Source organism: Haliotis rufescens, unplaced genomic scaffold (assembly GCF_023055435.1).
Source record: "Haliotis rufescens isolate VD_foot unplaced genomic scaffold, xgHalRufe1.0.p SCAF_8, whole genome shotgun sequence".
Taxonomy (NCBI): Eukaryota; Metazoa; Mollusca; class Gastropoda; order Lepetellida; family Haliotidae; genus Haliotis; species Haliotis rufescens.
In genome coordinates this window covers 19,991,118-20,135,296 of record NW_025964372.1, presented here as the reverse complement: position 1 = coordinate 20,135,296, position 144,179 = coordinate 19,991,118, and the positions used below count along the sequence as shown (strand labels likewise).

The 144,179-nt window shown below is 39.7% G+C and overlaps 3 protein-coding genes and 1 long non-coding RNA gene across 16 annotated transcripts; 1 reads left to right on the top strand and 3 right to left on the bottom strand.

The window, feature by feature from the left end:
• Nucleotides 1-51,706: 51,706 nt before the first annotated feature.
• LOC124118364 lies at nucleotides 51,707-54,291 on the bottom strand. Of its 4 annotated transcripts, none has more exons than XR_006858471.2 (4): nucleotides 54,139-54,291; nucleotides 53,001-53,180; nucleotides 52,375-52,455; nucleotides 51,707-51,882 (listed from the first exon to the last, which is right to left on the bottom strand). It is a non-coding gene; the product is annotated as an uncharacterized LOC124118364 (long non-coding RNA). The 4 variants fall into 4 exon arrangements; XR_006858469.2 differs by lacking the exon at nucleotides 54,139-54,291 and adding an exon at nucleotides 53,432-53,521; XR_006858470.2 differs by lacking the exon at nucleotides 54,139-54,291 and adding an exon at nucleotides 53,428-53,509.
• A 2,002-nt stretch (nucleotides 54,292-56,293) lies between these two features.
• Nucleotides 56,294-59,240, bottom strand: LOC125376845. Its single transcript, XM_048389056.1, has 3 exons — nucleotides 58,988-59,240; nucleotides 57,549-57,605; nucleotides 56,294-56,439 (listed from the first exon to the last, which is right to left on the bottom strand). Exons 1-3 carry the CDS (start codon nucleotides 59,197-59,199, stop codon nucleotides 56,379-56,381), a joined length of 330 nt encoding a protein of 109 aa, XP_048245013.1. The 5' UTR covers nucleotides 59,200-59,240; the 3' UTR covers nucleotides 56,294-56,378.
• A 1,377-nt stretch (nucleotides 59,241-60,617) lies between these two features.
• Nucleotides 60,618-79,235, bottom strand: LOC124142491 (uncharacterized protein C10orf82-like). Its single transcript, XM_046510991.2, has 7 exons — nucleotides 79,013-79,235; nucleotides 75,138-75,216; nucleotides 68,279-68,402; nucleotides 67,361-67,588; nucleotides 65,807-65,999; nucleotides 65,145-65,248; nucleotides 60,618-64,019 (listed from the first exon to the last, which is right to left on the bottom strand). Exons 1-7 carry the CDS (start codon nucleotides 79,096-79,098, stop codon nucleotides 63,895-63,897), a joined length of 939 nt encoding a protein of 312 aa, XP_046366947.1. The 5' UTR covers nucleotides 79,099-79,235; the 3' UTR covers nucleotides 60,618-63,894.
• A 1,623-nt stretch (nucleotides 79,236-80,858) lies between these two features.
• LOC124142490 (transient receptor potential cation channel subfamily V member 5-like) lies at nucleotides 80,859-123,510 on the top strand. Of its 10 annotated transcripts, none has more exons than XM_046510990.2 (18): nucleotides 80,859-81,370; nucleotides 82,007-82,048; nucleotides 85,026-85,199; nucleotides 91,869-92,058; nucleotides 96,086-96,239; nucleotides 98,835-98,858; nucleotides 100,282-100,296; nucleotides 102,305-102,406; nucleotides 104,645-104,794; nucleotides 105,083-105,165; nucleotides 108,149-108,338; nucleotides 111,265-111,372; nucleotides 111,888-112,039; nucleotides 112,866-112,975; nucleotides 116,860-117,011; nucleotides 118,959-119,075; nucleotides 119,961-120,086; nucleotides 120,333-123,510. In XM_046510990.2, exons 1-18 carry the CDS (start codon nucleotides 80,998-81,000, stop codon nucleotides 120,486-120,488), a joined length of 2,418 nt encoding a protein of 805 aa, XP_046366946.2. In that variant the 5' UTR covers nucleotides 80,859-80,997; the 3' UTR covers nucleotides 120,489-123,510. The 10 variants fall into 10 exon arrangements, 9 of the variants coding, with proteins under 9 accessions (XP_046366946.2, XP_048244959.1, XP_046366940.1 ...); XM_048389002.1 differs by lacking the exon at nucleotides 116,860-117,011 and adding an exon at nucleotides 114,835-114,980; XR_007219324.1 differs by lacking the exons at nucleotides 119,961-120,086; nucleotides 120,333-123,510 and adding an exon at nucleotides 114,835-114,980.
• Nucleotides 123,511-144,179: the final 20,669 nt, after the last annotated feature.

Genomic DNA, 144,179 nt, shown 5'->3' with positions numbered 1-144,179 from the left:
ATCACATTAAATAACAAAAAGGTAAACATCATTAATATATACCACTGGGTAGAACAAAAAGTCCAACCTGAGGATCTAAATAAGCTACTCCAAATAAGCAACAAATCCATTATATTCCTAGGAGACTTTAACGCTCACCATACTACCTGGAGCATAAATGATAAAATAGATAATCATGGCAAACTAATATCCGAATGGATAGAAACAAACGACCTAGTACTCCTAAATAACAACCAACCCACGAGGTACGATAAGATTAACCAAAAAATGTCGGCTATCGACCTAACCATATGCACCGCAGATCTAGCCCAAAGTACTCAATGGGAAGTACACGATGTCCCACTAGGTAGTGATCACTTCCCCATAAACATAACCATAGGAGATACAAACGTACCAATACAAACAGAAAATCAAGAACCAAAATTCCGTTATAACCAAGCTAACTGGGACCAATTTCAAGTGATATGCAATCAGGCTAATTTAGACGAATTAGAAAATAATGATCCAGAAATCTACTGTAAAAACCTAACAGATTACATAATAAAAGCAGCCAAAACCTCCATCCCTTTTAAAACAACTAAAACAGGCAAACCTACAGTACCATGGTGGAACGAGGAAATAGAACAAAAAAGACGTAAACGTAAATCAGCCTTCAATAAAGCCAAACGCGACTATAAACATCTAAAAATAGCTCACGAACTAAACCACCAAGTTCAAAGTCTAGTCAAAATATCTAAAACCAGAAACTGGAAAAAATTCTGTGAAGAAATAAATAACCGTACAGACGCCAGAACGGTCTGGCGCAAAATCCACGCCATTAGAGGCTTAAAACGTCATAAAAAACACCTAACATTAATAATTCAACAAACCCCGCTGAAAAGGAAAATAACCTCGCCAACCACTTTTTGGCCGTAAGCAGTAACAACAACTTTAGCCAAAAATGTCAAGATAAACTTAAAACAGAAAACAAATCCACCAAAGAACCAAATACTGACAACCTAGAAATAGCCACCCTTACACAATGGAGGAGCTTCTCTACGTCATCCAAAACAGGAAAAAGGACACAGCCCCAGGATTGGACCTAACTTCCTATCAAATAATTAAAAAACTCCCCCCTAAACTACTCCAAGCACTACTTAAACTATACAATCTCATCTATCAAAACGGACAAGTACCTACTCCCTGGAAACAGGCCTTAGTCATACCAATCCCTAAACCTAATAAACCAGTTAACCAGGCTAACTCCTATAGACCAATTTCCTTAACTTAAAACCAGCAACCGATGCTAGTCGTAAGAGGAGACACTGTGGAGATTCCGGGTTAGAACATGTCCCCAGCAACTGATGCTGGTTGTAAGAGGAGACACTGTGGAGATTCCGGGTTAGAACATGTCCCCAGCAACCGATGCTGGTTGTAAGAGGTGATACTGTGGAGATTCCGGGTTAGAACATGTCCCCAGCAACCGATGCAGGTCGTAAGAGGTGATACTGTGGAGATTCCGGGTTAGAACATGTCCCCAGCAACCGATGCTGGTTGTAAGAGGAGACACTGTGGAGATTCCGGGTTAGAACATGTCCCCAGCAACTGATGCTGGTTGTAAGAGGTGACACTGTGGAGATTCCGGGTTAGAACATGTCCCCAGCAACCGATGCTGGTTGTAAGAGGAGACACTGTGGAGATTCCGGGTTAGAACATGTCCCCAGCAACTGATGCTGGTTGTAAGAGGTGACACTGTGGAGATTCCCGGTTAGAACATTTCCCCAGCAACCGATGCTGGTTGTAAGAGGAGACACTGTGGAGATTCCGGGTTAGAACATGTCCCCAGCAACTGATGCTGGTTGTAAGAGGTGATACTGTGGAGATTCCGGGTTAGATGCTGGACGTAAGAGGCGACCAAATTGATCGGGTGCAAACTGTATGAATCCGCGTAGCTGATTCTTACAAAAGTTTGCACATCGGTTTCTCGATTCATACCTCAATACAGTCGATGCTTATGATTGAATTCGACAACGAAAACATGTTGTATCTACAATAGTTTAACTAAAAACAGTTGTATATACCAAAGCAGACAAACAAGACGAGATTGATAAACATTCCAGGTGTAGGAATACATACTGTTGCGTGACATTGATCTGGTGATTGTTTAATTTATGCACATAATTGGACACGCCTACAAAGTCAGTAGCCAATCAACGGAGAATAAGGACAAAACAATATTAATAGGACCTGTCGATCAAGGGAAAAGGCGAAATGTCAGACTGTAACGAACCGGAACAAATATGTCCGGGAGAAGGCGGCTGTTTCAAATAACATGATCAGTTACCGCCAGATTCAACCACTAGTCCCCTGAGAACGGGAAGACACAGTTGGAAAAATGCTAGTTAGAACTGAAACCCGAAGACATAAAATGTTGTTGAACCAAGGCGAGCGGGAAAGGAACAGGCGAGCGAACCTGCACGTTTGCTGTTTCATTCCTTCTCGGCCTTCGGTCTCAAAGGGTAGTTTGGACACTGAATATGCATGACTTTCGCTAAATGTCCTGTGCATGACGATACACGTGCGCAGAAAGGGAATTCCCTCAACTGTAAATAATGGGATTCCCCGACATGACGTAGTAATAAAAGTAGTCCCCCTCGGTGGGCATGGCTTTTAACGTTCATTGGGAAATGAGTGCAATAACACGTGACCAATTCAGCTAATCAGAACGCAGAAATTTCAATGAACATAACAAACATTTAATTATATACACATGAACTTTTTTCATATCGTTAGAGGGGGCACGGGTGGCCCAGTCGTCTAAGGCGCCGCGATTCGCTGTGCAGAGTTGCGTCCCCTGGACACGCCAGAAACCTATGATTGTGGGTTCGAATCCCGGTTCACCCCGATTATGTTTCTAGGTTTGTCAGCACCATACCCGTGCTCGTGGGTTTCACCGAAGTGGTAAACGTCTTAGACCTGCATCACTTCGGGCTTTCCTCCCACATTAAGCAGACACGCCGTGATATAAGTGGAATACTGTTAAAAGCGGCGTTAAACCCAACTCACTCACTCAAAGAAAAGGGAGACCTGCCTTTGAGTAGCATATATATCGTTAGCAACAGATGGTGACAGAATATATCGTGAAACGAGGTGGTCATTGCGACCTGTTCTCATGACATTTAAAAATCGATGGTTTATCGTTCAAATGTAGATTGTATGAAAGGCCAGACAAAGCGAATACAATACAGCACAGTGTAATTTCAAATTTAAACAAATTTTAAATCTTGATAACTTGAGGTTGTCAAAAGGCGAATAACCTGTTGGACTGACTGTCGAATTACATATCTATTTGGTATGTAATGTTTTCGAATACATATTTTAAGGACATAGGACGACATTGTTCAGATTACATTATGTACATAATCCTTCAAATTTTGGAAGATTGTGGTGTCTCCCTGTATCATTATTAACCTTTTGTTCATCCAACTCCAGCACGAGCAAAATCGGTAGCAAAGTCGAATCTGTTAAATATTTACTGCTTCTAGACATACCGTATTCGACGTAATAAGCGCCTTGGGCGCTCTCAAAATTAGAAATAGGGGCCTCTTGTTAGAATAAAAGTTTGGTGAAAAAAAAACAGTTGAAGATCGTAAACTTCGTGGTGTATGCTTACAGTCTGAAATGATACAAAAGAAAAGTCTGTGCGTATTATACACGACAGATATATTATTCCAGAATTTAATTGACGATAATTAAGGGTGCATATAACACGCGAGTGCGTATGAAACACGAATAAATAAGTCTTGTGTACATTAATCATTCGGAAGGGGTGCTAATTGAGATTGTACACTTGCCAATATATTAGCAAATATCGCCGTGGGCGCTTATTAGAGCGGGGCGCATATTACGTCGAATACGGTATTTTAAAAAAGTGTATGATATTAATATCTGGTACATTGGCTGTACATATCTTTCAATCTGGTTGGAAGACGTTTCAGAAAAGTAACTCTACATCCAACATCTTAGTAGACCAAACCATAGCCAAAACCTCAATGAAACAGAACATGTCTAACATTACCCACCCAGTTCTTTCTACTTCCTGAGTCAAGATTAAATACCATTTCGTATGCCCTACGTGAAAGTCTTTCAGATGGCATGTAGAGTAGTTTTAGCTAGTATATTATAATTATATAATGCATTTCCCCGAACAGTTGATAAACAATGGGTACCGTCCACGTTCCTCTCAAGCCATTACATTGGCAGGGTTAGTTAATTCCTGTACCAAGATTATATTTACATGCTAGATATTGGACTTTTTTGTACTACCTCCAATCTTTGATGGCCCTAAGTTTCTCATCCATAAAGAAGAATGGGTTTCATTTTTAAATAGATGTTTTTTTAAAATGTGGTATTTTTCCATAAGTCCAAACCAATTCTAAAACATTTATTTGTGAAAGTTTCCCATTTAACGCCAATTATGACACTGCTCCTGTTAAATTTAAAGAGTCCTTATTGGTCCAATGTGCTAATATTCTGTTACAACTTCTACAAGTTCATTCCGATTATACCATTTCTCACATTGTTTAACAGCTACACCTTCACGAAAAACAATTATTTCACTTTTCGACAGGTTAACATTTAACTTCCATGGTGAACAATTATTATCTAGAATATTCATATCATCAAAGAAATATAATTATATATTGTTTCCAGCTGTGACATACCAATATAAGCTGACATACACTTTGCTTACATGTTCTAGGAACATGTTGTCAGTATTTTGCAAATCTTTTCATGTTTTTAGTTAATGTACTCACGTGATTTAATGCATTTCGTGATATAAGACCCGTTTTATCACAATATAGATCTTGATTATCGATCAGATCGCCCTGACTGGGTCCCACTCTTTTGTGTGAAGCGAACGCAGGTGATACGAGAGGTGGAATATGATTGGTCCGTAGGAGAGGCTTAGAAGTGGCATAACTGGTAATAGCCACTGGTGGCATTACGATACTAGACTTTTAAAGTCAGTTAACACTCTTGCCTCGGGAAGATGGAGGAAGAGGTGAGGTGAAATTAGGTTTAACTTCGCGTCCAAGATTATTGCACTTATATAGCGACGTGCATGCACGTGTATGTGTGTGTGTGGCTGCTTGTACTAGTCCGGACTGATGCCGATTTATAGTGCTAGCTCACTGATATACCATGCCGCAGTTTAACATGAATACCCCACTCAGACACAGTATACTGACTCCGAGCCGACCAGTCCTTGTTTTAGCCCCTTCATGCCGAGCGCCAGACAGGGTAACAACAAGTACAATCTTTTAACGTCTTTTTGTATGACGCGGCCCGGGATCGAACCCTGGACCTTCCGTTCTCCGGGCGGACGCTCTACCACTAGACCACGGAGGCGGTCAGATGGAAGAAGAATGGAAACAAGATATGTAATAGGGGCAAAAAAGCATCTGCCTCTTCGACCCTGGGGTCACTCGTGACATGAGTTGAACATGAGGGGTTATAACATGAAGGGTTGTAACAAAGTCGGTTGTAACAAAGTGCCTTGTAAAACGAATTGTGGCAACAAAGTGGGTTGTTACACGTATGGTTGTATCAAAGTGGGTTGTAACACGAAATGATACAAGAGCTCCTCCCATGATAACTAACCCAGGGGCTGTCAGCGTATGTTTAGATTTATTTTATATGCATTAAAACATCCAATATCTCACGGTCATTTCAAACTAAATATTACAAATCATTGTTTACAAGGGAATATTTGAGCTGAAACCAATGAACTTCAGTTTCTAATCCGCATGCAGAAGGCTACTGGAGATCGGGATGTTTACAGGCTACGTTACTATGGCAATGGCGGAAGCACTTCCGGAAGGTGGCGCTGTTGTAAACTGTGAACATGAGCCCTATTTGGGAGGGATGACGAAGGAGACATTTGCAGGATTTCCATGTTGGAAGAAAATAGACGTCAGACAAGGTAATATACCTTCACAGCCGTGCCAGTTAACTACCTTATAATCTCCAGTACTGCAATGAGACCCGTGAAGATCCGGGTTAGAATCGGTCTTCAGCAACCCATGCTTGCCGTAAAAGGCGACAATGCTTGTCCTAAGGGGTGACTAAAGGGATCGGGTGGTCAGGCTCGCTGACTTGGTTGATGCACGTCATCGATCCCAATTACGTGGATCGATGTTCATGATATTAATCACTGGATTGTCTGGTTCTGACTCGATTTTTTACAGACCGCCGTCATATAGCTGGCATATTGCTGAGTGTGGCGTTAAACAACAAACGAACCTGTCAGCAAGCAGTATGACATACAGTTGCGGTCTGGTTGGCCTCTGGGTGACATAATCTACTCAGGAAGACCTTCCCACTCCGTAACATCAACATCTCAGTTTAAAGGTAATCTGACATATAGCTGACCGCCTCCATGGTCTAGTGGTAGAGCGTCCACCCGGAGAGCGGACTAGTACAAGCAGCCACACAAACACACACACATGCATGGCCGTCGCTATATAATTGCAATAATCTTGGAAGCGACGTTCAACCCAATTTCACCTCACCTGACATATAGCCACTGTTACGGCATCTGAAGCTGTCACCGGTCATATAGATTCCACAATGCGTCACCCAGAGCCAACCAACTGTGTGTTATTCAGCTGGATGAGAGGCTGTTACTGGCTGCGTATCGGGTTGGCTGGCTGACTCAATGACAGATTCAATGACTGAATCAATGGCTGACTCAACGGCGATGGTAACCCGATGCACGTGAGTTCAATGCAAATTGCACATGCGTCCCCCATTTGTTGCCCTTTAAAAATCCACCCAGATCGGATAACATTCAATCGTTATTGAATTGCTACCACATGCCAAGATTGACAAGAAATCAGCGACACCAAGCCCTTGGGCGATTGCAAGCTGGACAAACCGCCCGGCAAGTAGCCAATGCATTTCAAGTCCACGTAAGGACCATATACAGGTTCCAGCAACGGTACCAGAAAACTGCTCGACAGACCATGGGGACACACCAGCGACACATTAGTGCGGGTGGGCCGAGCATCATGGTGTGGAGTGGAATTGGTCTTGCACAGAGGGTCGGTCCTGTGGTCTTCCAGAACATCGGCCCAGGGAGAGGAAATGGTGTCACAGCAGCTTGCTACAATTATCAAGTCTTGAGACTACACGCCATCCCTCATTTGGCACGTCGCCGCAACCACGGTTTTCAGCATGATAACGCCCGTGCCGCCACTGCAAGAGCAACAAGATACTTCCTCCAGCAGAATGGCATCAGAACAATTTAAATCCCACTGAGCACCTGTGGACCGAGATTCAAAGACGGCTGAATGACGTCCGACCAAGGTCGACAAGTGCAGCTGAACTGCGTCAGGCGTTCCTCAGAGTGTGGGCTCAAGTGCCTATGGCCTTCATCAACCGCCACATCCATTCCATGTGTCGACGTTACACGGCAGTCATCAATGCACATGGCGAACACACGAGATACTAACTTGTGATGCCATTTTCTCAGAGACTAGTGTTGTTTTCACTTTAGAGAACATTTGACACTTTAAGTTCAACCTTGATGATCAGTTTTGCCAAGTTTCATCTTTTTGATATGTGTCAAAGTATCTTTACAGTGTTTGGACAAATAAGGTTTCTCATATATCTATCCATGGTGACGTTTCTTTTGCGGTTTGGTATCACCAGATATTCAACCATTACATAATGTGTGCCATATTTATTGAATCAGCTTGACATCAAAACAAACAGCCATATATGTTCAGCCACTTTCAGTACCACCAAGAAACATTGCCAGGAGCAGGTGTGCTTCCTTTCAAGAACCCTTGTTCGCCATTGCATCAAACTTTTACAGGGTATGAAACATGCTTTTTGTCAGTGATTTAAAAAATGTATGATTAAATTACGGATATGCCACGAAAAAAAACCTTGTCTAGTATTTAGAACATTTTCATGTATGAATAACACCATCTGCTGTAAAACATTTAAACATGCACTCTGAACTGGATGAGGATTCAATTTCGTTAAAAGCCGGATTTGTATTTATATGTGCATATGGCTATATCAGATTTTAAAGGCATTTTTAAGAAACGTTTTTATTTGAGGCAACAATTTTAACATAACAATATCATATCATGTGACGAGACAATCTAGACTACACTTAAACTGCATTCTTACATACATCCCACAAGCCTCCTTTAACCTGTCCAATTCAAAAGACAATATGATTTATATTTCACACACAAAAAGGCAAATCTGCCGTACAGACACGATCATTCCATGCCCTCAAGAACACAAGTTGTGCATCTGTCCAAGGGCGTAGGTTTCGGCCCTCGGATGATAGCTCAGGGTGGAGACGGAAGACAAAACTTAGGGGTGAAGTTAAAGACGACAGCAGCCATGTTTATTGTTGCAGGTTGAAATGAGTCGAAAACGTACATGTTGATAACAACGTGTCAGAACGCAGACCAGGACCGGGCGGCCAATGTTCCGGGGCGGAGACTCGCTCTGTCACTTATAGAAGCCGATCTTCTGGCTGTGTCCCTCACTGACCATGTCAGTCGGGTTTTGTAGAGAGAGGTATTGATACATAACGTGTGGCAAGGTCACTATCCCACAGGTATTTCTATACGTAAGATCCGGCGACGTAAGGAGGTGTTAATTGAAATTTATAGATAGCGCTGGAGATTAAGGGTCCTGTCCGGAGGGGCTTATGATAAGAGAGGATACGCCAAATGTTGGCTGAATACATTAAACAGACAAAGGGCATAGAATTTCTGTGCACTTGGGAACATATTGAACCAATTAGGTATTTAAGATAAATGGAATTTTAAATAAAAGTATTGAAATGTTTTGCACTATTTTAAATAAAAGTATTGAAATGATTTGCACTATAACAATACCCCTGAACGTCGTGGAGCTTTTGTTGTCAAAAGCGTTTTAAAAATAGTGACAATATTTACTACAAGTACAAGTAAAATGCAAGCGACATCGACAGGTTTACAAGTACCACGGGAACTGATCGTGACTCAGATGAATAAAATGACATCAGATAAGATATACAGGCGTGTACAAGTAAATAACTGAATACCAGCATTGTCAATATCTGTGAAACAATTATCACAAACAAGTTGAGCGGAGGTGCCGGCTCGTACATACAAAATACAGATGAGCGGAGATTCCGGCTCATACTAAAAAAAACATTGGACGAGTTTCCACCGAGGGGCACATCCTGCTCGCGGTCGCCCATGCAGTCGGAATACCAGACTGCTAGATACATTTAGTATCACATGTATCACATTGAAACAGACAATACACATTGTTCAAGTAAAGTACACTGATGACGTACACGTAGGGACAAGCGGGATACAGCTTGTATACACAGTCTCCACTGAATAAGCTTGGTACGCAACGAGTCTCCCTAACTTATTCTACTTCTACAATCGCTGTTACTACATTGAACGATTTTATCAGTTTTCACAATGAGTACAAATCATCTCAGTGCTTACACACTCCAAGAAGAGTAAATGAAGACATAAGCAGGAAATAGGGAATTGGATAACCTATTAAAAGCTTATTTCTACAGTAATGGTTATTGGGCTACAAATTAAAAGGAAAATCCTTGAAACCGGGAGTCTGATTTGACCAGGACGACTCGGACCCCGCAGATATTGTGGATCTGCACTAAATGCGTATACGCATAGGATGTAGGACATGTAATAGAGTAAGAGCCTTCAAATTCAAAAACTTAATCTGATAAGGATATCCCTCTGATAACAAGACATAGATTACAATACATACTCATTATAGAAAAACAAAAGACAACGAAACAATTATGTGATGATATATAACATACCTTATATGAACAAGAAAGTCCGTGAGAAAATTTATGAGCATAGTACACATTGAGAGTTCGAACGAAAGTTCAAAAATATTGTCACACACAGATATCGGCAGGCACTTGCAGAGGAATCTTGAGTGATTGAGTTGGGTTTAACGCCGCTTTTAACAGTAATCCACTTATATCACGGCGTGACATCTTAATGTGTGAGGAAAGCCCGAAGTGATGCAGGTCTCAGGCGTTTACCACTTCGGTGAAACCCACGAGCACGGGTATGTTGCTGACAAACCTAGAAACATAATCGGGTCGAACCGGGATTCGAACCCACAATCATAGGTTTCTGGCGTGCCCAAGGCACAGCGAATCGCGGCGCCTTAGACGACTTTGCCACCCGAGCCCCCTGGGGAATCTTGACGTTGGTCGACTTGATCTTGAGTGTTGATAGCAGGGTTTTAAGTTGACGTACTCACATTATTACATGAAAGTCTTCTGGATGTCGTTGTCGATGACTGTCACGATTGCTGGATTAGGCTGCTGACGTTGGGTAGGCTTGGCTGCTGCTACTCCCCGTCAAGATGGCGGCTACATGGCTTGACGCTGCTTTTGTCTCCCATCACCTCTGAATGTGCCTATGTCTATATCCAATTTTTAAGGCATATTTAAGAAACGTTTTTATTTGAGGCAACCATTTTAACATAACAATATCATATCATGTGACGAGACAATCTAGACTAGACTAAAACTGCATTCTTACATCCATCCCACAAGCCTCCATTATCCTGTCCAATTCAATAGACAATATGATTTATATTTCACACACAAAAGGCAAATCTGCCGTACAGACACGATCATTCCATGCGCACTGGAACCAACCACACGCCATTTCCACACAATGTTCACTTCCAAGGGATGGTTCTCCTGGATTCCAGTTGCTGTAGCTGAGGGGAGCTCCATCTGTCCACAAAAACGTGTCGTTGTAGTATTGCTTCTTCAGCCCAATCCATAGGTGATCTGTATATGAGAGTACAATGTATATCTTTTAAGGACGAAAATAGTCAAACCCAAACTCAAGGCAAAGAAAGTAGAAAGATGAAAGTTAACGTATGAATGGTATTTTTCTTTTGAAGTGAGATGTCTCCTTTCTGTTACATAAATGGATCCACATTTTAACCAGCATAATCAACACTTCTTATGTGTTTGGATTATGTACTTTTAGTTTGTTACAGATAAACGAGCGTGAATATCCGAAAGTAGTTCATTTACAGAAACTGACACTTCATGCAGAATCTGATACATCGTATAGCCAGATCGTTATGCTAGTAAGTGAGTGAGTGAGTTGTGTTTAACGCCGCTTTTTTAACATTATTCCAGTTATATCACGGTGTGTTAGCTTAATATTGGAGGAAATCTCGAAGGGATGCAAGTCTTAGACGTTTACCACTTCGGTGAAACCCACGAGCACGGGTATGGTGCTGACAAACCTAGAAACATAATCGGGGCGAAGTGGGATTCGAACCCACAGTCATAGGTCACAGTCACAAGATGACAAAGAACAAACGAAATTAATACGTACACTTCCTATAATACAGTGAATCGTAAAGTTGTACAGATTCATCTTTTTCACAGTCCTGGATCTTGACGAGATTGCCCCCATCCTCCTTACAAACTGCCTGAGCTCCAAGCCAAGACTTTGCTTGTTCGTACACCTTTAGGTAACCTGTCTCACTGCCAGCAACAAACTTCGTGTATCCCTTGGGTGGCTCTGTACCAGACAGACAGACAGATTTTATTCAGTTAAAGACGAAGAAGAACTTTTATTTGCATGAAGGCCTCGGGCCAATATACAATTACAGTTCACAATATACCTATTGTTCACAGATGTAACGGTAAAGTAACGTGACACATGACTTATGTCATAAATGAATTGTACTACTTGTTCTTTTTGCATAAGCGTAATATAGGAAACGTGATAAACTATTTAAGACTGCTTCATTGTTATTACACATAATATATTTGAAATGGTTCAAGCTAGGTAAGTTTTGCCGGTAAGTATTCTTTTCTGAGATCATTATAACATGAACAAATGAGTAAAAGATAAAATTCATTCTCTATACCTTTATTACAAACTGGACATATTCGAACAGACTTTTCTATCGACAGATATCTGCCTTCATTATTCTTCAATTTTAAAAGACCTCCTCTAAATCTTACAATTATGTTTCTAAATTTTCTTTCATACAAAACTGAAAGATATTTTTCAGGTTCTAAAAGACTTTTAAACTCTGCATTTAAATGATATCTTAAACTAGAGTTTAAGACCGATCTCCAGTTTTGGTAAAACATGTTTATACAAGTATCCTTAAAAAGTCGTAGAAATGAAATCTGGTTCCCAACTGTTTGCAATATCCATACAAAACCAAAAGCCACGAGAAAAAAAGATGTAAACGAATGTTAGAAGCGTCCACAGTTATCTAAATACAATAACATATTAGAAGCCTTTTTTGGCCATCTGTCTTCATCCATATGAATTAATTTAAGCCAAAACTTAAGTGTCCTAACATAGGAGTTGATGTACAGTGGAAAGCGACCCGTTTCCCCGTAGATTATAGCATTTGGGCTTTGTTGTCCTACTTGAAGGAATTTCTTACAGGCTAATAGATGAACTTTTTTCCAATTTGTCATATTTCTGAAATCCCCACCAAAATTCGACCAAAGCTCTTTTTGCTCTTAGTGCTAGATCAGATATACTATTACTAAATTTTCCTGATGAATAAAAAGGTAAACCAAGATATTTGTAGCTTGACAAATTCCATTTTTCTGTGTGGGTTTCTAGAATATTCAACTGAGTCTGTAGCCCCCTGAAACTATCTGATGTTAAAATAACATCGTCGGCAAACAACAATATCAGTATCTCTACTAAATCAGGGAATAACTGTACACCATGCTTTCCATTAGAAATAACTTCATTTGATAATTCGCTTATGAAAAGTGAAAACAGTAATGGACTCAAAATACAAACATTCTCTTCTCGGTTGGGAAAAGTTGTCACATATAACACAGGTAATTCATCCTCAACGTAATCAAAGCCTCCAGCATGGCAGAATAAACGCTCTTTGAAATCATCGTAGTTCACAATTGAACAGTTGAAGTCATCCCCTTTGTCATACATTCTGTCGGTATCAGATTTCAGATCCTACACAAACATGAATCTTTTAAAGTTAAACTTTTTGGACAAATTCTGAGTTAAAGTATTCAGTAAGGAGGGGAGTACAATTGGGAGCACCAGTTGAAACAATTATGAAAATATAATGTCAATACCAGAAAATAACATGTCTCGATTATCCGCAGAAATATTGCATTGGGTGTAAAGGAAAAAAAACCAATGACAATTATACAAATAGATCACTGAAAATCACACAGGTGTCAACTCACTTCAACTTAACCTATCGACAATGTTGTCTTTTGTGGCATGTAATTGAAATAGATAAAGACATGTCAATATAGATGATAAATTATTTTGAAATAACTACTATGCAATCATTCTCAGATAGAAAAACATGTAATGTTGCCAATCAGGCTCAGTACAGAGGGTCTCCAATGAGTGCACCCCTGTAAACACAGTCAATGTTTTGTGGCCTCCATCATCCCTGGATAGGTGAGGTGAGGTGAAATGGGGTTTAACGTCGCGTCCAAGATTATTGCACTTATATAGCGACGTGCATGTACGTGTGTGTGTGTGGCTGCTTGAACTAGTCCGGACTGATGCCGATTTATAGTGCTAGCTCACTGAGATACCATGCCGCAGTTTAACATGAATACCCCACTCAGACACAGTATACTGACTCCGAGCCGACCAGTCCTTGTTTTAGCCCCTTTATGCTGAGCGCCAGACAGGGTAACAACAAGTACCATCTTTTAACGTCTTTTGGTATGTCGCGGCCGGGGATCGAACTCCGGACCTACCGCTATCCGGGCGGACGCTCTACTACAAGACCACGGAGGCGGTTGCCCTGGATAGTTTTGGGCATAGAGTCACAGAGGCGAGAGATAAACGCTATAAGAATGTTCCTCCACTCTTGATGCAAGGCCAACGTCAAATCTGCAGCGTCAGCTGGCGGCGGCTGACGTCTGTAAACCCGTCGCCCCAATTCATCCCACAAATGTTCAATGGGGTTCAAATCTGGTGAATAGGCCGGCCAGTTCATCACATTGAGTCCAGCTTGTTGCGTGAAGGCCTATGTCACTCGCGCTGCAAGAGGACGTGCAATATTATGCTGGGAGATCCACTGACGTTAGCGTCGTTGGTGTCGTTCTGAACCGATCGTGGAGGTGTGCCAGTGGAATCTGTCGGTCTTCTCTGGTTGTTGTAACCGGAAGTTGTCCCGGTCGTGAGCGGTCCGCAACAGCGATTTATGAGACGCTTATGGTTGACTGGTTGACGTTGTAACGTCTGGCAACGGCTGCCGGCAAAGTTCCTGCTTGGAGCAGCCACAGAGTATGCTCTCTCACTTGTAAACACTGTCGTGGTATCGTTCCATCGCTGCTGTCCCTTTGAGGTCCATGCCTTTTATGCATCCAACACCAGGGATTGCATGTGCAATCGCAACTTGAGGAACAGTTTGCTGTGGCCATTTTCATTAGGGAAAATGTGTTTTTTTAGTGATCCTATGCATAAAAACCTCTATGCTTTTTCATGGTGTGTGAGTAATTAACAGAACCCCTGTCATTGAATGAAATGGCCAGTTTTGTTGAACGAGACACAGTAACTGAACGCGGATAGCAAACTCTCTAAAACATTGCACATATAATACATGCCGTCCACGGTGACACATCCTGGTTGCTGACATGTGTCAATAAACCTGACGACCACATGGTCCAGTGATCGGGTACAACGCAGCAAAATGCCTTCAAAAATAACAGAATATGAACGATTGCCCGTAACAGGCATGATTAAGGCTGACCAATCACAGAATGCACTTACCAGACACTTTAGAAGTTCAATGAGTGTGATATCCCGACGGATAGAATGATATAGGCAAACGGGTTGCGTTCAGATTAGGGCGGGTTGAAAAGGCCAAGAAATACTACTCCCAGGCAGGACCAATATGTACGCACCTTTGCGATGAGGAACACATTCAGTTTTGCACCAGAACTGAGGGACAACGTCAAGGCTATCCCAGGAATCCGACTTACGACATCAACGGTACGAAAGAGGTTGAAAATTGTTGGTCTAAAATCAAGGCGTCATTTCTTTCAGAGGTATGCGCCTGTGGATACAGCATTTTGGAGGTCAACAGCGTCATTTGAGAGACACCATGTTTTCTTATGAATCGTGGTTCTGTTAACACTTCACAGATGATAGACAACATGTGTTGGGATGGCTTGGAAAGAGGTATACAGTCCAAGAGCACGATTAATATGAACAGTATATATGGTTTGGGCTGGCATCACATACGGCAGGACGGATCTGATGATCACGCAGTGGAACATGACCGGACATTTTTCGTCCAGTGGTCGTCCCATCTGCCAAGGGCGTAGGTCAGAACTTGGAGTTCCAGGATGAGAACGCACATGTTCACAGAGCTCGTGTTGCAGTTGACTGTCTGAGGCAGCAAGGTGTCACAACATTGCCCTGGACACCCAGACATGAACACCTTTTGTGATGTTCTGGGCCGAAGGGATAGACAAAACATACTTTAAATGTCAATGTATCAATTATTAGTTATGAAAGTATTCATTGATAAATTTCAATTTTCTTGCGTCGAAATTGGAATTGTTGACAAGATGGTCGCCTGTATCAAAGAAGATATGTAATCACTTGACCAATCCGGCAGAGATACTATGAAATGATTCATTCCCAAGAACCATCTACCATCTGACCCAAAATGTTTGATATGTTGTGATAATAAATAGGAACGTGTTACAATACTCAATAGTTTCAGACTCAATGAGAATAATAAAACGCCTTACTTTTTTTAGGCCTGTGAATGGCACCTCTAGGGTCCTGTTTGCTTACATTGCCTGGCGTGTTGTTCTGGATCTCTGGAGTCTGTTAAATAAATCATTTCGTTATATTCATTGTTACAATCTTTCACATTACGAAAAGTGAATGAAAACCCATTGGCCTGACTGACTGACTGACTGACTCACTGACTCATTCCAGAAACCCATACGACGTATCATCCTAGTACATATTCTTGACCTAATTTACCTATTAGTGTTTATGTGGCTGGTAGAAGTGCCGTTAATTCAATACACACACCTCTGTTTGGTTTGGTGTCTGTTGTATTTCTCCTCTTCCAAACACTTTACAGGATAAATTCTCAACAGAGTAGTGGAAAGATGAACAGTTCTCACGTCGACATAAATTCTCACACATCTTAGGACCATATGGCTGTTTGTAATACGCCCCTGGGTGTTCCAAGCACATCACAGTTGGCAGGATAAACAATAATTCGTACACACGGAACATCTTGTTCTGGAAAATGAAAACAGTTGGCATGACTTTAACCTCAGAGCCACACACATCATCAAACCTTAACAGATAGCGCACACCATCAGAATACTCCACTAAATCGGGCAGCCAGGGAACAAAACTTGAACTTCCACTGTCATAGCGTACGAACGCTGTGTTGGTCTTTCGACCAAAGGACGAACCTTGCCTACGAGACAGAAAATGGCTTCGCGAGTGAGTCGATAACGCGATAGCAGGTCCAAGTCTGTCAGTGTCTCAAGCTGCATGGTGCGATCTGGGAAAACACGCTGTTTCCTTAAACTTCTCTCAGTTTCCTCACACATCAACATGAAAGTAGCCATGCTGAAATTCAATGAAGTATCAACCTAAGGCTACCATAGCGTAAGGTAGTTTCATGCAACAGGGGGTCAACCTCAGTAAAGGCCTAAGGTTAAAACTGAAGGATATAAGGTTACCTTAGCGCTGAGGTTGTTTTGTACAACGGCACCCAGAACGATTGGATTAAGACCATTTCCGTCATATTTGACAGTTCTCGGTTAAAACGTATATCTTGTGATAAATCTCTCAACAAATCTGGTAAGCAATTGCTTTACACATACCCTTGTTCAATCTATCATTATTGAATGTTTGTTGTGGCAACGATGTCGGAACTGGTGACTTTATATGTGTAGGTGTCAAGTGTCATTATGTATTTGACATCCGACTGGCACTGTTGTCTGCAGTGCACCATTTCGTGAAGACTACCGTTATGTTTGTGACATTAACAGAATTGGCCTGTTTGGAGAAAACAATGTTATTTCTTTAACCACAGTGGGCGTGTTTGCTGCAGTGAACAGTGTATTTTCACAGACCTTGATAACGGGCCATACCCCCACGATTGGACAAACATTCTTTTAATACGGCGTAGATACCGCCTCCGTGGTCCAGTGGTAGAGCGTCCGCCCGGAGAGCGGAAGGTCCGGGGTTCGATCCCCGGCCGCGTCATACCTAAAGACGTTAAAAGATGGTGCTTGTTGTTACCCTGTCTGGCGCTCGTCATTAAGGGGATGAAAAATGACTGGTCGGCTCGGAGTCAGTATACTGTGTCTGAGTGGGGTATTCATGTTAAACTGCGGCATGGTATCTCAGTGTGCTAGCACTATAAATCGGCATCAGTCCGGAAACACAAACGTACATGCACGTCGCTATATAAGTGCAATAAACTTGGACGCGATGTTAAACCCCATTTCACCTCACCACCTAATACGGCGTGGCATGGTCCGATTTTCTAATGAAAATTGTGAGGGAGTCTTGGCCACTCTTCTTGCAACGTCTGACCCGTTTTGGCTAATTATATATCAGGGCGGTAGTCCTTTGACTTGTGGCTGGCCAGTGCATTCTCGTGATGTTTTGCTGTGGTGGGTTGTCAGTAACGACTCGTGGACGATGGGTATGAGCGTTGTCGTCTTGAAAGACAACATGGGGCGCAAACAGCCCAACTGACGCCAGTATGTTGTGTCAGTGGTACTGTTCATTGACCCTTCCATGGACAAAATCCAGTGTCGTTATGACAGTCACATTGTGATTCCGCCCCATTTTATTACAGACCAAACCCGAATTTGTCATGTTGCTTTACGTTGAAGTTCGCATGTTCGTAAGGACGCCTCCAGACGCGTCCCCTCCTCTTCATAAAGTCCAGAGTGAAAACAGTACATGAGGCCAACTAGGGCCTTGAATGCTATAACTCAAACAATGTTTCACCAATATAATTTACTCGACATGAGATACATTCCAAATGTGCAATCATGGAGATACCAACACCGACGTTTCCATTACAGCATAATCCAAGGCAGCAAATACTTCAGCCACCCCAATCTATGTCTGTATGAAGACGTCAGCTTGTAACCTTGGATTAGTTCGAATAACCCGTTTAGACTATCAAACTGGCAAAATCTGAACTGATTTTTGACATGGTTAAAGCCTGAGAGCATTTCGAAAACCGATTTTGTCTTTCCTCTGCCCATAATGCTGCGATTGTTGAGAAAGGAACATTGTGTTTACCGAATTTTACAAAAAAAAGATACAAAAATCACGAAACCTTATGGAAAGACATCTGTAGGTCAAATGAAAGCAGTTTGTGCCCAAAGAACGTTATATAAATATACAAGATCACAGAATATAGCATATATGAGACATGTTTGGCCAAAGTTTACTTTTAGAAAAATACATACCCATGAATTCTGACCGATCCTTCCTATCGTTATTATATTCAATTATTGGCAAAGCAATACTTACCAAAATAAAATTAGAGTTCCGTGGTCTAGTGGTAGAGTGTCTGTCGGGGGTTTGATCCCAGGCCGAGTCATACCAAAATACATTAACAGATGGTACTTGTTATTACCCAGCCTGACGATCGGCATTAAGGGCCTAAAATAAGGACTTGTCGTCTGGGAGTCAGTGTAATGTGTATGAGGGGGGTATTCAGGTTAAACTGTGGCATGGTATACACACACGCACATGCACACACGCACACACACACATGCATGCACGTCGCTATATAAGTGCAACAGTCTTGCACGAAACGTTGAACCCTATTTCACTTCACCTCACGAGAATATATTCCACTGTTGAATTCACCCTTCTAAAGACGTAGGTCCTGTACACAGATGCAGCAACAGCAGGAATGAAGCTATGATAAGCTGATGACTATAGCTGTCTCCAATATTAAGTGGCAGTCAGAAAAGATTCGGTATACTCCATTCCAGAAAAACATTACTCGTCAACAATATCCCCACATACAATAAATTGGGGAGCAGTTGATACCCTTCACACATTCATACATCATCAATTTGGAACTTGATTTTGCTTTTGATTTCATGGAAGTTAGATCACATGTCAAGCAGTTGTAGTTAAGTTTGTGAAGATAGCAAATGCCATTGGTCAGTCGAACTACTATCACCCAATACTATGTCATGGAATTCTACAATCTCTTTTAAATCTGATGTTAGTTCTCGCTACCACTAAATAAAGATCTGAGGGCATCCCATTACGGGTCACGTCAGACCGACCTTGCGCAAACTTTGACCGACCAATGGATTGACCAATCAGAAGATAGCTTTCTCATGCTTTACGGCACTAATTTCAAATTGACCACTACGCTTCGAAACATATTTTGACAAATTCTCGATTACAAATTTGATACCTGAACAATTGAACATTCTGGAATGGCTAATAGATGGTCTAAATTGTATGGATTCAGTCGTTAAACCCGTAACTATCGTTCGGAATACCCCGTGTTAAAGTTTTCGAGGTTGCATGCTTAGAAATCACATTCCGACTGTCACTTTCATAATCTGGTAAGCGACGCTCTGATTGGTGGGATGAAAGGTCGTTCTGACGTGACCCCTAATGGGATGTCTTCAGATCTTTGTTTAGCGGTAGCGAGAACTAAGGTCTGATTTTAATGAGATTGTGGAATTCTGTGGAGGCAAGGCAAGTTTAGACAGGTGTCGACACAACGATTGATTTGGTTAGCCTGATCGGGTGGTCAGGCGCACTGACTTGGCTGATGTATGTCATCATTTCTCAATTGCGTAGATCGATGCTCATGATGGTAATCACTGGATTGTCTGATCCAGACTCGATTATTTGCAGACCCGTGACGATTCCGGGGTAGAATAGGTCTTAAGCAACCCATGCTTGCCGTAAAAGGTGACTATGCTTGTCGTAAAAGGCGACAAACGGGATCGGGTGGTCAGGCTCGCTGACTTGGTTGATGCATGTTAACGGTCCCAATTGCGTGGATCGATGCTCATGATGTCAATCACTGGATTGTCTGGTCCAGACTCGATTATTTACAGACCGCCGTCATATAGCTGGAATATTGCTGAGTGCGGCGTTAAACAACAAACCAACCAACCAACCAATCAATTATTTGCAGACCGCCGCCATGTAGCTGGAATATTGTTGAGTGCGGCGTTTGGCAACATACAAACAAAATCGTTTTATAAATTTCTAATGCCAATAGTTTTCCCATTTCAGTCCTCCACATAATGGAATAATCATTTATTTATTAAGTCTATTTTGATTGGAGGTCTTTAGCGAATTCTTCAGTGTACATTTGTTTGAAGATCTCACATACGATCCTCTGAAAGCGGTGGACTATGTTTCCATGTGTGACAGATCATTTGTCGCCCAGGGTACCGTTGTACAAAGCGATCTTAGCGCTAAGGTGATCGTAACGCCCATACCTTAGCATAGACTTACGACAGTCGTAGCGCTAAGGTTGTATTGTACAACGGCACCTTGATGGCTGGAACGGGTATCTTCTCTAAAATAATAATTGAATTGGGAAGAATTTTAATATGAAGATGCTGGACGGAACACCTTGTTACTCTTGTTACTTCGTGTCAGGAGTTCCCGGCATGCTATGTGTACTAGCCTTGGTCATGTGAAATATCATTCGTGACCAACTCGTGTTATTCCGGGACAAGCCGAATAGCGACACGTGCCCCTCTCATGGCCATTTTTTGCGACCGGGTTCCGTCTTAGCGCAAACGGGCATACCTAAAACGATTGTCAACGCGTTGCGTAATGGTTCACACATATTTCCATATATATTATACATATTTTAGATGCAATTTAAAGCACATCGGGGCGTGCGGACTTATACAGTGTGATTGAACACACTTAACTGTGTCTTGGGTATATTTTTAGATGCAGGACATATATAAAATCAAAAGTTATTTCTGAGGGATTCTTTGATGAAATCATACGCGCATTCTGATTGGTTTGTCGTATTTTCGCACATAACATTCATCGATAGGGGGGCAAGTCTTCTTGCAGGTTACGGAAAGGGGCGAGTGGTGACGAATTGTGTAATATTAGCTGTGATCATGCTTAAAGGGGAAGTGAAAAATAACATTTTTCCTTATATGAAAGAAAATGCAAATTTAGGTTTAGTTAATATCAATGATTGAAAATATACACTCATTTTTCTCACATACTTATTTACTTGTGATATTTGTATTGTTTGGTTTGTGAAACGTAAATACGTTCAATGTTGATAAAAATCAAGAAATATAGGTTCGTTTTCGTGTGAACTTGCCATTTAAACACGGGAAAAGTAAAACACGAATAGGGGTGTATCTGAGAAAGCCAAAATTATCCTGCTGTTGAACCGCTGAAGATATTTTGGTGTTTTAACTGCTTTCGTATTTCATGGAAATTGTCAGTATCATAATATTGATTATTTGTAATATATGGGCGTGTACAATGAGTACTGGGCTTCTTCGTCTTGATTTGGTGTAGTATAACTCCGCAATCAGCAATATTATCGCTATACGACGATATCCTGTACAAAACAAGTATACATATATAACCCTAAACAAATGATTGATACTATGAACAACGTCCTTAGATGTTGGCGTACGACGACAATCAACCATATCAAACCATACTGTCGCCTCTCCCGATGTTTATAGTGAGTGAGTGAGTATGTTTTACGCCGCTTTTAGCAATATTCCAGCAATATCACGGCGGGGGACACCGGAAATGGGCTTCACACATTGTACCCATGTCGGGAATCGAACCCGGGTCTTCGGCGTGACGAGCGCTACCCGACCGCCCCCGATGATTATAGGTTACTGGGGATCAAATCCTGCCCTGAATTTCCTAGCACACACCCTTTCTCCTTATTTTGCCTCCACGTGTAGTTTCTAGAGATCGTGTACTTGTAGCACATTTCTCGCATGACCAACAGTATGAGTGATTCACTTTCTCCACTTTACTTCATATTAAATTAAATATGCTCATAGGGTGACACATTGATATCATTTCAATACTAAGTAGACTATTATAATACCATTTCGAAAATGTACATCTAAATTTCATGAGAATACCACACCGGCTACACCGGCCCCATCGCCTCTACCATACATTTTTAATATACATATTTTCGACGATATTGGTTTACAACCGATTCGTATGCGACATTTAAGTGTTTCAAAGCACGTAGGTGTATGCCACGGAAAAAGCTTCCAATTGTGTTTCCCTGCATCCATAAGGATGCCCAAGGTCCGCAATGTCAGTAAACTGAAGTTGGAAGTATATATTGATGGCCATAATAAAACTATAGAAACCAGAAAATGTTCTTGGTCAGATTATAACAACTATTGACTTATTGACTATATCCCATTCGACTTGGTCAACACCTGATGACACAGTGGTAATGACATAATTTACAGCCATCAGTAATATATTCGCATGATATTCATTAAACTTTATCTGAACACATTTTTAGGTGTTCAGTTAAAAAGTATATTGATGGATGTACAACTAATTCAATTTGTAGAGAGAAGTCACATTTGTATATAGCAACAGTTATGCCCAAATACGAAAGCATATCTTAGTTTCTTTCCTTTTGATAACTAAATGAAAGTGGTATAATAAAAGTGGAATATTACAACACACGACTTAGTCGAGGCAACTATATCGCAGTTAAATAATACTTCAAGAACCGTAAAAATCTATAATCATGTAATTTCCAAAAGTTTCTCCCGCAATCTGCATTCATATATTAATAGTTCACAGCAAATTGGTCCCACAGTTAGTATAATGATGTTGGACTTTTAACAGACAGTTGAACAATTTCTGATTCAAAACAATAACCAAGTTTAAATAATTATCTAAAAAAAGATATTTCAAAACACAATCAGCCTTTCTTCAAACAGGTTCAAGCCATCTCGAAATTGATATTCAAAACATCTATTTAATGTTTTTGTTTTAATTTTTGGTAACTGCATGATCACGTTATTGCTTATATCACAGACTTGATCAGCTTGTAATGAGGTTGTGCAGAGAGAGGCAAGTGCATTCCTATAGCCATCTTAAACTAAGTCCAAATAATCGGTACATTTTTACAGAATTATCTTACAAGGTATCAAGTTACCTGTGTCCGGCTTAGTTTACGATAAAATACACAGGGTGATTTTAATCCCTGGATATAAAACAATGCCTAGCTGAACAGAAAATACAATTGAAACGGTAAATCAACATGTCTGGTGATTTTCTATCTCAAATTTCGCATTTGTACTGACTAAGTTTCTCATCACCCGTTCGTTTGCGGGAATTCGCTGAAGGGGTACGGTGGAATTATTTTCTGCGCATAATATTCAAATTTCGGTTTTTCCAAAATATTGAATCCGCTAGAGAGGGGTGCGCATTATACATGGGTGCGCACTATACTCAAGAAAATACGGTAAATAAAAGGTATATACATATATTAGTGCCTTTGGTCGATAAATACTATAAATATTGATATGATAATAAAAAATATAACTCCTGCCCACAATTATAGTACAGAACATTTTGAATGCCTGCTATGATACAGTAAGCTCCCTTTCCCTAATAACAGCAACACCAGATCACAAGCCTTCAATCCAGGTTCCACAAAATGATCTAAGCTCTATGATGATCGTGAACACAATGTTATAGTATGGGAGTTGCAATCGCCTTAGCTTTATGATCGCTTTGTGGAACGGGGCTCATGGTAGTTAATTATTTATTGCTGGAACTGCATATATAAAAGTATAAGAGCAGGTATGAGGGGGGTGTTTGGAAAAAACAAAGTTTAAGCAATGCATGTGGTCACTGTGTATTCAGGTGAACTAATGCTGATTGTGGCATATGTTACTATGCTATATGCTGACTACACATTGCTCGTAAACATTGCAGCAGATGCCAAGGTAGTCTAAATTTAACATTTGAAACCTCACGCTGCGCGTTCGGTTCCAAATTCAATTTAGCGGGGTTAAATCTATAGGTAACCTAGCTCTACATTGAAAACACAGTATGTTTATCTCCTAAATATCTCACGGTCATTTCAAACTAAATATTACAAATCATTGTTTACAAGGGAATATTTGAGCTGAAACCAATGAACCGTTTTGTGTATTAGGGCAATTTCTTCAGTTTCTAATCCGCATGCAGAAAGCTACAAGAGTTCTGGAGATCGGGATGTTTACAGGCTACGTTACTATGGCAATGGCGGAAGCACTTCCGGATGATGGCGCTGTTGTAACCTGTGAACATGAGCCCTATTTGGGAGCGATGGCGAAGGAGACATTTGCAGGATGACCATGTGGGAAGCAAATTGACATCAGACAAGGTAATATACCCCCACAGGCGTGCCAGTTAACTACCTTATAATCTCCAGTACTGCAATGAGACCCGTGAAGATCCGGGTTAGAATCGGCCTTCAGCAACCCATGCTTGCCGTAAAAGGCGACAATGCTTGTCCTAAGAGGTGACTAACAGGGTCGGGCGGTCAGGCTCGCTGACTTGGTTGATGCATGTCATCGTATCCCAATCGTTGGATCGATGCTCATAAAGTCAATCACTGGATTGTCTGGTCCAGACTCGATTATTTAACGACCGCCGTCATGTAGCTTGAATATTGCTGAGTGCGGCGTTAAACAACAAACAAACAAACGAACTACTGCAATGAATGAGCGAACTCCGGAAGACCTTCCCACACCGTAACGTCAACATCTCAGTTTAAAGGTAATCTGACATATAGCCGACCGCCTCCATGGTCTAGTGGTAGAGCGTCCACCCGGAGAGCGGAAGGTCTGGGGTTCGATTCCCGGCCGCGTCATACCAAAAGACGTTAAAAGATGGTTCTTGTTGTTACCCTGTCTGGCGCTCAGCATTAAGGGGCTAAAACAAGGACTGGTCGGCTCGGAGTATGTTTAATATGTCTGTGTGGGGTATTCATGTTAAACTGCGGCATGGTATCTCAATGGGCTAGCACTAAACATCAGCATCAGTCCGGACTAGTACAAGCAGCCACACAAACATACACGTGCATGGCCGTCGCTATATAAGTGCAATAATCTTGGACGCGACGTTCAACCCAATTTCACCTCACCTGACATATAGCCACTGTTACGGCCTCTGAAGCTGTCACCAGTAATATAGATTCCACAATACGTCACCCAGAGCCAACCAACTGTGTGTTATTCAGCTGGCTAGGAGGCTGTGACTGGCCGCGTATCGGGTTCGCTGGCTGACTCAATGACAGATTCAATGACTGAATCAATGGCTGACTCAACGAATCACTCACTCACCATGGAGACCATGGATGCCCTGGCTGAGGAGGGGCAGCAGTTCCACATCTCGGAACTACATCTCATTCATTAATGATAAAACTCATCAGTTTACTGAGTGAACACACTTCAATATATTATTGTCAGATTCATCACCTTTCCCCAGTGACAACAGTTCACGGACGGTCCCTCGCGGATTAACGAGCGTTATTACCTTTCACGCCACCCCAAATATGCTTGCCGGCACTGTCCGATAGCTGCCACCCCCTGTACACTCAATTACATAACAAACAATTCACTGATCTGAAAGCCTATCGCTTAAAGTCATGTCTAATTACACCTAATATATTGATCAACACATAATATACTGACCACAAAAGAAACGTCACCCCAAGTATATTGCATGAAAAGTTGTCATTCAATTATCTGGGTTAATTTTGACAAAGTTTCTAAAATTTAACATTACCTTGTCCGGAAAAATAAAATTTGATGATAAAAAGGAAATGACAATAAAACCGATCGCCCAAACGCATCACGGCAACGGCCATGGTAACCCGATGCACGTGAGTTCAATGCAAATTAAAATGCACATGCGTTCCCCCATTTCTTGCCCTATAAAAATCCACCCAGACTGGATAACATTCATTCGTTATTGAATTGCTACCACATGCCAAGATTGGCAAGACATCAGCTACACCAAGCCCTTGGACAATTGCAAGCTGGACAAACCGCCCGGCAAGTAGCCAATGCATTTCAAGTCCACGTAAGGACCATATACAGGTTCCAGCAACGGTACCAGACCACCAACACTACAGATGATCGACCACGTAGTCGAAGACCAAGGGTCACCACCCGACGTCAGGATCGTCAGATTGTGCGACAAGACCTTCAAGATCGCTTTGTTACTGCTGCGGAAACTGCTCGACAGACCATTGGGGACACACCAGCGACACATTAGTGCGGACACCGTGCGTCGACTCGTGGGGTGGTCCGAGTATCATAGTGTGGGGTGGAATTGGTCTTGCACAGAGGGTCGGTTCTGTGGTCTTCCAAAACATCGGCCCAGGGAGAGGAAATGGTGTCACAGCAGCTTGCTACATTGATCAAGCCTTGAGACTACACACCATACCTCATTTGGCACGTCGCCGCAACCACGGTTTTCAGCATGATAACGCCCGTGCCGACACTGCGAGAGCAACAAGAGACTTCCTCCAGCAGAATGGCATCAGAGAACCATGCAGTGGCCTGCACCCAGTCCCGATTTAAATCCCACTGAGCACCTGTGGATCGAAATTCAAAGACGGCTGAATGACGTCCGACCAAGGCCGACAAGTGCAGCTGAACTGCGTCAGGCGTTCCTCAGAGTGTGGGCTCAAGTGCCAATGGCCTTCATCAACCGCCTCATCCATTCCATGTGTCGACGTTGCACGGCAGTCATCAATGCACATGGCGAACACACGAGATACTGACTTGTGATGCCATTTTCTCAGAGACTAGTGTTGTGTTTCACTTTAGAAAACATTTGACACTTTAAGTTCAACCTTGATGATCAGTGTCGCCAAGTTTCATCTTTTTGATATGTCTCAAAGTGTGTTTACAGTGTTTGGACAAATAAGGTTTCTCATATATCTATCCATGGTGACGTTTCTTTGGCGGTTTGGTGTAACCAGATATTCAACCATTACATTATTTGTGCCATATTTATTGAATGAGCTTGAAATAAAAACAAACAACCATATATGTTCCGCCACTTTCAATACCACCTGGAAACATTTCCAGGAGCAGGTGTGCTTCCTTTCAAGAACCCTTGTTCGCCATTGCATCAAACTTTTACAGGGTATGAAAAATGCTTTTTGTCAGTGATTTAAAAAATGTATGATTAAATTAAGGATATGCCACGAGAAAAACCTTGTCTAGTATTCAGAACATTTTCATGTATGAATAACACCATCTGCTGTAAAACATTCAAACATGCACTCTGAACTGGATGAGGATTCAATTTCGTTGAAAGCCGGATTCGTATTTATATGTGCATATGGCTATATCCGATTTTAAAGGCATTTTTAAGAAACGTTTTTATTTGAGGCAACCATTTTAACATAATAATATCATATCACGTGACGAGACAATCCAGACTACAATTAAACTGCATTCTTACATCCATCCCACAAGCTCTTTCAGCCTGTCCAATTCAATAGACAATATGATTTCTATTTCACACACAAAAGGGAAATCTGCCGTACAGGCACGATCATTCCATGCACTCAAGAACACACTGCCCAAGGGCGTAGGTTTCGGCCCTCGGATGGTAGCTCAGGGTGGAGACGGAAGACAAAACTCAGGGGTGAAGGTAAAGACGACAGCAGCCATGTTTATTGTTGCAGGTTGAAATGAGTCGAAAACGTACATGTTGATAACAACGTGTCAGAACGCAGACCGGGACCGGGCGGCCAATGTTCCGGGGCGGAGACCCGCTCTGTCACTTATAGAAGCCGATCTTCTGGCTGTGTCCCTCACTGACCATGTCAATCGGGTTTTGTAGAGAGAGGTATTGATACATAACGTGTGGCAAGGTCACTATCCCACAGGTATTTCTATACGTAAGATCCGGCGACGTAAGGAGGTATTAATTGAAATTTATAGATAGCGCTGGAGATTAAGGGTCCTGTCCCGAGGGGCTTATGATAAGAGAGGATACGCCGAATGTTGGCTGAATATATTAAACAGACAAAGGGCATAGAATTTCTGTGCACTTGGAAACATATTGAACCAATTAGGTATTTAAGATGAATGGAATTTTAAATATAAGTATTGAAATGTTTTGCACTATTTATAATAAAAGCATTGACATGATTTGCACTATTTTAAATAAAAGCATTGAAATGTTTTGCACTATTTTAAATAAAAGTATTGAAATATTTTGCACTATTTTAAATAAAAACATTGAAATGATTTGCACTATAACAATACCCCTGAACGTCGTGGAGCTTTTGTCGTCAAAAGCGTTTTAAAAATAGTGACAATATTTACTACAAGTACAAGTACACAGTAAAATGCAAGTGACATCGACAGGTTTACAAGTACTACGGGAACTGATCGTGACTCAGATGAATAAAATGACATTAGATAAGATATACAGGCGTGTACAAGTAAATAACTGAATACCAGCATTGTCAATATCTGTGAAACAATTATACATAACATATCAAGTTGAGCGGAGGGGCCGGCTCGTACACACAAAATACAGGTGAGCGGGAGATTCCGGCTCATACATAAAAAACATTGGACGAGTTTCCACCGAGCTCACCCTGGTGCATCTACTGCAAATCCATCAAACACACCTCACTTTCAAACCAATGCCCACACAGACACACCCTCACCCAGCAGGCCAACAAACACATTAACATAGAAACGGCCAAAATCCAAACACGAAAATTTGCATCACCCGCATCAAAACCACTTCTCCCTACACCGCACCCAAACACCATCCCTCAAACCAACACCACACCCATAACCGCAAGCTCTGTCTGGGGCGACGACATAGAAACCGCACCCACCTCACACACACATGCAGCCACACAACCACCCACCAACACTCCCATACCTCACATAGCCACAACATCAACACCCGCATGCAAAACAAACCACAAAACGACCACCACAACACGACCCTCACCCAAACACTCTACAACCCACAAGGCAACAACATTCACCCACAAGCAAGCACAACAAAAAAACACAAACACTAAATCCACAGTTACGCCCACCCCGCAAGCCCAAACACAACCCTCCACACCGCAAGCCACCCCTATGGAAACCCAAACAGCTAAATGTAACTTAACTGACGAAGAAGAGTACTCCACAACAGAAGAAACAATCGAAGCTACTCCAACTAAAACAAATGAAACTACCTTCAAAAACCTAAATAGTCTCACTTTACTCCTAGCTTACATGCATAGTCAAAACTCACCAAACGCAAGCATGAAATCTTTCTACAAAGTAGCATTCAATCTAAACTTAACCAATCTCCCCTTCTTCCTCTTTAACCTCCACCTAAAAGAACTCACTTAGTAAAATAAAAATAAAACGAAAATTACCAAACACCCGACCCCAATAATGGAAGGACGTAATATTTTTGAGTGGAACGCCAACGGACTCACCTCCCACGGCCATGAACTAAAAGCTAAATTTAAACGAGATAAAGGCCCACATATTGCTTGTATTCAGGAAACTAAATTCTCCAAAAAATCCAAATTCACACTACCGAACTATAACTCAGTTAGAACAGATAGAGCTAAACCAAAAACAGGTAGAGCCGCAGGAGGACTGATCATATACATCAGGGAAGATATAAACTACGAAGAAATAAAGATAGACACGCCAAACCTAGAAGCTAACGGCATTCAAATCACATTAAATAACAAAAAGATAAACATCATTAATATATACCACTGGGTAGAACAAAAAGTCCAACCTGAGGATCTAAATAAGCTACTCCAAATAAGCAACAAATCCATTATATTCCTAGGAGACTTTAACGCTCACCATACTACCTGGAGCATAAATGATAAAATAGATAATCATGGCAAACTAATATCCGAATGGATAGAAACAAACGACCTAGTACTCCTAAATAACAACCAACCCACGAGGTACGATAAGATTAACCAAAAAATGTCGGCTATCGACCTAACCATATGCACCGCAGATCTAGCCCAAAGTACTCAATGGGAAGTACACGATGTCCCACTAGGTAGTGATCACTTCCCAATAAACATAACCAAAGGAGATACAAACGTACCAATACAAACAGAAAATCAAGAACCAAAATTCCGTTATAACCAAGCTAACTGGGACCAATTTCAAGTGATATGCAATCAGGCTAATTTAGACGAATTAGAAAATAATGATCCAGAAATCTACTGTAAAAACCTAACAGATTACATAATAAAAGCAGCCAAAACCTCCATCCCTTTTAAAACAACTAAAACAGGCAAACCTACAGTACCATGGTGGAACGAGGAAATAGAACAAAAAAGACGTAAACGTAAATCAGCCTTCAATAAAGCCAAACGCGACTATAAACATCTAAAAATAGCTCACGAACTAAACCACCAAGTTCAAAGTCTAGTCAAAATATCTAAAACCAGAAACTGGAAAAAATTCTGTGAAGAAATAAATAACCGTACAGACGCCAGAACGGTCTGGCGCAAAATCCACGCCATTAGAGGCTTAAAACGTCATAAAAAACACCTAACATTAATAATTCAACAAACCCCGCTGAAAAGGAAAATAACCTCGCCAACCACTTTTTGGCCGTACGCAGTAACAACAACTTTAGCCAAAAATGTCAAGATAAACTTAAAACAGAAAACAAATCCACCAAAGAACCAAATACTGACAACCTAGAAATAGCCACCCTTACACAATGGAGGAGCTTCTCTACGTCATCCAAAACAGGAAAAAGGGCACAGCCCCAGGATTGGACCTAACTTCCTATCAAATAATTAAAAAACTCCCCCCTAAACTACTCCAAGCACTACTTAAACTATACAATCTCATCTATCAAAACGGACAAGTACCTACTCCCTGGAAACAGGCCTTAGTCATACCAATCCCTAAACCTAATAAACCAGCTAATCAGGCTAACTCCTATAGACCAATTTCCTTAACTTCAAACTAATATAAAGTAATGGAATCCATGGCTAAAAACAGACTACATCATTACCTAACTCAAAATAACATCATAAACCCAGATCAAAGTGGTTTCACTCCTGGCCGCTCAACCTTAGATAACCTCGCCCGTTTAGAGCAGGACATTATAACAGGACAACTCAGCAAACAATATACTACAGGCATCTTCTTAGACTTCTCCAAAGCTATCGACATGGTATGGCACGACGGGCTAATACAAAAACTACAAAAAATAGGACTCAAAGGTCAAATAATAAACTACATCCAGGACTTCCTAAAGAATCGTAAAATAACCGTGGGTATAGACCAAACGCTATCGGACCAATGTCCCCTAGAAAATGGCACTCCCCAGGGCAGTATCCTCAGCCCCACACTCTTCAATATAATGATAAATGATCTATTCGAGGGCCTTTCCCCTAAAATAAACACATCTAAATTCGTGGATGATGGAGCCCTCTGGATCCGCACAAAAAGCATTAAAATGGCCCAAAACCTACTTCAAAAATCTCTAAACAAAATACAGCAATGGGCTGACAAATGGGGCCTCTCCCTTAACTCGGAAAAAACTACGGGAATAGTATTTAAACACAAAAACATGAAACCCGCCTCCCCAAAACTCCGGCTAAACAACAAACCAATCCAATTCCTAAAACAAACCAAATTCTTAGGACTAATTTTCGATGAACATCTCTCCTGGGACGCTAATAATAATAATAACCAAAATATAAGCCCCAAAAACCAAGCCCTAGCTCGAAAACACCCTCTACTTACTCCAATATCCCAAAGAATAACCAATTACTTAAATGAACACTAAATAAACAATCTTAAACAAAACTATAAAAAATCAAATATCTTCACCCCAAAACTTAAAACACCAAAAATAGACATAACACTAGCTAGCACAATAAATAAACAATCCAAACATAGCAAAAACCACCACACTGACATACATACATGAAAATTGGCCAAATTGGTGTCACATTTACTCAGACGGATCCTCAGATCCGATCTCCAAACACACAGGTTTCGGAGTCCACATCACACAACCAACTAAAGCCACACAATCCTACCGACTCCCAAACAGTCAATCAATATTCACGGCCGAACTAATGGGCATGGCCTCAGCCCTTCAGAATCAATACTTACCGACTCGCTCAGTGGACTACAAACCCTCCAAAATAAAAACACCAAAAACCGCCCTGATCTAATAAATCAGATACTAAAAAGCTCAAACGATTTAACTAAGGCAGGCAAACAAGTAGTTTTCATTTGGATCCCCGCCCACGTAGGAATATACGGCAATGAAAACGCCGATAAAGCAGCTAAACTATCCCTTAAAATCCCAGAAATAAGCTTAAACCTACCCATCTCCAAATCAGAAATTAAAAGTGTCAACAAACAAAAAATCACCAAAAAATGGCATAACCTATATCAAAACTCAAATAGCCAAATCAAAAAGGTTCTCAAAAATAACCTAACCAAACCAAAAATTCTACATCCGTCCAAAACAATCGACAGAGTAATTACTAAACTCCAAACAGGACATACCAACCTAAATAACCACCTCAAAATAATAAGAAAACACGCAACAGGAACCTGCCGGCATTGCAAACAACAAGAAACCCCAGAACATGCACTCATACACTGCAGCCACTACCTAACACACCGAACTACACTATAAACCACCCTAAATCTAAATAAGGCTCTTACTCTAGAAGCAATCCTAAACCCACAAAATAAAATGGAAAAATTCAAAGCCTTAGGCGTATACTTAATCAAAACAGGACTAATAAATCGCATTTAAAACCCCAATAAACTACCAAAACCAGACCACATAATCAAACTAACAAACTTCCATACTCAGGTCCCTTAGTTCGTCCCTCAAACCCTCTTGGCATTTTTTCCAAATTTCAAAATTTCCAAAATTCTATATAAGCAACCACTAAAACACCCCTACTGGATTGCATAAACAACTTTTCCCCCGTTTTCGGAAACACATTAAATGGCTTGGCCGGGCCCGTGTGCGAAATACGCTGCAGTCGGAAAGCGCACGTAAAATCTCCAATATAAGTAAGTAAGTAAGTAAGTAAGTAAGTAAGTAAGTAAGTAAGTAAGTAAGTAAGTAAGTTTCCACCGAGCGACACATCCTGCTCGCGGTCGCCCATGCAGTCGGAATACCAGACTACTAGATAAATTTAGTATGACATGTATCACATTGAAACAGACAATACACAGTGTTCAAGTAAAGTACACTGATGACGTACATGTAGGGACAAAAACATAATGAGCGTAAAGCGTTGTCGTTTGCATATGAAAGTAATATTTTCATGATAACAGTAAGATCCTTGACTTTGTGATCTGTGCTAAAAAGATGAATGTGTATGCAAAACCTAACCAACTTCAAAAGTCAAAACTGGAATGTAATGAAAATTCAATCATGTGAAATTGTCTTGAAAATATTTGAACGAATCGTATTTTGTGTACCAGAGACAATTAAAGATTGATCGTACGAATACACATAATTTTCGCCCGTATCATAAATAAGCACAAAATCACGTTTGCAAAACGAAGAAGTGGGATATAGATTGTATACACAGTCTCCACTGAATAAGCTTGGTTCGCAACGAGTCTCCCTAACGTATTCTACTTCTACAATCGCTGTTACTACATCGAACGATTTTATCAGTTTTCACAATGAGTACAAATCATTTCAGTGCTTACACACTCCAAAGAGAGTAAATGAAGATATAAGCAGGAAATTATAGGGAATTGGATAACCTAATGAAAGCTATTATCTATAGCAATGGTTATTGGGCCACAAATTAAAAGAAAAATCCTTGAAACCGGGAGTCTGATTTGTACAGGACGACTCGGACCCCGCAGATATCGTGGATCTGCACTAAATGCGTATAAGCATAGGATGTAGGACATGTAATAGAGTAAGAGCCTTCAAATTCAAAAACTTAATCTGATAAGGATATCCCTCTGATAACAAGACAGTACATAGATTACAATACATACTCATTATAGAAAAAGAAAGGCAACGAAACAATTATGTGATGATATATAACATACCTTATATGAACAAGAAAGTCCGTGAGAAAATTTATGAGCATAGTACACATTGAGAGTTCGAACGAAAGTTCAAAAATATTGTCACACACAGATACCGGCAGGCACTTGCAGAGGAATCTTGAGTGATTGAGTTGGGTTTAACGCCGCTTTTAACAGTAATCCACTTATATCACGGCGTGACAGCTTAATGTGGGAGGAAAGCTCGAAGTGATGCAGGTCTCAGGCGTTTACCACTTCGGTGAAACCCACAAGCACGGGTATGTTGCTGACAAACCTAGAAACATAATCGGGTCGAACCGGGATTCGAACCCACAATCATAGGTTTCTGGCGTGCCCAAGGCACGGCGAATCGCGGCGCCTTAGACGATTTGGCCACCCGAGCCCCCTGGGGAATCTTGACGTTGGTCGACTTGATCTTGAGTGTTGATAGCATGGTTTTAAGTTGACGTACTCACATTATTACATGAAAGTCTTCTGGATGTCTTCTGGACTGTCACGATTGCTGGTTTAGGCTGCTGACGTTGGGTAGGCTGGGCTGCTGCTACTCCCCGTCAAGATGGCGGCTACATGGCTTGACGCTGCTTTTGTCTCCCATCACCTCTGAATATGCATATGTCTATATCCGATTTTTAAGGCATATTTAAGAAACGTTTTTATTTGAGGCAACCATTTTAACATAACAATATCATATCACGTGACGAGACAATCTAGACTAGACTAAAACTACATTCTTACATCCATCCCACAAGCCTCCATTATCCTGTCCAATTCAATAGACAATATGATTTATAATATTTCACACACAAAAGGCAAATCTGCCGTACAGACACGATCATTCCATGCGCATAGGAACAAACGACACACAATTTCCACACAATGTTCACTTCCAAGGGATGGTTCTCCTGGATTCCAGTTGCTGTAGCTGAGGGGAGCTCCATCAGTCCACAAAAACGTGTCGTTGTAGTATTGCTTCTTCAGCCCAATCCATGCGTCATCTGTATATGAGAGTACAATGTATATCTTTTAAGGACGAAAACATTCAAACCCAAACTCAAGGCAAAGAAAGTAGAAAGATGAAAGTTAACGTATGAATGGTATTTTTCTTTTGAAGTGAGATGTCTCCTTTCTGTTACATAAATGGATCCACATTTTAACCAGCATAATCAACACTTCTTATGTGTTTGGATTATGTACTTTTAGTTTGTTACAGATAAACGAGCGTGAATATCCGAAAGTAGTTCATTTACAGAAACTGACACTTCATGCAGAATCTGATACATCGTATAGCCAGATCGTTATGCTAGTAAGTGAATGAGTGAGTTGTGTTTAACGCCGCTTTTTTAACATTATTCCAGTTATATCACGGTGTGTCAGCTTAATGTGGGAGGAAATCTCGAAGGGATCCAAGTCTTAGACGTTTACCACTTCGGTGAAACCCACGAGCACGGGTATGGTGCTGACAAACCTAGAAACATAATCGGGGCGAAGTGGGATTCGAACCCACAGTCATAGGTCACAGTCACAAGATGACAAAGAACAAACGAAATTAATACGTACACTTCCTATAATACAGTGAATCGTAAAGTTGTACAGATTCATCTTTTTCACAGTCCTGGATCTTGACGAGATTGCCCCCATCCTCCTTACAAACTGCCTGAGCTCCAAGCCAAGACTTTGCTTGTTCGTACACCTTTAGGTAACCTGTCTCACTGCCAGCAACAAACTTCGTGTATCCCTTGGGTGGCTCTGTACCAGACAGACAGACAGATTTTATTCAGTTAAAGACGAAGAAGAACTTTTATTTGCATGAAGGCCTCGGGCCCATATACAATTACAGTTCACAATATACCTATTGTTCACAGATGTAACGGTAAAGTAACGTGACACATGACTTATGTCATAAATGAATTGTACTACTTGTTCTTTTTGCATAAGCGTAATATAGGAAACGTGATAAACTATTTAAGACTGCTTCATTGTTATTACACATAATATATTTGAAATGGTTCAAGCTAGGTAAGTTTTGCCGGTAAGTATTCTTTTCTGAGATCATTATAACATGAACAAATGAGTAAAAGATAAAATTCATTCTCTATACCTTTATTACAAACTGGACATATTCGAACAGACTTTTCTATCGACAGATATCTGCCTTCATTATTCTTCAATTTTAAAAGACCTCCTCTAAATCTTACAATTATGTTTCTAAATTTTCTTTCATACAAAACTGAAAGATATTTTTCAGGTTCTAAAAGACTTTTAAACTCTGCATTTAAATGATATCTTAAACTAGAGTTTAAGACCGATCTCCAGTTTTGGTAAAACATGTTTATACAAGTATCCTTAAAAAGTCGTAGAAATGAAATCTGGTTCCCAACTGTTTGCAATATCCATACAAAACCAAAAGCCACGAGAAAAAAAGATGTAAACGAATGTTAGAAGCGTCCACAGTTATCTAAATACAATAACATATTAGAAGCCTTTTTTGGCCATCTGTCTTCATCCATATGAATTAATTTAAGCCAAAACTTAAGTGTCCTAACATAGGAGTTGATGTACAGTGGAAAGCGACCCGTTTCCCCGTAGATTATAGCATTTGGGCTTTGTTGTCCTACTTGAAGGAATTTCTTACAGGCTAATAGATGAACTTTTTTCCAATTTGTCATATTTCTGAAATCCCCACCAAAATTCGACCAAAGCTCTTTTTGCTCTTAGTGCTAGATCAGATATACTATTACTAAATTTTCCTGATGAATAAAAAGGTAAACCAAGATATTTGTAGCTTGACAAATTCCATTTTTCTGTGTGGGTTTCTAGAATATTCAACTGAGTCTGTAGCCCCCTGAAACTATCTGATGTTAAAATAACATCGTCGGCAAACAACAATATCAGTATCTCTACTAAATCAGGGAATAACTGTACACCATGCTTTCCATTAGAAATAACTTCATTTGATAATTCGCTTATGAAAAGTGAAAACAGTAATGGACTCAAAATACAAACATTCTCTTCTCGGTTGGGAAAAGTTGTCACATATAACACAGGTAATTCATCCTCAACGTAATCAAAGCCTCCAGCATGGCAGAATAAACGCTCTTTGAAATCATCGTAGTTCACAATTGAACAGTTGAAGTCATCCCCTTTGTCATACATTCTGTCGGTATCAGATTTCAGATCCTACACAAACATGAATCTTTTAAAGTTAAACTTTTTGGACAAATTCTGAGTTAAAGTATTCAGTAAGGAGGGGAGTACAATTGGGAGCACCAGTTGAAACAATTATGAAAATATAATGTCAATACCAGAAAATAACATGTCTCGATTATCCGCAGAAATATTGCATTGGGTGTAAAGGAAAAAAAACTAATGACAATTATACAAATAGATCACTGAAAATCACACAGGTGTCAACTCACTTCAACTTAACCTATCGACAATGTTGTCTTTTGTGGCATGTAATTGAAATAGATAAAGACATGTCAATATAGATGATAAATTATTTTGAAATAAGTACTATGCAATCATTCTCAGATAGAAAAACATGTAATGTTGCCAATCAGGCTCAGTACAGAGGGTCTCCAATGAGTGCACCCCTGTAAACACAGTCAATGTTTTGTGGCCTCCATCATCCCTGGATAGGTGAGGTGAGGTGAAATGGGGTTTAACGTCGCCTCCAAGATTATTGCACTTATATAGCGACGTGCATGTACGTGTGTGTGTGTGGCTGCTTGAACTAGTCCGGACTGATGCCGATTTATAGTGCTAGCTCACTGAGATACCATGCCTCAGTTTAACATGAATACCCCACTCAGACACAGTATACTGACTCCGAGACGACCAGTCCTTGTTTTAGCCCCTTTTTGCTGAGCGCCAGACAGGGTAACAACAAGTACCATCTTTTAACGTCTTTTGGTATGTCGCGGCCGGGGATCGAACTCCGGACCTACCGCTATCCGGGCGGACGCTCTGATACAAGAGCACGGAGGCGGTTGCCCTGGATAGTTTTGGGCATAGAGTCACAGAGGCGAGAGATAAACGCTATAAGAATGTTCCTCCACTCTTGCTGCAAGGCCAACGTCAAATCTGCAGCGTCAGCTGGCGGCGGCTGACGTCTGTAAACCCGTCGCCCCAATTCATCCCAAAAATGTTCAATGGGGTTCAAATCTGGTGAATAGGCCGGCCAGTTCATCACATTGATTCCAGCTTGTTGCGTGAAGGCCCATGTCACTCGCGCTGCAAGAGGACGTGCATTATTATGCTGGGAGATCCACTGACGTTAGGGTCGTTGGGGTCGTTCTGAACCGATCGTGGAGGTGTGCCAGTTGAATCTGTCGGTCTTCTCTGGTTGTTGTAACCGGAAGTCGTCCCGGTCGTGAGCGATTTATGAGACGCTTATGGTTGACTGGTTGACGTTGTAACGTCTGGCAACGGCTGCCGGCAAAGTTCTTGCCTGGAGCAGCCACAGAGCAGGCTCTCTTTCTTGTAAACACAGTCGTGGTATCCTTCCATCGCTGCTGTCCCTTTTAGGTCCATGCCTTTTATGCATCCAACTCCAGGGAAATGCATGTGCAATAGCATTTTGAGGAACAGTTTGCTGTGGCCATTCTCATTAGGGAAATGTGTTTCCTGATCCTATGCATAAAAACCTCTATGCGTTTTCATGGTGTATGAGTAATTAACGGAACCCCTGTCATTGAATTAAATGGCCAGTTTTGTTGAACGAGACACAGTAACTGAACGCGGATAGCAAACTCTCTAAAACATTGCACATATAAAACATGCCGTCCACGGTGACACATCCTGGTTGCTGACATGTGTCAATAAACCTGACGACCACATGGTCCAGTGCTCTGGTACAACGCAGCAAAATGCCTTCAAAAATAACAGAATATGAAAGATTACCCGTAACAGGCATGATTAAGGCTGACCAATCACAGAATGCACTTACCAGACACTTTAGAAGTTCAATGAGTGTGATATCCCGACGGATAGAATGATATAGGCAAACGGGTTACGTTCAGATTAGGGCGAGTAGAAAGGCCAAGAAAGACTACTCCCAGGCAGGACCAGTATGTACGCACCTTTGCGATAAGGAACACATTCAGTTTTGCACCAGAACTGAGGGACAACGTCAAGGCTATCCCAGGAATCCGACTTGCGACATCAACGGTACGAAAGAGGTTGAAAATTGTTGGTCTAAAATCAAGGCGTCATTTCTTTCAGAGGTATGCGCCTGTTGATACAGCATTTGGAGCTCAACAGCGTCATTTCCGAGACACCATGTTTTCTTATGAATCGTGGTTCTGTTAACACTTCACAGAGGATAGACAACATGTGTTGGGAGGGCTTGGAAAGAGGTATACAGTCCAAGAGCACGATTAATATGAACAGTATATATGGTTTGGGCTGGCATCACATAAGGCAGGACGGATCTGATGATCACGCAATGGAACATGACCGGACATTTTTCGTTCACAGAGCTCGTGTTGCAGTCGAAGGTCTCAGGCAGCAAGGTGTCACAACATTGCCCTGGACACCCAGACATGAACACCTTTTGTGATGTTCTGGGCCGAAGGGATAGACAAAACACACTTTAATATGTCAATGTATCTATTATTAGTTATGAAAGTATACATAGATAAATTTCAATTTTCTAGCGTCGAAATTGGAATTGTTGACAAGATGGTCGCCTGTATCAGAGAATATATGTAAACACTTGACCAATCAGCGATACTATGAAATGATACATTCCCAAGAACCATCTACCATCTGACCCAAAATGTTTGATATGTTGTGATAATAAATAGGAATGTGTTACAATACTCAATAGTTTCAGACTCAATAAGAATCATAAAACGTCTTACTTTTTTCAGTCCTGTGAGTGGCACGTCTGGGGTCCTTTATGCTTACATTGCCTGGCGTGTTGTTCTGCATCTCTGGAGTCTGTTTAATAAATCCGTTCGTTATATTCACCGTTACAATCTTTTACGAAAAAAGGATCACATTCCGAAAAGTAAATGAAAACCCCTTGGCATATTTTCACCAACAGTGTGGAGAATCAAATTCAGAATGGGCCAAGTGTCGTAAGAGCCGAATATAATTTCAACTTGTAAAATGAGGATTCGGTGGTCTCAGTGGTTGAACTAGCTGATTTTATCACAACGTGGATCATCGATCCTAGTGTTAGTAGCCACTTAGGTGCCTGAAGCAGCATTGGTTACTCATAGTGCTATCATTATAAAGTTAAATCTAGTGTATAACACAAGTCGTTTTGAAAGCTTTACTTAGGACTGTATGCTGAAATGCTGTAACCCTCGTAATCCTCGTATGACCCTCTTTGAAATTTCGCAGACGAAGCATGTTCAATTGTACCTCGAAAGTTGTGAAGTGTAGCCGCTAAAAACGTTATCCATATGAAAGAGACAAAATGCCTTGTGGATAAATTTGTGAATAAAAATATTAGTTAAGTGGGTTAACATGTCTTCATTTCATCCTTGCTTGCTCGCTCGCCTGCTCACTGACTCACTCACTGACTGACTGACTCACTCACTCACTCACTCACTCACTCACTCACTCCAGAAACCCATACGACGTATCATCCTAGTACATAGTCTTGACCTAATTTACCTATTAGTGTTTATGTGGCTGGTAGAAGTGCCGTTAATTCAATACACACACCTCTGTATGGTTTGGTGTCTGTTGTATTTCTCCTCTTCCAAACACTTTACAGGATAAATTCTCAACAGAGTAGAGGAAAGATGAACAGTTCTCACGTCGACATAAATCCTCACACATCTTAGGACCATATGGCTGTTTGTAATACGCCCCTGGGTGTTCCAAGCACATCACAGTTGGCAGGATAAACAATAATTCGTACACACGGAACATCTTGTTCTGGAAAATGAAAACAGTTGGCATGACTTTAACCTCAGAGCAACAAACATCATCAAACCTTAACAGATAGCGCACACCAACAGAATACTCCACTAAATCGGGCAGCCAGGGAACAAAACTTGAGATTCCAATGTCATAGCGTACGAACGCTGTGTTGGTCTTTCGCCCAAAGGACGAACCTTGCCTACGAGACAGAAAATTGCTTCGCGAGTGAGTCGATAACGCTAACGCGATAGCAGGTCCAAGTCTGTCAGTGTCTCAAGCTGCATGGTGCGATCTCGGAAAACACGCTGTTTCCTCAAACTTCTCTCAGTTTCCTCACACATCAACAAGAAAGTAGCCATGTTGAAATTCAATGAAGTATCAACCTAACTAAGGCTACCATAGCGTAAGGTAGTTTCATGCAACAGGGGGTCAACCTTAGTAAAGGCCTAAGGTTAAAACTGAAGGATATAAGGTAACCTTAGTGCTAAGGTTGTTTTGTACAACGGCACCCAGAACGATTGGATTTAGACCATTTCCTTCATATTAGACAGTTCACAGTTAAAACGTATATCTTGTGATAAATCTCTCAACAAATCTGGTAAGGAAATGCTTTACAAATACTCTTGTTCAATCTATCATTATTGAATGTTTGTTGTGGCAACGAACTGGTGACTTTATATGCATAAGTGTCAAGTGCCATTAAGTATTTGACATCCGAATGGCACTGTTGTCTGCAGTGCACCATTTCGTGAAGACTACCGTTATATTTGGGACATTAACAGAATTGGCCTGTTTGGAGAAAACAATGTTATTTCTTTAACCACTGTGGGCGTCTTTGCTGCAGTGAACTCACCTTGATAACGCGCCATACCCCCACGATTGGACAAACATTCTTTTAATACGGCGTGGATACCGCCTCCGTGGTCCAGTGGTAGAGCGTCCGCCCGGAGAGCGGAAGGTCCGGGGTTCGATCCCCGGCCGCGTCATACTAAAAGACGTTAAACGATGGTACTTGTTGTTACCCTGTCTGGCGCTCGGCATTAAGGGGCTAAAACAAGGACTGGTCGGCTCGGAGTCAGATTACTGTGTCTGAGTGGGGTATTCATGTTGCGGCATGGTATCTCAGTGAGCTAGCACTATGAATCGGCATCAGTCCGGACTAGTTCAAGCAGCCACACACACACGTACATGCACGTCGCTATATAAGTGCAATAATCTTAGACGCGACGTTAAACCCCATCTCACCTCACCACGTTCCCTCCTCTTCATAAAGTCCAGAGTGAAAACAGTACATGAGGCCATCTAGGGCCTTGACTGCTATAACTCAATCAATGTTTCACCAATATAATTTACTCGACATGAGATACATTCCAAATGTGCAATCATGAGATACCAAAACCGACATTTCCATTACAGTCTAATCCAAGGCAGCAAATACTTCAGCCACCCCAATCTATGTATGTATGAAGACGTCAGCTTGTAACCTTGGATTAGTTCGAATAACCCGTTTAGACTATCAAACTGGCAAAATCTGAACTGATTTCTGACAAGGTTAAAGCCTGAGAGCAATCGAAAACCGATTTTGTCTTTCCTCTGCCCATAATGCTGCGATTGTTGGGAAAGGAACATTGTGTTTACCGAATTTTACAAAAAAAAGAGATAATAACTCACTCATCACGAAACCTTATGGAAAGACATATGTAGGTCAAATGAAAGCAGTTTGTGCCCAAAGAACGTTATATAAATATACAAGATCACAGAATGTAGCATATATGAGACATGTTTGGCCAAAGTTTACTTTTAGAAAAATACATACCCATGAATTCTGACCGATCCTTCCTATCATTATTGTATTCAATTATTGGCAAAACAATACTTACCAAAATAAAATTAGAGTTCCGTGGTCTAGTGGTAGAGTGTCCGTCGGGGGTTTGATCCCAGGCCGAGTCATACCAAAATACATTAACAGATGGTACTTGTTATTACCCAGCCTGACGATCGGCATTAAGGGCCTAAAATATAGACTTGTCGTCCAGGAGTCAGTGTACTGTGTATGAGGGGGGTATTCAAGTTAACCGTGGCATGGTATACACACACGCACATGCACACACGCACACACACATGCATGCACGTCGCTATATAAGTGCAACAGTCTTGCACGCGACGTTAAACCCTATTTCACTTCACCTCACGAGAATATATTCCACTGTTGAATTCACCCTTCTAAAGACGTAGGTCCAGTACACAGATGCAGCAACAGCAGGAATGAAGCTATGATACAGCTGATGACTATAGCTGTCTCCAATATTAAGTGGCAGTCAGAAAAGATTCGCTATACTCCATTCCAGAAAAACAATACTCGTCAACAATATCCCCACATACAATAAATTGGGGAGCAGTTGATACCCTTCACACATTTATACATCATCAATTTGGAACTTGATTTTGCTTTTGATTTCATGGAAGTTAGATCACATGTCAAACCGTTGTAGTTAAGTTTGTGAAGATAGCAAATGCCATTGGTTAATCGAACTACTATCACCCAATACTATGTTATGGAATTCTACAATCTCATTTAAATCTGATCTTAGTTCTCGCTACCACTAAATAAAGATCTGAGGACATCCCATTACGGGTCACGTCTGCCGACCTTGCGCAAACTTTGACCGACAAATGGATTGACCAATCAGAAGAGAGCTTTCTCGTGCTTTACGGCACTAATTTCAAGTTGGCGACTACGCTTCGAAACATATTTTGACAAATTTTCGATTACAAATTTAATACCTGAACAAGAGAACATTCTGGAATGGCTTATAGATTGTCTAGATTGTATGGTTTCAGTCGTTAAACCCGTAACTATCGTTCGGAATACCCCGTGTTGAAGTTTTCAAGGTCGACATTCCGACTGTCACTTTCATAATCTGGTAAGCGACGCTCTGATTGGTCGGATGGAAGTTCGTTCTGACGTGACCCCTAATGGGATGTCTTCAGACCTTTGTTTAGCAGTAGCGAGAACTAAGGTCTGATTTTAATGAGATTGTGGAATTCTGTGGAGGCAAGGCAAGTTTAGACAGGTGTCGACACAACGATTGATTTGGTTAGCCTGATCGGGTGGTCAGGCGCACTGACTTGGCTGATGGATGTCATCATTTCTCAATTGGTAGATCGATGCTCATGATGGTTATCACTGGATTGTCTGGTCCAGACTCGATCATTTGCAGACCCGTGAAGATTCCGGGGTAGAATAGGTCTTCAGCAACCCATGCTTGCCGTAAAAGGTGACTATGCTTGTCGTAAAAGCGACTAACGGGATCGGGTGGTCAGGCTTGCTGACTTGGTTGATGCATGTCATCGATCCCAATTGCATGGATCGATGCTCATGATGTCAATCACTGGATTGTCTGGTCCAGACTCGATTATTTACAGACCGCCGTCATATAGCTGGAATATTGCTGAGTGCGGCGTTAAACAACAAACCAACCAACCAACCAACCAACCAATCATTTGCAGACCGCCGCCATGTAGCTGGAATATTGCTGAGTGCGGCGTTTAGCAACATACAAACAAAATGGTTTTATAAATTTCTAATGCCCATAGTTTTCCCATTTCAGTCCTCCACATAATGGAATAATCATTTATTTATTTAGTCCATTTTGATTGGATGTCTTTAGCGAATTCTTCAGTGTACATTTGTTTGAAGATCTCACATACGATCCTCTGAAAGCGGTGGACTATGTTTCCGTAATGCTTCATATGTCACCCAGGGTACCGTTGTACAAAGCGATCTTAGCGCTAAGGTGACCGTAACTCCCATACCTTAGCATAGACATACGACAGTCGTAGCGCTAAGGTTGTATTGTACAACGGCAACCTGATGGCTGAACGGGTATCTTCTCTGACAAAATAATAATTGAATTGGGAAGAATTTTAAAATGAAGATGCTAGACGGAACACCTTGTTACTCTTGTTACTTCGTGTCAGGAGTTCCCGGCATGCTATGTGTACTAGCCTTGGTCATGTGAAATATCATTCGTGACCAACTCGTGTTATTCCGGGACAAGCCGAATAGCGACTCGTGCCCCTCTCATGGCCATTTTATGCGACCGGGTTCCGTCTTAGCGCAAACGGGCATACCTAAAACGATTGTCAACTCGTTGCGTAATGGTTCACACATATTTCCCTATATATAATATATATTTCAGATGCAATTTAAAGCACATCGGGACGTGCGAACTTATACAATGTGATTGAACACACTTAACTGTGTCTTGGGTATATGCAGGACATATATAAAATCAAAAAGTATTTCTGAGGGATTCTTTGGTGAAGAACTTGAAATCATACGCGCATTCTGATTGGTTTGTCGTATTTTCGCACATAACATTTATCGATGGGGTGGGGGATGGGGGTAAGGGTTGGGGGGGGGGGGGGGGGGGGAGTCTTCTTGCAGGTTACGGAAAAGGGCAAGTGGTGACGAATTGTGTAATATTAGCTGTGATCTTGCTTAAAGGGGAGGTGAAAAATAACTTTTTTCCTTATATGAAAGAAAATGCAAATTTAGGTTTAGTTAATATCAATGATTGAAAATATACACTCATTTATCTCACATACTTATTTACTTGTGATATTTGTATTGTTTGGTCTGTGAAACGTAAATACGTTTAATGTTGATAAAAATCAAGAAATATAGGTTCGTTTTCAGGTGAACTTGCCTTTTAAACACGGGAAAAGTAAAACATGATGAGGGGTGTATCTGAGAAAGCCAAAATTATCCTGCTGTTGAACCGCTGAAGATATTTCGGGGTTTTATCTGCTTTCGTATTTCATGGAAATTGCCATTATCATAATATTGATTATTTGTAATATATGGGCGTGTACAATAGGTACAGGGCTTCTTCGTCTTGATTTGGTGTAGTATAACTCCGCACTCAGCAATATTATCGCCATACGACGGTATCCTGTACAAAACAAGTATACATGTATAATCCTAAACAAATGATTGATACTATGAACAACGTCCTTAGATGTTGGCGTACGACGACAATCAACCATATCAAACCATACTGTCGCCTCTCCCGATGATTATAGTGAGTGAGTGAGTATGTTTTACGCCGCTTTTAGCAATATTCCAGCAATATCACGGCGGGGGACACCGGAAATGGGCTTCACACATTGTACCCATGTCGGGAATCGAACCCGGGTCTTCGGCGTGACGAGCGCTACCCGACCGCCCCCGATGATTATAGGTTACTGGGGATCAATTCCTGCCCTGAATTTCCTAGCACACACCCTTTCTCCTTATTTTGCCCCCACGTGTAGTTTCTGGAGATCGTGTACTTGTAGCACATTTCTTGCATGACCAACAGTATGAATGATTCACTTTCTCCACTTTACTTCATATTAAATTAAATATGCTGAAGACTTTAAGCCCCCATAGGCTGACACATTGATATCATTTCGATACTAAGTGGACTATTATAATACCATTTCGAAAATGTACATCTAAATTTCATGAGAAAACCACACCGGCTACACCGGTACCATCACCTCTACCATACATTTTTAATATACATATTTTCGACGATATTGGTTTACAACCGATTCGTATGCGACATTTAAGTGTTTCAAAGCACGTAGGTGTATGCCACAGAAAAAGCTTCCGATTGTGTTTCCCTGCATCCATAAGGATGCCAAAGGTCCACAATGTCAGTAAACTGAAGTTGGAAGTGGATATTGATGGCCATAATAAAACTATTGCCAGAAAATGTTCTTGGTCAGATTATAACAACTATTGACTTATAGACTATATCCCATTCGACTTGGTCAACACCTGATGACACAGTGATAATGACATAATTTACAGCCATCAGTAATATATTCGCATGATATTCATTAAACTTTGTCTGAACACATTTTCAGGTGATCAGTTCAAAAATATATTGTTGGATCTACAACTAATTCAATTTGTAGAGAGAAGTCACATTTGTATATATCAACAGCTATGCTCAAATACGAAAGCATATCTTAGTTTCTTTCTTTTTGATAACTAAATGAAAGTGGTATGATAAAAGTGGAATATTACAACACACGACTTAGTCGCAGCAACTATATCGCAGCTAAATAATACTTCAAGAACCGTAAAAATCTATAATCATGTAATTTCCAAAAGTTTCTCCCGCAATCTGCATTCATATATGAATAGTTCACAGCAACTTGGTCCCTTAGATGTTCTTGTTTCAGAGAACCAATACTTACAGTTTTTGGATTAGAAAAGTAATGCCGACTCAATGAAGTAGAAATAAACGTCAAGACAAAGTTACCTGAAATATCCGCGTCACTTCTAAGTAGGAACGTACACACACGTGAAGACACCTGTTGGGATTCTGGGGCATACTTGGTCCCCATTGCCCCATGATATTAATTAGAATCGACAGAAGAGGATTGGGTGGTTACAATGGGTGACCTCCCTTGGTAATGACGCTGTCAACCACTGACTTCACTTGGTGGGATTCAAATTGTTTGGCCAAATCGGATGTAGATAGAATATTGCTGACGAGTTCACTCAACGTGGAAGTATGTCAAACGTAAACCCGTAATTATTGGCCTCTCAATTTTTTGCCGGAATCCCAAAGACGCCATCACAACCATAGTCACAAGAAAGGCTAAATGATGCCATTCTTTTGGACGATTTGTTGCCCCTCCTACGGGGAACCTACTGCACAAGGTAGCAAAACTATACCCTAGGCCATTGAAAGAAATCAAATGACTTCAGCAACTGTTGGTGATGGATGGGTCTACAAACACTGAGACCACAGTATCGACAAGAGAGTAGAGCTCTTGGTATTGCTTTGAAACATTTGGCCAAACCAGACTTCGCTAAATCAGATAAGGACCGCATGTTCCTGAATTAGAATTTTGCAAACAAAGGGATTGTCACTTTAAATTCAAGACACCCTAAATGCAAATATTACAAATATCAGGAACCAGACTGTTTCCTTTTCCTAAACACCATCTCATCCAAGTTGTTCAAGTCGGGTGGACTTTTGTGTTATGTTTGTCCCCCTCAAGGGAATTCCAGGATAGTGTATATCCCCTGTGTACCATGTTTGATCCAGTACCAAGATAACAACAGCCAACTGATGAACACACCTGTGACCTCAGGCAATCTGGGATTCAAACTCACTCATTCACTCACAAACTCACTCACTCAATTAGATATTTGCTAACTCTCTCGCTTGTTGACATCCAATGTAGCAAGCTCATTACACACCAAAGGCGTGGGTTCGCTGCCCCACATGGCTACAATGTGTAAAGACCATTTCTGGTGTCCCCCCACCGTGATATTGCTGGAATATTGCTAAAAGTGGTGTAAAATCATACTCACACACTCCAATGTAGGAGGTGAGGTGAAATTGGGTTTAACGTCGCGTCCAAGATTATTGCACTTATATAGCGACGTGCATGTACGTGTGAGTGTTTGTGTGGCTGCTTGTACTAGTCCGGACTGATGTCGATTTATAGCTCCAGCTCACTGAGATACCATGCCGCAGTTTAACATGAATACCCCACTCAGACACAGTGAACTGACTCCGAGCCGACCAGTCCTTGTTTTAGCCCCTTAATGCCGAGCGCCGGACAGGGTAACAACAAGTACCATCTTTTAACGTCTTTTGGTATGACGCGGCCGGGGATCGAACCCCTAACCTTCCGCTCTCAGGGCGGACGCTCTACCACTAGACCACGGAGGCGGTCTCCAATGTAGGAAACAACAAAAGAAAGAGAGAAGCTATGTCCTTGAAGGTATCCATTTTATTTTACACATATCAATACACTGAACACAGTTAGTATAATGATGTTGGACTTTTAACAGACAGTTGAACAATTCCTGGTTCAAAACAATAACCAAGTTTAAATAATTATCTAAAAAAAGATATTTCAAAACACAATCAGCCTTTCTTCAAACAGGTTCAAGCCATCTTGAAATTGATGTTCTAAACATCTATTTAATGTTTGTGTTTTAATTTTTGGTAACTGCATGATCACGTTATTACTTATATCACAGACTTGATCAGATTGTAATGAGCTTGTGCAGAGGCAAGTGCATTCCTAGAGCCATATTAAACTAAGTCCAAATAATCACTACATTTTTACAGAATTATCTTACAAGGTATGAAGTTAAATAAAAGGTATATACATATATTAGTGCCTTTGGTCAATAAATACTATAAATATTTGATTTGATAATTAAAAATATAACTCCTGCCCATAATTATAGTACAGAACATTTTGAATGCCTGCTATGATACAATAAGCTCCCTTTCCCTAATAACAGCAACACCAGATCACAAGCCCTCAATCCATGTTCCACAAAATGATCTTAGCTCTATGATGATCGTGAACACAATGTTAAAGTATGGGAGTTGCAATCGCCTTAGCTTTATGATCGCTCTGTGGAACGGGGCTCATGGTAGTTAATTATTTATTGCTGTAATTGCATATATAAAAGTATAAGAGTAGGTATGAGGGGGGTGTTTGGAAAAAACAAAGTTTTAGCAATGCATGTGGTCACTGTGTATTCAGGAGAACTAATGCTGATTGTGGCATATGTTACTATGCTATATGCTGACTACACATTGCTCGTAAACATTGCAGCAGATGGCAAGGTAGTCCTGCACCATGACCGTGGAATATATTTATTTTATGAAAAAAAATATAATCTAGAAACGCATACAAAAGCAAGTCTAGCCAGCCCTAGCTAGCTCTATTCCAGCATAGGATTTTTTATTTTATTTTTAGAGTCAAGAAGGATATTGTGTAATATAAGATTTCAGAGACTAAATGTTAGTCTAATGCCAAGGATGTTGTGCAGAATGCGGGGAAATTTGAAGTAGCTGATAAACAATGCAAAAGTTGATTAGGCTTTTGGGGGTAACTATGCTTACAGATTATATTCCACAATCTTGGGGTCAAAATAAAAGTAAAATTTGAATATGTTTTTTATTAAGTAATCACAATTTTGTTAGGGGAAATTAAAGAAAACATCAATTAAAAGAATTTAAACTTTAAGTGAGAAAATTCAGACTTTTCTTATTCTTCTTATAATTTTAACTTTATTCCACATTTTTGAAACTTTGGAACGGTAATCAATACACCAGTTTATTTAAAAATGCCTTGTACACAGTTTGATTGATTGTTGTAAGAACATTCAGTATGTTTGATAGGACATGACCAGTAAACTTAATACATATACATATTGATAATATTGAGGCATACACAAAAATGTCACAACATACTGTACAAACTTGATAATAAACTGACTAAATACATGAGTCTTGTGTATATATATACAGAACACATAAAGCTCCACAAAAATATCACATTAATGCTCCAGACAGAGGGGTTATACAACAAGATTGAGAGACAGCACAACCCTTACAAAAAAAAAAGGCCAAAAAAGATGCATCCGAGACCGCCTTAATCATTCCCCGCAAGGCACATTTTTACCTTCTCCGCAGGGTCTTAAGGAAGTCTCTAGATATTCCCGGCAAATGTCTCCACACCATCTCGGCAAACTACTCCAACTTGCAGCTTGCTGAGAAGTATCCGAGACTTCCTTACAGTACCTACTGAAGTAGTCTCCGATACTTCCTCAGAATTAACCTTATATGGCTAATTAAATATGCTTTGAACCATCTCGGCAAACCCACTTAGGAAGTCCCTGATTATTCTCCACAAACGTGTGTGACATAATCAAAGATGTTTCTAATGCATCCCCACAACACTTGCAAGGAAGTCTCCGAAGCGTCTTCTCAAACCAATCAGGGGTAATTAAATATGCTTTGAACCATCCCGGGAAACCTTCTAAGGAAGTCCCCGAATAGTCTCCACAAACTATTATTAGGTAATCAAAGATGTTTCTGAAGCATCCCAGCAAAACTTGCAAGGAAGTCTCTGAAGCATCTTCGCAAACCTATCAGGGGTAATTAAATATGCTTTGAACCATCCCGGGAAACCTTCTAAGGAAGTCCCCGAATAGTCTCCACAAACTATTATTAGGTAATCAAAGGTGTTTCTGAAGCATCCCAGCAAAACTTGCAAGGAAGTCTCCGATGCATCTTCGCAAACCTATCAGGGGTAATTAAATATGCTTTGAACCATCCCGGGAAACCTTCTAAGGAAGTCCCCGAATAGTCTCCACAAACTATTATTAGGTAATCAAAGGTGTTTCTGAAGCATCCCAGCAAAACTTGCATGAAGTCTCCGAAGCATCTTCGCTAACCTATCAGGGGTAATTAAATATGCTTTGAACCATCCCGGGAAACCTTCTGAGCAAGTCCCTGATAAGTCCCCACAAACTTGCGTTATGCAATCAAAGATGCTTCTGAAGCATCCCCGCAACACTTGCAAGGAAGTCTCTGAAGTGTCTTCACAAACCTGTCATGGGTAATTTAACATGCTTTGAACCATCCCGGCAAAGTTCTAAGGAAGTCTCCATAACAAAGATGTTTCAGAGACATTTTACCTTTCCATCATTTTCAGTAATACAAAAGATGTGCTTACATCATAATCTAGTCTTTCAACAGCATCCCAGAAGTGTCTGTGAAACATCCTTGCCAAACCTGTACTGTCAAAAATGAGATAACGAAGTTGTATAGTATTCTCTTTATTTGGAGTAATAACAGCAATAACAAGTAGCCAGAGGTGGACATCATCAACAGAAGATATCATTATATGGTAGCCATCATATGAAAGTGGAAGTCATCATATGAAAGGGGAAGTCATCCTCGTCCTGGCAGGGGTCGTCATGGAAGCTGTCCTTCAAGAGGCTGAAATGGGATCAAATGTTATTGTATATCAGTGACATAATGAGTGAGTGAGTATGGTTTTACGCCGCTTTTGTGCAATGTTCCAGCAATATCACGGCGGGGGACACCAGAAATGGGCTTCACACAATGTACTCATGTCGGGAATTGAACCCGGGTCTTTGGCGTGACGAACCATCTTTAACCACTAGGCTACCGGACAGCCCCAATCAGTGCCATAAACTAATTACTTTATGTCAGACGTCAAGGAGTGAGTGAGTGAGTATGGTTTTACGCCGCTTTTAGCAATATTCCAGCAATATCACGGCGGTGGACACCAGAAATGGGCTTCACACAATGTACCCATGTCGGGAATCGAACACGGGTCTTCCGCGTGACGAGCGAGCGCTTTAACCACTAGGCTACCCGACCGCCCCCAGACGTCAAGGAGACTCATTAAAAACTATTACTTTTGGGGGCTACAAAATTACTGATGTTATGGTCAAAGAAACAAACCATGGCTCATTCACTTGAAAGCGTGCAGATCTTCTTGCTCACCACAAAGTTCCAGTTGTTTTTTCTTTGCCGGTTTCAGAACTGATGAAAAAAATAACATGTTACACTGGATTATAAATCAAAGCTTCATAATTCATGATACAGTAAAAATAAATTGCAAACAAGATAAGAGCATTAAAATTGCACTCAGGTGAAATGGTTCCAGTCCAAATGTATGATGACTTGAAAGTTACAAAACTTACCACTTGTACCAAAACTAGATTTTAAATGATGTCAATTAGTTAACATCTTGTGATTAGATATTCACTTAATATTGATATGTCCATGTCAGTTGACCAAAGCATTAAACATTCAAATGTCATTGTGTTCTAGAAAAATGTAAAAAATGGTTTTGACATTTACAAGTACTCATATTGGCTCAAAAGTTAAACACAGGAAGGATATTTAGATTGTAAAACCTATTGATTCCTTACTATGATTCTGATATTAAATTATAAAAATTAAACCTTTACCTTACAAGTCTGTGTGTGCACTTTGTAAGTACCAGTTAGTTTCATATAACTTATTTAGTTACAGTTCCATTAACCTGAAATGAAATTTACCTGACACTTAACAAAGATACTGACCTTCGAGTACCACATCGGTGTCGGTAGCATCGTAAAAACACCAAGTTGCTGGCCACAAGGCAGCAACTGGCTTCTTTTCCTTGATCCCTTCTCATGAAAAAGGCACATCAGCAGGAGTTCACGTCTTCCTATGAAGTATCGTTCCTTTTTTGTTTTCAAAAATCACCACAAGGAAGGGGGCTGAAAAATCAAGTTGCATTCATTAATAACCTAAAACTAAAAGGCGGGTATTGCTGGTCACACAAAAAAGTTGACACTGGCAACTTTGCCAAAATTTCAACAACCTGGTGCCAGTCCAAAACGTAATTCAGGATCTATACCGCGATGGCGAAGGATCATGTCGACAGGGAAAACGATAAGACCACCACATTTACTGGGAACATATATCTATTTCAAACAAACGTTACAAAACATAACTTTCCCTTACTTACGAGTTCTTAAAAAAATATCAACCAACATCCTCGTTATAAAACAGCAGGTTACAAAATGGCGGCGATTTCCGTACTAATTACCATATAACAATGGACATTTGTTTGTAAAAAAAAACTAAGTTTTAATTTCAAATACAACTTAAGATAAATAGAGTTTAACAAAATACAAATATATAATTTGTTATCTATTAATTCAATAATTTTATAAACTTATAACTACAGTCTGCGATCATATTTCACATTTCAGTGACCATATACATAATTTGTTTTGAAGAAATACTTTTTATCTCAGTCCCACATCGGTGCTCTCCGTAAATTTACGGAGAACCACGATGTGATCGAAACATGAAATCTGAAGGGCCTGCGCAATATTACAAAATTACATCTGCGCCTATTATTTTTCATAAATAGTCCCAAATTAGATGAGTAAAGGGTCTAATATTGAAGTTTCTAACTGACTTATTTCAGTTTGAGGTTCCAAATTAGAACATAAATTTACGATTTATAAATTGAGCTTGAAAAAAGATTTCTCTTTCAGCGAATGCTAAAACTAAGTTCAATATCTAAGTGAGAATTGGTTTTGATCGGGGGTCGTTTCGGTGGATTTATTTAGCATAATTGTTATGATAATTGTTATGACGACAATATAGAGGGCTATATTTTAAAAATATATTTATGTAACACAAACAGATCTAAAGTGTACCTACCGTTTGTTCAGGAACATATACGTTGTCATCCTTGCTGAACTCAGAGTCGGCGTAGATTCTATCTCGATGAAGGTTTGGTGACTCTCTTTTTCAGTTTTTGCTTCTCTTTGAAATTATTATTTTTTATCGATAGATTAAAATATTATTCACTAGATCTATTTCCCGCAATGTTATTGAAAATAGAATTCACCGACACACACTTTGACAATGGGTCCACATCGAACAAATCAAAGAGCAAAATAAAAACGTGTCAATCAAATCTTTAGATATATTTTACAAAGTAATAAATGAAATCAACAAAATTATTTATCTGTCTCAAAGTTGTCAAACTTAGATATAAGTTATCATTTCCATCTTTTCGTGCGGTCGCGTGCGAGTCAAATGGCATCGCGGCTTTTAATAGTTTTATCGCCTCGATTTCTCCACAATGTTTAATGCCAAATATATGCAAGAAAAATCTTTGTCTCAGCTCGTAACCTGGCACGATACATCCACGAAGTTTCATATTTTTAATATAGATCGCGATTTCCTGCTTAAAACGTTCAGAACAACACGATTTAACAAAAAACACTCGTCAAAGTCTGACATACACGAGTACCGTTGCTGTAATTGGTTGTATTAGGTCACGTGCTCAATTTGACCAATCACGAATCTTATAGCAGATTTCGGCAAGATAGCGTCACCAGAAACCAATAAAATAGCATGTTATTGTAATGTAAATACTCAAGGCGAGGTGACTATCGTGTAGATGACAAAATAAACGTTGAAGATAATGGTGTGTCACATGGTACGTGTTATTCATGCGAAGCTTCGAAAACGGAGATATTTCTCCATGCTACAGAGTGGACAGCCACTGTCATCGGGAAAATGATGACAGATATTATTAATAATTCTTTTGAAAATAATTTTCCGATTAGAGTCTAGATCTACGTAAACAATAAATATGAAAAACAACAACAACAATAAATAGGTAGATCCACGGACGTATATATACGTCTTTGGTAGATCTAAGTTCTGAAAATCGTCAAATTTTTGTTTCCTCTGTCCTTAATCTGGACGTTATGAATGTGTTAGCTTGGATTATTTTTATTTACAACACACTTAATTTAGTTGTAAATGCATCATTTAAATAATGTGATAAACATAACTTTCATATGGGGGGGATGAAGAGGGACCACACCCAATGGACACAGAACAGCTACAATTAAAATATACCAGTTGTGAACAGAAGCTCATAAATCCTGAGACTATTATAACTGGTATTGCAGTACTTACTAAGGTACAAAGACAATGAGTAACTTGAGTGATCCCAGATAGCAGTCAGACGTTGGGCCAACGTTGGGCCAACGTTATCACTTACGTTGGGCCAACGTTGGCTATCAACGTTGGCCCAACGTCATTTTGACCGGCGGCCCAACGTTGGGCCAACGTTGGCCAAACATCGTTGGTCCAACGTTGACCCAACGTTGGGCCAACGTTTCTTTGCCAACGTTGGGCCAACGTTGACCCAACGTTGGGACAACGATGTTCAGCCAACGTTGGCCCAACGTTGGGCCGCCGGTCAGAATGACGTTGGGCCAACGTTGATAGCCAACATTGGCCCAACGTTGATGGCCAACGTTGGATTACGTCTGTTTTATTCCTCACTATACCTCCCAGGCAGCCTGAAATGTTTGTACCAAGGTAGTTAAGACATCAGGTAACAAGCAATACATTCTGCAAGTTAGATTCACTCTGAACTCTTTCCATGAAAGAACATGCCAATGAAATGCGCTCTCTTCTGGCAGGGTACCTCAGCATACATAGATTGAAATAGGGCCAAGAAAAAATTCAAAATGTTTCAAATTACACGTGCAATTTCGTGCTATAATATTTACTTTCCAAAACCATTTTCAAGACTATGTGCAAATTGTTCACAAATGTTTCAACACTATTAAAAGATAAATGATTTTCCCACAAGTTTCCAAATTAAAAACCATCAGACAATAAGCCTGCCACAAATTGAAACATTTAATTTTTCTTGGCCTTACCCCATACATTCAGCATTAGGGCAACGCTGAGACAAGCAAAATAGTCCATGCATAGGATGTCCTATGATCAATATACTTGATCTATTAAAAAATATGATAACAGCAACAAAATGACAATAGAATTCTGGTTTCGGTGACCTTTATTTATTTGTTACATGACAAATCAGAACTTGGGCTGAGTGGTTGAGGAGCCTTTTCAATCCTCAGATGTCAGAAGAACTTAACACAGGGATGATCTTCAACTGTATCCACGGTCCGTGTGCCTTGGTAACTGAATAAAACAATGACACAATTATAATAATGATAAGGCAAGGGACATTTTTTACATACAAAATGGTTGCCTTCCCCTAAATAATAATTTGATGTATGAAAAAAAGTCTCAGCAGTGCTACCTCCACCCATCCAAGTCATAAAACTGTTAAAAACTGCTAAAACTGGGAAGGTAGCATAGACAGTAATACCATGATGCTCTTGAATCATAGATAGGCAGAAAAGCTATTAACACTAAATGAACAAGAGTAAAGACTCATTCATTTTCCAAAGTTTAAAACATAGAAAAAGCATAATTATCAAAATCAAACTTTGCACTGCACATCAAGTTATAGGTCTCACAACTGTTGAAGAAAATAATTCTAAGTTCAAAACATGAAACAAATCATATTTTTTTCTGAAAATACACATATCAAAATCAACATTTTCACTGTACCTCTTTTATTACTATAGAAAGTGTTTCTTAAATTTGGAAAGAATCCATGCAGCAGTTCTCAAGTTAAAGGTCGCACAATGTTGAATTAAAAAAAAAACATTTTAAGTTCAAAACATGTACAAAAATTATATTGTTTAATAAAATACACATATCAAAATCAACCTTTGCTGTGCATCCCATTTTTTAATATAAAAGTGTTCGTTAAATTTGGACAGAATCCATGTTCTCTAGTAGATCTCAAGTTATAGGTAGCACAATTGTTGAAATAAAAAATATTTTAAGTTCAAATCATAACAAAAGCTATATTTTCTTAGAAAATACACTAATCAAAACCAAACTTCACACTGCACCTCTCCTGTGGGTGTAGAAACTGTACCCATAATTGGAAAAGAATCCATGAAGTAGTGTTCAAGTGATAGGTCGCACAAAGGTTGAAATAAAAAGAAATATTTGAAGTCAAAAACATTTAAAGAATCTTATTTTTTTCAGAAAATATACATATCAAAATCAAACTTTACTTTGCACTGCACTCACACACAAAAATGTCTTTGGAAGGAAGGACGGACAGATAAACTTGATCACCCGCCCTTTTAGATTGGGGGTGTAATTAAATAAGAATCATCTAAATTTTTATTATTGAAGATGTTTGAAATATATTATTGCATCATGTATACCTTTCTGGCTGTGATGTGATGTAAACAAATATGCTTCCACAATACTGTAAACTCCACCTGAAAGAAAAATAGAAATCTCAAAGTATCACATTCTCAAATAAATCAGTAGAGATAAATCTGATTTACTAACAGTATGATGTGAGTGGTGTTACTTTGGCAAATAGTTTTATCAGCCAATAGAAATCAACTGTAATTATTCAAAAGCAATAACTTTACCTTTCTGCTGTACCTCACAAACTTGTGATCAAGTAAAAAATAATGCAAAATAGCATGCATATGTTGGCAAAGTTTCTAAAATCTGATGTGAAAAATAAACAAATAAATGAAAATTATATATTGCCAAATAAAGAGTTCCAACGTTGGAAGCATGAATGTTGAATAAGATTATGAATTGACCTTCCAATAAGTAATAGAAGTGTTAACACTGGTATTAAATTAAAATCGTGATTTTAGATTCTATTTTATTTTAAAAATATAAATATGAATATTTTCCATATAAATATGCCATGATATCTAAGTTCTAACATTTACAAAGATAGTAACGTTGGAAAAATTAACAAAATGCGATATCGGAGACAACACCAGATGAAGCTGAAACAGCTCTGTAAATATTTATTGAAATATATTATTCTCAATCGGAAATGATTTCATGACTATTTCGTACCCAATCTAATCCAATACGTTCCCTTCGTTCTAACCATTACTCCCCCGCGGTATGCACAAATCAAAAAAGCGATTATGCCATTATCAATCCCTTTCAAATAACAACAAACACAATCCCACGGCCACTGATTTGTGATCGAAAACTGAACTCGCGATGTTGCCGACAACAGGGAAAAGCTCCGTACACTGATCAGTAGGAGTCTGCATGGTATTATTTTATCATGTACACGGAATGCTTTGAGTTTTGGAAGCCTCGTTCTGAATTGTTCAGTTTAGTTGATCTTTTTGACCGTAAAATTTCACAAGCGAGAACGAAATTGACCTTTTCAGTTGAGTTTGCTTGTTATTTTTAAACTTCCACGAGAATAGAAACAACCAGTATTCATTTACAAATACCACAGTCAGTGTTTGTTTAGGTAGTCATGTGGTCGCTCGCTGTCCGGTGACCACCAACTGTTAGAAACAGCTGAGATCGACACTCCATCTGAACTTACGCGACACGGTGCACATTTCTTTGCACTAACTTGTCCTCACGATCACGACAAACTTTATGACACGGACAAGCGCGACTTTTTTGGGGGTATGCTAGTAATAGTAAGCTATATATTTGCAAGCAATCAGAGTGACATATTCCTATTTGGCTTCGGGTCATGAAGTTTGTGGTGTTTTCAATTTCTGGAAAATAATTACTCGTGTTGATATTTCTGAATGAACAATGGTTGTTTTATTCTCGGGTACTGTTTGTACATCATATTAGATATTGATTAAACACTTACCTCCATATATTCGAGGAAAACAGTATTCCGATGATCGAACGTGTGCTTGTGTCTCGTCGTCTGCTCGTTGAGATGCGCAAAAAACGCAGCGCCCTCTTAGTGAAGCTGTCAATTACGAGTAGCGCCCCTTGGAAATAATTTCCGAAATGCGACCTAACGTTGTAACAACGTTGGGCCAACGTATAAAATCCGACCGCGACACTGCCAACCATTGCCGACGTTGGGCCAACGTCTGAATGCTATCTGGGATGTGTTTGAATTTTCTGATTGATCATTCATTCTAAGTATAATTTAACTTGAATAAACACTATGACAGTCACTTGACTTGTATTTGAATTATGATTATAACCATTAAAACAGCCAATCATGTATTTCCTGGCACCCCTAAAAATGTAATGGCACACTTAATTTGGCATAATTGTGCCCATTGGCAAACTTGAAATAAATTTAATTTCGATCCCTGTCATGTATATCTTGAGCCACAAATCAGCCACTATGTCTACAAGTAATATTACTTTATGTTGCCTTTTCTTATATACCTTTTTCTGAGGAGACTGTTATATGGCACACGGACACTGTTACTTTCTGATTGGAATTTATGAATATATTGTACATTTCTTTCTTTTTTTCTGATTATTGCATACTGATAATTCCTGCATTTGTTTTAACTGTATTTAATAGAAATATACCTCGAAGCATTAATTGTGTTGGGTATTTAATTATTAATGTCCTTGCTGACATATATAGGATTTCTAATTCATTGCATGTGAATGTTTTAGATAAAGAGCTTTAGTATTATCCTTAAAGAAAATTCAAAATAAATAATAATGATCATGTCATCTCTTCCAAGCAAGGGACCTAGTTTTCCGAGATCTTGACTAAAGCTCAATGTATTGATCTGTATCAATTGAAAGGAAGTCTTTGAAAGATATACACTTACAAAAGTCTTCATATAGTTTTGGCTAGTGAGGATGCATTCACATCATCATTGCAAACCGGTTATCAAGTTGCCTTGTGAGGAAGTCTCTGAATAGTCTTTGCAAAGTTCTTTCGAAGATTTCCACAAGCAAAGAAGACTCCACAGTATCTTTTCAATTTTGTTTGTTTGTAAAGAAGTCTCCAAAAAGTCCCCACAAATGTTTTTGTGGGGTCTTCGTTAGTGAGAATGCACTCAATACATCCTTGCAAACAGTCAGCTATTTTATTGCCTTATGAGGAAGTCTCCGAATAGTCCTCACAAAGTCTTTGTGGGGTCTTCGCTAGCGAGGATGCACTGATACATCTTTGCAAACCTTCAGCTACTTTATGGCCCTTCTGAGGAAGTCTCCGAATAGTCTTTGCAAAGTTGTTTTGAAGGTCTTCGCTAGCGAAGACGTATCGGAGACATCTTAAGAGATCTCCTAAGACATCCCCTGCTAGTGGAGATGCACTAGAAACGTCTTCGGTAGGTTAATGCCTTTGTGGGGAAGTACTTGATTATTCCCCAGAATAGTCTTCGATGGGTCTCCGCAAAGTCTCGGCTAGCCGAGACCATAAAAATTGGCTAAAATCCCACAAAAGATGCATCGGGACGGTCTCGGGGCGGTCTCGGATACATCTTTTCTGGGTTTTTTTTTTGTAAGGGAAAGCATCGCAAGTCGTCACAGCCAATGAAATGAGCAGAAAGGACAAATGCCAGTCGTAAAAGCCACTGGTTAATACTGGAAGGCAATACATGGTGTATAAATATGCAGTACAAGAATATACAGCCTGGGAATTGACAGTTATTGACTTGATGCTTTCACAGACTTCAAGTCTGTATGTGACGATGCTGCTGGGAGAGAAACTGTTTCACATACATTTTTGATAATGCCAAACATTGTAAGTATACCAATTTTTTCATATGACTATACCACAGACTTGTATAGGTCCGTGACTATACTTAAACTGCCCTTTAACATCTTTTGAGTAGTATATAAAAACTTTTTAAAAGAGTAATTTTTTTCTTGGTGAAATTAATCAATTGTTTTGAAATATATTTCTTTGAAATATAATTTTCTAGATATTGGTATTTTTAATTAAATTTACAGAATTTCAAATACACAATTAGAAAACTCTTGATGGAATAGTATTTTTAGGAAAGCATTTTAATCTGTAATGTTCTTATCATCCAAATCGTCTAGCTTTAGATATACATGTATCTAGTCCTTGTCTAGAAAGTCATGGACCTAGTCACAGTTGCTATGTCTAAAAATGCAACAAAGAACATATGGATTTTTTTTTAAATGTAATTTTTCTTCCAATAAAATACCTACATAGATATGTCTGAAAATGTGACATTGAACTGTAAGTCCTTTTATTGTATATTTTCTTACATCAAAATATATGCTAATAGTGCCTGCAAAAGAAACATTGGGTCTAAGTCAGATTCTCTGATTGTAACTGTCTAATTCGGACTATCCATAGTTCCATCTCACTTGTGTTGACCCACTTCCTGCTGCTCTTAGAAGGGCAAGAAACGCTGAAGAGGTCGGTCCTAGATGCATGTAGATTGTTATAGGCAAGTTTCATATTCAATGAAGAATTGTTCTTTTTATCAAGGACTTTGAAATATCCTATGTTCCTAATAAAACAGTATTTGCAATAGGTATTAGAACTGTAGAATATTTCTAAGACATGAGAATTGTGACCTTAAATAAGAACATAACTAGAAGTGGACATTAGTGTTCTCTTTGTAAATATTCCAAAACAAAGATGTATCTTACACACTTCTACCAAAAAGTAGTTTGGAAAATAAGATTTGGGGGCACTTAAACCTGCTGGTACTGGTTAACTTCAAAACAAAATATCCTTCCAAAATCATGCAAGCCTTCTCTTTTAGAGAAATCTTATAAAGTTGGAAAGGATGGATAACAGAAATAGTATTTTCCTACCTTGCCTCGAAACTCAATAACAATTAACATAACTCCAGGAAAATACATAACCGTTACCATAACAACTCATGGTTGGACTGATTACCTGGAAACAACATTCTGAGATTCTTCTCCAATGTCTGCAAGACTCCCTTCCACAGGGAGCTAATACCTCGTACTCTCTAGCTGGGAAAATCAGACAGGATTTGTTTAAATGGAATCGAAATATCTGATCTTCCAAATTTTGTAGCCTTCTCTTTGTAAAGAGAAGACTGACAAGAGCCAACTGGGATAGGGACTGACATTATCTGGAGATACCTCTCAAGGAAAGTAGTTTCTACAGGGAAACAGTACTACAAAACAAAGAAGTCTTGCTGGAGCTGAAATTGTTTAAGAAAATAATCATCAAAGATCAAACCAGTTCAAGCAGATTTAATCAGGTAGATATTTTTTCCATGTTTTCGAAACAGGTTATCAACAATGAAGGTGTACCCTTGTTACCCACCATGTAGTAAAGATATCTGTTGCCTTGAAGTAAACAACTCACATATAGACATATGATATTCAAAACACAACAATGGTGGCTTCTTTCAGTGACAAAATCTTATCTCCAAACTACAAATCTTCATCATATAGTTTGCCTATGGAATCAGATCTGAGAAACACTGACCTCTTTAGCCCGAAAGACCCTTCACGCTGTGTACAAAACTTCCTACATTATCATCAACACTCTTGAAGTTGTAGGGAATACATTATTATGTAGAGTCTCCTGCAACTTCAACACATCAGCAAGAAATGGTGGAAAGAACTGAATCACAACAGCTAGTTCCTATAGATGTTCTTTGATAGATATGAAAACTCAATCATATCAAAATTTGTTTTCCATTCAACATCACTCAAGCATTTCTTCAAGAAAGAATTTAAAAAAAAAAAAAAAAAATTCCTTTGTTATATTTTCAGACAGAGCAAGTGAGTTTGGTTGAATGGCCCCATGAAGACTATTATATCACGACTTGTCTGTCCAGTTTGTGAGGAAAGTTCAAAGTGGCGCAAGTTGTCGACAGTCGCCCTTTTCGTGAAACCACTGATGCTGGGAGACCAAGGATCATAATTGTGTCATTTGAACAATGATCAGCGGACCCTGTCATCTAAGGGACATAATTCTGCACACCATGTTGAAACACCTGAGGTGACAAGATCACCCACTCACAGACACCAATCAAAGATCAATGAGACACAGTGCTTATTGTCAGCTCCGACAATACCACACCGCCAAAGCCATCAAGACATTATGGTATATTAACTGTAAGTTGGGCCGGTTACCGATAAACTGTGTCCGGTGAGACAGAAGTTCCAGTTATCAGGGGACAGAATTCACGGTCTGCACAACAAGACAGAAAACTGCGCCTGCCAATGGATCAACAAACATGATAGTTCTGTCAATGTTTGTAAGATGAATTTATCAACATTCCAGGCCCTTATTCTTTTAATATACATAATTAAAACTTTTAAAAATAAATAATCTTATCACGATTCATGGTATGTATTTTATTAAACTTTCAAAAATAAATAATCTTATTATGATTCATGGTCCATAAAATGACAGAAACTGAGTCTTGCCTGTGGACCAACAAATATGTCAACGTGTCAATATATTTTTAACTATACACCAGGACCTTCTTTAAAGTAATGATTTAACTTATTTTAAAAAATTGTTCTGATTATCACAAAACAAAGCAGATTACACTTTAAGTGCCTCATTCTTTACCCTAATTGTTATTTAGGTACGTCATATTTGCCAGTCCACAGAATTATCTTTAGCACTCTCTATGTCATTATGGGGCATGGACTTGATATCACTCGATACACAGGGTATATGACATATACAGCTTATGACGATAGGCATTGGTCGATGGCGGCTAAAGTCGATGAAGGGCATATGTCGTTGACCTCAGCATCATATGTTCAATCAATGATGATGGCTTTGCATGATGATGTTCGAGAACTTCAGCCAGTCTACGCCACGGCTGTGGAGAATCGTACAGTTTTAACATGCGTTCCGTAGCTGTCATGGCCGTGTGTGCAGACATCCATGCTTCGTGTCGTGTCGCCGTATGTATTTCCAAATGCATATCTTCTCTCTGCAAAATAAATATAGATACAATAATACACTTATTCGATGTAATAAGCACCCAGGGCGCTCTCAAAATTAGAAATAGGGGGCATATATTTAGAATATTATTCTGGTTGAAGTTGAAAGATAAATTTTGTGGTTTATGCTGATACCCTGAAATGTTTATATATGACAGATATAGTTTTCCAGAATGTAATTGCCCACAATTAAGGGTGCATATAACACACGAGTGCGTATTATACGCGAATAAATAAGTCTTGTGTGCATTGATCAATTGGAACGGGTGCTAATTGGGATTGTTCACTAGCCAATATATTAGCAAATAATGCCATGGGCGCTTATTAGAGTGGGGCACTTATTACGTCGAATACGGTAAGTCACATGTTAGTTCAAACAATCTCCAATATCAGTCAAGTCTGAAACCTATAGAACACAAAGCAGCCGTATCACCTTGACAGTCGTAAGTCAATGTTCAAGTGTACGAGTTACAATCACCTCAGCGCAATGGATTGCTTTGTGGAATATACCCCAGGAACCTTACCATTTGATATTCTGGTGGAGGGTTGTAGGGCTGGGATGAGTCCAAATTTACAACCCCGGTACCCACCCCCTATTACCTGACCCTACTAGGGTACACACTGTAGGCCTCAAGAGATAGGTACAAAATGTTTGATTGGGAACTTTTTTACCAAAGCCCTGGCAAAACGTATTTAGATACACGTATTTAACAATCTGTTCATGCATACACTGTAGTTGACTTAAGTTATATCTGTATTGACCCATATGAAAAGTCAGAAGGAATTGGTGCATAATTTTTGTCATTAAACAATGCATCACGTGACTAACCACGTAGTCCTGTGGGTACCCGGGTCCTACTAAGTACCCACCCGTCCCGGGTACTCGAGTTACCCATCCCAGCCCTTGAGGGTGGGTGCCTGGGATGCCTTTTTACCAAATATTTTGTTCTCTCCAGAGGTAAATATTATATATCTGAATGTAGTGACCGAAAAAATATTTTGTCTCAAAGTTCCAGGCTCCACCACCCAAGAATATGAAGTGCTGTCGGCCCTATCTGATATGTATTGACAATACGATGACAACAGATTGTTTCTGTCATGAGGTAACTACTCACGAGGGACATAGCCGGTGTACTTGGGGATCATGCCGTCCTGGAGGTATAGGCGGCGGCTGAAGTTGGGCGGGGCACTCTGTGCGGCCCGCGATCCTGACGGGGGTCTGTGATGATAAAAACACATTTATCACAGAGAACACAACACATATATCACATAGACTTAGTACATATCTCATTCGCCGAAATGAGAGGTCTGCTTGGCACTTTGAAAAATGACAAATGGGGTTCTCATCCAAACCTGATGATACACAATCAGTGAAATCAGTGAAATCAGTTTTCAGAGACTGAGCAGTAATGAACAAACATGGTTCAAACTTGTCAATAGTTAAGTTACAAGGCTATTATACAGCTCAGCTCAGCTCAGCTACACTCAGCTCACTCACTCACTCACTCAACTTACTCATTCAGTGGGGAACGGGTGGCCCAGTTGTCTAAGGCGCCACGATTCGCTGTGCAGAGTTGCGTCCCTTTGGGCATGCCAGAAACCTATGATTGTGAGTTCAAATCCCGGTTTCTAGGTTTGTCAGCACCATACTCATGCTCGTGGGTTTCACCGAAGCGGTAAACATTTGAGACCTGCATCACTTGGGGCTTTCCTCCCACATTAGGCTCACTCACTCACTCATTCAGCACTTGACACAGGTCAGTTACTAAGGTCCCACCTGTTCACTGTGATCTTGTAGTTGGGATCGGCATGGAGTTCCTGATGCCGCTTGGTTTCCTGTACAAATGCATTGAATCCCATCTTGGAGCTCTCGTGGTACCGGCATCCTAGTCCCAGCTCTGTGGGTTTGATTCGCGGCACATACCCCTGGTACCCTGGCATCGGCGCCTCCGTCATGCTCCGCTTGTCCTCTGGAAGATGAACACGACTCTGTCAGAAGCCTCATAGGTATCTGTGACAGGAATCTTTGCTACTAATAAGTTCAACCACGACTTCTGTAACTACTACTACTACTACTATTATTATTACTACTACTACAAGACTATAGTACTTATACCTAGCAACTTTGGATGTATGGTGTCTACTACTACTACTACTTCTACTACTACTTCTATTACTACTACTACTACTACCACCTCCATCACCACCACCATACTTCTACTCACTATTAAATACTACTTTTGTTTGTTTGTTTGTTGTTTAAAGCCGCACTCAGCAATATTCCAGCTACATGACGGCGGTCTGTAAATAATCAACTCTGAACTACTACTACTACTACTACTACTACACTAGTACACTAGTACAGAACGACTACTACTTCTACTATACTACTACTACTACTACAGAACGACTTCTTCTACTACTATACTACTGCTACTACTACATTACTACTACTGCTACTACTACTACTACAGAACGACTACTACTATACTACTATATATACTACTACAGAAATACTACTACTACTACTATACTTCTGCTACTACTACATTACTACTACTGCTACTACTACTACTACTACTAGACTACTACTATACTACCACTATTCTACTACTACTACTACAGAAAGACTACAACTACTACTTTACTTCTACTACATTACTACTACTGCTACTACTACTACTACTACAACAGAACGACTGCTACTATACTACTACTACTACAGAAAGACTACTACTACTACTATACTACTACTACTACAGAAAGACTACTACTACTACTACTATACTTCTACTACTACATTACTACTACAGAATGACCACTACTATACTTCTACTACTACTCCTGCTACTACTACTACAGAACGACTACTACTATACTACTACTACTACTACTACTACAGAAAGATTACTACTACAAAACGACTACTACTACTACTGCGACTACTACTACTACTACTACTATACTACTGCTACTACTACTACAGAACGACTACTACTACTACTACTACTATACTACTGCTACTACTACTACAGAACGACTACTACAATACTTCTACTACTACTACTACTTCTACTACTACTTCAGTACTACTACTACTTCTACTTCTACTACTACTACTACTACAGTACTACTGCTAATACATCTATACTACACTACAACAGAACAACTACTACTACTACTATACTTCCACTACTACTACAGTACTACTACTACTACTTAGTAACACAACTCATAACTACTACACTATGACTTAGTAACAACTACTGCTGCTATGACTCCAACAACAACAACTCCCACTACTACAACTACACAATGTAAGAGGTTGTACCTAGTAACATGGGCTGTGTTGGGTGTGTATCCCTGTACAGGTTGAGCTTGTCACGGACCGTGGGGTCGTGGGAGATGGCAGTTAGACGAGGGTAGCTCCGTATTTGTCTCTGGAGGTCTCTCATTTTAAAGTCATGATTCTTTGTGTTGCTCAAATAGTTGTCTATACACACATCACAGTCGTCCTTGTATGTGCCGCCAAACTTGAAGGGCATCCTTGGTATGTATCCTGAAACAGAATACATTCCTATAATTGTTCCTACATACATGATTGTTCCATATACCGTGTTCGACGTAATAAGCGCCCCGCTCTAATAAACGCCCACGGCGATAATTACTAATATATTGGCTAGTGAACAATCCCAATTAGCACCCCTTCTGATTTATCAATGTACACAACACTTATTTATTCGCGTATAATACGTACTCATGTGTTATATGCACACTTAATTATGGGCAAATAAATTCTGGAAAAATATATCTGTTGTATATAAACATTTTAGGCTGTAAGCAAAATCCACGAAATTTATCTTTCAACTCTGTTTTTCCCACCAAAATAATATTCTAAGAAGAGCCCCCTATTTCTAATTTTGAGAGCGCCTTGGGCGCTTATTACGTCGAATACGGTACTAGGGATGGGTATTGGAGTAAAAGTTATACTGCAATATATCATAAATATTTAAAGGCCCACACTCACTGCAAATAGTGAGCATAGCTCACCTGTATATAGTGAGTATTGCTCACCTGCATAGCAAGTATAGCTCACCTGTGAAGTCAGTATATCTCACCTGTATTTAGTGAGTATTGCTCACATGTACATAGCATGTATAGCTCACCCGAATATAGTGCATATAGCTCACCTGCCTAGCAAGTATAGCTCACCTGTGTATAGGGAGTATAGCTCATCTGTATAGCTCACCTGTATAGCCAGGAATCATGTTCTTGGTGTACTTGTTGTCCCCTGTGGCGTCGGGCAGCTCGTTCTTCAACGTCTCCTGTGGGAAGGGGCCCATGATAGTGGCGGAGCGGCGGAACTCCAGATCCTGCCAACAACACATGTTTTCTCATTAAATCAGACCACACAAACTCTTTCACGTTTCATATTTTTAATTTTTCTGTTGTAAAATATTCATAAAATGCTGTCAATAACCAAGACAGGCTTCAGTCATGTAATTACAGGTACATAAGCAGGTGAGTATTTCCCCATGGTATGGCTGAAGCAAACAGATGAAACTCAATGTCTGTCCACTTTATTCATGGCAAAAACAGTGATATAAAAACTCAGGTACCCGGGTCGGGTGGGTACTGAGTAGGACCCGGGTACACACAGGATTACCTGGACCCATGGTTAGTCACGTGATATATTGTCTAATGACAAAAATATCTGGAACTCTATGGTTACACTACAAGTCATAAATGTTCGCATTTCTTTCTGACTATGCACCCATTCCTTCTGATTTTTCATATGGTTGAATAAAGATATAACTTCAGTGTATGCATGACCAGATTGTTTAATACATGTATCTAAATACGTTTTGCCAGGGATATGATAAAAAAACTTCACAATCGGACATTTTGAGACATCTCCTGAGACCTACAGTGGGTACCCGGGTAGGGTAGGGTAATTAGGGGCGGGTACCCGGGTAGTAAATTTGGACTCGTCCCAGCCCTAGCGCATGCACTTTGCTATATAAGTGAAATAATCTTGGATATGCATTAAACACCATTTTACCTAACCTTGCAACAATAAACCTGGGAACAAAACCCTACAGGAACAAAACTCCTGATGTATTGATTCCACCAGAACAAATATTCAGGGGGACCATATTTACACACCTCACAGTCTCTCGCATGTACACACAAACTGAAACCTGCCAGACTGGTAGCAACAGCTAATGGTAGGTTCAATGTCAGTAAACAAGGTAATGAGTCGAGGTGGTGACATATCAATGTGCCATATCAATATTTGATCATGTGACGATCAGTAGCTAAGTGACAAGGAGCTGACTAGTGGCTGAGAGTGACAGCTCCAAGGACTTCAGTAAATAATGTGAAAACACACACGAAGCCTATAAACTGTCGCACTGACTGCGTAAACCTGTGAAAATCTGGGGTAGAATAGGTCTTCAGCAACCCATGCTTACCGCAAAGGAGACTATGCTTGTCGTAAAAGGCGACTAACAGGATTGGATGGTCATGCTCACTGACTTGCAATAGAAATTTGCACTAGTCCTATAGTCCTTACCAAACTGCCCAATAGTAAAGGTATCCTAAGGTCTAGTAGAAATTGGCCCATTTTAAGGGTTTTGCTATATGTTATCATTATAAGGACTAGTGGACAAAAACTGTTATTTCTAACCCTGGTTGATGTATGTCATCACATCCCGATTGTGTGGATCGATGCTCATGATATCCACCCTGGATTGTCTAGTCTAGACTCAATTACTAACGGACCACTGTCATACAGCTGGAATATTGCTGAGTGCAACAAACAAACAAACTGACTGAGTCTGTTTTTACACCACTCTAATCAACAATCCACCCTTCACAGCAAGGGACACCGAGAATGAGCCTACACATTGTACCTACATCAGAATCCAACCCGGTCTTCTGAGTGGTGAGTCTACCACTAGGCCACCTCAAAGCCCATTATATTGGAGTGTGTGTGTGAGTGAGTATGGTTTTACGCCGCTTTTAGCAATATTCCAGCAATATCACGGCCGGGAACACCAGAAATGGGCTTCACACATTGTACCCATGTCGGGATTCGAACCCGGGTCTTCGGCGTGACGAGCGAATGCTTTAACCACTAAGCTACCCGCCCCCCCACAATTATATTGGAGCACAACATGTACGTATTTCAGAATTCAAAGGTTTGACTAATCAGGTTCCACTTGTGTGAAAAAATAATGTAGGATTTACTGACTAATTGTGTTGCACCTGACCTGTAGTCAGTGTACAGTCTATGGGGGATCAATACCAGCCCCCCACCCCTTCCCCTGGACTGTCCCCTATCCCCTCCCCAGCTACAAGTCACAGTACACTCTATGGGGTATCAATATCAGGCCCCCACCCCCTCCCCCTGGAGTGTCCCCTATCCCCTCCCCAGCTACAAGTCACAGTACACTCTATGGGGTATCAATATCAGGCCCCTACCCCCTCCCCCTGGACTGTCCCCTATCCCCTCCCCAGCTACAAGTCACAGTACACTCTATGGGGTATCAATATCAGGCCCCCACCCCCTCCCCCTGGAGTGTCCCCTATCCCCTCCCCAGCTACAAGTCACAGTACACTCTATGGGGTATCAATATCAGGCCCCCACCCCCTCCCCCTGGACTGTCCCCTATCCCCTCCCCAGCTACAAGTCACAGTACACTCTATGGAGTATCAATATCAGGCCCCTCCCCCCTCCCCCTGGAGTGTCCCCTATCCCCTCCCCAGCTACAAGTCACAGTACACTCTATGGGGTATCAATATCAGGCCCCCACCCCCTCCCCCTGGACTGTCCCCTATCCCCTCCCCAGCTACAAGTCACAGTCCACTCCATGGAGTATCAATATCAGGACTCTGAAAGCTCCCTGACTGCTGGGGAAGATTCCAGGTGATAATGGCCACTGACTATTCTCCAATCCAGTCAGCTGATACTTCCAATTCACAATGGAGTCATGGTCCCATTGTAATTCTTTCTTGTAACACAGAGCAAAGATATCCCATTTCAGAATGCCAATTTCACGGTTTGTAGTCTCACCTGATCAACTGTTAACAGACTTTGACATCTGAATTCCAAGAAATGATTTTGGTTACCTAGGTCTATTCTGAATGTCTAGTTTACCTTTGTCCTGATTTTTCTGACTAGCAGAATGCTGCGTATACAAGATATACTGGTAAACAATGATTTGTAAAAAGGGTACAATATAAACACAATATCAAAGTGTCTAATTACCTGGTAGAATTGAATTCCTGATTATATTTTTCTTAGTATAAGTTTGTCAGAGCCATACCCATGCTTGTGTGCTGACAAGCTGTGATATAACTGCAATACTGTCCAAAGTGGTGTAAAACCCAACTCCTCACTCATTCACTATAATATCACAATTAAAACCAAGACAACAATTTGCCAATTTGGTTCCCTCATTTATATCGTATATGAACAAACAGGACTGGGTGGTCCCCTTGAGGTGGTTAAAGATGCTGCTCATCACGCCAAAGGTCCAGGTTCGATTCCCCACATGGGTACAGTGTGTGTATAAATCAAGTGAGTGAGTTGGGTTTAACACCACTTTGAACGGTATTCCAGTTATATCATAGTATGTCAGCCTGATGTGGTAGGAAAGCCTGAAGTGATGCAGGTCTGTGACGTTTACCACTTTGGTGAAACCCACGAACACGGGTATGGTGCTGACAAACCTAGAAACATAATCAGATAATTCAGGTCCACAATCTGGTTTCTGGCGTGCCCAAGGGATGAATGTTTATTGTTATTTCCTTTAAAAAAATCAAAGAGTACATTCATGATTGTAATTTTCATTAAACATAGCAGCTAACAGTTTTAGTCCACTAGTCCTTATAATGATAACATATAGCAAAACCCTCAGAAATGGCAATTTCTTCTTGTCTTTATGATACCTTAACTATTGGGCAGTTTGGCAAGTACTATGGGACTAAAGTACTCACAGAAATGAAAAAAACCTGTTTTTTCTATCTCAGATTTAAATAAATGCAGTTAAAATACAAAATATATAAATATTCAAACAACTCAATTAGTACTAATTGGGCCTTGGCACAAATACAGGGTATCAAAGGTTTTTATGTCTTTTTACACGTAAAAGTGAACAATATGAACAAAACAGACTATTGTGAAACTGAGCATAACCAGGTGTTAGTAGATCAAGGTGACTGTCCATGACCTATGACACCTTGACAACAGGTGAAAACAGGTGCTTGAAACCCACGTGCATGTGATTTGTCAGTGGTTAGTGATTTGTGAGTGGCATTGTGGGATAGTGAATCATCGTCAAAATATCAGAACGTAAAAGTAACATATTCCCTTCTGAAACAACAACTTACATGTCATTATTATTATGTACATAAACATAGCTGTTATTTTTATTGTCGTTTTCATAACTTTTTTCCAGGCGAATTTGCATAATGCCTATAGCCTGTTTCTGCCATGTCAATTTGGACTTAGTTTTATTTTTGAATGTTGAAAGTGCCTACAAATTACCTCCTGTAAAGTACATTTTGTATTGAGCACTGCGATAAAACTAGCAAATCCAGACTAGTACTTTTCCAGTTGTTTTGTTATTTCGTATTTACATCTACCTAATGCTTTGTGTCGATTATTAAATCCAGCAAAACAGGTTTTTTTCATTTCCGTGAGTACTTTAGTGCCAATTTCTAACACTGCATAGACCGTGTACACTAGAATACTGAATCACAATCACAATACAGTAACGGAATTACTACAAGTATTGCTTGTGGGTTCCGTGAACTTATTTCTTTGCCTACTACACACATGAAGTTGACCCGTGATTCGAAACCACGATCATAGGTTTCTGGTGTTCCTAAGGGATGCAACTCTGCACAGCGAATTACGGCACCTTAAACAACTGGCCCCCCATGAAGTCAGTGAAGGGACAAGTTCAGTCAAGGAGACTCCATTGTTGTAGCACTGATAGTATATGTGAAGGCCTCACAATGAAGCTATGACTACACATTGTAAAGAAGCAATTGGAAAAGAGTTTATCGTTATGACCTCACTGACACAAGATCTTCCCTCCAGTACAGCACAGACCCAGTGATTCAGTACCCAGCGAAACCACATACACCAACAGTTAAAACCAACTCCATATATTGACTACCCCATGCCGACACCCCACACTACCGACAATACCAGGCAATTGACAACTGTCAATAGCCAGAGAGAACATGCTATTACATTCAAAACCTACTGCTATCAACCTCGGTGTCACACGCCCTCTCTATGATTAACTGTACCTTGTCAATGGAGGAATTGGGTATTGAATTATGATTGACTGATAGTGCTGCATTGAGTCGGTTGTTGAGCCTTGGTCGCGAGAGTGGTCGTTAATAGCGGTACCTTGCTTGTGTTTATACAAGGTTGATCTACTGTTCGGACATACTGATTGGCATACAGATGTATTGTCATGGTTGACATGTGTACCTGTTCTATCGACAAAGTATATTTCAGTGAACATACACTAGGAGTTACAAAGATTGATCCAGCATTTTTAAAACGGGTCGGAAATATAAAAATCCTCTCTCAGTCAATTTTACTGCCTACAACAAACTACACTTGGTTTTCAAAAGGGGAGGGGGCAGATCCCTCTAGATCCACCTAAGGGTTATATATTTTCCAATTGAACATTTATTTTCAAATAATTTAAACAGAGTATCCCTCCCATTATAAATCTGTCAATGATGCTTGCATAAGTTTTAAGCAAACATACATTCTTACATTCATGACCTCTTAAGTCAAGTTCGAACTTATAAAATTTCTGTTCAAGTGGCTATAAGCTAGATAATGAATGAAAATACAGACTGACCTGCAAATCACCCACCCACAATATTGCGAAATACAGTAACAATATTACATTACATTACATTTTTTTTTCAATCTGGCTATATCTGATGATCCTGTCTTTGAGGCCTGGACATATCTACTGTCTGCTACTTGTACATTACAGTACATCACAGTCACTGTATACATGGGTCACATACGACTTGTCAAACAGAATGTCTTGTTTCTCTCTAACGGTCCCGTCTGTAAAATTGTCCTACTTTTAATATTTTATTTTAATTTTAAAGCACATTGTTACAAGCAATAAAGATTTTGTTATCGCTAAAACATTTCATATCTTCATTTTCTTCCAACTTCCTAACATTGTTATGAAAAGAGTTATTTTCAATTGTGTTTTTGACATGACATTCGTCGTATGTCTTGACCCAGTCTCTCAGACATGAAGCCAAAAGGGCGTGGCCAAACAGAGTGACATTGTTCAGTAAAAGACCGCCTCCGTGGTCTAGTGGTAGAGGGTCTGCCCGGAGAGCGTCATACCAAAAGACGTTAAAAGATGGTACTTGTTGTTACCCTGTCTGGCGCTCGGCATTAAGGGGCTAAAACAAGGACTGGTCGGCTCAGAGTCAGTATACCGTGTCTGAGTGGGGTATTCATGTTAAACTGCGGCATGGTATCTCAGTGAGCTAGCACTATAAATCGTTATCAGTCCGGACTAGTACAAGCAGCCACACACACACAATCAGTAAAATCAGTTTACTTACATAGATTTGTATCCTATCAAAGAAATACAATAAAGGAACTTAAAACCCTCTTTCCCTCAACCCATACAGTTTTTTAAAAAACATCTTGAGAAGCAATGTATTCTTATTAACTGGCCCAAACAGATAAATATGACATTCTTACTATGGAGAAACTGAAGAAAAAAGTGTAATCTGCAAGACAGAATTTTTACTTTATTTATTGACTTATTGACTGACATTGGTAAACAGTTTAGACCTGACAGGTAATTTAATATTATCAATTCTTTCAATACTGATACCATTGACTCTGTGATTGTGTGACTGTAATCAATACTCAACATTTGACAGTGGTGTCGTTCAGCACTCTAATTGGACACTTGTCAGTGTATATATACCAGGGCTCGGACAGTACATTATGACATATATAACTGACTGACTGACTGACTGACTGACTGACTGACTGACTGACTGACTGACTGACTGTAGTGCTTACTCACCGATTTGAGCAGATCGTGGGTGTCATTACCGTAGGTTTGGCCCACCCGGTACTTGATCTGAGGTATGTAACCACGGTAACTGCAAGGGAAATAAACATAAATTCCAATTTAATCACAACATTTTGCAACAAAAAGTGTTTCATAAAAATCATATTTTTTCTAAAATGTTTAATAACAAATTGTACAAGGTATCTGTGTACTATAGGGATGTTGAGATACATGCAGGTGTCACACGATACGATACATATCTCGACACTGAAGCCACGATACCATGCATATTTTGATACAGCATATATCAACATTTTGACTGAGAACAGAGTCCATAGGCACACTCACACTCATAAAGGTAAAGGAGGACAACTGACAACAGACTGAAACTCATTAACATGACACTGAGTCAAGTCAACTATTCTGTTTGAGAAAATAATGAGAAACTAACAAGTCTGCATACTGTATTATGACAGGCAAGGAAAAGCTGGTCAGCCTAGTTATTGAGCCCGTTTCATATCCGAAATACGACCAAAAAATTATGAGGAATTAAAAAAAATAGTTTGTACTTGCTTATTGATATATATATATATATATATATATATATATATATATATATATATATATATATATATATATGTATATGTATATGTATATATATATATATATTGATATTGATATTGATATTGATGCTAATGATCAACATGGACAATCTGGTATCGTATCGTGCTCAGTTACCTGACGGTGTACAGGTAAATCGCGACATCACTACTGTGTACATCAACTAGATGTGATTCCCATGAAGCATGTATATCTGGTTTGACCATGTTGCCTGTATGTTGCCACATATTGATTTTCTTCAGCCTTAGGTTGTTTTTGTTGGTTTGTTGTTTAGCGCTGCACTCAGTAATATTCCAGCTATGATGGCGTTCTGTAAATAATTTAGTCTGGACCAGACAAGCCAGTGATTGCCATCACGAGCATCGATCAAAGCAATTGGGATATGATGACATGCATCAAACAAAGTCAGCGAGCCTGACCACCTGATCCTGTTAGTTGCCTCTTACGAGAAGCACAGTCGCCTATTACGGCAAGCATGGGTTGCTGAAGACCTATTCTACCCCGGAATGTTCATGAGTCTCAGCCTTAGTTATTTGGAGACAATAAAATGATGAAAGACAGAAAATTGAATAGCGAGGATAGCGGTGATGAAAATCTAATAATTACTTCAGTATGGTCTAACTGAGTTTAATTAATTCCAAATGCATGCATTTTTCCCATATTTAATGGTTTTAGAAGACAACTTTGCAAAGTTTTTCATAAGTTTAAGAATCTTTTTCTACATATTGTAAAACTTTCACTACGTAAAGACAGCTTGAAACCAGTCTGTGTTAAAGGAGCATGACCCGTTGTTAAGGAGGCTTCACACAGTTGGTCATAAATATGTGTTACTATTTACATGAAAGTAAATGTTTACAGACCTTACTTTTACACATTCATGGTTATTTATATAGTGTGACGTAAAATGTTAACACTCATGTATGTTATGGGCTCTCCTAACTCTGTATGGAGTGGCAACCTTACCTCTTTTACTTATTTAGAGAAAACTTCACTCTATAGCCGGGGTGGGGCTTTAATAAAATATCTGTGTGTTGTGTCGAAGGTAAATATTTCACTGTCAATGTCCTTTGTATGAACAGGTACATAACATAAGCTTTAGAGATAGTATGTAACATTAGCTTTAGAGAGAGACCGCCTCCGTGGCCTAGTGGTAAAGCGTTCGCCCGGAGAGAGGAAGGTCATGGATTCCACCCCCGGCCGCGTCATACCAAAAGACGTTAAAAGATGGTACTTGTTGTTACCCTGTCTGGCGCTCAGCATCAAGGGGCTAAAACAAGGACTGGTCGGCTCAGAGTCAGTATACTGTGTCTGAGTGGGGTATTCATGTTAAACTGCGGCATGGGATCCCAGTGTGCTAGCACTATAAATCGGCATCAGTCTGGACTAGTGCAAGCAGCCACTCACACACACACACACATGTGCATGCAAGTGGCTATATAAGTGCAATAATCTTGAACATGACGTTAAACCCCATTTCTCATCACATTTAGAAAGAGTATGTAACATTAGCATTAGTGAGAGTATGTAACATTATACAGCTTTTGAGAGAGTATGTAACATAAGCATTAGTGAGAGTATGTAACACTAACTTTAGAGAGAGTATGTAACATTATATAGCTTTAGAGAGAGTATGTAACATTATATAGCTTTAGAGAGTATGTAACATAAGCTTTAGAGAAAGTATGTAACATTATATAGCTTTAGAGAGAGTATGTAACATTAGCTTTAAAGAGTGTATGTAACATTATATAGCTTTAGAGAGAGTATATAACATTATATAGCTTTAGAGAGAGTATGTAACATTATATAGCTTTAGAGAGAGTATGTAACATATAGCTTTAGAGAGAGTATGTAACATTAGCTTTAGAGAGTGTATGTACCATTATACAGCTTTAGAGAGCGTATGTAACATTATATAGCTTTAGAGAGAGTATGTAACATTATATAGCTTTAGAGAGAGTATGTAACATTATATAGCTTTAGAGAGTGTATGTAACATTATATAGCTTTAGAGAGAGTATATAACATTATATAGCTTTCGAGAGAGTATGTTACATTATATAGCTTTAGAGAGAGTATGTAACATTATATAGCTTTCGAGAGATATGTAACATTATATAGCTTTAGAGAGAGTATGTCACATTATATAGCTTCAGAGAGAGTATGTAACATTATATAGCTTTAGAGAGAGTATGTAACATTATATAGCTTTAGAGAGAGTATGTAACATTAGCTTCAGAGAGGCACATTAGTCGAGCACCTCTGAGTAACAGAAACACAGAGATTCAGCTAGGAGAGCATTGCTACATTTAAGTGCACCAAAACAAAATCTCTGTATTTTCATTTCCACAAATAAGCAACTGTTCAAGCAGAAGAAAATGCCACAGTTAATCACTGTCTTGCAGTAAGTTAACCGTTGCTAGGTGTCCCGAGTCAATCCAGTGTGAACCCCATGGCATCCAGTGGCGACCCAGCAGGTCCTATTGTAACAGCCTGGCTTACACTGGGCTTAATCTGGCTTACCTCACAGTCTTTATATCACAGCATGGTAAGTAAATGGAGGGATTATCTCTTATATATATTTAAAGCTGCATGGGAGATCAATTGTACAAGAAAACAAATGAGTTCTGTATTAGAGTATGTTGTTATATTATGAGTCTCACATGAACAATGATATACAATTCCAACCCCTCCATCTCCATTTTAAAACCATGCAGTCACTAAATTATGTTCAAATTTTAATTTGTATTTGAAAATATAGAATTTAGTCATTTATTCTCAACAAACCCCTATACAGTTGTGATAATGTGAGGCAACCCCCCTCATTTAATTACTGTCATTATATATATAACCCCCTTAATATCTAACAGCTCCCCCCAAAAAAATAAATAAATAAATAAAAATAAATAAATAAATAAATAAATATAAAAAAAATAGAGAGAGAAAAAAGAAGAAGAAGAATATGACTATATTTAGCTCAATATTCTCAGCTATTTCGAGAATACCTGTTTTCATACCTGAGGTAATATTTTGGCCAAAAGCTCGATAATTGTTCGATAGCCTTTCAAAGAGATTTTAATTGTGTTTCTGAATTGAGCTTCAAGTACAAATAATCGAATGCACAAAGAATTCCATTGACAGTGAGCGCCATTATCACATAGATGAATGGTTTCAAAGGACTTTAAACCCCAATTGTCACGTTCATAAAACGATATTCATTTCTAACACCTTGTTCAATACAGTTCTCACGTTCATTGACCACTCACCCTGGCACTTGAGTCCCTTCCTTCAGCTGGGCGAACGCTCGCCTCTGTTCAACAGTGGGACCCCCACCAAAAGCTACAGTTGTCATCTTGAAACAGAATACTTTCCTCTACCTTACTCCAAAATGATGTTCGCTTGACACGTAATGGAACGTTTTAGTGAGCTTTGGCTGCACTTAACACATTTACCGTTGCCTGTAACGCGATTTACCGTTGCTAGGGTCTAAAATACTCAACCAATCAGCGAACAGATACAGCGGGCACCGGTCGACCAAAACCGGAAGTCAGCTACGAATCTTGTTATAGTTTGCTTCTGAAATGTGAACGAAATTAGTTTTATTTGCGTCCACAAGGGAAAAGGAATACAACAATATAGAAGTCTAGGAATTCTATATGAGCAGGAATTTTTTTAATACTGCCATATTGCTGTGCAGAGTTGCGTCCGTTGGGCACGCCAGAAACCTATGAGTGTGGGTTCGAATCCCGGTACGCCCCGATTATGTTTCTTGCTAGATTGTCAGCACCACATCCGGGCTCGTGGGTTTCACCGAAGTGGTAAACGTCTGAGAGAGAGAGAGTTGAAAACTGCTGACTCAAATAATTTGTTCAAAACATGTGAAATACTCAAAAAAACGAGCTACCAGCACACACTTGTAATTTCGATTCTACAAAGTTGATCTTATTTCGTTGTTATAATTATAGTCAAAACGACTCGTCATATTTTCTTATTATCTAGGTTGAAATAGAAATTTATCATCCAAACTGACTCCCACAGGAGATATCGCTTGGGTGAGATCAAGCGATATCTACATTGTAGATATATCTGTAATAAAATTGCATCACAATGCTTTGCAGACCATTGCAACGCCACTGGATACCATGACGTCACAATCAAATGACATCACTAATGGCTCCGCTATTGAAGCTGTTAGCAGTACTTTTTAGACTTAGCACTGCTAATTGCTGTCTACAAACTGGTTGGAAGAATGATGTTGGATGATAAATAAAATCTCACTCTCGTGTGCAAGCCTCGGAATTTTTCCACCTTTTCCAACTCGTGTTGATATATTTGATATCAAAAGACACTCGGGTGACTTTCTCTATATATTTTCTATTGATATAAGTGGCCCAGGCGTCTGAGGCGCCGCAATTCGTTGTGCAGAGTTGTGTTGTACTAAACTCACTCACTCTATTGGTTTATTTGGTTCATGAATGATTTATTCATACATAATGTCAATCATTTGGTTTGTTTATTGTACAACACGGCACTCAGCAATATTCCCTCTATAAGCGTGATCTGTAAATAATCGAGTCTGGGCCATACAATCCATGCAATGATTAACATCATGAGCATTAATCTACGCAATGTTGGGATACGATGACATGCATATCACCCAAGTCAGCGAGCCTGACCACCCGATCCCGTTAGTCGCCTGTTACCACAAGAATGTTTTGACAAGCATGGGTTGTTGAAGACCAAATCCACCCTGGATCTTCGCGGGTCTTTATCGATATATTAACCAACGCAGTTTATGAAACGAAATTAGGACTTTGCAGCAATGTTGGGCATAAAATATAAACAGGTTCTACGCGAACGAACCCCATTGCCAGACAGCGCGTGATGTTATTTACACATAATGAAATGATAATTTTATGAATACTTCTTGCAGTTCTATTTCCAATTGTGCTTTTTTATGCTTTACAAAATATTCAAATATCATTTCCGGAGCATATTAGGTATATATGCATGACAATATGTACGAATTTATACATTTTGTTAATGAAATTTACGTAGAACAGTATTTTTATGATAATATATATTTTCTGAAAGAGACTATATCTGCTACTAAGGGCATCGGCGGCCATTTTCGACGCTGTCGGTGAGATGAAAGGCTCACTATAAACATCCAAAGGTCCCTAACCTCAGTTTCATCACACGATATATAGCGACTGTTTCCGGGTATTTGATCATCTGCTATTGCAGCGAAATGGGAAATACATCCGTTGTTGCGACAGGCGTCAAGAATCAAGCGGACAATGATTCAAAACAACTTTATCAGCTCGTCAACCTGAGAGGGGGCGGTGAACTTGTAGAGCTAATGAAACGGGCAAGGTGGACGAAAAATTACAAGGAAATTGATGAAAAACTTAAAAACGAAGTGAAGGGCTATTTATATAACGATGGCAAAGGAAAGAAAGTGCCCATTGTTGATCTTATCATGGCAAGAAATAAAGACAGGCAGAAAAGCAAAATCAAGGTTGGCAAGGAGAAGCAGAAAAAGGCGAAAGAATTGGCGATGATAGACATGATTCTTCAAGATGGAGAGAGCACGGGAACGTATATGCAACATAAACCTCAAGGTGAGGTGCCACGGAAACACCCAGGAATTGTTTTATTTCGTATGTCAGCAGGGTGTGTTTAGTTTGTGTGCGCGCGTAAATCGTCTCTGAAATGCAGCATCTTATTTAATTCTAGCTAGCTATGTATATAAAATGATAAAGATTTAACATGTGGTACAACAATATTTCTAGAAATTATACTTATAAATTATAATCTCCATCCAAAGATTTTGGTTTGATGGTATAATAAAATAATTTATGAGTCATAAGCCCTGGTGATGTTAATGATATTTTGGATGCTGTTATTAAAATAATAAATATGTTTGAAAAAAATGCAACAATGTATCACTTCACATGCTTAAAGTTATTTCTTTTTTATTTAGCAACCTGAAGTTTTTCTTTTGCAAGGATTAACTTCTGTTTGTTATTTTCTTTTCTTGTCAACATGGTGTTTATGTCATATTTAGTTTCAGCAAATGTTTGAGATTTTAAGAATATTTATCTGTTCGTTCAGTATTTGTTTTCATGCATGTTAATGGTTGGTAATTACACACATTATTTAAAAATCATTTACATTTTAAAAAGAATCTTCAAATTATATCCCATGTCTACATTAGCAGTGTCTTGATTGGCATGTATATTTGTTTCTCTCTGTAGATGAAGGTCATTCTCTATTGGAGAACCCCCCTGCTGCTATAGGTGCAAAAAGTTGGAATCCGGTGCAAAAACTGGAATTTTGCTTAAAAAATAGCCTCTTACCCTTTGTTAACAGTGTTTAAAAATAAGATAATTGTTAGGGGTGATGTCAATTTTGGGGGCGGGCAGGGCACAGAAAACAAGAAATATATTTTAACAAGAATAATTATCTGCCTATAAATATTAATTATGACCACAGTGTTTCTAAACACAGGGCGTAGGGTAGTTAAAGTGATTGCTCCTCAAGGCAAAGACTCAGCTTTGGAATCTCACATTGGTATAATGTTTTCAGGGCATTCTTGTTGTCCTCTGCCTTCATATTGCTTGAATAATGCTTATATTGACATAAAACCTACTCACTCACTCACTCACTTCCCAGGCGCTATGTGATGACGTTTCCTGAAGCACCTCACACTGAGTTTGCACACAGCACCTATCTATTAAAGCCATACTTATTTGCTTGTGAATTATAAGTAATCATGCTCTTAAGTTTAGTGTATTTTCTATCACACAATGTGAACTACTGGCAAATTGTCTTTACAAAACTGTAGTGTCATTGTAAAAAAAAAAGTAATATTTTATGAGCATGTTTATTTTTAGTAATCCCAAAAATATTGGTGATCGGATGATGATAGAAAATAATTAACTAAGTATTTATTTTTTCTAAAGTCTAAGGTGTATTAGTTTGTCCTTCTCTTTAATACTTTTCAAATGGATTGGATGGGCAGGCTCGGTGACATGGTTGATAACTTGTCAGTGTACCCTGATGGCATGGATCGATGCTCACAATATCAATCACTGGTTTGTCTGTGCCAGTCTCGATTATATGCCAGTCTCGATTATATGGCTACACGACAATTTTAAGTGTCTAATGTTCGCATTTCTTCATCATGTTCATGACTATGAACACATTCTTTCTGACTTCTATATGTTTGAACAAAGCTAAAACTTCAGTCAACTTCAGTGTATGCATGACCACATTGTTTTATACGTGTATCTAAATACATTCTGCCAGGGCTACTGTCAAACTATTCCCAATCGGACATTTTGTACCTATCTCTTGAAACCAACAGCGGGTACCCGGGTAGGGTTGGGTATTAGGGGTGTGGGTACCCGGGTAGTAAATCTGGACTCGGCCCAGCCCGACAGTGTACCCAGATGTTTCAGAAAATAAGAGGTACATGAGCTAGACTACCAATTGTCAGACTTTCATTTTTGTGGAAGCCTCGGTGGCTGAGTGGGTTAGATCGCTGACTTTGTGTTCTGGTGATTAGGTGCCTCACTCTGGCGGTGTGGGTTCGAATCCTGGACGGGACTCAACCCCCAAAATTCTGTACTTTACTAAGAAAGTGTAAACCCAAATATAAAATTTGTTTCTGTGATATAGCTGGAAAATTGCTGACTGCTGTGATATAGCTGGAATATTGCTGACTCCTGTGACATAGCTGGAATATTGCTGACTGCTGTGATATAGCTGGAATATTGCTGACTGCTTTGATATAGCTGGAATATTGCTGACTGCTTTGATATAGATGGAACATTGCTGACTGCTGTGATATAGCTGGAATATTGCTGACTGCTATGATATAGCTGGAATATTGCTGACTGCTTTGATATAGATGGAATATTGCTGACTGCTGTGATATAGCTGGAATATTGCTTACTGCTTTGATATAGCTGGAATGTTGCTTACTGCTCTGATATAGCTGGAATATTGCTGACTGCTGTGATATAACTGGAATATTGCTGACTCCTGTGACATAGCTGGAATATTGCTGACTGCTTTGATATAGCTGGAATATTGCTGACTGCTGTGATATAACTGGAATATTGCTGACTGCTGTGATATAACTGGAATATTGCTGACTGCTGTGATATAACTGGAATATTGCTGACTGTTGTGATATAGCTGGAATATTGCTGACTGCTGTGATATAGCTGGAATATTGCTGACTGCTGTGATATAACTGGAATATGTCTGGATGCAGCTGAAACATATTTACTCAATTATTCAGCTTGTCTCTAGGGAGTTACAAGTTTGTTTGAGTGTTTAGAAAATCAGACCACTATACAAGAGCTTGATACTGATTTTACAACAAAAAATTAGACTAAACATGCTAAAGAAATAATAATAAGAATAATTCAATTCTATTCACTGACTCAAAGAACATGTAAGGATTTAGAAAGTGTCATGGTTGAGATTCTTTTCTTAAAAAAAGTTAAATTTTTAACCAAATAATTCAGAAATAATTCCTTGCTAATAGGAACGATTTGAGTCGGCGAGCTGGGTCTGCGACAAGTCAGTTAATGATTAAAGGAGCCAGAAAATCTGTAGAAGAATGAATAAAAATGTATATATTATTATTATTATTTGAGATTTTTCCAGATTTTCTTGGTCAATATGCTAACACCTGCCTTACCTCTAAACATGCTATACACCCGCCTCACATCATTGTATTGTCCCAAAGTACATACGAAAGACAATTGGCTAAATCTGTTGCCCTCTTTCTTAACTTGAATACATACGTCCTATACATTATGAGTCCTTCCAAACACACATGCTTTATGGAAAACCTCAATTTACATAGATACCTTTATATAGGTCTGTGGTTAAATAAAAATACATTTAAAATACTAAATGCTTCACCATGCTCAGATTTGTTAAAGATTTGGATGAAAATCTATGAATTAATTTGTTGTGGCCTATGACATTGACGGCAAGAAAATTACAAGATTATTGACAAATTAGAGAAAAAAATAATTGTTTTTGAAATGTGATCAGGATGTTATTATTTTCTGTTTTGCATACGTTTTGTTTGGCTAAAATATTATGAAAAAGTCATCCAACCTGAAACATTCAAATATCTTTTTGCGTTTAATGAATGCTACATTTTACATAAAGATACATCAAACTAGTCGCCCTGAGCTTGCCCTGGGGGTGATGACATTTTGTGTGACATTTTTCCACATTTTGTTTCAGAGCGCAAGTATCGCGAGGTGTGCTGGGAGCTTGACTCGCGGGGCCAGGTCGGGGAGACCATCTTGCATCTGTGTCTCCTCAACTCCTCGGCAATCCATGCTGACCTGGCCAAGCGTCTTCTCCGACTCTACCCTCAACTGCTTAACGACATCTACAATGGAGAGGAGTACTATGGTGAGTGTGGGTGGATGGGCCGTTGTGGGTAGGGGCAACCATCTTGGGTGTAGGGATCAACGTGGAATGGGGACCAATGTGGGTCTGAGGACCAATGTGGGGGAGGAGACCATCATGAGATGGGACCAATGTGGGTGTTGGGGACCATCACTAGCTGATCACTATTGGGGGCACTATAGAATACCCAGTGTAAATATAGTCACAAACAATATTATGGTGTCATGAGAGCTTTACTGACTTGTTTCAGTATGATGTTTCCAACAGCTGTTTCAAGTTTCATGTCACCCATCCGGGTTAAAATAGGGCTTCAGCAACCAATGCTTGCCGTAAAAAGTGACTATGCTTGTCGTAAGAGGCAGCTAATGGGATCAGGTTGTCTGGCTCACTGACTTGTAGGATCCATGTCATCGTATCCCAATTGCGTGGATCAATGCTCATGATGTCAGTCACTGGATTGTCTGGTCCAGACTCTATTATTTACAGACCGCCATCATATAGCTGAAATATTGCTGAGTGCAGTGTTAAACAACAAACAAAAAATCAAGTTTCATGTAGTTAGTAAACATAGAAATGATTTTGTTACAGTATTTCAAGTCGTTTTACTAAATTGTATATTTGAATTTACTTGAACCTTACAATAAGCCTAGACCAACTTCATTTCATTATTTCACAGACTTTGTTTTGCAATATGCATATTTATGCCCTAAAAGAAACTCTTGTCTTGCCATGAATTTCCATACAAGGACATACAATGTTTAAGAACATATTTCAATCACGCAGACCATATTTCTTTTCATTTCTGGTTTTAACTTTGCATAATTAACCATAAATTTATCCATGACCAAGAACATATCGTGTAAGGTAACATATCTACCATAAGATTATGATAATTATATTTATGAAATAAATATAATATAAAAATAATATTCAAATCATTAGAATTGTTTGTAGTGTTCATGTTCACATAACAAATATAGAAAATATTCATATTCATGTGTTGAGGTTTTGAAAAAGAAATATAGATTATTCTCTGTTGCTAAGACCATGCTGATGTTTCGTCCCCTCCAAGAGACGGACAGAAGGGTTTGGGTTTCGTGCACCTGTGGGCGGCCGGCCTCAGGTGTGTCTCTGTCTACCTGTCCCAGGTGTGCCGCTGTTGCTGTCTACCTGTCAGTGTCATGCCCCATGGCTGTGCACCTGGTTGATCTCTTCACTCACGAGTTTAACATATTTTCCCAGTGTGATATTCATAAGGCAAAGGCCAATTTATTCTTGTGTTTTATGGATGGTCTGACACGAAATTTTACTTAAGTTATCATTGCGCAAGATTTATTACCGTATTTGCCATATTTATAAAGCACCCTTCTCTAATCTAGGCCAATCTGTAAGTAACCTGTTTTAAGCGCCCCCTACCAAGACAGAAAATGTACAGGTCTGTCCATATTTTCTTGTGAATAATTACTTTTTTACAGGAAACAACGCCACAGAAGAGTATAGAATTGTCTAGTAACTAATTTTGATTTATTTTTTTAGTTTCATAGCTGTTTGAACCAGGGGTCCGGAAAATTTAAAATCCCAATCGGACATTTGCATTTATGCCACGCCCTCTTCAAACAGCGTATTTTAGTACGACTTTTTACACACAAATTACAAGTTGTTACGTATTCATAATATGATGAATTATGAATTGTTTCAATTTAAATTGTTTAATTCACCGGACAATTAATAACAAATAATATCATTTTAGATATATATGGAAAACATACGTTTGTTTCTGTTATAATAACGATCTGTTAACGTTGTGAACGGTCTAATTAATATTCATGAGTCTGCTCAAGTGTACGTGTTGTAACATTTGGATCGAGACTATTATCCCATATTTGGTTATCACGTGACCTCATGGGAAAAGGTTTTTTTTAAACTAAAGATTATTTAAAAACAAGACATATAATCATAAATCCTAAACTATCGTTGATAGCAATAGTTATTTGAATACTTTTTCAAGTGTACTTAATTATTGACCATAAAAAAATTTGATATCGATTGTCACAGAAAGCAAAATGGTGGTCAATCAAGATTCAATATACGACTAGCTACTGAAAACAATAAAATCTGCAAATCCTCATTGTATGTCAACCAAGTGAAAGTCGTTAGCCACGACTTACAAAATGATCATTCAGACTTTGAGGGTTTGGCAGATCCGCTCGACTGATCTGCATCGGTCGACTGGCTGTCGTCACGCTTGTCTGAGGTTACGTATCGTAGCATTGTGAGGATAATGAGGTACATCGATGATGCAAGGTATTTATGTACAGTTGTAAACACATTTTACTCAAATTAACAAGAGGTCACGCTTGTCTGAGGTTACGTATCGTAGCATTGTGAGGATAATGAGGTACATCGATGATGCAAGGTATTTATGTACAGTTGTAAACACATTTTACTCAAATTAACAAGAGGTTCTCAGTAATTAATCCTCGATTAATCAGTGTCAACTCAGTTTATTGCCTATTACAGTGATTGACCGATTGGACTATCATTGTAGGTACGATGTATTTACAGCAATCAAAACAAACAAAGCTTGTCAGTGTAGATAATCTTCATTGTGTTACAACTGCAGACAGAAACTGCTCAGTCCTAACTGTTGATCATGTCCGGTCAAAATTTAAGAATGTCCGGACAATACTTTTTAAAATGTCCGGACAGAAAAATTTAAATGTCCGGTAAGCAATATTTTAAACCGGACATTTGAGATTCCCAATCGGACATGTCCGGCGCATGTGACGGTTTCCGGACCCCTGGTTTGAACTATGTTTGTTCACTACTGCTCAAGCTCTGACAACAAATTTAACTCTTTGGTTTTAAGAAGTGCTCCCTCTTGTCATTTTTTTAAACATCCTGTGTGCTTATTACAACAAATACAGAACAACAGTTATGTTTAGGAACACATTACAACAGTTATGTTATGAAATACATTATACAACAATTATGTTTAGGAACACAATACAACAGTTATGTTATGAAATACATTATGCATTAAGAATACAGAACAAAAGTCATGTTTAAGAACACAGTAAAACAGTCATGTTATGGAACACAATACAACACTTATTTTTAAGAATACAGATTTCAAAACCCAGAGTTGCAAATAATTCCTGTACGACCGTCCATCATGGGTTAATTTCCAAAAGGACCGGTGAAATACAAAATCTACTGGGCCTGTGGATGGTGGTATATTTTCTGTCATTTAGCAATACACATGTCTAAATTGTCTATTGTGTACAAAAACTAAACAACCCTAATTCAAGTTTGATGTAACAGACAACAGAAAAAGTTGTGCATGAAGTTTGGGACTGGCAACTCTTGACAAAGACTGGTTAGAGTTTCAAGTAGCCAGTCATGTGGTCTGGGGGAAATGTAATGTAAGTCTGCAACACTAGATACATATTGGTCACAATGTCTTGTAGCACTGTTCCTTATCAGAATAAACATAATTTATTATTACTTATTATTAGAGTGAGTGAGTGAGTGAGTATGGTTTTACGCCGTTTTTAGCAATATTCCAGCAATATCACGGCGGGGGACACCAGAAATGGGCTTCACACATTGCACCCATGTCGGGAATCAAACCCGGGTCTTCGGCGTGACAAGCGAACGCTTTAACCACTAGGCTACCCAACCGCCTCACTTATTATTAGATGTTTTGGGAAACTTGGCCTACTGAGCAAATTAAAGTAGCTCTGCTGAAAAAAACCTTTTTGATAGCTCAATTTTTTTCTTTTCAAATATGAAAATCATCATTTCTGTCTGTACTTAATTATTGGATGAATTTTTTGAAATCCTATCCACCCTACGCTAGTTTTAATGATGTTTTTTAAGATTCGCAGCTGTCATTAAGTACCGGTATGTTATTGGCTCTCTATTGTTTGTCACCACATGAGAACCACTGTTAAAAATAATTGAATACCGTAAACATGTTAAATGTTATGAACACACAATGCCATTTAGAAAGTGGTCAAATGTAACAAATGTTATATTTGGGAAAACACTTTCTGAATAAAGTACAGATTCTCATACTTTTTTGGTTGAGTCCCGTCCGGGATTCGAACCCACACTGCCCGAGTGAGACACCTAATTGCCAGCACACAAAGTCAGCGATCTAACCCACTCAACCACCCAGTGTGGGTTCGAATCCCTGACGGGTCTCAACCCAAAAAAGTACAAGAATCTGTACTTTACTCAGAAAGTGTTATCCAAAATTTGGTCTGATGAAAACGACACTATTCATTCACATACAGTTAAAAGTCAACAATATATCTGGCTTCAAACCCTATTTAAGAATGTTGCTCAAACAATCCGATCGAGGACACCCACACATTCATTTTAAAACTACCAGGGTAAATATAGATCTCCACCATCCTCTGCTCCTCTGGAATCATCAAGCTACACACAGGGTTAATTTTAAGCTACGTAATTGCGTTATTCTCACCCTTTAAGTTTTCAATTGGTGCATATTTAAACTCCAGACAGGCCATGGTGGCATACAGCCTATTCCTGGCATTGCAGGAATAAGTCATTCAATGAACAGACAGTTGGCCAAAACAAGGAGTGTGATTGTTGAGGTGTGAATGGAAAGGGCAGACAACATACTGGGACAGGTTGATTCATCATTGATGGCAAGTCAGAGTCTCAGAATAACTGATGTGTTTGGAGTATGTGGGCGGAGGGTGATAGTTGAAACAGTTAAGAATGAACATCAGACTCACAGAATCAATACCAGTCTCATTAAAATCAGATCTTTTACCCTGACACGATACCTCTCTACGTAAATCACACCAGGTCACTTCAGAACTCTACTTGAACTAATTGACTGCCCAAAAATAAAAGAAGGAATGTGGGTTCTTGACCCCCTCAGATGTCATCATTTTTAACGATTCAGCTTCATTTCTTTACAAACTGGATTCATAAATTTTGATCTCAACAAAGGAAAATACACACAGAACACAATATTTTCGGTTGTAGTCCCTTTTGTGTGAGATGCCATGGAACTCAGACATGACAGTGTGTATAAATTATCCATGACAATTTAATTGTGCAGTCTTTATTATTTATGTTAGGAACTGCTCAATATGGTTCAATTTAAAAAATACAGAAATCAGATATGCTGGTTTGAATGTTATAGTCATTTGTGCAGGACATTTAGAAGTCTGACACTGATTGGGTGATTGGAAAGGTCACCTGATATGACCTATAAGTATATTTCTTAAATTTATCTAATAAACTTAGTATCAATCCTTATTTTTTTTACCCATGAAGATCTGGGGTCACCAGCAACCCATGCTTTCGGTAAAAGGCGACTATGCTTATCGTAAGAGGCGACTAACGGGATCGGGTGGTCAGGCTCGCTGACTTGGTTGATGTATGTCATTGATCCCAATTGCAAGGATCAATGCTCATGATATTAATCACTGGATTGTCTGGTCCAGACTCGATTATTTACAGACCGCCGTCATATAGCTGAAAGATTGCTGAGGGCGGCGTAAAACAACAAACCAACCAACCATATATTTGTTGTGTTATTACTCTGTGTTGTGACTTGGGGTTGTCAGATCATCAAGCAGACAGGAGTGAAAATGATTATATTGTATGTTTGTTTGTTTAACCCCGCACTCAGCAATATTCCAGCTATATGATGGCGGTAAAAAAAAGGATTATAATGTAATTGGTATCATTACATGACAGAAGCTGAAAAGGAAAAAAACTGTTTCCTTCTCACACCATGATAGAGTGAATGAATCTGAGTGAATGAATAAAAAGGTGTCTTTTAACAATATAATTTAGATTAATTATTCATGAATTTTAGTTCTCTTCACATTGCCTGCTGTAAGATATGTATTGTCCCACTGATGACAACTAAACTCTGCTGTCTACATTCTGAGCAGCTTTGGAGAAACTGTACTCTGTATGAGGTGGGAAAATGACTGGAGTGAGTGAATGAGTGAGGGAGGGAGTGTTTGTTTTGTAGTATTAAGTTATATCGAGGCATGTCAGCTCTATGTTTTGTGTGTGAGGAAACCCAAGGTAATGCAGGTTGTTATGACCGGTGTGTGAGTGAGTGAGTGAGTGAGTGAGTGTTTGTTTTGTAGTATTCAGTTATATCGTGGCATGTCAGCTCTATGTTTTGTGTGTGAGGAAACCCAAGGTAATGCAGGTCATTGCGACTGTTGAAAGCCATGAGTTCGGGTACCCGACCGAAAGTGGGACAGTTTTTGAGTTTGACTTCTTCATCTGTGTTAAATGCTCTATAACATGTATGAGCCTACTTGTGTGTGAACTATTGAACAAACTTGTTGTGAGACATTGTCCCACTGATGACTACAAAACTCTGCTGTCTATATTCTGAGCAGCTTTGGAGAAACTGTACTCTGTATGAGGTGGGATGTCTGGAGTGAACGAGTGAGTGAGAAATTACTTCACAGTTGCTTCTCTTAGTCATGCCAGGATCCTATCATTGTGGGCTCAAAAAAGATTTATTTTCATTATATTTCTGTTCTCTTGTGTTTCACAAAAGCAGGAAACATCGAGAACATCATCAAATTGAAGTTTCCTCCCACATAAAGATGACCAAGGCAGAACTGAAATACTCACTCACTCACTCTCTTGTTGAAGGTGAGAACTGCCTCCACATGGCTATCACCAATGAGGATCCAGCTATGGTCAAGTTCCTCCTGGACCTCGGTGCAGACTACCATGGCCGCTGCTGTGGCAACTTCTTCTGCCCCGATGACCAGAAGGACTCCCGGACGGACAGTCTTGACCATGAGTGTGTGCAGGTCTGTGAGAAGACAAACTATGAAGGGTGAGAAAGGACCAAACTATGTCAAGGCTGCATAATGTTACAATAGTATTGTAATATCATCCCTGTGTTAACAAATATAGCATCACAGCGATACATTGTTGATAGATACGCAAGAAGAAAAAACATCTATAGCATATTACATCGATACATTGTTATTGATAGATACACAAGAAGAAAAAACATCTATAGCATTACATCGATACATTGTTGTTGATAGATACACAAGAAGAAAAAACATCTATATCATTACATCGATACATTGTTATTGATCGATACACAAGAAGAAAAAACATCTATAGCATCACAGCGATACATTGTTGTGGATAGATACACTGCAGGGGAATAAACGCCTATAGCAACACAGCAATACATTGTTATTGATAGATACACTGGGGAATAAACGCCTATAGCATTACATCGATACATTGTTATTGACAGATACGCAAGAAGAAAAAACATCTATAGCATATTACATCGATACATTGTTATTGATAGATACAGTGATCGCTCGCTATTGCGCTCTTCGATAAAGCGCTACTTCGGTTATTACGCGCGGTAACGCATGGCTCCCAAAATTTATGTACACTTTTAATACTGAGAGTTTTACACAGACATGATTGTATTGTTGTTCGTTGTTTATTTGCACATAACGCTTCTCATTGCATAATCAACGGTTTATCGCTGAATGGAGTTCTAATAATCTGTTTGAAAACATCCGCGGCAGGTCCCGGAAATTCTACTAGTTAACTTTTCACACTATACATCCTTTGATCTTAGAAGCGCATGCATGCAATAAAAGAGAACCACAAGTGAAGTTTATATTCTTAATTAGTGGGCAATCCAATTTAAGGCTAAACTGTCACACACATGTAGTTGCTGTCACAACACGGCGGTCATTCATTTCGTAATCGCGCTTTCGTAACATCGCCTGTTTTTTCCCCGTAGTTATAACAAGCGATTTCATTGGATTAAAATTTGTTTCTAATGACGCTTTCTTGCCGAAATCTGCTACAAGTTTCGTGATTGGTCAATTTTGAGCACGTGACCTCAGGCAGCCAATCAAGCTGTGATACAAAGCTCGTGTTTGATAAATTTCAGAAGTTGGCGAAAGATTTTTTGTTAAATCGTGTTATTCTGAACGTTTTAAGCAGGAAATCACGATATATATTAAAAATATGGAACTTTGCGAATGTATCGTGCTAGGTTACGAGCTGTGACAAAGATTTTTCATGCATATATTTTTGCATTAAACGTTGTGTCCGAGCCGAGAATTCAAGGCGACGAAAGCCGAGATGTCATTTGACTTACATTACACGCGATCGCACGAAACGATGGAAATAATAACTTAGATGTAAGTTTGATTACTTTTAGATATATTTTTGTTGATTTTATTTATCACTTTGTATAATATATTTAAAGATTTGCTTAAAATAGTCTTTATTTTGCTCTTTGACATGTTCGATGCGGACCCGTTGTCGAAATGTGTGTCCGAGAATTTTATTTTCAATAACATCGCGGGAAATAGTGAATAATTTTTTAATTTATTGATAAAAACTGATAAATTAGAATGGAATACGTATTTCAGACATTGTGAAATATGACAGATTTAATAAATGAATGATATTACAGGTAGATCTAGGTCTATAAAAATATATACTATTTTGACGTGACGTGAGATAAACACATAGGCCTATTGATGATTTGAGATTTGCCGAGCGCGCTCCCCCGCCTCGGCCTCGGTTAAACGGCTCATCGTCTATAACGCCCACCAATTATTTGGACCCCATTGGTAGCGCAATAGCGAGCGATCACTGTACACAAGAAGAAAAAACATCTATAGCATATTACATCGATACATTGTTATTGATAGATACACAAGAAGAAAAAACATCTATAGCATTACATCGATACATTGTTGTTGATAGATACACAAGAAGAAAAAACATCTATATCATTACATCGATACATTGTTATTGATCGATACACAAGAAGAAAAAACATCTATAGCATCACAGCGATACATTGTTATTGATCGATACACAAGAAGAAAAAACATCTATAGCAACACAGCAATACATTGTTATTGATCGATACACAAGAAGAAAAAACATCTATAGCATCACAGCGATACATTGTTATTGATCGATACACAAGAAGAAAAAACATCTATAGCATCACAGCGATACATTGTTATTGATCGATACACAAGAAGAAAAAACATCTATATCATTACATCGATACATTGTTATTGATCGATACACAAGAAGAAAAAACATCTATAGCATATTACATCGATACATTGTTATTGATAGATACACAAGAAGAAAAAACATCTATAGCATATTACATCGATACATTGTTATTGGTAGATACACAAGAAGAAAAAACATCTATAGCATTACATCGATACATTGTTGTTGATAGATACACAAGAAGAAAAAACATCTATATCATTACATCGATACATTGTTATTGATCGATACACAAGAAGAAAAAACATCTATAGCAACACAGCAATACATTGTTATTGATAGATACACTGGGGAATAAACGCCTATAGGATCACAGCGATACATTGTTATTGATAGATACACTGGGGAATAAATGCCTATAGCATCACAGCGATGCATTGTTGATGGATACACTGCAGGAGAATAAACGCCTATAGCAACAGCGATACATTGTTATTGATAGATACACTGGGGAATAAACGCCTATAGCATCACAGCAATACATTGTTATTGATGGATACACTGGGGAATAAACACCTATAGCATCACAACGATGCATTGTTATTGATGGATACACTGGGGAATAAACGCCTATAGCATCACAGCGATACATTGTTATTGATAGATACACTGGGGAATAAACACCTATAGCATCACAACGATGCATTGTTATTGATGGATACACTGGGGAATAAACGCCTATAGCATCACAGCGATACATTGTTATTGATAGATACACTGGGGAATAAACGCCTATAGCATCACAGTGATACATTGTTTTTGATTGATACACTGGGGAATAAACATCTATAGCACCACAGCGATACATTGTTATTGATAGATACACTGGGGAATAAACGCCTATAGCATCACAGCGAAACATTGTAATTATACAAACTATGAAGGGTGAGAAAGGTGCTGCATAATGTTACAATCATATTTTCATATTATCCCTGTATTACTAGTCCCGTATCCCTGTTACAACTGATCCTCCTCCTCCACCTGTGATTACACAACTCTGCTGTCTATATTCTGATCAGCTTTGGAGAAACTTCATTCTGTATGAGGGGGGAGGTGGATGACACAGAGGGTACACATTGGTCACAGCCCTGTTCCTCATGAGAAAAAACAGCTTTTATTCCTTAAGATGTGGCCTAATGAAAATAAGCTTTTGTTTTGGAAAACCTGGCCTACTGTGCAAAATAGCTTAGAATTGTAAGGTTGAAGAGGAAATTAAATGGATTGGATGGTCAGGCTTGGTGCTTGTTGTTCACAATATCAATCACTGGATTATTTACAGGCTGCCGTCATATGGCTGGAATATTGCTGAGTGTGGAATAAATAACAACGAAAAACCAAGGCTACTACAGTTAATTAAAGCTTAAGATTTGCACTTTTAAACTTTTAAGTGTATGCGTTGCTTGTATATTTTGATAAAGCTATGTTTTCATTACTCTGGACTTTTCAATAATGCAATTATGTTTTATAAAATGCTTCTTTCTAAAGATGGTAGGGGCGGTCGGGTAGCCTAGTGGTTAAAGCGTTTGCTCGTCACGCTGAAGACCCGGGTTCGATTCCCGACATGGGTACAATGTGTGAAGCCCATTTTCTGGTGTCCCCCGCCGTGATATTGCTGGAATATTGCTAAAAGCGGCGTAAAACCATACTCACTCACTCACTCACTAAAGATGGTAATAAATGTCATACTTTACATCATTTACAGTGAACAATGTTTATACACTGAGTTTCAAAGCTGTTGTAAGTATCTATCTTGTAAAGCTTTGTTTGTGTTTTAGCCATGTATATTTGGGTGAGTACCCACTGAGTTTTGCTGCCTGCCTGGGTCAGGAGGAGTGTGTGCGGCTGCTGATCGCAAAGGGCGCAGACCCAAACCTTCAGGACAACAATGGCAACACCGTAATGCACATGTTGGTAATTCATGACAAGAAGGTAAATATTACATCCATAAATTGTCATTGATAGATACACTTGGGGAATAAACATCTATAGCATCACAGTGATACGTTGTCATTGAAAGATACACTAGAGGAATAAACATCTATAGCATTACAGTGATACATTGTTATTGGTAGATACACTTTGGGAATAAACATCAAAAGCATGACAGCATCACATTTTGATTGATAGATACACTATGGGAGTAAACATCTATCGCATCACAGCGATGCATTGTTATTGAAAGATACACTAGAGGCTATAGCATCACAGTGGTATATTGTTATTGATAGGTACACTAGAGGAATAAACATCTATAGCATTACAGTGACACATTGTTATTGAAAGATACTCAAGAGGAATTAACGTCTATAGCATCACAGCGAAACATTGTTACTATGAACTAAACAAATTATGAAGGGTGAGAAAGGACAAAAATATGTTAATGCCGCATGATTTTGCTATAATATTATCATATTATCCCTGTATTACTAGTCCCGTATCCCTGTTACAACTGATCCTCCTCCTCCACCTGTGATTACACAACTCTGCTGTCTATATTCTGATCAGCTTTGGAGAAACTTCATTCTGTATGAGGGGGGAGGTGGATGACACAGAGGGTAAACGTTGGTCACAGCCCTGTTCCTCATGAGAAAAAACAGCTTTTATTCCTTAAGATGTGGCCACAATGAAAAGAAGTTTTTGATTTGGTAATAAACATCTATCGCATCACAGCGATGCATTGTTATTAATAGAGACACTAGATTAATATGCATCTATAGCATCACAGTGGTATATTGTTATTGATAGATACACTAGAGGAATAAACATATATAGCACCACAGTGATGCATTGTTATTGATAGATACACTTGGGGAGTATACACCTTTCACATCATAACAATACATTGTCATTGATGGATACACTATGGGAATAAACATCTATAGCATCATGGTGATACATTGTTATTAATTGTTAATATCTACTAAATATTTTTGTAGATGTGTTCATTCTTTCATAATATTCCCTTTGTTCTTTCTTTTATGGTTAAGTCTCTTCGTTCTTTCTTTTCTTAAGAGATTGTCATTAGGACTAAGATGACAACTGAGGTGTATTAGTTCAGTACAGTGAAACCTCATTATTCCAGACTCTGTTAATCTGGAAATCCCACATTCTTGACGGTTATTGTTAACTTGTTTATTATTAATTGGACGTAGATGCTTCTCCATGATATATTTATCATGACTGGTTGAGGTAAAATAAGGATCCTTTTGAGCCGACGGGAAATGTCAAATTTTAAAGTTCCAGGAAACCTTTTTTATTAAAGTTAGGAAACATTTTCAAATGGATGACAACAGCCTTTCTCCTTTCTTACTCTTTTGGACACAGTCAAATATGGCTAAAATAAGTGAAAAACAATACAAATTCAAATGATAATCTAAGTATAAACAAGTCCAAGACCAGAAATATTTACCAGATCTTTGTAATGGGGTCAACAGCTTGCTGAGGTTGAAATATTAGAGTTGGGTGTGTATGGTTTTAAGCGGCTTCTAGCAATGTTCAAGCAATATCAACACCAGAAATAGGCTTCATACATTGTGCCCACTGGGCCTTCGGCGTGACAGGTGAACGCTTTATGAAATATTAGAAAAAGACGCCTCATGAAAACCTCTAAAATCAATCTTTTTTTCGACTTTTTCACACATAATGTCTTTGCCTTGAAATGAACAGAAGTTTAGTTCTCATTCATATAAGCATATGTCATAACTTTCATTACCATTTCTTAAAATTTTGCTCAATTCAAGAATAATGCAGATCTCATGGGTCAAAAAGGGCTTCCTCTGTTGACAAGGACAATGTCACCAGGAATGGTACAGTCTGGATCAATGAGGTTTCACTGTATAGGAGTTTGATGAATTTAGACTAAATGAGGTGATTCATTGGAGAATTGTTACTTCCAAACACCTTGTCATCTTTTGTCACTTGAAGGTTCAAGATCCGGCTTTCATGATGTACAAATTTGTATTTCATGATGTATTTTTCATGTGGAATTTCTTTTTTCTAAAAGTATTAAATATTTTTACCCAACACTGTGCAAAGATGTTAATTTATCAGCGAAGGGGAATTTCAAACCTCGTAAAACGACTAAATCTTTCATCTGAAAAGATGTTGAGAAGAATCGGGCTCTACATTTCATAAAGGTGTCGCTGTGCAAAGAGAGCTGTGAACAAGTCTTACTTTCATTGCACTTGAGGTGGAAAACTGTGGCATCACTTAGCTTGAGGAAATCAGTGTGTCTGTTCTGTCACACTCAGTATCATGCATCAATGATCAGTGTTGAATAAAACATTTGGCAGTAATTCTGCTTCATAATATAAAGTTTATGTTTCATGAAAAATGATCCAGATTCACAAAAAAGTCAATGAGAAATGTCCATCCTCCAGCTTTGAACTTGAACCTTAAGAATATTAAAGAAATTAGAATAACCATCTTATGGGGATAATTCAAACAGAGTTATCTCCCCTGCATTGTTCTTCACTTTTTCACTTTTTCACATACCTTGGAAATATTCCTTTTTCTTACTACTAGACAGATAAACACCAGGATATAAAGGTTTGTAACTCCCTGCTTGTCAACCAGTTTATAGGAGAGTATTATTACTGATTGTGTCCTGCATGTATCTATAGACTAACCGCTTCATAATAACTGTCCCCTAGTACGTGAAGATGTCCAAGCTCGAGCATTAGAGTTACACACTACTGAAAACACGATAAAGAACACCCATACTCAGAAGACTGTGTTGCAATACCCACCAGCCATAACAGATTAATTACATGTATAGCCATAATAAAACATTGGGTGTTCTTTAACTTCTTTTGAGTAGGATACAAGTATAATAGTATATGAGTTGGTTGCATTTCCAAATTATTAAAGCTGATTTTTAGCAGTCATGTCACATGTGATAATTAGTTATCTTTTTTTTTATGTGTAATAATCATATCATAAATATAAGTTTTTGAAAGGAATTTAGAAGTGATACACATGAGGAAGAGAATTTATGGATGTCAACTTCTTTATTATGAGGAACACAATGTTTCGGAGTATATGCTTACTCCTTCAACAGGTAAATGAAGCTATGTGTCAGAGCTGCTATGTTAAATGATGTGAAAAAAACGAAAATTATTTCCAAGTTTTTCCCTTACCGGTATCTAGTAAGCTGTTTTCAGTCTTGATAACTTTATGTTTGTATGAACAAAGCTTGGCTTGGGGTCTTAAAATGTGGGAATAATTAGGTTTTTCTTGTTAACTCATTTCAACTAACATTAACACAATCTGGTCTCTTAATTCTCTTCTCTTCCCTCTCAGTTCTGTGATAATTGGAAGCCTGTTTTAAAGTGTTTAAATAACCTCATGTCAAAAACATTCTGTTATAATTTCCCTGAGTACACTGGTCTGTTAAATAGGAAAATAAATCACTCTATCCAAAATTCTATTTTTTCAAATTTAAAAAAAAAATACATCTGCAAATTTTTCTCATATGCTTTTTTGTTAACACTTTTACAAGATCGGGGGCTTCATAAGCTCAAACAACCTGCTCCCCCCACACCAACACCACCCACACCAGCACCGCCCTGGTGCCAACCCGTCCCCTCCCCAATGCTGGTCTCCCTATACTAGACAAGCATGTATGGCTTTAAGTGTTGCTAACTTACTTACTTACTTATATTGGAGATTTTACGTGCGCTTTCCGACTGCAGCGTATTTCGCACAAGTGTTGCTTACAGTGTCCCACAACAAATACCAGGTCACAGGTGAAGAGTAATGTCCCTTTGTATGTATGAAGCTGTTCACAGCAATACTCATCCGGAATGTAACTACATAAGTGCTACAGGAGTTGTCATTGCTTGAAAATGATCAAAATCATACCAGAGAGTGTCATATATATTGTTACTATGTACAATAAAAATAAATCTTTAAGATTGGCATGTTTTGTTACCATGACAACCTAGCTTCAACCCTTCAACCTTCTCTGTAGGTTCCGATGCTGCTGGTAAGACATGCTTGTCGATCACTTTGATACCTGTCAATCACTTTGATACCTGTCAACTCTTTGATACCTGTCAACTCTTTGATACCTGTCAACTCTTTGATAGCTGTCAAATTCACTCAGATACCCGTCCATTACGTTATTAAATCAAATCAAACTGCATGTTTTTATTTCAGTGTTGTAAGTTGCTTATTTCCGGTTAATGCATGTATTTGACAAATAAGATATTAACTTTTAACCCCAAACAAACTTGATGTAATTTCTTGTGTATATATGTACTTGTTTATAATATAGTACTGAAAATATTTACGGAAGTACTTGCAAGTATAAAATGAGGTGTTAATTCATACATTCTATTTAACTATTTCAAGCAGAGATGATTTTATGTCAATTTGTATATATTACTTGGCTATATACTTTATATTGTTGAAATGTCTTTCTAATCAATACTAAGTGAATAATTTTTAGTGAACTGAGCAGTGTTGAAGACAGTCAAATTTACTGTTGAATCTGCACCTGACATTTTACTAGTGTGTTTTGCATGGGGGAATATTATCTCAGCACTAACAAGTTACATCGTCATGACTTCATGGGGTTCTATGCACTCTGTTCCTCCATCACTCGTGAATACATATGTGAATACATACGTGAATAAATACTTGAATACATACGTGAGTGAGTGAGTGAGTATGGTTTTACGCCGCTTTTAGCAATATTCCAGCAATATCACGGCGGGGGACACCAGAAATGGGCTTCACACATTGTACCCATGTCGGGATTCGAACCCGGGTCTTCGGCGTGACGAGCGAACGCTTTAACCGCTAGGCTATCTGACCGCCCCGAATACATACGTGAATACATACATGAATACATACGGACACTTCGCAGAGTCCTGTGAATATCCTCAATATCAGGTAGCGATAGGCTTTGCGAAAAAATACAGTTCGTCTTATTTGACTTACATGAGATGTACACATCCTAATTTCATTTCCTGGCTTAAGAAGAAGAGTTAGTAGCTAGTCCTGGTTGATTGAGACAATAATGTTCCCATTGTTTGTATTTTCTTTCAGTTTTATTCTGCTCCAGTTTGAGTGAGTGAGTTTGGTTTTACGCCGCTTTTAGCAATATTCCAGCAATATCACGGCGGGGACACCAGAAATGGGCTTCACACATTTTACCCATGTAGGGAATTAAACCCGGGTCTTCGGTGTGACGAGCGAAAGATTTAACCACTAGGCTACCCGACCGCCGCCCGTGTTCGAGTTTGAAGGAAACTTGAAACTTTGAGAACTGGTTCAGAATGATAGCTATCGAATACTACTGGTCATTGAGGACTGTCATCATTTGATTTTTACTTGTCCATAAAAGCATAATTTAGTAGTCACAGGCGAGCAGACTTGATTGAATTTTGAAGACTGGTCACAACTACATATGTGTTCACGGGTGATGGACGAACGTAATGTATACAAGCCTGTGATGTATTGACGATGAACACATTAATACAATCACGGGTGTACACCTATCAATACATTGTAGTGGATCACTAGCGTCACAGTTTCTGTAAGGAATGTCACAAGCATACTAACATGTTATGGGACGTGAGTGTGTGAGTGGGTCAGGTTTATGTCAGTTGTCATAGTATAACTGCAATATCACAGCAAGAGACTTTAGAACCGGGCTTCACTCATACCAATTTTAAAAATCAAAATGTTCCTCCAGAATCTTAATGGTGGATGTCAGATCACAGCTACAGATTCAATGAGTTATTGAACTTGTATTGAAACATACATTTGCAATGAATCTGTTTGTGTTGTAATTCACTTCATGAAGTGTTGTAAGTGAGGAAATTGTTGGAAACATCCGTGTCAGATCATCGACAAACCCAAGTGGATAAATGACAAAGTAGGTAATTGATTTACAACATTACAAGTGTCAACAGAATCAGTGGAATGTTCAAAGTAGTCCATGGTTCTGATTATTTTGCATTTGCACTGCATTATTTTGTTTTCAGGAAATGTTTGACCTGCTTCATGGTCTTGGTGCCAGGCTGGACATTAAGAACCGACAAGGACTCACCCCTCTCACTCTGTCTTCAAAACTGTCCAGGAAAGATGTAAGTCAGTTGAACTTGTTTAGAGTTAAACACATTATCTGTCCCGAGTGAATGAATATTGTTAATCCAGAGCCTTTGGCAAGGGTCGATCTTCCTGAGGCAAGGGAGTTAACTGACTGTAAAAGTCCAGTTTCTACCTTTGCTGAACTAGGTTGGAATTTCGGAGTTACATTTTGGGTGGACTAACGAGTCTGTGCATAGTCCAATCAAAATTGTGCAATGAACTGAGATCATGTTCGTAAACAACATGCATTTCAAAGTGCAGATTTTTGTAGACTGCAGGATTTACAAAGCATCTGTACCATTAACTGGGCATCGGCAGATATTTTCCAAATTTTTTCATGTTTTTATTCAAGGTGCTCAAATGATTTGATGCACTTTGAGAGGTAGGACCTGTATTATTACAATATGGATCTTGATTATTGATCAGAAACCGCCATTTTGTTTGAAGCAAATACAAGTGATATGAGAGGTGGAATCTGATTGGTCAATAGGAGGGACATAGAAGGGACATAACTCATAATAGCCACTGGTGATGCTACAATCGAGCCATGAAATTCCAGTGTAGTTCAGCAAGGGTAGACTTTTGTGGGCAGTTAACTCCCGTGCCTCAGCAGTGTGAGTGTGAGTGAGTTTGGTTTTACGCCGCTTTTAGCAATATTCCAGCAATATTACGGCGGGGGACACCAGAAATGGGCTTCACACATTGTACCCATGTCGGGAATCGAACCCAGGTCTTTGGCATGACGAGTGAACGCTTTAACCACTAGGCTACCCGACCGCCCCCCTTGCCTCAGGAAGATGATGTCAACCCTGCAAAGAAACTTTAATGAAGACATCCTATTGTTCAATGTAATCAATGTAATGTAACCAATTTGTGCCATCATGAACGATGGATGCTGTCATGTCATATTTTTCTCAACATTGAAGCATTGTGATGTATTATGACTTCCAACTGATCAATCACCATGGAGAATTGTTCAAATTATGTGTGCAAATTTCAGAAAGTTATTACACATGATCGTTCAGCCCTCATGGGAAAAGTTTAACTTTTCATATAAAATTATTCAGATGTCACAGAATTTGGACCCTTTTGGGGATTCCAGGGCTAAATTGGTCTCATTAGGCTCTGTGATTGGTTGATTGCTTGTCATTGTACCCCAGTTGAGTGGATTGTTGCTCGTGATATCAACCATTGGTTTGTCTGATAAAGATTTAGTTGTTTACATGCGACTGTGATATAGCTGGAATAGCTGCATCATTAAACAACATTCTTTCATGGGGATTCTGAGTTACAATAGGTCCCGAGCTACCTCTCCTGGTTGTAAGACGCAACCGAATTGAGCAGGTGGTCAGGCTAGGTGACTTAGGTGATGATGTGTTATGGTTAGGGATGGATCGTTGTTCACAATCAATCACTGACTGGTCCAGACTCAATTATTTACAGGCCACCATATAGCAATACAACAAGCAAACAAACAGCATATACTGATGAGAACTGTGGACAAAGAATATGGAAAGTTAAAATCAGCTGTCAGTATTCTCTTTCCACTGTTAACTCACCCACTCACCCACTCACTCACTCACTCACTCACCCACACACCCACCGACTCACTCACCCACACACCCACACACCCACCGACTCACTCACTCACTCACCCACACACCCACCGACTCACTCACCCACACACCCACACACCCACCGACTCACTCACTCACTCACCCACACACCCACCGACTCACTCACCCACACACCCACCGACTCACTCACTCACTCACTCACTCACCCACACACTCACTCACTCACCCACACACCCACCGACTCACTCACCCACACACCCACACACCCACCGACTCACTCACTCACTCACCCACACACCCACCGACTCACTCACCCACACACCCACCGACTCACTCACTCACTCACCGACTCACTCACTCACTCACCCACACACCCACCGACTCACTCACCCACACACCCACCGACTCACTCACTCACTCACCCACACACCCACCGACTCACTCACCCACACACCCACCGACTCACTCTCACTCACTCACTCACCCACACACTCACTCACTCACTCTCACACTCACTCACACTCACTCACTCACTCACTCACTCACTCACTCACTCACTCACTCACTCTCACTCACTCACTCACCCACTCACTCACTCACTCACTCACTCACTCAAGCCTGGAATCCCCATTAGTGATGCTGTTAATGCTGTTTCAGATGTATGAGCACATCCTGGAGATAGAGCGCGAGGTGTTCTGGCTCTTTGGGAATGTTACCTGTGCTGGGTACCCTCTGGAGGACATTGACACCATCTCGTCAACAGGGGAGATCAACAAGGACTCCGCCCTCAATCTCATTGTATACGGGGTGAGATACTTTTGGTATTTACTGTCAGTATGACATTATAACAAAGTAAAACTTGTTTTCCAGTCTCTTGGCCAGAATTTACTCATTCGATATCTTACCCAGGTAACACTTTGTCCAGGTAAAACTTTCTTCAGGTAGCACTTACACAAGTTCTAACTTTCTTCAGGCTGAACTTTCTCCAGGTAACACTTTTTCCAGACAAAGGTTTCTGAGGTAGAAAAGGTAGAAAAGAGAAGAATCATTTCTGAGTTATGTTTGACCTTGACCTTGACCTTTCTTGACCTTCAGGAAGAGGAGGGTCACCTGGACATGATGGATGGTTTGGTGGTCAACCTACTGAAGGAGAAATGGAAGACATTTGCCAGATTCAGGTAGACTCTCCATCAGTATCCTGGAATAGACTCCCCCCCCCCCCTCCTCCACTCTGCTATAAATGTTTATTTGTAGTGATTTCGGGGCAGAATTGGTCCCAACTCCCCCATGCTTGTACCCCTGTAGTGATACCAGGGCATAATTGGTCCCCACTCCCCCATGCTCGTCACCCTGTAGTGATACCAGGGCATAATTGGTCCCCACTCCCCCATGCTTGTCACCCTGTAGTGATACCAGGGCAGAATTGGTCCCCACTCCCCCATGCTTGTCACCCTGTAGTGATTCCAGGGCATAATTGGTCCCCACTCCCCCATGCTTGTCACCCTGGAGTGATACCAGGGCATAATTGGTCCCCACTCCCCCATGCTCGTCATCCTGTAGTGATACCAGGGCATAATTGGTCCCCACTACCCCATGCTTGTCACCCTGTAGTGATTCCAGGGCAGAACTGGTCCCCACTACCCCATGCTTGTCACCCTGTAGTGATTCCAGGGCAGAACTGGTCCGCACTCCCCCATGCTTGTCACCCTGTAGTGATTCCAGGGCAGAACTGGTCCGCACTCCCCCATGCTTGTCACCCTGTAGTGATTCCAGGGCAGAACTGGTCCCCACTACCCCATGCTTGTCACCCTGTAGTGATTCCAGGGCAGAACTGGTCCGCACTCCCCCATGCTTGTCACCCTGTAGTGATTCCAGGGCAGAACTGGTCCGCACTCCCCCATGCTTGTCACCCTGTAGTGATTCCAGGGCAGAACTGGTCCGCACTCCCCCATGCTTGTCACCCTGTAGTGATTCCAGGGCAGAACTGGTCCCCACTACCCCATGCTTGTCACCCTGTAGTGATTCCAGGGCAGAACTGGTCCGCACTCCCCCATGCTTGTCACCCTGTAGTGATTCCAGGGCAGAACTGGTCCCCACTACCCCATGCTTGTCACCCTGTAGTGATTCCAGGGCAGAACTGGTCCGCACTCCCCCATGCTTGTCACCCTGTAGTGATTCCAGGGCAGAACTGGTCCGCACTCCCCCATGCTTGTCACCCTGTAGTGATTCCAGGGCAGAACTGGTCCCCACTACCCCATGCTTGTCACCCTGTAGTGATTCCAGGGCAGAACTGGTCCCCACTCCCCCATGCTTGTCACCCTGTAGTGATTCCAGGGCAGAACTGGTCCCCACTCCCCCATGCTTGTCACCCTGTAGTGATTCCAGGGCAGAACTGGTCCCCACTCCCCCATGCTTGTCACCCTGTAGTGATTCCAGGGCAGAACTGGTCCCCACTCCCCCATGCTTGTCACCCTGTAGTGATTCCAGGGCAGAACTGGTCCCCACTACCCCATGCTTGTCACCCTGTAGTGATTCCAGGGCAGAACTGGTCCCCACTCCCCCATGCTTGTCACCCTGTAGTGATTCCAGGGCAGAACTGGTCCGCACTCCCCCATGCTTGTCACCCTGTAGTGATTCCAGGGCAGAACTGGTCCCCACTACCCCATGCTTGTCACCCTGTAGTGATTCCAGGGCAGAACTGGTCCCCACTCCCCCATGCTTGTCACCCTGTAGTGATTCCAGGGCAGAACTGGTCCCCACTACCCCATGCTTGTCACCCTGTAGTGATTCCAGGGCAGAACTGGTCCGCACTCCCCCATGCTTGTCACCCTGTAGTGATTCCAGGGCAGAACTGGTCCCCACTCCCCCATGCTTGTCACCCTGTAGTGATTCCAGGGCAGAACTGGTCCCCACTACCCCATGCTTGTCACCCTGTAGTGATTCCAGGGCAGAACTGGTCCCCACTACCCCATGCTTGTCACCCTGTAGTGATTCCAGGGCAGAACTGGTCCGCACTCCCCCATGCTTGTCACCCTGTAGTGATTCCAGGGCAGAACTGGTCCCCACTACCCCATGCTTGTCACCCTGTAGTGATTCCAGGGCAGAACTGGTCCGCACTCCCCCATGCTTGTCACCCTGTAGTGATTCCAGGGCAGAACTGGTCCGCACTCCCCCATGCTTGTCACCCTGTAGTGATTCCAGGGCAGAACTGGTCCCCACTACCCCATGCTTGTCACCCTGTAGTGATTCCAGGGCAGAACTGGTCCCCACTCCCCCATGCTTGTCACCCTGTAGTGATTCCAGGGCAGAACTGGTCCCCACTCCCCCATGCTTGTCACCCTGTAGTGATTCCAGGGCAGAACTGGTCCCCACTCCCCCATGCTTGTCACCCTGTAGTGATTCCAGGGCAGAACTGGTCCCCACTCCCCCATGCTTGTCACCCTGTAGTGATTCCAGGGCAGAACTGGTCCCCACTACCCCATGCTTGTCACCCTGTAGTGATTCCAGGGCAGAACTGGTCCCCACTCCCCCATGCTTGTCACCCTGTAGTGATTCCAGGGCAGAACTGGTCCGCACTCCCCCATGCTTGTCACCCTGTAGTGATTCCAGGGCAGAACTGGTCCCCACTACCCCATGCTTGTCACCCTGTAGTGATTCCAGGGCAGAACTGGTCCCCACTCCCCCATGCTTGTCACCCTGTAGTGATTCCAGGGCAGAACTGGTCCCCACTACCCCATGCTTGTCACCCTGTAGTGATTCCAGGGCAGAACTGGTCCGCACTCCCCCATGCTTGTCACCCTGTAGTGATTCCAGGGCAGAACTGGTCCCCACTCCCCCATGCTTGTCACCCTGTAGTGATTCCAGGGCAGAACTGGTCCCCACTACCCCATGCTTGTCACCCTGTAGTGATTCCAGGGCAGAACTGGTCCCCACTCCCCCATGCTTGTCACCCTGTAGTGATTCCAGGGCAGAACTGGTCCCCACTACCCCATGCTTGTCACCCTGTAGTGATTCCAGGGCAGAACTGGTCCCCACTCCCCCATGCTTGTGGGGAAGCTGACTTCAACTGAAGGTTTGTACCACTGTTCAGTGTGTAGATGTAGTTCAATGGGCTTTGACATTATTGTGAAATTGCATGTGTTTCATCATGACATTTTACAGATTCTATCGGCGATTCCTCTGCTTTGGTCTTTATTTCCTGACCTTTGTCGTGGCCTTTGCCCTCCGACCCGGCAAGGATCTGTGTGCCTACGCCAACTCGACGACGACGCTGCATGGCTGTAAGCCGATGAACGAGAACAGGACGATGAACCCGTGCTACCTTTTGCAACCATACAGGACCAATGACATTGTGAGTCAATAAACTACTGAGGTGACAACTAATGACTAGATAGTGTGCGTCAATAAACTTTCTACCATGACATTAATGAATGCTTGATTCTGATTGGTTAAAAAGAGGTTTCCTTTTAAAAAAAACGTGCGTATGAATCCATAGATAGTCTACATATAGATACATAGAAAATGGCTGCCGATCGATCACCCCCATTCGTGACCAACTCGTGTTATTCCGGGACAAGCCGAATAGTGACTTGTGCCCCTCTCATGGCCAATTTTTGCGACCGGGTTCCGTCTTAGCGCAAACGGGCATACCTAAAACAATTGTCAACTCGTTGCGTAATGGTTCACACATATTTCCCCATATATTATATATATTTCAGATGCAATTTAAAGCACATCGGGACGTGTGGAATTATACCGTACTTCACTGTGTCTTGGGTATATTTTTAGATGCAGGACATATATAAAATCTAAAATTATTTCTGAGGGATTCTTTGATGAAGAACTTGAAATCATACACGCATTCTGATTGGTTTGTCGTATTTTCGCACATAACATTCATCGATAGGGGGACGAGTCTTCTTGCAGGTTACGGAAAGGGGTGAGTGGTGATGAATGCGATCACCCCCATATGAACTGTAAAACGTATATATATTTCCTCTAATGCATGCTGGGTCTCTAATACCAGCCAGGTTTCTAATACATGCCGAGTCAAGGACTTTCGCGAAATTAATAGAAGGCATAGCGTCAAATAGAAGAAATACGGTAGTTTGATATCGGATGTTTTGGGCGTTGGCTGGGCCGCAACCCTGACTGCTGATGACATTAAAAGATTTAACGAAGGCATATCTTTTGCATACAGATGAAATGTTTATGAAACTCATGACTAGATAGTGTGCATCAATAAACTACTGAGGTGACAACTAATGACTACATAGTGTGAGTCAATAAACTACAGAGGTGACAACTAATGACTACATAGTGTGAGTCAATAAACTACTGAGGTGACAACTAATGACTACATAGTGTGCGTCAATAAACTACTGAGGTGACAACAAATGACTACATAGTGTGAGTCAATAAACTACAGAGGTGACAACTAATGACTACATAGTGTGAGTCAATAAACTACAGAGGTGACAACTAATGACTACATGGTGTGAGTCAATAAACTACAGAGGTGACAACTAATGACTAGATACTGTGAGTCAATAAACTACTGAGGTGACAACTAATGACTAGATACTGTGGGTCAATAAACTACAGAGGTGACAACTAATGACTAGATACTGTGAGTAAATAACCTACTGAGGTGACAACTAATGACTAGATACTGTGCGTCAATAAACTACAGAGATGACAACTAATGACTAGATACTGTGAGTCAATAAACTACTGAGGTGACAACAAATGACTAGATACTGTGAGTCAATAAACTACTGAGGTGACAACAAATGACTACTTAGTGTGAGTCAATAAACTACAGAGGTGACAACTAATGACTACATAGTGTGAGTCAATAAACTACAGAGGTGACAACTAGTGACTAGATACTGTGAGTCAATAAACTATTGAGGTGACAACTAATGACTAGATAGTGTGAGTCAATAAACTACAGAGGTGACAACAAATGACTAGATAGTGTGAGTCAATAAACTACAGAGATGACAACTAATGACTAGATACTGTGAGTCAATAAACTACAGAGGTGACAACAAATGACTAGATACTGTGAGTCAATAAACTATTGAGGTGACAACTAATGACTACATAGTGTGAGTCAATAAACTACAGAGGTGACAACTAATGACTAGATACTGTGAGTCAATAAACTACAGAGGTGACAACTAATGACTACAAAGTGTGAGTCAATAAACTACTGAGGTGACAACTAATGACTACATAGTGTGAGTCAATAAACTACAGAGGTGACAACTAATGACTACATAGTGTGAGTCAATAAACTACAGAGGTGACAACTAATGACTAGATACTGTGAGTCAATAAACTACAGAGGTGACAACTAATGACTAGATAGTGTGAGTCAATAAACTACAGAGGTGTCAACTAATGACTACATAGTGTGAGTCAATAAACTACTGAGGTGACAACAAATAACTAGATAGTGTGTGTCAATAAACTACTGAGGTGACAACAAATGACTAGTTACTGTGCGTCAATAAACTGCTGAGGTCACATCACATGACAAGATAGTGCGAGACAATAAAAACTTTGAAGAAAACCTAATTACAAGATAGTATTGATGATCAATTTCTTTATAAATACAAAGAGTAAGATAGGCATATACACTCAGGTGGTTAAAGCATCTTCCCTAGGCAAGATTATAAAAGTCCAGTTTCCACCCTTGCTGAACTAGGCTGGAACTCCTGAGTTACATTTTGACTGGACTAACAAGTTTATGCATGGTCAAAATCGCATAACGAATTTAGACATTCAGTTTGTAAACAACATGGATATCAACGTGCAGATTTCCGTTGACTTCAGGATTTACAAAGCATGTGTACAGCTAACTGGGTGTCGACAGATATTTTCCAAATCTTTTCATGTTTTTAATCAAGGTGCTCAAGTGATTTGATGCACTTGCGGGATGGGATCCGTTTTATTACGATATCGATCTTGATTATCGATAAAATATCGCCGCCATTTTGTTTGAAGTAAATGCCAGGGATTTGAGAGCTGGAATCTGATTGGTCAATAGGAGGGACATAGAACAGGTTTAACTTGTAATAGCCACTGGTGGCAACAACCGAGCCTGGAAATTTCAGCCTAGTTAGGCAAGGATGGAAACTGGATGTTACAGTCAGTTAATACCATTGCCTAGGGAAGATGGATTTAAGTGATGTGATTACAATATCCAATACACAATTGTAGATTTCTTAATACTTAATAACATGGAACTTCCATGTTTGTCTGTGCAGGTGCGGCTTGTCTTGGAGTCGATGGTATTGATTGGCGCCATGGTCTACATATTCCTGGCAATGAAGGAGATCTACCACCAGGGCTTTCGTATCTTCTTCACCACACTGGTGAGTAAGTGGGTGGATGAGTGAGTGTTTGGATGAGTGAGTGAGCTAGTGGATGAGTGAGTGAGTGAGTGGATTGGTGAGTGTTCGGATGAGTGAGTGAGCTAGTGGATGGGTGAGTGAGTTGGTGAGTGTTCGGATGAGTGAGTGAGCTAGTGGATGAGTGAGTGAGTGGATTGGTGAGTGTTCTGATGAGTGAGTGAGCTAGTGGATGGGTGAGTGAGTTGGTGAGTGTTCGGATGAGTGAGTGAGCTAGTGGATGGGTAAGCGAGTGAGTGGATTGATGAGTGTTTGGATTAGTGAGTGAGTGAGTTGATGGGTGAGTGTTTGGATTAGTGAGTGAGTGAGTGAGTGGATGAGTGAGTGTTTGGATGAGTTTGTGAGGTAGTGGATGAGTGAGTGAGTGAGTGGATTGGTGAGTGTTCGGATGAATGAGTGAAATGTATTTAACAATTACAGATAATACTTACTACAAAACTATGAATGTATATCCAAGGCATCAATGGTTTATCTTCCAGCGTGGTGCACCGGCCAAGGCGTTATTTCTGTGCTCCTGCATCTTCGTGCTGATGATGTTGCCAGGTCGAGCATTCTGTTTCCACGAGTACGAAGACATCATGGGTGTCCTTGCCATCCTCTGCACAGCGCCATACTCGCTGTTCTTCTGCAGGTAGGCGACACGTTTATCTGGGCTTTTTCTGTCAGTAAAAACAAATTTCTGAACGTTTGTGTATTAACAATATCATCTTTGACCTGTCTGATTGTGTGTCATTGTACCTCAATGTGTGATTTGACTGATTGTGTGTCATGTTACCCTCAAGGTCTGGATCGCTGCTCATGCTGTAACCCACTGGTTTGCCTGGCCCAAATTCAAACGCTGTTATATAGCTAAAATATTCCTGACTTTGGCATTAAAGAATTTCCATTCATGGTGTCCCTGCCTAGAGCCTCCCCTGTGATGTTGTACAAGTGATGTCTTGTCAAACATTTCAGATGGTTGGCAGACGTTTCAGACGGTTGCTGTGATGTTGTACAAGGGACGTCATGTCCCATGTTTCAGATGGTTGGCAGATGTTTCAGACAGTTGCTGTGATGTTGTAACAGTGACGTCAAGTCCCATGTTTCAGACGGTTGCTGTGATGATGTAACAGTGACGGCATGTCCAATGTTTCAGACAGTTGCTGTGATGTTGTACAAGTGACGTCATGTCCCATGTTTCAGATGGTTGTCTGACATTTCAGACAGTTGCTGTGATGTTGTAACAGTGACGTCAAGTCCCATGTTTCAGACGGTTGCTGTGATGATGTAACAGTGACGTCATGTCCAATGTTTCAGACAGTTGCTGTGATGTCGTACAAGTGACGTCATGTCCCATGTTTCAGATGGTTGTCTGATGTTTCAGACAGTTGCTGTGATGTTGTAACAGTGACGTCATGACCCATGTTTCAGACAGTTGCTGTGATGTTGTGACAGTGATTTCATGTCTCATGTTTCAGAGGTTTCCGTATTGTTGGCCCGTTTGTAGTGATGATCTACAAGATGATCAAAGGGGACCTGCTGAGATTCTTCATCATTTATGCTGTCTTCGTCATCGGCTTCTCGCAAGGTAGGACACAAGTCCTCGCACAGCTTTCAGAATACTGAGCTCCATTCCACGAAGCAATCGTAGAGTAACGACAGTCAGATGTCTATGTTAATGTTAGGGAGGTACAATCACCTTGGCACGACGATAGTTTATCAAATGGACCACTGGTCCTTACATTCCCAGAAGCAGGTCTTAATGTAGTCCTCTCATAGCTCTCAGAATACTGACCTACACATTCACAGAAATAGGCCACCTCACTATTGAGATACATACTATATATTACCACCTTACTATTTAGATACATACCATGTCACCACCTTACTATTAGGAGACTTCCTTAATCACCACCTTAATACTGTGATATGTATGATGTCATCACCTTAATATTGAGATACGTACCATGACAGCACCTTACTATTGACATGCATATCATATATCACCACCTTTCTTTTGAGATACATATCGTATCAGCACCTTACTATTGACATACATATCATATCACCACCTTGACATTGAGATATATATGATATTGCCACCTTGCTATTGAGATATATTACATATCACCTCAATATTGAGACATGTATCATATCACACCTTACAGACCTACAGATAAGCTGCGTATTTGCGTAAAATACCCCCCAAAACTATTCAAAACCCAATTACTTTCAATTAACTTGTGTACAGAGACGCATGCCATAAATGAAATACTCAATTGTTTCAAAACGGCACTCGTAAATATCCAATGAAGCTTTTTCAGCATGCGTACAGCGGAGCTAATTTCCGAAACAAAAATATGAGCTAATTTAACTTCCGAGTCAATCCTATATTTAGAGCCGTTATATACATCTAAAGTATGATTTCATTTTTTTTAAATCTCAAAATGATTACTCATTTTGTGAAAAACCCAATAGAGTGATGAATAGATGAGTGAAAAGATATTGGTTACCCAATGAAAAGTGTAATAACCCAATTAAATTAGAAACTTTCGAGTAAAAATTCAATTGCTGAAAAGGTTGTCTGGAGCTCTGCCCCTACTGTTGAAATATGTATCATATCACATGGTGACCTTTCTACTGAGATACATGTCATATCACCACCTTAACATTGAGATATGTATGATATCACCACCTTATAATTGCGATATGTGCCATATCACCACCTTACTACTGTAATACATCATACCACCACATAACCCATTACCATTGAGATACGTATCATAGCACCACCTTTAACTAGTGAGGTATGTATCATATCACCACCTTACTTTTAAGATACGTATCATATCCCCACCTTCCTGTTGAGATACGTATCATATCCCCACCTTCCTGTTGAGATACGTATCATATCCCAACTTACTATTGAGTCACACATATCACCACCTTACTATTGAGATACATATCATATCACCACCTTCCTGTTGAGATACGTATCATATCCCCACCTTCCTGTTTAGATACGTATCATATCCCCACCTTCCTGTTTAGATACGTATCATATCCCCACCTTCCTGTTTAGATACGTATCATATCCCCGCCTTCCTGTTGAGATACGTATCATATCACCACCTTACTATTGAGTTCACATATATCACCACCTTACTATTGAGTTCACATATATCACCACCTTACTATTGAGTCACATATATCACCACCTTACTATTGAGACAAGTTATTTCATGATGAAGTGCATGGTTACAGCCCCAATGTCCACCATGACAAGGATCTCTTCTGTAACCTATATTTATGCTATTCATGACTCTTTTCTACTTTAAGACACATTAATACACAAACTCTATATGCTATTTTTTCAAGCTTTCTTGAAACTCTTGTATGTTCCTGCTACCAGCTCTGTATTAACATATTATGCCACCTTTCTTCCAGCAATGTTCATAGTGTTCCGCGGTGTGACTGCGACGGTGTTTGCTGATCCAGGGGGCGCTATAATGGGCATGTTTGTCATGTCGCTGGGCCAGTTCGGAGATATCTATGACTCCTTCATTGAGACTCAGTATCCCATCATGGGCAAAGTAGGCACCCTCCCATGCACTGCACTCTGTGTTGTGGCGCGGTTCCCCCCCTCCCCATTTTCACTGTTGCAGCATGTTTTAGATGTTCATGTCAAATAAGTGTTTGGTTAAGTTGGTCAATTAAAAATATTGAAACTTTTAACATGAGTTTCACTTAAATTTACACATAAGACATATTGTTTAATACAGGTAACATTTTCTCAGAAACTCAATCTTTGAAATGGTTGTGTCAAATTGTGTGACAGTTTAGCAGGTTAATAAGTTGGGTAATATATTAATTTAACATTGAAACCTTTGATATTAATTAATACTTGTTACTTCTTGCACATTAAACAAATGGATTAAACATTAAACAAATGGATTAAACATAGGAACATGTTCTCAGCAGTAGAATTCATGTCAGTCTTTAATCCATATGATTATGGTTGGATGGTATTTAGCTCACCTGACCGAGCTTCGTCTGGCATGCCTTATCTGGTGTGCGTTTTCGGTCATAGAAATATCTTCTCAGAAATTACTGAACCAATTAAGCCGAATCTTCAGATGCTTGTTCCCACCAGTTGTTCAAGAGGTTTGAATTGGATTTTCATTATGACTGCCACAGCAGTCTAAAAATTATTGCCATCTATAACTCAAACAGTTTGTTTCAAAAAGGAGAGACTTATAGAAGATTTCAAAGTAAAACATTCATAATTTGAGGTGAAATTATAACAAAGACATGTTGTCGACATGTTAAGCATTGTCATCATTTTTAAAGCTAAAATATCAATAATGGTCTTTGTGTTTTAATAACAACAACGAACTTTGGTAATTCAGGTTCTTGATGAGAGTCATGAAAATAAATGACAAGTATTTTAGTCATGTTGCTGAAGACATCTGGGAGGGACATCCTGTTTGTCGTTGACTCATGGAAAGTATATCGCTGTGGAACTTCACATCATACCATATATGGACATGGAATCCACCATACTATTATTTTCAGGCTGCTCCCTCCACTGCACTGCCCCCCTGCACATCTGATTGGTTGATATCCAGTTCCATGTTTAGCTTTTCATTTTGTCGCACATACCCATGCGTTTTCTGCTGTTGGTGTAAATATGATATGCCGCCTATACCTTGTTGATAATTGTATTTGTTATATGAAATATAATAATGGAGGTTTGTGTTGATTCATGAATATGTAGTTACACATTGATATATACATCTGATTAAATGGCTGTCATGCTTCCACCAATAGTATTCACATTCAAATTACCATTTTGTTGTGATGTAAAATCAAGATTTACCCCTCAAGTTGACAACATGTTGTCTGTTGAAATAAATGTATTCGAAATCATTTCTAAATTCAGACTTGACATTTCATCATTTTCCATCAATAATTGAATGTATACAATTAATTAGCAAAGTTTACGTTCAGAACCTACTTTCTGTGCTCTTAATTCCTCCTCAGTGTAAGCAAAGTCAGTGTCAAATTGCAGGAGGTATTTCAAACCCCCCAAAAGGCATTTTTTTATTACTTAGTTTGCAGATCCACCATTGTTCAAATAAAATGAAAAAAACAACAGTTTTTCACTCTCAGTGTCAGCTAACATATCGAAATGATGACAAAAAAATAACGATTAATCAGGAAAGGGAAGTAACTCTTGAATGGTCAAGCACTGTTACAATTCACCCTACCAACAAAAACAACAACAGCCAAAACCTATTTTAGCAAATATTTTTTATCTTTGGTGGAATGTAGACCAAGCAGAGACCATATACCGGCATAGATATCGGCATATGGTCTCTGGACCAAGTAGTAGAACAGTGCTTATCCCGCATCCACTAACCCACCACTGTTTTGTTTTGGTTTGTGCAAGTTTTGACATCTTGTTTCCAGCTATTTATGTCCCTTTCCGCAACAAGTCCAGTGTGTTTGCCAGTCCCATAGAAGCAATCTTTGGTATGTTTGCCATGTCCGTCGGTGACTTCGAAGACTTGTATGAAGACTTTGAAGTTAAGCTCCAAACTCCCTTTAAAGAACTGGCCGGAGTAAGTCGGTGGTAGGGGCAGTGTTGGGTCTTGTGCCTGTTGAAACAGTGGGTTATTCCGTTTATTACCCAATGTCAATAATCAATAAAATGAAGATGTTTGTCATTTGTCTATCGCAGAGTGAGTGAGTGAATTTGGGTTAACGCTGCTTTGGACAGTATTCCGGTTATATCACAGCATGTCAGCTTAATGTGGGAAAGTGATGCAGGTCTCAGACATTTACCACTTTGGTGATAATCACAGATTCCAGGATATTGTTATGTATGAAGTCATGGCTAATTAATGTCATTATACAGTATTTTACTGTGTGACATCATATTGCTTTTATTTACCAATCATTATTGGTATATGCTTGATGCAGAGATATGTAGGAATGTCATAGCCCTTGATCATATTAGTCTAGTGATTATGGTGTTTTCTTGATGTTGTAACAACTTAAAAATATGAATCCTAAACAGGCTTCAGTTGCAAGTGTAGACTAGTAGCCAGGTAAATACTATCTGATTATTAACCCTGCTTGTTGTCCCTTACCAGAGATCATATACCGGTATATGGTCTCGGCCATTACCAAAGCATCCCGTGCACGCCTCACCCTCACAAATGAGGGTTATCCTAGCTTTTCCTAACCCAGTGTTGTTGTCAGGGAGACCATTGGTACGAAGTTTGGCATAGTTTGTATAAATGATGATTGCCATCTGTTAATAAGTTTCTGCACAAAAATATCCGATACACACAGAAACATAGATTTCAGGTCAAAGCCAAATGTGTTGGTAATGTGCCACCATGGTGTGCCATGTGTTTATAATGCCACTATGGTGTGCCATGTGTTGATAATGCCACTGAGGTGTGCCTATGGTGTTCCATGTGTCGATAATGTGCCACCATGGTGTGCCATGTGTTTATAATGCCACTATGGTGTGCCATGTGTTGATAATGCCACTGAGGTGTGCCTATGGTGTTCCATGTGTCGATAAAGTGCCACAATGGTGCGCCATGTGTTGATAATGCCGCTATGGTGTGCCATGTGTTTATAATGCCGCTATGGTGTGCCATGTGTTTATAATGCCACTATGGTGTTCCATGTGTCGATAATGTGCCACTATGGTGTGCCATGTGTTGATAATACCACTGTGGTGTTCCATGTGTTGATAATGCCACTATGGTGTTCCATGTGTTGATGACGGGGGCGGTCGGGTAGCCTAGTGGTTAAAGCGTTCGCTCGTCACGCCGAAGACCCGGGTTCGATTCCCGACATGGGTACAATGTGCGAAGCCCATTTCTGGTGTCCCCCGCCGTGATATTGCTGGAATATTGCTAAAAAAGCGGCGTAAAACCATACTCAGTCAGTCAGTCAGTCCATGTGTTGATAATGCCACTATGGTGTTCAATGTGTTGATAATGCCACTATGGTGTTCCATGTGTTGATAATGCCACTGTGGTGTTCCATGTGTTGATAATGCCACTATGGTGTTCCATGTGTTGATAAGCCACTATGGTGTTCCATGTGTTGATAATGCCACTATGGTGTTCCATGTGTTGATAATGCCACTATGGTGTTCCATGTGTTGATAATGTGCCACTATGGTGTGCCATGTGTTGATAATGTGCCACCATGGTGTGCCATGTGTTGATAATGCCACTATGGTGTTCCATGTGTTGATAATGCCACTATGGTGTTCAATGTGTTGATAATGCCACTATGGTGTTCCATGTGTTGATAATGCCACTGTGGTGTTCCATGTGTTGATAATGCCACTGTGGTGCTCCATGTGTTAATAAAGACACTATGGTGTACCATGTGTTGATAATGTGCCACTTTAGTGTTCCATGTGTTGATAATGCCACTATGGTGTGCCATGTGTTGATATGCCACTATGGTGTGCCATGTGCTGATATTCCACCATGATGTGTCATGTGTTGAGTACTTAGAGAGTTTGCTTTCCCTAGATTCTGTTCATGGCCTATATGATCATGGTGACGCTGCTGCTGGTGAACATGCTGATCGCCATGATGGGCAACACATACCAGGTCATCAGTGAAACTCAGAAGGAGTGGTTCAGACAGGTAAAGATGGGTCGAGTGTTGTCAAGAGACCAAGTGACTGAGTTGGGTTTAATGCTGCTTTCAACAGTATTTCAGTAATGACATAGCATGTCAGCTAGTTGTGAGAGGAAGGCCCTAAGTGATGCCACTTACCTATTTGGTGAAACCCACGAGCATGGGAGTGGCGCTGACAAATTTAGAATCAGTGCGAATCTGCAATTCAAACCCAGTCAGATGTTTCTGGAATACCCTGAAGGACACATTAGATGATTGTGATGAGGATTGTAACTGTGATGTGATTTTGTGATGACTGAGATATGATTGTGTAGTGATTGAGATATGGTTGTGTGATAAATGAGATATAATTGTGTGATGATTGAGATATGATTGTGTGATGATTGAGATATGATTGTGTGATGATTGATATATGATTGTGTGATGATTGAGATATGATTGTGTGATGATTGAGATGATTGTATGGTGATTGAGATATGATTGTGTGATGATTGAGATATGATTGTGTAATGATTGAAATATGATTGTGTGATGATTGAGATTTGATTGTGATTGTTTGTTGTTTAACGCCGCACTCAGCAATATTCCAGCTATATGACGGCGGTCTGTAAATAATCGAGTCTGGACCAGACAATCCAGTGATTGACATGATGAGCATCGATCCATGCAATTGGGATACGATGACATGCATCAACCAAGTCAGCGAGCCTGACCACCCGATCCCGTTACGACAAGCATAGTCGCATTTTTACAGGACGCATGGAGTGCTGAAGAACTATTCTACCCCGGACCTCACTGGTCAGGTATGATTGGGATATGATTGTGTGATGATTGAGATATGATTGTGATGATGATGATGATGATGATGATGATGCCAACCTACTTCTTCAGTGGGCCAAGATCGTCCTGGTGGTGGAGCAGAGCGTGACAACAGATGAGAGACGCCTGCAGCAGTTCAAGTACTCCCAGCCAATGGCAGATGGGCGCCGGGCTCTGGTCATCAGGTGGCACCAGTCGGTAAGAATAAAGAACAAATTCAAAACCAAGACCAAACTTGAATAAAACACAAATATATACAAATCAAGCATGTTCACTGGCAGGCAGTGTTTAACTTTTGTTGCTGTTGTCGTCATGATGTTAGATCACTGTACGGTATGGTGGGTTGTAAAGGTCTGCAACCATCCTCATGTTGGACTCCCAGATCAAACTAATACAGTTGTTCTTCTTGCTCCCCTGTTGATGTCGTTGTTGTCAATGTTGCAGGAGAAGGAGAAGGAGGAGCTGAAGCGGCTACGTGAACTACACAAGCAGCAGCAGGAGAAACTTCGCCAACAGAAGCGGCGGCTCAGCATCAAGAAGCGGAACACCCCCAGTACACTGATATACCAGGAAGTCAACGAGGGCACTTACAACTTGTGAACTGACAAATCAGATTACAGCTAGTGTTTGAGCTGTTCAGTAAGATTATTGCAGAAGTTTGAAAAAATCTTTGCAAAAATCTTTATATTCCCAATTGATTTGCAGACAAAAGTTGGTCTTCTTACAGTGCATCAAATCCAAATATTATTCCTATCAATAATTGTTGACAAATAAGATATGTTGAAAATGTTAATAATAATATTTCTCTTAGAAGGAAATATTCAAACCGAAACATATTAAGTTCTGAAGAAAGGTTGTCAAATATACAATTAAGTAGAATCAGTGTACACTGAGTGATTCCTCCTATCACAAAACTAAACTCATTAGCCAACAAATATTCTGTCATATGATGGTTGTTTTAATTCTGCCACATTTCATCAACAAACCATCAGAATCTGCACTTCCCAAAATATGTCACATCAGCAATTCCTGTAACACACAAATTGGGATGCAGATAATAGTGAGGGGCTGCATGTTGCTTGGAGATATGTTGTCACACAAGTAGTATTCACTAATGCCATAAATATTGCCATAAATAATGCAATAAATATTGCCAGCTTCGTTTCAATTGCCTCTTGTCAATGCAATCTACTTGGCTGAGTTACTTCGAATTGCTGTTGCTTGGACTCAAGCTTAGTCCCTGTACTCAGTAAATCAGGAGCTAGGAATTTAAATCATTGCTTCATTGTTTAAGAAAAAATATTCCTGTTTGGGCTTATGGGTTTGAGCATTAACTGTGGTCATGTTACTCATGTTTTCAAGCAACACCTACTGATACTGAACATAATCATGATAATTCAAGTGCTCTTTTAGGCTTAAAAAAAATAATGGAATTGGTTCTCAGGCAATGGCTTTTGAAATTATTGCACGAGTGGGTGGTGTTTTTTTAATATTTTTGGGTTGTTCAAGTATGTAACCAAATTTTGTTAATAATTTCGGGGAAATCATTGTGTTCTTAAGTATTGTAGCATTTAACTGCTGGGGTCGTGTGTTTCAGACATGGAATGTTTAAAGATCTTTTTTGTTTTGAAAATTGAAATAAAAAAGAAACGTGCGACAGACTTTTTGATGATGCGGGAGGTGCCTGAGAACCAAGACTATTATGTTTTTAGCCTTATGTTTTTAATATTAATATAATCATTTTTGTTGCAAAATAATATTTGAATTATTTGTTTATGATTGTTAAATTTCATATCTTACTGCTGATATACACATTCCATCCATTTGATAATATTTTTGTATTTACCATTTATTGTATATACATGTTTATGTTTTCGAGATAGAATCAAAAGTGTGAACAGACTAGTCCTACATAGCAGCTCGCTCGGTGTGGATGAATCAGATCGTCCAAATGTTAGTATGTCGTAAGAAATTTAGATTGACAATTGTTTACATTTTGTGAACTAAAGTTTTAAAGAAAAATATCAAATCTTGGACATATGGACATTATTTTTGTCATTTTTAATCAAAGTGGGGTTTTGTCTGCGTAAGGATGGGGGTAGGTGGTGTGGTGCCCTGAGGTCATGAGCCAGCCAGCACTCTATGACCTTCCATTTCTAGTGAACAAGTTATTTTGGGGTAAAATCTGGGAACAATATTTTTACAGAATTTTACAAAAATCCATCCACAACCCCATTGCTAGTTTTTGTCACAAGTGATTTCTTCACTTCAGAGTGTAAACCACCATATGTTGTCACTGTCTCCTTCAAGGGATACAATATTACATTATAGGAATACAATGCTACATTCAAGTGGTACATTACTACATCCTCAGAGTACAATCTTACTTTCTAGGGGTAAAATATTACATTCTAAGAGAACAGTGTTATATCCTAGGGATACAATATTACATTCTAGGGGTACACTGTTTGCATTCTAGGAGTGCAATATTTCATTCTAAGAGTACAATATTTCATTCTGGATAACTAGATATAATATTTTTCTCCTAAAATGTAATATCCCTAGAATGTAATGTTGTACTCCTAGAATGAAAATTTTGCCCCCTAGAATGTACTATTGTTTTCCTAGAACATAACATTACATGGTACATTATTACATTCTAGGAGTACAATATTACATTCTAGGAGTACAATATTATTTTCTAGGAGTACAATATTACTTTCTAGAAGAACAGTAGTACATTCCAGGAATACAATAACACATTCTAACTGGGGGTGCACTATTACATTCTAGGAGTACAATATTACATTTTAGGAGTTTAATATTACATTCTATGAGTACAATATAACTTTCTAGAAGAACAGTAGTACATTCCAGGAATACAAGAACACATTCTAACTGGGGGTGCAATATTACATTATACAGTATTACCATCATTACATTCTAGGAGTACAACACAACGTATTTATGTTCTCCAAGCATGTCAAAATCCAGGGTAGCTATTGTTGATAATTACAATACATTCATTGACCTTATTTTTGTTATGATAATGGACTGTGCCTTTATTTTTTAGATTGTGTTAAAATACAGTGACTCCACTGACAACATGAATTTGTCATATCTACATGAATGTGGCCATTAAATTGTTGTAATCCTAGAAAGTATTTATGCCATAACTGTCACACTTGTTCATTTGCTTAGTTGAAAACTAGGGTACTGTATACTCTGTGTAAAAGGCATTATCATTTTATGCATTATTTTCATACTTTACTCTTTTTTGTTTTAAATTGACATTTTTACACACGTTACATGTCATTAGTTGTGATAATTTACATATAATCAACATTTGCCATGCTGCTGCCGTATATTCATTTTCAAAACAAAAATTACATTTAAATAGTAAAATAACATGTTTGTTATTTTGTTTTACGATGTAAAATTTAAAAAGAGAAAATATTGTTTCTTAAGTTATTATTGAAATAGATATTTGATTTATGTTTTGATTGTTTTTCGTATTTTAGAGAATTGTTTTGTGGCTTTGAAGGGAGCCGGTAATTGAGAATCAATAGTTATGTGACATTATATGTAAAATGAAAAGACAAATAAACCTGCTTCATCAGTATGTGAAAAGTTCTGTCTTTTATGCAGAAGGTGTCATCACTGAAAGAGCTAGGAGACGATTAATTGGTGGACAGGTTTGCTGACTTGGTTGATGCATGTCATCCTAACCCAATTTTGTGGATTGATGCTCATGATAACTGGATTGTCTGATCCAGGTTATGTACTCATGGGCCTCCGCTCCATTGACTTAAGAAGCATGATCATCACCGTCACATTGCGAAAACTATAGTATATAGTTGACTGAACCAAATACACATTCACATGTTGTCTTTGGGTTCAGTCAACTATATACTATAGTCAGCTGCCATTAGAGCATGGTGAAGATCCGGGGTTGAATAGGTCTCCAGCAAGCATAAAAAGGTGACTATGCTTGTCGTAAGAGGCGACTTAAGGGATCAGGTGGTCAGGCTAGCTGACTTGGTTGATGCATGTCAACGTCATATAGCTGGAATATTGCTGAGTGCGGCGTTAAACAACAAACAACAACAAGAGCATGTTGACATTCAGTCAGCCAAGTGTTTCAGCCTGCTCTCTGGATAACCAGGTTTTGCCAGCTCTTACCTTGAACTGGACTGAATCTGTCTCCATGTTGTTATGATATAATGTAATTAATATATGAAACAACCCTAAACAAGCAAGCAAACAAAATAACCCCAAAAATTGAAATTCTTTCCAGGCCTTTAAAACAATTATTTTAATAATGTATGGGAAACAAGATCTGCTTGTCTTGATGATCATGAGGTATTGGGGACCTGTTCTGACCTTGCATCCTCACAGGGAGACAGCATGAAGTATTGAGAATCTGTTCTGGATTGGAATCCTCACAAGAAGACAAACAGGATGTAATGTGGGCCTTTTCTGCTCCAGATCCCCCGCAGGACAACACGTAACGGACTTTCAATATATTCTAACATCAGGACATACTTTAAAATGTCTCCCATCTCATGAGAATAGTCTGAAACGTTTAGAGCTTAGAAAACCAAACCTGTATAACATATCATTAATGTTTGAAGCCCAGTTTGTCTTTTCATTCACAAAATCTAGAACTAATATGTTGGAACATATCTTCACATGTCTGTGTCAGGCATATTAATTATCAGCAAAGATTCACACTATCAGTGACACGCATTCAGCCGAATCACAGAGCTCGCCCAAGTCGATTCTTAACACATGTATACCTTACTAAGGACCAAGTTTTGGAATGACTGCACACTGAAACATGTACTGGTGTCAAATGTAGATGAGCATTGTTTTTCAGTTCGCATATTGTGGTACATACATGTATTCCTCTATTTGGAATTTCAATGCGACTTAATGAAGCTCACAGGAAACTAAGACAGTAGAAAAAGGGACATGCCAAGCACCAAGGCTGGTACGGCCACAGAAAGACCAGGAATTATACCTGAGCAGGTTCTATTTTTTCTTTCTGACCAATACGATACGTTATGTTCTCACCATGTGAATGGCGGGTGCTACCGGTATGGCAGGACATGCTTACCCTTTTCGCAAACACCTGGTGTTAACAATGATTTTCAGTCCTCCATTCATATAATTTTTACCTCTATTTTGCCTTTCGCGCACAATGGATTCTGTGGGCTAATCGAGACTGGTTATTCCCTGGCGTTGACGTTTTATATTTTCTAATATACGAGTGGCAGGATGGAATGAGAACAGCGGTCATTGTTGACAGTTAGCTGGTCAGCCTCCTGTGTGGCATCCCAGTGAGGACAATAACAGGAGATACATTTGAAATAACATATCTCATCCGTCACAAACACATGCTAAGTGAAGTCATTTGTTTATCAGAAACAACACGGGACGTGGTACACGTTAAACTGGGGAATTGCATCGGACATAATTTTGGTCACTTATTCGTCAAAGTTGGAAATGTAGTCCACGTGTCTACCACTAAGCATTTAAAACTTTTACTTAAGTTTTACCCTGATCAAACAACCTTTGTGCCAGAGTCGTATGGCGCTCATTGAAATCTTCACGTTCGACTGTACAAGATTGCATGACAATAATGGAGTGCCAGTTTAGAGAAATCAAAGATGTGTGTTCGTTGTTTATCGCTGCACTCCGCGATAGTTCAGCTATATGAGAGCGGCTTCTAAATAAGCGAGTCTGGGCCAGACAGTCCTGACCGCCTCTGTGGTCTTGTGGTAGAGCGTCCGCCCGGAGAGCGGAAGGTCCAGGGTTCGATCCCGGGCGTCATACAAAAAGACGTTAAAAGATTGAACTTGTTGTTACCCTGTCTGGCGCTCGGCATTAAGGGGCTAAAACAAGGACTGGTCGGCTCGGAGTCAGTATACTGTGTCTGAGTGGGGTAGTCATGTTAAACTGCGGCATGGTATCTCAGTGAGCTAGCACTATAAATCGGCATCAGTCCGGAGTAGTACAAGAAGCCACACACACACATACACGTCGCTATATAAGTGCAATAATCTTGGACGCGACGTTCAACCCAATTTCACCTCACCAGACAGTCCTGTGATGGTTGTTAAGAACAACAATCCCCGACGTCGGGGTACGATGGTACGCTATCAACCAAGTCCCCGAGGATGACCACCAGATCCATTTGGTCGGCACTAACACGAGCATACGGTTTAATCATATTTATTTTCACAAATTGTGAAAATGGATTGGTAAACAAGCGAAGAGCTTATGTTAATACCGCTCCATTACACATAGGACATGTTACAATAAATACATCAATGAAGGTGAGATGTAAAAAATGAGTTGTACATGCCAAGCTAAATGTGTATGTATAATAAATCTATTTTCAGTTTATATTGAACAATTCATTTAACTGAAAACCTGCCAGTTTTTAATTGGAAGTTTTGAATAGAATCTAATATACTGAACCACAAAAGAAACGTCACCATGGATAGATATATGAGAAACCTTATTTGTCCAAACACTGTAAACATACTTTGAGACATATTAAAAAGATGAAACTTGGCAAAACTGATCATCAAAGTTGAAATTAAAGTGTCAAATGATCTTAAAGTGAAAAACAACACTAGTCTCTCTAGCTGGAGGTAGTCTCTTGTTTCTCTCGCAGTGTGGGCACGGGCGTTATCATGCCGAATCTCGAGGTTGCGATGACGTGCCAAATGAGGTATGGAGTGTGGTCTCAAGGTTTGATCAATGTGCCGAGCTGCTGTGACACCACTGCCTCACCCTGGACCGATGCTCTAGAAGACCACAGAGCCGACCCTCTGTGCAGGACCAATTCCACCCCACGCCATGATGCTCGGACCACCCCACGAGTCTCTCTCAACAACACAATCTTCCGAATAATGTTTTCCATTGCGTCGCCAGACTCTCTCTGCCATCTGCTGTTGAGATACAGTAACGGCTCTCGTCTGAGAAGAGGACTCTTCTCCACTGCTGGTGGCGCCGATGCTGGTGCTGTGTTGCCCACTGAAGACGGTGCCGGCGATGACGTGGTGTCAGAATGGATCCTCTGTGTGGCCTGTGACAGTGGAGGTGTCTGCTGGAGCCTGTATATGGTCCTTACGTGGACTTGAAATGCATTGGCTACTTGCCGGGCGGTTTGTCAAGCTTCCAATCGTCCAAGGGCTTGGAGTCACTGATTACTTGTCAATCTTGGCATGTGGTAGCAATTCAATAACGAATGAATGTTATCCGATCTGGGTGGACTTTCATAGGGCAAGAAATGGGGGAACGCATGTGCATTTCAATTTGTACGGAACTCACGTACACCGGGTTACCATGGCTGTTGCCGTGATGCGTTTAATTTGGGCGATCGGTTTTATTATCATCTGCTTTGTCTTTTTATCATCAAGTTTCATTTTTCCGGACAAGGTAATGTTAAATTTGAGAAACTTTGACAAAAATTACCCAGATATTTAAATGACAACTTTTCACGCAATGTTACTTGGGGTGACGTTTCTTTTGCGGTTCAGTATATTAGGATTTGCTCTTCCTTACTCAAATACGAATTTCCGGTTAGCACTGTTTGCAAAGAATAACCATGTTGGTAAAAATACATTTCATTCCGAAGAACATAGTAATTTGTACACACACAAAAGAAGTGTAAAAGCATCTTCGGTATGATATCCACAGGAACAAGTTTTTGTATCCAAATATATCTATCATACTGATGTGCGTTAAGACCGCTGCAGCCAAGCCTGAGGCGACTGTGAATAATTTGACATAATCTGCTTCCACAATTTAAATCCCAGTGTATACCATTATCTCCCTTTACGTGAAGCAAATTCTTAAATTGTGTAACGGTCTCTGCCCCGTTAGGTTTTCTGGTAACATGTGGGGCGGTCGGGTAGCCTAGTGGTTAAAGCGTTCGCTCGTCACGCCGAAGACCCAGGTTTGATTCCCGACATGGGTACAATGTGTGAAGCGGCGTAAAACCATATTCACTCTGGTAACATATTCCAAAGTTGTGTTGTAGCTGGTATAAATGAATCTGCATAAGCTTTTGCTTTACACTTCACTGTTTGAAGATTAGTTTTATTCCTTTAGTCATAATTTGTGTTTTCCGAAACTGTATTAGGAATAAGCCTACAAAGATATTCCGGGGAGAACATTACCAGTTTTGAATTGTATCTTCTGTCTTTTAATGACTTACAATTTGTTTCATTGTAAATCTTCTGATGACTCGTACCCCGGACAGCGCCACATATGGATCTAAGAGCATCTAAGTGTAATATTCCCAATAAGTTAGCTTGTTCATTTGTACAGTTGTCCCAAGTATGACATCAATAGTCAAAATATTTTCCTGGGGACACATCTTCTAACCCAGAATGAGACTATGTACACATTGGAATGGTATTATCATGGAGCAAAGACGGAAAACCTGCTTGGTTAATGTCCCATTTTAACATTAAGCAATGCATTAGCAAGGCAAATAGGTTGTTATAACAATCCAAAAAGGATGTTATTTTCAACCGGCCTTGCTATTTGTCTGTGTTTTGACAGCACAGAATTGGCATGAATGGTGGTGTTATAGTCGACATATTATCAAGCTTAACAATAGTTTTGATGGAGGCAGGCATTAATCGTCTCGTTTTGCTTTTACACTCCCAGCAGATGCATTTACAAACCACTCCAACTATGTTAGGTAAAACAGGCTGCCTGGTTACAAACGATTATGAAATTAAAACGATGGTCATTATATTGTGATAACGCCATGGGTGGGAGAAATCGACAGAATGATGTTTTTTGCAGGTAAATACCACATATTTTATCTGATGGGATAGTCAGGAAGGGCTACCTTATTCAAACAGAAGAATTATGTTTGATGTTGGAAAACTACACTGGACAGCTGGCTGATCCTGTATTCCAAGGGACATATAATTAGATCCAGCAATGTGATTGCTATCTTCACTAATGAGTGAGTGAATGTTGTTTTAGTGACGCAGAAATATCTAAGCTGTCACCGCGGCATGTAAAAAACACCCCTTACTTACTTACTTACTTACTTATTTACTTACTTATATAGAATTTGGGATTTTTGAGATTTGGAATAGATGCCGGTGGGGTTGGGGAGGAGAACTAAGGGAGCTGGGTATGGTCGATGTTTGTTTGTTAATGTGATTTTGATTGTGTTTTTAGATACGTTTTATTAGTTCCGTTTTGATTAAGAATACGCCTAAGGCCCTGAAGTTTTCTAGTTTATTTTGTGGGTTTAGTATTGCTTCTAAAGTGAGAGCCTTGTTTAGGGTGGTTTGTAATGCGGTTCGATGTGTTAGGTAGTGTGTGCAGTGGATGAGTGCGTGTTCTGGGGTTTCTAGTTGTTTGCAGTGTGGGCAGTTACCTGTAGTGTTTTGGTTTTTTTTTTTTTAGTTGGTCATTTAGGTTGGTGTGTCCTGTTTGGAGTTGAGTGATTACTCTGTCGATTTGTTTTGATGAATGGAGAATTTTTGGTTTGGTTAGTGGTTTGCTGAGTACTTTTTTTATTTGGCTATTTGAGTTTAGATATAGGTTATGCCATTGTTTGGTGATTTTTTGCTTGTTTACACTTTTAATTTCTGATTTTGAGATGGGTAAGTTTAAGCTTATTTCTGGGATTTTGAGGGATAGTTTAGCTGCTTTACCGGCGTTTTCATTACCTTATATTCCTACGGGGGCGGGTATCCACAAGAAGGTTATTTGCTTGCCCCTCGATCTAACAGTTTTTATACGAACCAACCTCGATTTAACCTCACTGTCCTCACCCCTGTGTTTGTTTAATGGATTAAGGGCAACAGCTCATTGCATTTGTGGTTATTGTCTGTGTAAATGAAGTGGGCAAAAGGTGAACTGTTCTCTCATAGTAAACGCTGTTTAATTAATGTCTAAATATATGGGTATCTGATAGCTGATTGCTTCATCTCGAGTGTAAGTGAAACGTTTGACGTCTGTAACTCCCTTTTCTTCAGCCCATCAGCTATTTAAGTTTCTGTCATGTCAGAGAGACATCGATCTCTATCCCTGACATTGCGTTTGCTTAGGTTTAGTGTTGTATGTGGTAAAATCAAAACAAGAGTAAGAACCAAATGTGTTGCAGCTTGTAAGGTTGTTGATTGTTTAACAGTTTTACATTCAACCAGCAGCAAACCAGATCGAATACCGGAGTACCGGGGCGACGGGGTAGGGGAGTTGTTAAAGCGTTTGCTCACTCACTCACTCACTCACTCACTCACTCACTCACTCACTCACTCACTCACTCACTCGTAAATATGAATAATACGTATACATGAATGTATGACTGAATGAACAAAGTATCTGAACATGTGGAATATGTATGTATGTTTCAGAATGTGTTTCATCAATAGATGGTACAGCGGTGACCTTTACAGTTGGGTCTAGATTATTGCAACATACTATAGTTCAACCCGTCATCCCTCTTAATCTCTCCGTTTTCCCATCCAGACCAACCACTGCAGCTGTCACTGCTCACTCAGTGCTGATTCCTGATATTAGCCCAATATCCCATCCAGTGTTATATAAAATAGTTACGCGATAAACCGCAAAGAACGGAGCGTTGTTTGATTCCGGATAAAACATTGTTCTATCATGACGTCATTTCGCAACTTGATGACGTCGTAAATTGGACGACGTTATTCTTCCCCGCCCTTAAGGCGGGGAAGTATACGGAAAACGTTAAATTTGTAGCATGTATGTCGACATATTGGTTTATTTGAAATTTCAAGCCACGCATTTACGGAAACAAAACATACAAATCATGTGCGTGGAATGTTGATGCTATTCTTTTCCAGCAATAAGAGATACTTCAAAATCGTCTTTATGTAGTTAATTGATGCATCTGACCGTTTCTGGTCATTAGATGACATTATTAAACCATTCATGTGTAATCCGATGTCCTTTTTTCCTCAAGGACTAATTTTCTGATGTTCATGGTGTATAGAAAAAGAAGAACTGTGCTCCGGAGATCGTAAATAACAGCATAATAAAAATTATGTTGTGAATATACTTATTCATGAACAACGACGACATCTCAATTTAAATGTAATATGGCTGAATTCCACATTCTTCATACCACACTTTTGATTGTTTGGATGCTCATGTTCACTGGAAATATTTGGAATAGTTATATTCCGTATTTTGAATTAACCCAGTCCCCCGTGTTATTTTTAATCAGTGCACCGCACATAGCCACATGTGAAACGTTTGGTAGCGAAGTCGGAGTAGTGTGTCGGCGAATTTGCATCAAGGCTGTAGTATTTTTCAACCGTTTAATGGAATTCAATGTACAGCCGTAGCTCCTGTCACTCATATATTTTGTGTCCCACGGCTCAAATCTATTTGCGTCTGCACCGTGTTCCACTGACCTCGATAATCTGTTGGATGAAGGCACAGCTCTCTACAGTCACATAGTTAACACCGAAGGCTATGAGGGGTATTTAGGTCATAATCAGCTCCCAGCAGCCACTGCCTAAAGCGATATTGTCTACATAACAGATCAGTTTTATGGCTCCGTCACAGGTGCTCCAAATATTGAAGCAGAGAAAACAAATTTCATAGAATCATTTCAACAAGCAATATTGATATAAGCAATATATACTTTTGGTAACTTTTAATGATGTCTCCATTGCAATTTTTACGGATTTTGATTCGTATGCATTATTTGACTCTCATCAGCGGAATGGTTTGGGTCAGATTGATCCAAATGGACAAGCGGTTTTACTTCTGTTTAGTAGTATGGATGAATTGTTATGTTACATCTTAACAGTATATCAGGCGACTATGCTTGTCGTAAGAGGCGACTAACGGGATCAGATCGTCAGGCTTTGGTTGATGCATGGCATCGATCCCAATTGCGTGGATCGATGCTCATGATATTAGGGACTGGATTGTCTGGTCCAGACTCGATTATTTACAGAACGCCGTCATATAGCTGAGATATTGCTGAGTGTGGCGTTAAACAACAAACCAACCAACCAATCAATCATCTTCATATAAACTCAAACCAGTCATCGTTACAAGTAAACCACATTCCACAACAGTTACTGACACTGGATAAAAAAAACAAGTAACTCAACTCATCATGATCACAGTTACTATTCTTTGAAAGAAAGAAATACAAAAAAGAAACTGACCAAAAAACGTAAAACAAGAGACGAGGAATCTCCGTTATTGATTAGTCCCGGTATTGAAATGTTCTCCAACTACGTGATAATATTTTGAGTATGTGCATCTGTGGTTGTGACAAAAAGACCTTATCTAGCATAACTTCTTTGCCATATGAAGCCCTTAGTATTTTCATTAACATTATTATAACCAAATGCCAAGTGTAAAAAGAATGTGATCTATTATTTGAGTATGTGCATCTGTCAATGTTGTTGGCAGTTTTGATACTATTTCCACATGTTTACATTTGTGCCAGAAATTGCTTCCATTTCCTTCGCTCTACTTTTTAAATAAAGACCCAGGTTAGAATAGGTCTTCAGCAACCTATGCTTGCCGTAAGAGGCGAAGAACAGGGTTGGGTAGTCAGACTCGCAGGTCGATGCATAACATTATATTCGAATTGCGTAGTTCGATGCTCTTGGTGTCAATCACTGGATGATCTGGTCCAGACTGGATTATTTACAGACCGCCGTCATATGGCTGGAATACTGCTGAAACTATTTTTAAATAGACCTACCCTATGCAAATGTATCAACTGTATTGCCAAATACTCAAAATAAATAATATTGTTTTCGACAACAGCGTTGTGTTATTTGTGGTTAATATATTTATGCTCCATCATGCCTTTCAGTAACATCATAATTATGCGTTTGTGAGGCATCACATATGGCGGGGAACTTTGATGCTCTGCATCAATGTTTTCTTGTTCTTTAGAGGACAGTGTCTTCTTAGCTGTTCCCCATGTTCCTGGGCAACGCAGATAAGCGCAATGGCCGAATGATCGCATCCGAAAAGGGGCGAGATAAAATATTTGTGTTGTACCATGAAATGACGTTTCGATTATCATTTTGGTATATAATGGTTTGATTTTATTTCATTACAAAGAAAGCAAAACTATTATTTGGAGACTAATGGCACATAATTCCAAAAAGCAAACATGGAATAAAATTTACTTTATATTTTTCATAAAATAGTATTTATTCTATGGTTCTTGCAGAAGAGTCTATGTTTTATACATCTCATACTTCTCATAAAATGACCTTTACTTTATACTTCTCATAAAATAGCCTTCACTAAATACTTCTTTTAGAATAGCATTTACATTTTAGACTTCTTGCATTAAAGCCTATACCTTATACTTCTCTATAGATAAAATTTACTTTATACTACTCCATAGATAACATTTACTTTATACTTCTCATAAGATAGCATTTACTTTATTCTTCTCATAAAATAGCATTTACTTTATTCTTCTCATAAAATAGCGTTTACTTTATACTTCTTTAAGAATAGAACTTACTTTATATTTATCTAAAGGTAGCATTTGCTAAATACTTCTCTAAAGATAGCATTTACTTTATACTTCTTGAAGAAAAACATTTACTTTATTTTTCTCTAAAGAAAGCATTAACTTTATACTTCTCTAAAGATAGCATTTACTTTATACTTCTTGAAGAATAACATTCACTGTATACTTCATGAAGAATAACATTTACTTTATATTCCGCTAAAGATAGCATTAACTTTATACTTCTCTAAAACAAGCATTAACTTTAGACTTCTCATAAAATAGCAATCACTTTTTAAAAAAAAGAATTGACAGTTCACTTCATTAAAGTTTATGCCACAGCACTGTTGGTCATGGATTAAGATCTTCACAATTTTAATGAAGTGATTGTCATCTGGCTCGGTCACATACACACCCTCAGCTGTATGTTTGCCTAACCTGCTCATTACAGCAAGGGAAACACGTTGTTAAGCGCATAGTGCATCAGGTGTATATTCCAGATCAATTTACTCTGATAAAACGCTATCAATTCAACCCGGCGTCAGTAGCAGCACAACGCCATGTTGGCGCAACTTCTGCTTTCGCTCACCTGGAGGTCCGTCCTTGTGTTGCATGACAATGAATATGGCATTGGTAAGTCCGAGTTTTACTGCTTTGATATTTCTTCCAGAATATTTTACAACCTTGGTTCAACCCGAAACGAAGTTTAGATTGACAATATATGTAAATAAATAGCGAAACTCATCTAAAGTGTATTTGATATCATATGAACTGATTCGATTACACAAGTCGATTGAAGTGACAAAATTCCGAGACTTGCCTTTATTTTTTATGGACAAATGTTGATAATTGTCGCATCAACAGACACGGGTGTGTGATTTTATATACTGTATTGTATATTACTCGCAATCAATAAGGACAAAAGTAATGTATTAAGTTGAAGAATAACTTGACTTCTGAGACCATCTTAAAGTTATGAAAGCGTACACCTCGCAATTAGAACAATATGAACTTGTTTTACTCGACTGAAACGTGCGGAGTAACTATTTTATGTACCGTACGATAGCTATGAGTAATCCTTGTGAAATTATGATATGAAAGTGACTTCCCAAATTCAAAACGCAAAATTAAACAAAGCTATAACTTGGACAAATGATAAATTGGTAAAGAACAACATGGTCACCTTGTAGATGTTCCCTTATGAAGTGACAGTCAAAAAGTGACGTCACCTTAAGTATAATGTTACCATGCTAGGACGTTGCAGCTATTGGACATTTTGGTCTTGCTTGCTCTCAATCACGTCCTCATTAACCAAAGATTACTTGTTGTTACCCTGCCTCTTCCTCGGCATTTAGGGAATTATAAAAGGACTGGCCGGTTTGGACATCTCCGTGGGTCCACACCATATTGTACAAAGATGATCGGAGATAATTTTCCTATGCCAAACACAGCTTCTATTATCGTAGAAGGAAGGACTTGGTCTCTTTTTTGAAGTAAGCGAACAATATGTTTCATTGAGTTCCGTTTCTTATCATTTGTGAATAGATGGTTCCTTTGTTAGAAAAAACAAAACAATGCTAACATTGGTATTACAACATGTATTTAGTATAGGTTTCAGATGCCGATAGTTTCTTTTAATAGAAAACAATGTTTCAGACCCCGACATTGGCCGTTCATTGGAAGCATCAGGAATTTCCTATGTGGACTATGACATCTACAGCTTCTCCACAGACGAACACCTGCTGACAATCCTGGAGAAGGTGCTCAAGTCCACTATCAACGTGCTTTTTCTCTGTGACGTCACTGCCACTGTTACAGGCATACATCAATTGGTACGTCAAACAATATATGCATATGAAAGTAAATATATGAACACAAGTTACATATGTCCCAAGGTTCAAATCTATGCCGTTCAATCACATATTATAACCTCAACGTCAAATTTATATATTGTCGTATATACGTATCAAGCTGAATGTACCTTTTGCAACTTGAAAAGAACATTGATCACATCTGACATTTTTCAGCTGTAGTCTCGGACACAATCACATTCAGAACACTGGGCATATTTCAGCTTTATCTGTGATATGCTTAAAACTTCCATGTACAGTAAACTACGGTTATAACGAACACGCTTATAACGAACTGACGTATATAAAGAACTTACCTTTTTGGTCCCGACTATTTGCTGTAGTTATGCTGTATGTTTGAGCCGAATTTTAGGTATTTGTGGTTCATTGAGAATCCTTTTAATTGGAACTTTGTTAGGGTTTGTATGTGTACATGGATGCATGTGTTTAGTATAGTTATAAGATAAAACATTAGAAACAGCCAGCCTTTGCTGCCAGTGGCTGTTTCGGGCTATTTTCCAAGGGGTTGGTGACAGCAATAGTATAATGTTGCAGCTAAGACTTAAAAGTTAATTGTTTTGTGTGGAGTCTTAGAGGTCTTGACCTGATCAACCCCGATAAGTATCCCACAAGAATTTCAGATATATAGTTGGACGAATGAGTGTGAGAAACAGAGCAGAGAGCTTTAAGATACGAAATAAGTAAGACATGTTTCTAAGAGAGTGTAAGAAGATTGTGTTAATGGAATAGAGGACATACGGTTTTTCAACCTGTCCGAGCTACTGTCCGAGCCACTGTCAAAGCCACTACTATCCTGCATTTATCCTGCAACTGTGTGTCAACTGTTTATTATACTACGACTTATTCTTGGAGTGTGTGATATATTATTCAATCATTGTGTGGATATTCACTGAATTTATGGAATTATGTTATATGGAATCTGTGAAGTTTGACATTAAAGATAATATTAAAGTGCTGGATCGAGTTGAAACTTTGATATCCTCTATCTCCATTTATTAGATAATTTAAGCGTTCACATTAAAAGTTGAAAAACCCGTGAAAATCCGGATGTGAATCTAATACTTGGACATAAAGAAGACTGTGTCCCCATTCGTGTATTGGCAACAGGATGCTGCAAAGTTCAAAACGGATTAACACAGATTGGATTAAGGACTCGAAGTCGAAGTAAGGTATTTTATTTTCTCAAGAAGTTGATATTGTGAAGTAAATGTGACTTTTATGGTTTTATCAAGGCGTGATAAAAGAACTTAAGGGTAATAAGACTACCTGTTGAGTATGGAAGTGTGTGTTTATGCAGAAACAGGCAAATACAGGAGGGATTATATTCCCTGGAATCGTGTATACACTGAATTGGATTTATCACGTAGGATTACGGAATTCAAGAACTGTAAGTTACATCAAATATTTCAAGATTATTGGAACTGGTGTTGATTTGATTTGAACTCATGGCAAGTAGAACACTGAGTGATGCTCTTAAAAGTGGTAAAGAACTGATTCATGAACCTGCAAGAAATGCTAAATCACTAATAACGGAATCAAGATTAAAAAAACAGTCTGAAAAGGGCCAAAAGTATGTTTTGAACATGGCACTGGATAAAATGAAATTCTTATACAAGCAGGTTTCTTCAAAGATAAAGGACATTGAGTATTTGATGAGCCTTGATGCAGATTTGGATGCTGTCGAAAATGAATTTGAAGATTGGAAGGTATTATGTGACAAGTTTCAAGAATCGGCTAAAGCATATCATGATAAACTTCATAGCCAATCAGCTACAGACGAAGAAGCAGTTTGGTTCCAATCAAAGTTAGGCACCTTTTCGCAATTTGAAAGAAATGTTACCTCCTTCATTACGGGAGATGACATTAGACCAGAAGATAGGTAATGGGAAACACTAAGGGTTCAGTAATCTCCTCTGCCAAAATGGAGATTCTGGCGAAAAGGGCCGGACTTATTGCCAGACAAAAATGTTTAGAAGACGAGAAAGATTGGAACTTGAAACAGAAGTAGAAATTGCCGATGCCCAGTATGAAATTTTTGACCAGTATGACCGAGAATCACACAGTTCCCGAAAACCAGAAAGTTCACAAAGGTCCTTCAAGCCAGCAAAGACCCGAAATAAAGATTTGAATCCAGAAGCTGAAGAATTTACTCCTATCCAGAGTACAAACCTACAGGTAGGAGTCCACAATTCAAAATTTGATGAAGTCTGTAAACAGAATGAGATAATCCAGGTTGTGGTAGAACACCAGAAACTGGCCACGCTACCCACTAGGAAGATTCCTGTGTTCAGTGGCGACCCACTACAGTTTAAGCCCTTCATACGAGCATTCGAGCATGGTAAGAAGACAAAACCATCAATCCCAAAGATAGGCTCTATTACTTGGATCAGTACACCAACGGTGAACCGAATGACTTGGTAAGAAGCTGTCTATTCATGAATCCTGAAAGTGGCTATGAACAAGCCAGGTCACTGTTGGATAAGAAATTTGGGTACAAGTACAAGCTAGCAACAGCTTACATGGACAAAGCATTTAAATGGCCGGCTATTAAGTCAGAGGACAGCTTTTCTATATTCCTGACCAGCTGTGGAAATACCATGACCAATATAGACTATCTAAGAGAATTAGAACATCCAAAGAACCTCAGAGAGTTGATCCAAAAGTTGCCATATAAGTTAAGAGAAAGATGGAGAACAGTTTCGTTTAATATCTTGGAAAGGAGAAATGTCACCTTTGCGGAGCTTGTTGGTTTCGTAGATAAACAAGCACAGATCTTGTCAAGTCCTTTGTTTGGCAATATCATCGACGGCATCCAAGTTCAAGCAAGACCAAAGATGAAAGAACCACCAAAGAGATATACGAGCTTTGCTACCGACACATCAAAGTCTGAATTAGGTAAAAAAACTGCCACCAGGGCAACCTACCCAGTTCAACCAAAATTGATGACATCTGGAAAGCCATCTGCAACTAGAGAAAGAACAGCCAACACGTCTAGAGCATTCGTCAAGCCATGCTGGTTCTGCAATGAGAACCACACCATGGAAATGTGCAGGGGAATGCAGCGTAAGACGTTGGATGAGAAGATTGACTTCTTAAGATGAAAGGGCTTGTGTTTTGGCTGCTTACAATTTGGACATATGAGTCGCGAGTGCCCCAGCAGATTGACATGTCATATATGTAAATTGAGACATGCAACATGTTTTCATGACAACAGCAAGGACAGAGAAAAGAAAGAAATGGACCAAAAGAAGCCAAAGGTTGTCACAAACAACAGTTTGGCTACGAGTGAGAGCGGGGATCACAAAGACTTGAGCTTCATGCCTGTGGTCCCTGTTAGGATTAAAGTCAACTCTGGTAACAGATATGTCAAAACATATGCCTTCCTTGACAACGGTAGTTCAGCAACCTTTTGTACCAGCAAGCTGGCAGAGGAGCTCCAAGTAACTGGAAAGATGACAAACATAGTTGTCAGCATCATGACTCAAAAGAAAACTGTAAATACCTCCATCCTAACAAATTTAGAAGTTGGTGACATTGACTGAAACAATTGGGTCAAACTGCCTACTGTCTTTACACAGGATGAAATTCCAATTTCCACAAGCACCGTCCCCAAAGAAAAGTTCATCCATCAATGGCCCCAACTACAGGACGTCACACTACCACCTATAGATGCGGAGATAGGACTCCTTATTGGCAACAATGTCCCAAGAGCAATGGAACCGTATGAGATAATCAACAGCGATGGTAACGGGCCCTATGCAGAACCATTCTTGGATGGATTGTAAATGGGCTAGAACAGGAATCAGAGTCTCCCAGTGAGATCTCAGTAAATAGGACTGATGTTCTTGGAGACGAGAAATTGGATCTTCAGTTAATAGGATACTTCAACAGGGAGTTCAATGAGCGCATCAGTAATGATCAACCTGAGATGTCAAGAGACGACAAGCAATTCTTAGACATCATGAACACCTCAAAGACACTGACAGGAGGACATTACCAGATGTCACTCCCATTCAAAGATGCCCAATAAGATTTGCCCAACAATAAAGTACAAGCTGAACAAAGAGCCATTTCACTAAAGAAGAAATTTAAGAAGAATGAAACCTTTTATGAAGACTACAAGGTATTCATGAAATATCTCCTGGACAAAGACTATGCCCAGAAAGTACCTGAGAATAAGAAAGACCGTAAGGATGGAAAGGTGTGGTATATACCACATCATGGTGTGTACCATCCAAAAAAGCCAGAGAAAATATGAGTTGTATTTGACTGTGCAGCAACCTTCAGAGGGAAATCTCTAAATGATCACCTTCTACAGGGGCCGGATCTAAACAATACCCTACTGGGAGTGCTCCTGAGATTTCGCCAAGAGCCAATAGCAGACACTGAAGCCATGTTTTGCCAGGTTAGAGTTGAACCAGACGACTATGATGTTCTGCGGTTCCTATGGTGGCCCAATGGAAACTTGGAGGAAGAATAGCAAGAATATCAGATGAAAGTGCACTTATTTGGCGCTGTCTCATCACCAAGTTGTGCCAACATTGCCTTTGAAAGAAACAGCAAAGGACAACATGGACTTGTTTGGCAAGGAAGTGGTCCATGCTGTTGACAAGAGTTTCTACTGTCTTACTTCAGTCCAATCTGAGAAAATGGCCATTGAAATGTCACATAAGCTGAGAGAAATCTGTAAGAAGACTGGATTTTGCTTGACAAAATGGATAAGTAACAGCAGAGCTGCAAAAGAATCAATCCCAGAAAGTAGCGAGCCAAAAAAGTTATAGACTTGGACATGGATGATGCTTTACCTATCGAGAGGGCTTTAGGTGTACACTGGTGCATTGAATCAGATACATTTAAATTCCGGATTGCAATCAAAGACAAACCAGTAACCTGTTTCTTACCTAAGACAAGTCAGTAGCACTTGTGCATTTCTCATCAGCAAGTCAAGAGTTGCTCCACTTAAGCAGATCATGATACCAAGAATGGAGCTATCAGCCGCTACTCTAGCAATACGAGTAGACAGTATGCTCAAACGAGAGCTGGAAATGCCAATTGACCAAACTTAGTTTTGGTCAGACAGTATGTCAGTTTTAAGATACATCGCCAATGATTCAAAGCGATTCCATACCTTTGTGGCAAATAGGCTGTCAGTAATTCATGAAGGCTAAAGCCCATCTCAATGGAAGTATGTGGACACTCAGAACAACCCTGCTGATGAAGCATCTCGAGGACTGTCAACAGATGCATTTCTGAAAGATGCCAGATGGCTCTCTGGACCAGAGTTCCTGTGGGAAGATGAGGAAATGTGGCCTCAACAGACACACATTTTGACAGATATTCCCAAGAAAGACGTTGAATTAAAGAAGGTTGCCCGAGTCAACTTGATAGATTACAGCAAGCCATGTAAGGAAATAGACAGCCTTATCAGTCACTATTCTGACTGGTTTGCACTGAAGAAGGCTATCGCATGGGTGCTCAGGATATGGGAAGTACTCCTGGATCGCAGTCAAGAGAAGAAGGCAGGCTTAGCTCCTCAGCAAAGCATGCCTGTAGTGTTGACTGTGAAAGACTTAGAAAATGCAGAGAAAGCCATTGTTCGCTATGTTCAACAGCAAGACTTTTCAAGTGAACTTGAAAGACTTAATTCAAACAAAGGGCTTGATTTGAACAAAGGTAGTCCAATCTCCAAGCTTGATCCATTTGTAGAAGATGGTGTGCTGAGGGTGGGTGGAAGACTAAGTCGTGGTAACATGCCTGAAAGCTCCATACACCCAGTGATTCTACCAAAGAAATCCCATGTCTCGGAACTGATAATTCGCCATGTTCATCGTTAATGTGGGCATTCAGGCAGAAACTTTGTACTTTCAAAATTTCTGAGAAATAGTGGATTATCAAAGCCAATGGAGCAGTGAGGCAAGAAATACACAGATGTGTAACTTGCCGACGCAATCATGCTGTAGCAGGTAATCAAAAGATGTCTGACTTGCCAGCTCAACGTGTGACTCCTGATGAACCTCCTTTTACCTTTGTTGGAGTGGATTACTTTGGTCCATTTGATGTAAAACGTGGACGAAAGCATGAAAAAAGGTATGGAGTTTTGTTCACGTGTCTCACAGCGCGTGCTGTGCACATAGAAGTGGCGTAAATAGCTTAGACACTGACTCTTGTATTAATGCATTGCGCCGTTTCATAGCTAGAAGAGGTCAAGTGAAAGTCATCAGATCAGATAATGGTACCAACTTTGTTGGAAGTGAGCGTGAGCTCAGAGAAGAGTTAGAGAACTGGAACAAATGTCAGATTCATCAAGAGATGTTACAAAGAAATGTTGAATGGACATTCAATCCTCCTGCTGGTCCCCACCATGGCGACGTGTGGGAGCGAAAAATCAGAACCATGAGAAAAGTGTTGAGATCTCTGGTAAGAGAACAAACGTTAGATGACGAAGCTTTGCGAACTGTGTTGTGTGAGGTAGAGGCTATCATCAATAATAGATCTATCTCCAGAGCATCAAGTGATCCAAATGACTTGGAAGCGCTCACTCCAAATCACTTGTTGCTCTTGAAAAGAAAACCAAATTTGCCACCAGGTATGTTTGGTATGGATGGTCATTAACCAAGACGGAGGTGGCGTCAAGTGCAGTACATGGCAGATTTGTTTTGGAAGAGATGGTTAAGAGAGTACATGCCATTACTACAGGAGCGACAGAAGTGGGTGAAGCTTAGAAGAAATTTGAAGATTGGTGACATTGTGCTCATAGTGGAAAATACTGCAGCTAGAAACTCGTGGGCAAGATTGTGGAGCTTATGCCTAACAGAAAGGGTGTCGTAAGACGGGTTGAGGTGAAAACCCAGACAAAGGTTTTGGACAGACCTATTAGCAAGCTATGTTTGCTTCTAGAGTGGACACCGCCTTAGCAACAGGATCAAGACTTTGAGACTTATGAAGTGTGGACAGTATAGAACAAGAGGTGTAATTCCTGTACAATGTTCAAGACAATAAGCTGTCTTGATGTTAAGATGAATAGCACTGGCTTATATTATATGTTTACCACATCATTCATAATGTAAAAGACTAAGATTTAACTAAGACAAACGGGATTATCTTATGTTATAGAATTTAGTTATGTAGCTAATTACAGTTGCTTGGGAAGACATTGTTGTACATTCAAAATTCGCTCTGTCCGTGAGTTCTTGGTAATTGTGATAGTCAAATACAAGTAACAATCAGGGGCCGGAATGTTTGAGCCGAATTTTAGGTATTTGTGGTTCATTGAGAATCCTTTTAATTGGAACTTTGTTAGGGTTTGTATGTGTACATGGATGCATGTGTTTAGTATAGTTATAAGATAAAACATTAGAAACAGCCAGCCTTTGCTGCCAGTGGCTGTTTCAGGCTATTTTCCAAGGGGTTGGTGACAGCAATAGTATAATGTTGCAGCTAAGACTTAAAAGTTAATTGTTTTGTGTGGAGTCTTAGAGGTCTTGACCTGATCAACCCCGATAAGTATCCCACAAGAATTTCAGATATATAGTTGCACGAATGAGTGTGAGAAAGAGAGCAGAGAGCTTTAAGATACGAAATAAGTAAGACATGTTTCTAAGAGAGTGTAAGAAGATGGTGTTAAGGGAAAAGAGGACATACAGTTTTTCAACCTGTCCGAGCTACTGTCCAAGCCACTGTCAAAGCCACTACTATCCTGCATTTATCCTGCAACTGTGCTGCAACTGTTTATTTTACTACGACTTATTCTTGGAGTGTGTGATATATTATTCAATCATTGTGTGGATATTCACTGAATTTATGGAATTAAGTTATATGGAATCTGTGAAGTTTGAAATTAAAGACAATATTTAAGTGCTGGATCGAGTTGAAACTTTGATATCCTCTATCTCCATTAATTAGATAATTTAAGTGTTCACACTGTATATTTGCTTATAATGAACTACGGTTATTACGAACTAAAATTAGTAGTCCCTTTGAGTTCGTTATAACCGTACTTTACTGTATATTAAGTCAGTTTACTTCCACACCATTTTTAACTGGTTTTCACATCCGTATCTCTTTTGCTATAAGTTACAAGTAGGTGTATGGGAATTTACATGCTGAATGGACATGTACACTGAACGACCGAGGGTCGAGTGGTTTGAACGAGCCTTCGGAGCCTAAAATGTACACACAGCTTGTGTGAGTTAAAATTTAACGTCGTATCGGCATTATTTCACCCATAGAGCGATGAACTCAGCTTGTACAATCCCGTTCACTCCGTATTGACACATGTAATAAATCTGGAATCCACAGAATTATTTTCGGTGATTCAATGGACTTATTTTAGTAGCTAGCGGGTGGCTGGTCAGTAGGATATCATCAGCTGAGCTGTGCATTCACAAATACCCAATGACTGAACGAATTTGAACATTAAAATAAGGCGAAGGCTGAAGCAAAATGAGCCAAATGTTATGTGGCTGTTTAATGTGATGTTGGTGATGTGATAAGATTATTTATTATAAGTTTTATTATTTGGTACCGAACACTCGTGTATAGCATCACTGGTTTTGTTTTGCAAGGAGTTGTAATATAGTGATATTAAACATTCATAGCATTGTCAACAATAGCCACAGTGAGTGCAAATGGTGGTACAAAAATGTAACTACTGGTAATCCAGGATAAGTTGAACCAACTAAGAAAACCGCGTTTCAGAAAAGTAGGCGGTGCACAGAATTTGGGCAACCATATTTGGTTCGTTACACTTAGGGGTGTACGCATGTAGTGCACGTGCAGGTCATGACGATGAAATTGACAACGCTGACATGGACAGACATGTTGCTCATAAAACTACTAAGAGGTCGGTGTGACAGGTTGATACCAGAATTTTCTAAAAGTCGTTGGATAGAATTT

What these genes read in the sequence shown, in the direction of transcription:
- LOC124142491 (XM_046510991.2), bottom strand. Translation starts at nt 79,098, where the DNA reads ATGACAACTGTAGCTTTTGGTGGGGGTCCCACTGTTGAACAGAGGCGA. An exon ending in GAAGGGACTCAAGTGCCAGG is followed by an intron (nt 75,217 to 79,012) that starts GTGAGTGGTCAA and finishes TTTCCCTTGCAG; the next exon opens with TTACCGTGGTTACATACCTC. An exon ending in CCCACGATCTGCTCAAATCG is followed by an intron (nt 68,403 to 75,137) that starts GTGAGTAAGCAC and finishes TGTTGTTGGCAG; the next exon opens with GATCTGGAGTTCCGCCGCTC.
- LOC125376845 (XM_048389056.1), bottom strand. Translation starts at nt 59,199, where the DNA reads ATGGTTGGCAGTGTCGCGGTCGGATTTTATACGTTGGCCCAACGTTGT. An exon ending in TTTTCCTCGAATATATGGAG is followed by an intron (nt 57,606 to 58,987) that starts GTAAGTGTTTAA and finishes TTTTTCTTTCAG; the next exon opens with GTGGAGTTTACAGTATTGTG. An exon ending in ATCACATCACAGCCAGAAAG is followed by an intron (nt 56,440 to 57,548) that starts GTATACATGATG and finishes TGTTTTATTCAG; the next exon opens with TTACCAAGGCACACGGACCG.
- LOC124142490 (XM_046510990.2), top strand. Translation starts at nt 80,998, where the DNA reads ATGGGAAATACATCCGTTGTTGCGACAGGCGTCAAGAATCAAGCGGAC. An exon ending in AAGACATTTGCCAGATTCAG is followed by an intron (nt 105,166 to 108,148) that starts GTAGACTCTCCA and finishes GACATTTTACAG; the next exon opens with ATTCTATCGGCGATTCCTCT. An exon ending in AGAAGGAGTGGTTCAGACAG is followed by an intron (nt 119,076 to 119,960) that starts GTAAAGATGGGT and finishes CTACTTCTTCAG; the next exon opens with TGGGCCAAGATCGTCCTGGT.